We start from the raw sequence: 144,179 nt of genomic DNA on the forward strand, positions 1-144,179 counted from the left end.
AACAAGTGTGCCCAAAACAACTATAGAGAAACCTTCTCTTTTTGTTCATTGGTTTGTTTTTTTATTTACTATTTTTTATTCTTTCTCATGCAATAAATCCCCACTATAGTTTCCCTTCTCTCCACTCCTCCCAGTTTCCCCCTCCCTCTTCCCGTCTCACCCAGATCCACTCCTCTTCTGTTTCCATTTAGATAAGAGCAGGCCTCCTAGAGGCATCAACTGAGCACAGCAAAACAAAGTTACAAAAAGACTAGGCTGTGATAGTGCATGACTTTAATTCCAGCACACAGGAAGCAGGTGGATCTTTACAAGTTCAAGGCTAGCATGATCTACAGGGCAAGTTCCAGAACAGGACAAATGCCAAAGCTACACAGAGAAACCCCATCTCAAAAAATCAAAACCAAAACAAATCAATAAGGCCAAGCACAAACACCTATATCAAGGCTGGGTAAGACAACTCAGTAGCAGGGCTAGTCCAGTTGTCATCAGAGGGGCATCCTCTAGGTGATGGGAGAAGATGAAGAGACCCACAGCCAAACATTAGGCAGAGAGAGAGAGCCCAAAATGGTCATCTCCATAGGGTCCCTCACCTTGGAAAGGGAGAACACTGAGGAAGAGAAGGAGGAAGAATTTTAGGAGCCAGTGAGGTCAAAGACACCAGTAGAACATGGCCTGGCCCAAAGCCTCAACTAGGCAGGGCTCACAGGGGCTCACAGAGAGTGAAGTGACACTCACAGACTTGCATGGGTCTGCACTAAGTCCTCTGCAAATGTTATGATTGTTAGTTTGGTACTTTTGTGGGACCCCTAACAGTGGGAGTGGAGATGCCTCTGACTCTTTCACCTTCTCTTGGAACCTTCCATCTTACAAAACATATAATCTATCTTCTATCTACTAAAACATATAAACTCAAAAGAGTTTGAATAGACGTCCCCTACACAGGAGAATAATGCTTCTCCCAGAAGCCATAGGCTATTAAGCAAAACTCCCAATGACAAGAGTGAGATACTTTCTCTCAAGTTGTTGGTTAGTAGCATATCAGAGTCATCCCCCTCAACAATACAGATTATTGTGGTTATTCTTGGCTGCACACAAGGACTTGATGTTGAAAGCCTATTGCTAAAGACACCACATATTTTTTGTTGCAGATATGGAAAAATGAATCTGGCACTGACCTGGAACCTTTCTCACTGTTGGTTTATTTTCATGGTTCCCAAACATCCAACATGGAGAATCTTCAGCCTGAGTCCTGGGAGCTTGATAATGACCAGTCTGTCAAGATATGGCATGATTGCATATAAAGCCTGTTCTACAGGGGGAAAACATGTCGGGTACTATAAATCTTTCCAAGAGTGAAACATGAGGGCCTGCTTATTGGGGTTTCTGCCCTGCCCAATTCCCACAGCCAGTAGGTCCCAAAGAATCACACAGAAGTCTACATAAATTATAAACTGATTGACCCATTAGCTCAGGCTTCATATTAAATCTTATAACTTATATTAGCCCATTATTCTAGTATATGTTAGCCACATGGCTCAGTAACCATTTCAGCAGGGTAGGTTACATCTTCCTTCTTCTGTGTCTGGACAGGACTACAGAGAGAACTTCCTTCTTCCCAGAATTCTCCTGTTCTCATTGCCCTGCCTCTACTTTCTGTCTGGTTGTCCCGCCTATACTTCCTGCCCGGCTACTGGCCAATCAGCATTTATTTAAAATATAATTGACAGAATACAGAATTGTCCCGCACCACAAGAGCCTATGGCTTGGAAAACTTAAAAGAAATGGACAATTTTCTGGCTAAATATCACTTACTAAAATTAAATCAAGATCAGAGAAGCAAATTAAATAGATCTTTAACTATTAAAGTAATAGAAACAGTCATAAAAAGTCTCCCAACCAAAAAATAAAATAATAAAGTCCAGGACAGAATTGTACAAGATTTTCAAAGAACTAATACCAATAGTCATCAAATTGCTCCACACAATAAACAGAAGAAACATTGCCAAACTCTTTTACAAGGCTACAATTACCCTAATATACAAACCACACAGAGAAATTACTAAGAAAAAGAATTACAGACTAATCTCACTCACAAACATTGATGCAAAAAATACTCAATAAAACACTGACAAACCGAATCCAAGTGCACATTAAAAAAATCATCTACCATGGTAAAAAATAGGCTTCATCCTGGAGATGCAGAAATGGTTCAATCTATGAAAATCTGCCAATGTAATTCACCATATAAACAAACTTAAAAAAATTCCTACAACTCATAAACACCTTCAGTAATATAGTAAGATAGAAGATTAACTTTAAAAGATCAGTAGTTCTCCTTTATACAGATGATAAATGGGTTGAGAATGAAATCAAAGAAACATCACCCTTCAAAATAGCCACAAATAGCATAGAATATCTCGGAGTAACTCTAACCACACAAGAAGAAGACCTATATGACAAGAACTTTAAATCTTTGAAGAAAGAAATTGAAGACACCAGAAAGTGGAAATACCTCTCATGCTCGTGGGTAGGCAGAATTAACATAGTAAAAATAGCAGTATTACTGAAAATAATCTACAGATTGAATGCAATGCCCATTAAAATCCCAGCAAAATTATTCACAGATGTTGAAAGAACAATACTCAACTTCATATGAAAAAGCAAAAAGTTCAGGATAGCCAAAACAATTCTGTACAATAAAGGAACTTCTGGAGGCATTACCATCCCTGACTTCAAACCCTATAGTACTGAAAACAGCCTGATACTAGCATCAAAACAGACAGGAAGACCAATCAAACCAAACTGAAGACCCGGATATTAATCCACACACCTACAAACACCTGATTTTTGACAAAGAAGCAAAAAATATCAAATGGAAAAAAGAAAGCATATTCAACAAAGGGTGCTGGTATAACTGGATATCAACATGTAGAAGAATGAAAATAGGTCCATGCCTATTGCCATTTACAAAACTCAAGCCCAAATGAATCAAAGGCCAATGAATAAAACCAACCACATTGAACCTCATAGAAGAGAAAGTGGGACGTAGACTTGAACATATTGGCACAGAGACCACTTCCTAAACATAACCCGGGTAACACAGACACTGAGAGAAATAATTCGTAAATGGGACCTCCTGAAACTGCGAAGCTTTTGTAAAGTAAAGGATAGAGTCAACAAGACGAAACATAAGCCTACAGAATGGGAAAAGATCTTCACTAACCCCACATCAGACAGAAAATGGCCAGAGGAAAAACACTTACCTGCCAAAAAACAAACACAACAAATAAACAGAAAAAAAAAAAAACAACAGATTTCCTGTGGCAGCCATGTGGGCAAGAGGTTGGCAGAATGGCTCTCTGAAGTGCTGAAAAGGGAAAACTCCTTCACTGGTGGAGTGAGCCCTTAGGCAGCAGCTGGGGAAAGTTGGTCCCATCTAGGTATTTGTAAGACTGAGGGAATAACGTTCACTTTTCACTCATGATGCTGTGCATTGTCTTGGGTTTTTATGTGGCCATTAGCTTCTTTAGACATACATATTTAAAGTCAGGGAAAGTGTATGAGTGGGGGGGGTGGACGAAGGGAAGGAGAATAAGTGAAACATGGATGGGCCCAGAGCTGATCATTGTTAATGCTTTGAGTGGGGGTAGGGGGAGACTGTAGCAAGGCTCATCAGAGAAAGTTTTACTTGTGAAAATAGAGAGCTTGTGGGGAAAAAAAGAAACTAATACTGTAGCACTTGTAAATAACAAAGTATTTATGAATCACTGAAAATGGCAATAGTATGCCAATTCTACCCATCAATATTTACCTTAGAAATTAATACTATGACTCTTATAAATAACAAAGTATTTATAAAGCACTGTGAATGGCAATAGTATGCTTGCTATGAATTATTATTCTGATAGAATATTTCTGATAGAAATTAATACTATGACTCTTATAAATAACAAAGTATTTATAAAGCACTGTGAATGGCAATAGTATGCTTGCTATGAATTATTATTCTGATAGAATATTTCTGATAGAAATTAATACTATGACTCTTATAAATAACAAAGTATTTATAAAGCACTGTGAATGGCAATAGTATGCTTGCTATGAATTATTATTCTGATAGAATAATAATTTGAGTGAAAAAAGTGATCGTATTTTTTAAAAAATAAAAATATATTGAAACATTCTTGTTTTCCAGTTTTGAGAAAACTCTATAATGTCTTCACAGGAAACAGCTGGGATTTTCAAATTGCTTGTGTAGTCAGTTTATTGAGATGTGCTGTTTTTGATCAAAGTGTCTGAAGAAACCCTAGCCACACCCAGATTTATAGTCTTGAGATGTCCCAGAGTCCTAGGAACTCCATGGGAGTATTTGCTTTTCAGTAGAGTGGTTGTGATAGAAGACTTGACCCTTAACGTATGATGTTTCCTGCTCCTCTACTTCTAAGTAACCACTTAAAGTCCTTGATGGCAGGACAGACTGCATTGCCCACAGCAAAACTGGGCCCTGCATTTGCTCACTCTGTATTGCCAGTTGGTGTCAACTCTTTGTATTCCTTTTAGTGAAATGCCCACCTAAGGAGAACTTGAATGCCACATGCTCTTTCATATTTCACCAATCTTCATGGGGACAGAAAGCAATGTTGCTGTGTATAATAAAGATAAATTGAATAAGTGTGCCCTGAAACAAAATAATCCATCAAAAGAAGAATATATAACCTATAAATTGAGTGACTGGACAATTTTCCTTGTTAGGGAATGTGTACTTAGGAGCATGGTAAAGCGCTGTAGTGGGCTTATGCTAAAACATAGCCAGTCCTTTCAATAAAGTGACTTAGGCTGACAGTGATGTGATAAATAAGACCAGTCCTAAGAAGTGCTCGACTAACTATGAAAAATCAAAATATCGGCACGCACTTAGACAAATAGTGCTAAAAGCCTCTGTCCTCACACCCTATTTCCAGAGCACTTTCCATTTGCCCTCCTGCTCTGAAATCACTGCTTTCTTTAACTTATCCAAGAAAAGGATCTGCTTCACTTAGAAAATGAAGAATATATGTAGGCTTACTTTGCTTTTTATAATAAAATATTACTTAGAAAAGTAACATGAAAATACAGACTTATTCATAACATATATGTCCTATGACACATAACAATTCTTTGGTCATCAATGGGCCATATAACCAATAGGAGTCCTCTAAGGTTATCACTGAACTAAAGAAATTCTATTGTCTAGTGACTTTGTAGCCATTATGTTCTCAAAGCATAATTGATTGCTCGTGGTTCTCTGACACTATCCATCACAAAAACTACACAGTCACGTATGGCATATAATAGATAACAATTGTTAGTGGTTTATAGATGTATGTACTGTACCTCTTACTGTATATGATGTGCTCCTTCTCGTTATCAAAAGAAAACCTTACTGTTTTGGTGGTTTGAATAAGAATATCCACCACAGCTCATAGGTTTGAATGCTTAGATACCAGGGAGTAGCACTGTTTGGAAAGGATCAGGAGGTGTTGCCTTGTTGCAGCAGGCATGGCCCTTCTGGAGGAAATGTTTCACTGAGGGTGGACCTTGGGGTTTCAAAAGTCCATGCCAAGCCCAGTCTCTCTTTTTCTGTCTCTCTGCCTACCAATCAGGCTATAGCTCCCAGCTACCGCTCCAGCACCTGCCTGCATGCTCCCTGCCATGGTGATAATGGACTAAGCCTCTAAAACTATAAGCAAGCCTCCAATTAATGCTTCCTTTCATAAAAGTTTTCTTGGTCATAACTTCTCTTCACATAATGGGACAGTGACTAAGACAACTATGACAACTATGAACAGTAGACTGTGTTCCATCAACAGTGTGAACATTCATAAAATTCTGAGGTTTTGTTGAGAAGCCAGGAAAGTGGTGATTGGGATACCATTCAAACTGACCAACAGTCAGAAAAAAAACAAGCCTATGTTCATCCCTCTGTTTCAAAATAGTATCTGATGGCCCTAGATATCATGACCTGGTTTCAAAAGGATTAACGGAGAATTTTCAAAGAAATATTTTTTCTGCATATGGATTATGAAGAATAGATTCACTTCTCTACAGAAATATTGTTAGCTGCATGTATAATGATATCACATTTGTACCTCAAAACCATTGTTTTTTTCTTTAGTTGAATGTCCTAGTTAAATGTGTAGTTTATAACTTCTTGATCTAAGGAAACCTAGTATTTTGACAAAGTATTCAAATGTTACTCATTAATAAACTAAAGCATAGACAAATGAGTACTCAGATTTTTCAACCCTCTAGTACTAACTGCCTGTGTGGCGACTAACTGCCTGTCAGAGGCCAAGTGGTTCTAATTGACACCGCGAATGTACATGGCTATCATGCCTAGATGCCCAGTATAGGTTGCTGGAGGGCTTTTTTTCTGGTCAGTATCTCCTCACTGTGGTAAATGTTAATGAAAATAAACAAGAGGTAAGATGCACCTAAGAGAGTATGACACCAAAAACAAACTAAAATATACATTGCCAGGTTTTTTATTTTCTCAACTTTTTCCACATGGAAAGACAAAACAGTTTTTAGCCCGAAGGCAAATATAAAACTGGAATATGGATTTACTTAAAAAGGAATTCCTTGGAACTCTATTGAAGCTTGCTTTAAAGCTAGGAGCATAGTAAGATCTCTGTCTCCCACATTTCAATATGGATAGCTGCTTCAATTTCTAGTTTAATTCTTACCAAACAAGTAACAAGCAGCTATAGAAACTTACAGTTAGGGTTACTATTGCTGTGAAGAAATACGATGACCATTCTATTTAAAATTCAGTTTCTCAACTCTGGGCTATTGTAAAATTGAAAGTCAGTTAAATAATTCCTTGTACTTTTGTTGCTCTAGAACCACTTCTGGTACCAAAATCTGTATTAGTCAGGATTCTTTAGAGTAACAGAACTTAAGGAAAAATGAATAACCCTTTATAGGCTGTGGTCCAGATAATTCAAAAATGGCTATCTATGAGTACAAGGCCAAGTAGTTGTTCAGTCCCTGAGGTTGAAAGTCTCCATTAGTCTCCAGTGTGTTCTGGAATCCTGGAGAAGTATGTTCTAATGCCAGTGAAGGAATGGACTTGCTAGTGAAGATGAGAGCAAGCAGGCAAAAAGAGAGTGTTTCCTTTATCCATGTCTTTTGTATATGCTGCCAGCAAAAAGTGTGGTCCAGATAAAGGTGTCTCTTCCACCTCAAATGATCTGGATTAAACGTTTCTCTGATTGCTGCAAAGATCCAGATTAGAAATGGGTCTTCCTACTACAAATGATTTAATTAAGAAGAAAAAAACTTACATTTGTACCCAGTCATTTGCATTTTAGTTAACTAAAGTTGTAGTCAAGTTGACAACCAATAATAGCTATCATAAAAATCAATATAAATCATCAACATAAACATTTTCCATTAATTATAGACAATGAACTTCCAATGGTGTTATTACATTTCAGGCAGAAATTACATTGTGATACAAATAATATAGAACAGAACCGTGAACCCACAGAGAATTCAGTGGAACTGGTTAAATTCTACATGATGAAAATAGTGTTTCCCCATTCAGTAACCAAAAGATATCTGATTTGGGGACACATCTAATAAACATCCATTGCTTATATACTTTTTCTTTATTTTTATTTTTTATTAACTTGCTGAGAATTAGCTTTTATTATGGCATTTCTCAAACATATTTCCTATTTTATTCCCCATATATTTTTAACATAATTTGTTTGATTCTTTGGGAACGTCACATTGTACACCCCGATTCCATTCATTTCCAACTCCGTCCATATTTGTCCTTAATCCTTGTAGCATCCTCCTCAAAGGAAGCTTTAAAAAGAAATAATAAAAATAATAGAAAAAATACAAATAATAATATTAATTTTAAAACAAACAAAAATGGTATCAACAACAAAGAAAACTACTTGGCTCCTCTGTCTTCCTTGCCTCTCCATCACCTACTCACTCTGTGGTAGTGGGAACTGCAATAGACCCTTTTGTCCAAACAGCTTTACTTGTAAATGTTCATTGTGTAATATGTTTCTAGAACAATAATTCTCTTTAATCGAGTCTTGAGGCTCCTATACGTGAACCTGTACACATATTCTGGCATTACGTTTAAAGCCTTTTCTATAGTTAATAGCATCTTCCAAAAAGATATTAATTTAAATTTCTGCACATTCATATGATAAGAACATATCATTTTCCAATACAATGTTATTGTTATATGTTCTTGCTTCAAATACTTAAATCTATGAAGAATTTTTTATTTTATTTTTTGAGATTAATATAATTACATTTCCTCTTTCCCTTTCCTCCAACCAAACCTTCCTCTCTATCCTTATTCACTCTTTCAAAATCAAGGTCTCTTTTTTATTAATTGTTATAAGATATGTATATATATATATATAGGTATATATACATATATGTAAACACATATATACATATACATACATGCATATAAACACAATATATCCTAATATTCCCAATATATGATAATATACTCTGATATTTATATGTTTAGCATGTATATTCTAATACATATCATAAATTAGAATATACATCCTAAATATATAACAAACCTACTTAGTTTGAATAATGTTACTTGTATATTTGTTTTCAGGGCTGACTATTTGGTATGGATAACTAATTGGTGGGCTCTTCCCTAGAAAAGACTATTTCTCCTGCTTAGCTGCCTGTAGATCTTTGTGTAGGGTTGAGGCCTCTTGGGTTCTTCATGGTTTATGTTAGCGTGCCCATGTTCAGCTCATGCTTAGACAGGCATGTTGGTGAGACTTCATGGGGATTCCTTCTGACACTGTGAGGAGGCGTATCTCACAGAAAGCCTTCTATTCCTTTGGCACCTGTAATTATTCTTCTCCTTAATCCAAAATGTTTTCTGAGCCCTAGGTGCAAGAGTTGTGTTGTATATGTGTCATTAGAATTGCAGAAATTTTAAAACCAATCAAAGTCATAATGAAATTTTTCTGCCTGGAGATACGACAGCTCTTTAATTAGGCTATATTTCTATATTAATTCAACTTTTGATTCAACTGTCAACTAATGTACTATATTCTGATCCTTTTATCTCGTTAGCATTGAAATTATGCACAGATTTACCATCTATGTCCACAATGGCTTTATGATTTATGTCCACAAAGACTTAGCCTTCCTAGTCATCCTTCCGGGCACAGATGCACCATCTCTATCTATAACTCCTACTAAATTAACTCATAAGCACAAAAATGCATAAGCACACTCAAAATAACTACACATGTTCATACACACACTTCACACCAACAATGTAAAATTGCAAAGCTAGAAAGGATTGTGATTTTTCCTTTGTATTTGCATTTAGTTCTTACTAACTTAGATCCCATTACTATACTGGTTCCAAGTTCTTTTATATCACTCATAAACAGTTACATGAACTTTAAGTAAGAGACAGCACTATATCATGCGGGACAATGTCTTAATTCCTGCCCTGACTTTTGCTAACAGTCCCCATGACGAGGAGATGCTGGGCAGATTAAGGCCCCTGAAGGAGCTTAGACTTGGCATGTAGGCATCATAGCCTGCTATACTTTTGTGTATTTTTGAGATTCTAATTTAATTATAACATTTCTCTCTTCCCTTGCTCCCTCCAAGTCTTCTCATATACCATTCCCCACTCCTTTCAAATTTATGGCCTCTTTCTTTACTAATCACTATTGTATGCATATCTATATTTGTATAAACATATCTATTCCTAAATATAACCTGTTGAGTCCATATCAGGTTAGTTGTATATAATGTTTTCAGTGTTGACCATTTGGTATTGTACACCCCAATTCCATTCATTTCCAACTCCGTCCATATTTGTCCTTAATCCTTGTAGCATCCTCCTCAAAGGAAGCTTTAAAAAGAAATAATAAAAATAATAGTAAAAAATACAAATAATAATATTAATTTAAAAACAAACAAAAATGGTATCAACAACAAATAAAACTACTTGGCTCCTCTGTCTTCCTTGCCTCTCCATCACCTACTCACTCTGTGGTAGTGGGAGCTGCAGTAGTAGAAGAAATCGGTGTGTTCTTCCCCCAGAAGGAACCCTTCTCCTACCCCCATCTTTCCTCAGTTCTTTGGGTAAGACTGAGACTTTGTAGGCCTTTGTCTGCTTAGTTTGGCACATTTGTTGGTATCATAGGTCAGTGCAAAGCAGTCACACTAGTTGGCCACACAGGCCAGGCAATACACACCTTTAATCCTAGCAACCACACTAGTTAGTCAGAGAGGCCAGGCTGTGGTGGTCAGACGGTTGTGGTCAGGCGGTGGTGGTCAGACGGTGGTGGTCAGGTGGTGGTGGTCAGACGGTGGTGGCCAGGCGGTGGTGGTCAGACGGTGGTGGTCAGGCGGTGGTGGTCAGACGGTGGTGGTGCACACCTCTAATGCCAGCACTAGAGAGGAGTATATGGCAGAATGAGACAGGAACTTGCTCCCTTTCAGTCTGAAGATTTCAAAGAGGTAAGCGCTCTCTAGTGGCTTGGCTGCTTTGTTTTTCTGATCTTCAGCTCAAACTCCAATATCTGTCTCTGGGTTTTTATTATTCGTGCTAGAGTCATCCTTGTTCAACTCATATTTGGGCAGTCATGTCAGTGAGGTTTTATGGGTATAGCTTCTCATGTTACTAGGGGACACAACCTCACTCTTACTATTTTTCCACTCCTTCTTCCACAGTGTCCCCTGAGCCTTAGGTGGTGGAGTGTTTTGTGAATGTATCTGTTGGGACTGGGTTCCACAGCTCTGCATTTTGATCGGATGTGGCTTTTTGTAATGGTCTCTAGTTGTAGCAGAGAAATCTCCTTACCCTTGGGCAGAAGGATAAATGTTATAAATGTTTACAGATTGCTGTTAGTGATTGAGATAGGTTAGTGAATTAGTGATTGTAGATTCTCCTCTCTGATTTCACTAGCACTGAGTAGTTGGTTAGATTTGCAATATCAGGCATGGTATTCCTGTTATTAAGAGGGTTTTAAGTTCAATTATAGAGCTATTAGTTATTGCCAAGATAGGTGTGCCATTACTCTACACATAGGGTTATCGTGCCATGATGGTTGTTAGTGTGGTTTATAGGCATCATAGCCAGGTAGGGCTTTTGGTTTCCTTCCTCCTTTGGAAGCTTGCATGATACCAAGACAGTCAATATCCAGGGATAGGGCATTAAGGACAGTTCCAGCTCAGGAGTCTCTGGGCCCAATTTCTGAATTGTATGGTGTCTTCAGCAATAGGGACTTAGTTTGTACCCCATGTGGATACCAGTGGTAACAGCAATATGCTGTATGTTTTGAGAGTCTCTAAGGCAGCCCTGGCCAATAACCCAAGGGAGAGCTTCTCATCTCTGGTATTGGGGTTTATGTTAGGTGGTCTTTAGCTCCTGAAGCTCTGCTTTTAGGCAGCACTGAAGGTTTCAAGTGTCTACCTATGGAATCAAAGTAATGATCTTTGACAATTCCCACAACCCCTCACCCGTGATCCAACCTGATGCTGAAACTGTCTTTCAGGTTTTAGCACAAGATACATCTACTCCAAAGTTAACTGCATGGGACATAAATATTCCAAAGTATACTCTATATATGCTATGATTTATGTTTCTATTCATACCCACGTTCTAAACACATTGGTCTAAATTCAATTCATCACTTTATGGTAGCTTAGAATACCTTCTAGCTTACACTGCAATGTTAGTAACAGTCTTTTTAGAAACAGAAATCATGTCTTATCTTGTCTGTTCTCTCTATGTGAAGGGTGTGGGAGAGATTAGTGTGCAGCTAGCTATTTCCTTGAATTGTGATGGCATGCCTTGCAATACTCAATTCCTCTCTCAACTAGCTTTCATTTGAATGTCAAATAATATTTCTTGGTTATGAAGTCATTTCTTGCTACTTTCTTTTCAAGAGAATGAGTATTTTAAAGGATTTATATAATTACACATGGGTAAGTAACTTTTTTAAACATGCTAATCATCAAATAATTATAGGAATGAAACTTGGAAAATTTCCAAAATCTTTACATCTTGGAAGTTTTAGGTAAGTTCACATTTCGCTACAAAGTGAGTGTGACTGTGTACTTATTATTTAACCCTGGTGGAGGTTTCTATTTCTTTTTTTGTTGCCAGGATTGATACAAGAGTCTTGACATGTTAGGCAGCCACTCTACAACTGAGCTACATCCTAGGGTGTCTTTACTCTGTGGTGTTTATCTTAAGTCCTTACTTCTTTCAAAAAGTCTTTCCCAACTATTGAAACCCTAACATGCCTGGGGTGACTCTTTTGTCCATTATTTCTTGGGCATGAATGTCAACTACAGGATCTTCACAGAAAACTCTTGGAATGAATGTGGCACAAGCAAGTTCTTAAATTTTAGCTCAGACTTGATTTACCAGTGAAATATGATAATCTAAATGTTTAATAAACTCTTTATCCAGTGAACACACTAAGGTTTGAACATGCATATTAATCAATTTTGGGTTTTTTTCTGAAGTAAAAATGCTTTAAATACAAATATATTGTGAACTTAATTAATTTATGACATGAAAGAAATTCTATACATGCCACAAATTTCACAATATATATTTTTTCTTCCAGTGGTTTCCAACTTTTCGTCTTGGTAAACCAACATTGTCATCTATAAAGTTCCTGAATGAGAACTGTGAAGTTGAGTTACAGAAAAAAAACTCACAATATTTTGAGTAAGTTTACAATTTTATCTGTACAACTTATCCTACCTAAAGTGTAGGCAGGACATGACTGCTGAAGTATTTTAAAGAAACCCTATGTGTACCACTTTAACACTTGAGAGAAAAGTGTATACAATATACACATCTGTCTTAATTGGGTTTCTAGGCTCTGATAAAACACTGTGGTCAAAAGAAAATTGTGGAGGAAAGAGTGTATTTTAGCTTACAGTTATAATCCACCATTAATGGCAGTCGGGACAGGAACTCAAGGCAAAAACCTGGGGAAGAAACTGAGGCAGAGACTGAAGAGGAGAGCTGCTAATGGCTTGCTTTCTCGGACAGTCTGCTCTCTTATACAGCCTAGGACCACCCACTCATGGGCAGTACTGCCCAGAATTGTCTGAGCCTGCTCACATCAATAAACAATCAAGAAAATGCCCCCACAGACTTGCCTACAATCTGATTGGATGGGGGAATTTTCTAAATTAAGGTACCTTCTTCCCAAATGACCACATCTTGTGCTAAGTAGACAAAAAAAAAAAAAAAAAAAAAACCTAGCTAAAATGACATCTATGTAACTTGTACGCTTATCATGAAATAAGACAGAAAACCTTTTCATAATTTCTTTCAGTCTTCTCCCCCAGAGAATAGTTCCATTTAAAGCATATTTTATGGCTTGTGTTAATGCATGCAATCCCTAAGATACTCTCTCCTATTAATTCCAGAAGTTAAGGCTTCACCATGTTTCGAACGAAGCACGTGGCTCTAGTTTTCCCCTGATTGATTAAAAGAAATGTCTCTACTGAAAATTTAGCTGTACTTGGGAACTAAACCACTATGAACATGCTAAAGTGTGGGTACAAACTGAGTGTCCCTGTGTACTAACCTTAGAAATTCCACTGTAATGCTTCCTTAAATATTTCCAGATAAAAGCTACATGGTATTAAATAAAAAAGTTGTGTCTTAACATTTAAAAAGAAATTTATTAAAATTTATAAAAGACTCAAAAAATTCTACTCAGCAATACTCATGGTATGTAACTAGTAAGCACAATATTACATGCAAATGTGATATGGCTTCATGTCAAATATAATTTATTCTTTAACAACAAAATATACATTCTTTTTAAGTAAAAGTGAAACATTGACAAAACAAGCTTTCATACTAACCAGTCTTAATAATGAAAAAATGAGTGAAATAATTTAGAGTAGGTTTTCTGATCATAAAAGTTCCCCAATTATTTTGAAATTAAACTGTATACATTTAACTAAACAAGTGTCCAAAGAATTATGGGACAGAAACTTAAGCCATGCACCAAACAAAAGAAGTTCTGAATGGTTCTCATCTTAACACTCTAAGTTATTGCTTGAGTGTTAACTTGTCTTACAAAGTTCTGCTATTTCTGACCAGAAAAAAAAAAAATCTCAAAAAGACATGCAGCAGTTGTGTCTGTTAATATTACTTTATGGCTACGAATACTTATGTAGCTCCTAAAGAGTGTTCGCTTTTCTACCTTGGATGCCTCTGAAAATAGGGAAGGCGGGCATCCAGTAGGCGCATTTAGCTGTGACAGCCTCAGTTGCACGACTGTATCTCTTCTTGGTACTGAAGCATGAGAACTAACACATAGCAAGGTCTCCAAGGAGTCAAGGCACAGTGATTGCGCAGTGAGCTATGCAGGTCACTATGGGGGCTAGGAGGGCAGCAGAACCATGCTGAAAGGTCCCCTTCAACAGAGTGCTGGTCATCTGGCTCTCACTTCTTATCTCCAGCTACTTTTATATAAACAGTATCGACATCCAGCTTTTCACAACTAATGAAGGCTTTTGGTTTACCTACAGATCTTACTACAATTGTACCACACTTCCTACAAATGTTACTTTCTATCTGCTTCAGTTTCCCTGTGGTAAGAGAGTGTCATTTACTTTGTATTGTTGTGGTAATAAGAATCGAGGGTGTGAGCGTGTGCATCTTATAACAGACTTTTTAAAAGACAGTAGCAGACACTAATACTCTAGAGGATCAGAATTATTCTCCGTGAAGCTCTCAAAAGCAAGAACTATTCCCACAAAGATCATACATGACAAATACTGATCTTTCAAAGGTGTTTTAGCCTAGTTATTATTGCTCCTAAGATAGACAAATAAATTTCTTTAATCATATCTAGAGCGAACAGTCCTACTACCTAATAAAACCCACTGCTGCCGCTGTTCTCTACTAAGGGCAGACTATGCGATGCGGGATTTTTCTTGATCACAGTTAACATGTGACCTGCACTGACCTCATAACCTATTTGTAAGATGGTAAGTAGGCAAGAAAATCCTTCATGTTTGCTATTGCCAAAACACTGAAAGAGAGACTAAAAACTTTAGTCTTATTCTTGGTTTAACTTACAATTACGGGTTCTCAATGATTGCTCCTATGGAGGTTAGTACATCTATAACACAAAGATCCAAGAGCAGAGAAACACAGGACTTCATTACTCCCAAAATGAAGAATTGCAGTTTTAAACCTATCTAGATCACCTGTTACTTCCTCTTAGCTTGGGAGGGTGACTCTACACATTTAGCTCACAACATTAATAGTTCTATAAAGAAAAAGTATGAAACCTCCAAGAAAAGTTACAATGAGGAATGAGGAGAGACATGTGATGATTACAGTCAGATTTTGCCATTTCTGGCCCCTAGAGGAACACAAGTAAATATATGGGAAATCCAAATTAGTGGGACAGTCACAGACCAGCATTAGAAAGGAGCAAGAGATTGCTACTCACAGCACAGGATTTTCAGCAAAGAGACAATGCTGTACATGAACCTGTGATAGAGGTTTAAATATCCTTAAACATTTGTCAAGCCACAAGGTGTCCGATACCAAGAGGGTTGTAGGAAAATGTTTTTGTACACTGTGAAGATGTGCAATGGCACCTTTTGATTGGTTTAATAAAAAGCTGAATAGCCAATAGCTAGGCAGGAGAGAATAGATTGGACCTCAGGGCAAAGATAGGAACTCTGGGAAGAATCTGAAGGGGAGAGAATTCATCAGCCAGACATGGGAAAAGTGGAAAGCACAGTACTGAGCAAAGGTAATGAGTCATGTGACAGATTAATATAAATGGGCTCATCTAAGTTTTAAGAGCGGTTTGTAAACAAACCTAAGGCCATAAGTAATAAGAAGTCTCCATGTCATTATTTAGGAGCTGGAAGTATAAAGAAAGTCCGGCCACACAAGAGTTAACCCTAGTATAAACTGTAGGCTTCAAAGGATGATGAAATATATGTGATGTAGGCTCATCTGTTATGACACATGTACCAGTAGGTGTGAGCTGCTATGTAGGGAGAGGATGTATATATACAAAGCAAACATATTGAAATGTTTCTTTTTTTCCTTTTTACTGAAAATAGATTTTTTTTCTCATACAGTAAATCTTCATGAGAGTTTCCTCTCCTTCTACTCCGTCCAGCTCCTCTTTCCCTCCCCTTCTCTTTCCTCCCCTCCCATCCTCATCTAGATCCACTGCATTTCTGTCTCTCATTAGAAAAGAACAGGCTTCTAAGTGATAACAATAAAACATGGCAAAACAAACTATAATAAGATAAAGCAAAAACCATCATATTAAAGGCAGACAAAGCAACCCAACAGAAGAAAAAGAGTCTCAAGAGCAAACACAATAATCAGAGATCCACTCTTTCACACACTCAGGAGTCCCATAAATACACTAAGCTAAAAACTATAATGTATATGCAGAGGATCTGGTGTAGACCCACGTGGGCCTTGTGCTCCCTGCTTCGGTCTCTGTGAATTCCTATGAACTTTGCTCAGTTGACTCAGAGGGCCTTGTTTTCATGGTATCCCCCATTCCCTTTGACTCTTACATTCTTTGTTTTTATTTTTTTCTTATTGCTATGACAAAACACCACGACTAAGGCAACTCCTAAAAGAAAATGTTCTATTGATCTCACAGTTTCAGAGGGCTAAAGTCCATGATGATGGAGGGAAGGCAAGGCAGCAGGCTTCTGGAGCGAAGTGGAGAGCTCACAGCATGATCCATAACCAGGAGGCAGATCTGAAGAGCTCAAAAGGACATGGATTCTTCTGAAACCTCAAAGCCCACCCACAGTGACATACTCTCTCCTACAAGGTTATACCTACCTCCTAATCCTCCACAAACAGCCACCAACTGAGGATTCAAAGGACCTATGAGGAACGTGTCACTCAAACCACCACAGAGCAACTCTGTAAGGTCAGTCCAATAGCAAATAAATAATACATTTTGTGAGTCAAAGCATGTTTTTACCATGGTATATAGTCAGACCATAATTTTCAAAAGTGGTGCTTTCCTTCTGCCCCATGGTTTTGAGGACTGAACACAGATTTTGGGCTTGGGGACAAACGTCTTCGCCTGCTGAGGCATCTAGGCTACACAGATTTGGATAGTTTACAATGTATTAAAACTAATAAATATAATTACAGGAATGAGGAATATCCTGAAAAATACAAAAGACCTTGTCTGCACATCTTACAAATTTAGAATTCATCCTGAATTCTATAAACTTCTAGATCTTGGTAAGTACAAGAGAATAAAGCCAAGAAGTCATTTCTATGTGAAATGGGTATTCAATAAGCTGCTGTTTAGCAAGCTTTCATTATGTACTGTGTATTATTTTAAGCCCTTTATATACATTAACATGTGAGTCTTGCAAAATACCACCAGAAAATAGTTCAAATTTTCCTGGTTTTGAATATGGACAATCAGGTTTGCACAGTTGTTATGCAGTGGAACCAAAATTTGGATCCAGGAAGTCCGACTCCAAGATCTTATTTGTTTGTTTGTTTGTTTGTTTTTATAATTTCTTTTATTTAAAAAATGAAACAAACTATCTGTTTTCATTTTACATACCAATCCCAGTTTCCACTCCTTGCCCTCCTCCCATTCCCTTCAACTACTCCCCCACCCCACCCACATCTGCTCCTCAGAGAGGGCACATTGCTTTGGTTAAGGTCCAACGTCCTCACTTCTATATCTAGTCTGAGCAAAATCCGTCCTGAGTGAGGTAACCCAGACCCAGAAAGATGAACATGAATACTAGCTGTAAAGCAAAGGATATTGAGCCTATATATAGTTTATGATCCTAGAGAAGCTACATTACAAGGTGAACCCTAAGAAAAACATACATAGATACACCTAGAAAGTCAAAGTAGACCAGATCGCCTGACAAAATTGGGAGCATGAGGGGGTGAGGGGAGAAGGGAGGGTGGAAAGGTAAGAGGACGGGGAGAAAGAGAGTGAGAGAAGAACTTGAGGGAACAGGAGAGTCAAGGTGGAGGAAGGACAGAAATGAGAGCAAAAAAAGAGATATCTTGATTGTGGAAGCCATTATGGGGCTAGCAAGAAACATGCACTAGAAAAAATTCCAGGAATCCACAAAGATGATCCCAGCTAAAACCCTAAGCAAGAGAGGAGAGGGTGCCTGAACTGGCCTTGCCCTGTAGTCAGATTGATGAATATCTTAAATGTCACCATAGAACGTTCATCCAGCAACTGAAGAAAACAGAGGCAGAGATCCACAGCAGAGCACTAGGGTGAGGTCCCAAAGTTTGGTCGAAGAATGGGAAAAGTGAGATTATGAGCAAAGAGGTCAAGACCATGATAGGGACGCCCACTGAAACAGTTTACCAGTGCTAATGGGAGCTCACCAACTCCAGCCAGACAGGGAAGTACCAGCATAGGTTCAAACTAGACCCTCTGAATGTGGATGACAGTTGCATGGCTGGAACAGACTGCAGGGCCACTGGCAGTGGCACCAGGATTTATCCTGACTCTTACACTCTTTACACCTCCTCTTCTGCAGGAGCTCTAAGGGGAGGGATTTCATAGAGACCTCTCTGTCAGAGGTGTGTATCTCAAGGACTTTCTCTATAGAATATATCTGACTGTAGATTTCTGCATTTATTCCCATTTTCTGCAAGAGGGATCTTCTTTGATGATGACGGAATAAGGCATGATCTATTGGTATAGCAGAACTTTGTTGGTAGTCATTTTATTGATTTTTTTTAGACCAGTAATGCTTGGTTTTATGATAGGTCTCTGAACTATCTCGTTCTTGATCACCAAGCCGTGTTGGGCATTAGTGGAATGGACCATAGTCAAATCAGATATTGGTTATTCCTCCCACAAGTTCTGTGCCACCGTTGTTCTAGCATATCTTGCAATGAGAACAGAGGCTCAAGGTCAAAGGCTTTTTGGCTGGGTTGGTGTTTGTGCTTCTCCTTTGGTAACCTGCAGAGTACTTTCTCACACTAAAGACACCAGAACAGGGGGTGAAAACTCCATGTAGGCACCAACTCTACTTCTCCAAGTTCAATGAGTTATGTGGGTATTGTTCTCATCAATGAAGCCCCTGTATTCAGTTTGTAGAGAACAGCCGATTTTAGCAACAATTTGGGTTGTTTGAGGATATCCATGGTACCTCCTTGGTCAACAACTCAAATTGAATGTAACCAAGTCCCACTACTGGAAGCTTCATTTGTTGACAGGAGATGACTTGTAGGGGTTTCATCTCCCACGTTATTGGGAGACCTCATTGGATCACCTTTATATATTTTAGGAAGTTTCCACTGTATGAGGTTTTGATGTCATCCCTCAATTTCAGCCTTCTCTCCCTACATTCTCTTTCTTAACCCTACTTTCTCACTTCCTGCTTGATTCTCCAGTTCCGATCCCCACTTACCTTTCAGAATACCTGTAAAATCTATTTCATTTCCCTCTTCCAGGAAGATCCTTGTGTCCACCCTACTCCCTTCCCCTATATCTGATTCTCTAGGTCTACTGATTGTAGGTTGCTTATTTTTTTAATGGTTAATATCCACTTAAAAGTGATTACGTAACCTATTTAGCTTTCTGGGCCTGGAGTAACTCATTCAAGATGATTTTTTTCTAGTTCCAACTATTTGCCTGCAAATTTTATAATGTCTTTTTGCTTATTTGTTTCTGTTTTATTTTCAAGACAGGGTTTTTTTATGTTGCTTTGGAGCCTGTGCTGGAACTCCCTCTGTAGACCAGCCTGGCCTCAAACTCACAGAAATCTGCCTACTTTGCCTCCAAAGTACTGGGATTAAAAGCCTCCGCCACCACAGCCTAGCTCATGATGTCATTTTTTAACACCCAAGAAAATACTTTATTGTATAAATGCACAACATTTTATTTATCATTCTTCTGTTGAGAAACATCAAGGTTGTTTCCAGTTTCTGGTTATTATGGATAGAGCAGCAATAAATATGGTTGAGCAAGTGTTTTTGTGGAAGTATAGAGCACCCTGTGTGTCAAATAGCTGGATCTTGAGGTAGGTTGAGTCTCATTTTTCTAAGGAATCCCCATACTTATTTCCAAAGTAACATAGAAGTCTACATTATCACAAGAAATTGAGAAGTGTTTTCCTTGTTCGACATTCTTACCGGCATGAGCTGCCACTTGTGCTATTGGTCTTAGCCATTCTGACAGGTGTAAGATAGAATCTCAAAGACTCTCTTTAAATCTTCTCCATTTTTTGACTTTTGATACCTAGTTTCTTGAGTTGGGGTATCAGGATGACTGAGGCCTCATACACTGAATTAAGCAATGTTCCCATGGAACAATTTAAGGAGTATTGGCAATAACTCTTCCTTTATATTCTGCACTTAAACCATCTGGCACTGGGCTTTGGGGAATGTTGGTAGAATTTAAGTACTGATACCCTTTCACTAGGTGTTATATGTCTGTTTAAGTTGGTTATTTTATATTGATTTTGTAAGTGGTAACTTATCAAGAAAACTGTCCACTTCTTGATTTTCCAATTTGGTGGAGTACAGGTTTTTAAAGTATGTGCTTATGATTCTCTGAATTTTCTGTCTGTTGCTATATTTCCCTTTTCATTTTTGATTTTGTTAATTTGGATATTCTCTTTCTGCCTTTTAGTTTGGATAAGGGTTTATCTATAGTTCATTAATTTTCTTAAGGAACCAACTCTTGTTTAAATTTAGCTTTATCATGGAATATCTTATTCATATTTTTTAAATTTAATTTTATCATGGAATATCTTATTTTCTCCATCTATGGTGATTGAAAATTTTACTGTGTATAATAGTCATGGCTGGCATCTGTGGTCTCTCAGAGTCTGCAGCACATCTATACAGGATCTTCTGACTTTTAGAGTCTTCATTGAGACAACAGGTGTAATTCTAATAAGTCTGCCCTTATATGTTACCTGGTCTTTTTCTCTTGCAGATTTTGATATTCTTTCATTGTTCTATATGTTTAGGGTTCTGATTATTATGTGCTATAATAGTCATCTATCTCTGTGTTCATCTATCTATTACAGTGTTCAATTTGGGTTAAGTAGCTATTAATTAAACAAAGTAAGTTAATGTATCTCCATTGCCCACTTGACAGTTCAATAATTCAAGCATCTAGCTTTAAATGCTATAAAGAAGGAAAAGAATGTACATTACTATCAGTGTGTGTGTGTGTGTGTGTGTGTGTGTGTGTGTGAAATTTAAAGAAGAGTCATATTAGGAGTTTAATACGGCCATATGACTCTTCTTTATATTTCCTCCTGATGCATTACTCTTTCTTAAATATGCCATTCAAAAGAATTTGAGGACAGTAAAACCTTCCCTGTAACGTCAATAAAAAAAATCTAACAGTTATTAACCATGTTCAGACGCAGAATCAATGTGATATGCAGTTATTTATGAGAAGGTCCTAGTGTGTTAGTTTTGTGCTGGTCTCTGACCTGTTACAGTCTCAGATGCCTTTTTCATGAGCCCCAGTCTTACGGAGGACCAGCCCCAAGTATCCTGTAAATTATTCTTGTCTTGTTTGTCTCCTAATTAAGCCAGAAGAAAATAAGATGTTTCTAAATAGCATTATTTAAATAATTTGTTTTAAATAGCTACTTTCTGTGTGAGAGAAAACAAACATTAAAAACGTTTATTATTCTTTACATGAACAGATCAGGTTTTATTCAAACCATGACGCAGCAGGGTTCAGTTGTACATTGTGATTCTTACGACTATAGCAATTTTCATAAGAATCACAGAGCCCTTGTGATCTGGGGAAGCATTCTTTCCCAAGTCATACCAGCTTTGAAAATATCAGATGTTCTAGTAGCCAACAAAAATGATAGTGAAATGGGATCTCCCCACACACATTGCCCCTCGTGGTAAGCTGAACTGGGGATGCCTTTCACCTGCTCAGACTGACATTTAAAGACATAGCAGTGACCTCTGGGAGGTCAATGTGAGCTCTGAAAACATCATTTGCCAATAAGAATCTGTTGACTACCCTGACATAACCAGAACACTGAAGTTCATGCTGTGTTAGAAGAGGGGCCACTTGTTTGTCCCAGCTGCCCAGACTTAAAATAATCACACAGAAACCATATTATTTAAATCAATGCTTGGCCCATTAGCTCTAGCTTCTTATTGGATAACTCTTACATATTAATTTAACCCATTTCTATTAATCTGTGTATCGTCACATGGTTGTGGCTTATCAACTAAAGTTCCAGCATTCGCCTCTGGCGGGGCTACATGGCTTGTCTCTAACACTGCCTACTCTCTCCCAGCATTCAACTTAGATTTCTCTGCCTAAGTTCTGCCCTGCTATAGATTCAAAGAAGTTTCTTTATTCATTAATGGTAATCACAGCATCACAAATGAGTAGAGAAAAGAATTCGATCTTTAATTAATTTAATTTAATTGCTTTATTTAGAGAGCTGGCGATGTGTAAAGAAAGCCAGTTCAAACCCTAAGGAGAGACCAAGGCATGCCTTAGATCTCATCTATAACTAGCAGGTTACATAGGAAGGGAAGGCAAAGACAGTCAATCATTCTCATGCCTAGCCCTGGCCCTCCAGTCAGTCATTCAGTCATGTCTCTGGACTTGTGATGTCTATGACATTTTTGTTATCATCTTTTGCATACTTCTCTCATTCTCAGGATGTCTGGACTCAAGCATTTCTTGAAAGCCCAAATTTAGTTAGTGGCTGCCAAAATCAAGCCTTATACTCCTCCAGGGCTACCTGAGTTGGAGAATTAAGTCAGAAACAGCAAGCCATTAGTAGTGTGTTTGTGCTAAGCTATTAATAACATGCCCATGCAGGCTCCACTATACAGTATAAAACATAAAGTGCCCCTATCATGTGTATATATAAAGGTTCCTCTGTCTAGTCCCCTCCTCTATCACTAAAGACATGAGCAAATATAGCAGCCTCCAATACTCAGTTTTCCTTTTTTGCTATTAAATCACTAATAAAATGATTCATATAAGCTATTAAAATCAAATGTAGTTTTAAAGCAGATTTAGTCTAAGAAGAGCTGGATTTAAATATTATTGGCATTAAATTAAGAGTTGGTGAAGGGTGAGAATGCTTATCCATTGCTCTTAGCTTCTGCCATTTATAGCTACCACCAATGACTAGCTTTCATAATAGTGAATGCGTAGAAACTAACATAAACATCATCTTTAAATGTCAAAGGGATGAGTAATCAAAAGATAAAATTGTTCAGTCATTTTGCAACAATACAATGAGCAAAATTTTCAGGCTTTCATGAGGTAGTCTAAGAACAAGATTTATGTGTTTGTATCCAATTGTAAATTTTGGGTGGAATTCAAGAGAATTTGTCTTCAAAAGTTATTTTTTATCCTCACAGTCAGGAGATATTGGGACATAAAATGATTTTATATAAAGCGATAGTCCCATTATTATTGATTTTCCAAAGGATCAAAATGATTGGTATTTCTACCATCAAAATGGTTTGATTCTCATTTATTCTTACCCACTATTGATTTGGTTTACTATTAAATTCTGTTAAAGTAAGCTTTAAAAGACCACAAGAGTGAAAGAATCATCAAGTATATCAAAGCAAAATACAACTGATTCTGCTACTTTGACCTGGAGCAAAGTAGAAAGTGCCTATAACTGCTTCTGAGTACTTGAAGTGGGGACAATGACACCATGGTATGTGACAAGGAGCACCAGTTGTTCCCTGAACACAAGATTGTTGTTTTGGTTTGGTTTGGTTTGGTCTTATGATGGTGGGAGAACATTTCTGTAGAGCCATTCTAGGATATTATGTTGTTGTTTTGTTTTGCTCCATTTTCAGTATAGTATTTAAGGAAATAACATGGCATATTCAACAAATTTTATGTCAAATTGACAGAAGGCATAGTCATTTGGGAGAATGGGAACCTCCACTGAGAAAACATTCCTACAAGACTGGCCTGTGGGAAAGTCTTTTCTACATTTTTTTTGATTGATTGTTGATGTAAGAGGGCCAAACTCACATCTGGTGGTGCCATTCCCAGACTGGTGATTCTGGGTGCTACAATAAAGAAGGCTGAGCAAGCCCTAAGAAGTATGTCATCAAGCAGTGTTTCTCCAGGTTCCTCTTGAGTTCCTGCCTTGACTTCCTTCAATTATGCACTGCAAACGTAAGCTGAAATAAACCCTCTTCTCCGAAGTTGCTTTTGGTCATGGTGTCTTATCACAGCAATAGTTGCCCTAACTAAGACTGATGGTTCCATCCAAATACCGGCTAAGTGTTCTGAATAGATTTGATATTTGCTAAGTAAGCTATGATATAGGTTAAGTGTTTCAAATGCATTTTTGAATTACAATGATTTATCACAATATAATCACATCATAAGTTGAGGAGTATCGACATATGATAAAATACATGAGTAAAGATTGTACTTAGTTCTGAGAGGTAGGTAGACCATATTACTTATTTACTTACGTTAATTCTAAACAAGTGTAGAGAAGCCATTTTTTATCTAAAACGTCTCTGGAGGCATAGAGAAGACTAGACAATGGACTCACAGTTCTTAGAGGAACTAAATACAGAAAATGGACAGAGTAGGTCTAATAGAAAGAAAAAGGTGAATGTATCTCATAAAATCAGAAGTTTATAATCATTTTTTAACTTTCAATCGGTATGAAAATAATGAGTTCTGTTATGACATTTTATATATATATATATATCATTGTATGCTTACATGCCTCCCATTGCTTTCCCCACCCCATCGACCCACATAACCTTCTGCTTTCTTGTTGCACAAGAATGTATTGTGTATGCATATTTATATTTAAATTTAGGTTCTGTGTGTGGAAGAGAATATATTTTAGTCTTTCCCCCTACTATACTCTCTTATTCAAGGCCTCTCCTCCCCCACATGGTCCCTCTTCTACTGTCATATCACATTTATGTGGTGATGAATGAAAAGATAGATAGAAAAATTATAGATAGACAAACAGATAGACAAATAGAAAGAAAGATTATAGATAGATAATTGATAGATAGATAGATAGATAGATAGATAGATAGAAAAATTATAGATAGATAATTGATAGATAGATGATAGATGATAGATAGATAGATAGATAGATAGATAGATAGATAGATAGATTATAGATAGACAGATAGATAGATAGATAGATAGATAGATAGATAGATAGAGAGAGAGAGAGATAGAGAGAGAGATAGATGATAGATAGACAGATAGACAGAAAGAAAGATTATAGATAGATAATTGATAGATAGATGATAGGTAGATAGATAGATAGATAGATAGATAGATAGATAGATAGATAGATAGACAGACAGAAGATAGTAGATAGATGATAAGTAGGTAAATGCAATCACATTTATCAGATCCTGTGCTGTTGGGTTCTTTTCAGAAAGTCCTGTGTTTATGTCTTGAGATGCCTCCCTTGTCTTTTGTTTTACCGGGTTTGGGTTTTAGACCTTACAGTAAGATATTTGATCCATTTTGAGTTGAATTGTATTACAGGGTAAGAAATTAAGACAAAACTTTATTCTTCTATGTGTGGATATCCAGTTTCAGCAGCATTAATGTCTGAAGAAAGCATTGGGCCTTAGTATAGTTCTTGGGAACTCTTCAAAATTCAGGTGGTTGTTCTTGGGTGGCTTTGTCCCAAGCCTCTGTTCTCGTCCTGTCTAATCTACACATGTATTTTGGTACCATGCTGATTTTGTTACTGTGACTTGGTGGTATTATTTGAGATCAATACTGTGATAATTCCAGCATTGCTTTTTCTGTTTAGGACTATGCTGACTATTCAAGGTCTTTTACCCTCCATATGAATTTCAGGATTGTTTTATTTCCTAATTCTGAGGAGAATGTCATTGGAATTTCACTGAATCTGTAGATCACTTTCTGTAATACAGCATTTTACAGCCCCTGAGTATTTCATATTTTTTTCCCATCTTGCAATATATTCAATTCATTCTTCAGTGGTTTCACATTTTCACTGTGGAGCTCCTTGGTCTCCTTGGTTAGATTTTTTTCCCTATGTTTTTGTTTTGTTTTGTTGTTTTGGGTTAGTTTCAGGATATTGTCAATTTTAGTGTACAGAAATCTACTGATTTTTATGTGTTGATTTTGTCTTTTGCCACTTTGATGGAAGTCTATCAAAACTGAGTTTGTGGTGAGTTTTCTGATGTTTTCAATGCAAGAATGTGTCACCTAGGAGCAGAATAAATGTCTTCTCCAACAACATCAACAATTTAGGATAAAGCAATTCTGAAACATGTAAGGTTCATTAAAGTGGCAAATAAGACAATTTTCTTCCTAATAAATATAGCATATGAAATACAGTTTTTAAAAAAAAAACTGGCACAACAAATGATTTCAAAGAAGTGGTAATGAATGATTTCAATTTTCCTATTATTAGAAATTCATGTAAATCTCTGTAATAGTTTTCTATGGTCACCATTATAAGTTACCACAAAGTCGGCATCTTAAGACAACCCTTTTTATTCTACACTTCTGTAGGGGAAGTCAGCAAAGGTCTGGTTGGTGTCTATGAAGTTGCTTTCCTTCTTGGAAGCTCCACAGGAGGTGCTGGTTTTTATTGTTCTTGTTTGTTTTGTTTTGTTTTTCTGAGACGGAGTTTCTCTGTGTAGGCCTAACTGTCCTGGAACTGACTCTGTAGACCAGGCTGGCCTTGAACTCACAGAGATTCACCTGCCTCTGCCTCCCGAGTGCTGGGATTAAAGGGGTGCGCCACCACCACCTGACAGGAAGTGCTGTTACTTTGCCCTTTCCAGCTTCTGTAAACTCCAAGAGTTTCCTGGCTTAGAGCCCCTCCCTCTGTCCCCAAAACTGGGAATAAGGGGTCAAGTCCTCACATCATACTGTCAGTCCTCCCTCCTCTCTTCTTCTTTTCCTTACACTTTTGAGAGCCATTGCGATTAAGTAGGTTCCACCCAGATGATCTAAAATAATCCCCCAACTTAAAGTCAGCTGATCAGCAAATCCCAGTTTCATTTGTAACCTTTGTTTGCCTTCACCATGGAACCTTGTGCACTCATCAGTTCTGAGGATTATAATTCAAACATCGTCAGTGTCATTCACGTGCCGTCATTGTCCAAGAGTCGTTCTTGAGCATTTAAAATATTAATGTATGCATGCAAACAATACACAGAAACTCATATTATTCGTATGCATGTTATTCATCTGCTTCCTAATATTTAAAACTAAAGTTCTTGGGAATTGGATATGTTTTACAGTATGTGCTGTAAAACAAATGTGTTTTCATGTTATTTATCAGGCACAATAAAGAGATATGGTCTAAACCATTGATGTTTACCTTGGGCAATAAATATTATCTCTGATGTCAATCTCTTATTTGGCTGAAAGGAAAATACAGTATTGATGTTGATTTCAGTAAATCCTATCATTTAAACCTCTTGCACCTGGAAATTCTGGTCTTTGAAAACTGGCAAACCTCTGGTCCATGAGCATGCAGCACTTTACAGTGATCATCTAGAAAGTGAAGCTTTGCTGGGCAGTGGTGGCGCACGCCTTTAATCCCAGCACTTGGTAGGCAGAGGCAGGTGGATCTCTGTGAGTTCGAGGCCAGCCTGGTCTACAAAGGGAGTTCCAGGACAGGCTCCAAAGCTACAGAGAAACCCTGTCTCGAAAAAACAAAAAAAAAAAAGAACAAAAAAAAAGAAAGCGAAGCTTTGTATCATGTGATGCAGATCGAAGTATAAGAATGGGTTTTCCTCTAGTCATGCCTGTTATATAAAGAAGCTGTGGTCTAGCTTTAGGATTTGGAGAAGGCTAGAAAGTTAGTATCTTTCATGTTCTCTAAGGATATCCATTCCAAAAATTCCTTATTGTTACAGTGACCACAAAGGCAATTTATAAGAAGCCAAGATAAAAAATGTAGCTTAAAGTTATGATAAGAATGACATAAACCAAGCATTTCTATAGATTATTTATGTCACACAGTTCTTTTTTAATATGTTTTTTTCTATCATAACATCTCTTTGAAATAGACTGAAAGTTCCTATATTTTTAAATTGACCAACTGAATTATAAAAGTTTTTTTTCATTTTTAATGAAATTAAAAATGGATTGATTGAATTATAAAAGAGACTAAGTTATAAAAGTCTGCATAAACCACCTGTGACTCGGCCCATGATGGCTCTCTCCTCACAGGCGGGCAGCTCAGGTAGGTAAGAATGCAGAATTGAACTATGTGGATTAGGTAAGCACAGTGACATCTCTACACACTGATTGTAAGGAAGTGACTCCGCGCTAGCACTCAAAGAAGGAAAGAAGGGAGACATGTAGTATAGCGCACCTAATCCATAATAACACCACTGGGTACTGTTAAAGCCATTCAATAGTCTGAGAAATAGCAGCTTCAGCTGTGTTGTTTGTAGCTCAAAATACACTATTCATTTGCCTTTTGCATAGATTTGTCTTCTGCATGACTCACACACTGGGATATATTGCAGTACAAAGTCTTGGAGTATTTTCTACACAAAAAGAATTCATTAAATTATTTCATTAGTTAATGGTGTCTCTGTGTGTGTGCGATAGTGTATGTGTGTGTGTGTGTATGTGTGTGTGTGATAACGCTTGTAAGTGCATGGCACTTAGAGTCGGTAGATGACATCTGAAACCACATTCACTCAATAGCTTGGGAGAAGCCGATGCACCTTGTGAGTCATTGTAAAAAAAAAAAAAAAAAAAAAAACTGGCATTGGTAAAACCTACTCCAAAATTACAGTGAGCCAATGCTCGCAAAAACCCTAGCAGAATACCTGTGCTGTAGGATGCACTCAGTAAATGTTTTCATAACTGAAATTGCGAATTTGGCAAAACATGGGAGCTATGTGCTGGGAGCTGAAGACTTGGGGAAAGAACCTGTTGGTGGCTTCTCAAGAATGATTGTGCAATAATGAAAGGAAACTGTAACGACCAAAGGTGTATCTTTAAAACAAACCTTTAATCTATCCCCCATACCCTCTGTCACATAGCAGACAACAGAACAGACAAAGATGCAGCGTGGGTTAGCATCAGGATGCGCGAGCCCACACAGACTCAGCTTTCAAACACAAGGTCACTGACTGAGAAAACCTTTGACTTGTCATGGCTTACGAAAAAGAAGAGCAGGAGAAGATTTTGGCTCGTCACACAGGGGATATCCAAAGGAAAAACAGAGTGGATTTCTTTACGCCTAGAATCAATCATAACTGTCAGGAATGTATCACTTTACTAATGCCCAGTCAATTGATTTTCCAGCATGTCTTAGAATCTGTCTTCCAATGTACATTCCTTGATTGCTTCACTATGAAGCAAATCATGAGTCAAAATGAGTGCAATCATGGAAGTTCATTAAAATGAGAAAGACAGAGATCAGTGATTGCTTTAAAGGAAAGTGATGAAAATTTAATGATCTTATCATATTCAGGGTGATATTTCTGAGAGAAAGACAGAGCCAAGCATTTGAAACCTTTTCTATGCAAAAGAAGTAAAATAATAATAAACACAGAGAAACTACTAATTTTAGGAGGAATAATACCAACATAAGTTAATAAACTATCACAATAATACCCTTTTATGCATGAATACTTTTAGTAGCCAACTGGTGGAAAGTGAAAATGTTTAAGCAAAGCGTTATTCCAGAATTCCAGTCTTCCAGCTTGGGTTATCTCCTACACCAGATCCGCCAAATCACTGGAGCCACAAATGGTGACTCAGAAACGCTCGGTTTGTCTTTTGCATCCTTCAGAGTCTAAGATGAACGCCACCGGCCTGGAAGACCCCCCTACTGGAGTATCGTCTCCCTGCCTGCCAAGACCTTCTTCAGTCTCCTCGGGGGTGGAGTGCGGCTGACAGTCCTGGTCGGAATTACTCCAGACATAGCCAGGCAGAGTCACATGGCTTTCGATCTGTCTGCTGACATTCTTGGTGGGTTTGCCAGAGAAGAGCACCAGTCGGGTGCTTGCCCCCATCTGTGACTGGCTGCTCGTGCTGTGAGTGACAGTGGTGAGCACTGAGCCGTACCTGTGGCCACCACAAGGTGGCGTGCTTTTCCAGTCGATGGAAAGGTTCCACCGAGTCCACATCTTCTTCATCTCAGCCTGCACCTATAGCGCAAGAAACATGCGCACGTGTCAGAAACCATAAAAGAGTCCCACGCCCCCACGCCCGAGTTATGATGAACTTTACTTGGATCTTAGTGATGATGATGATGATGATGATGATGATGATGATGATGATGATGATGATGATGATAATAATAATAATAATAATAATAATAATAATAATAATAATAATAATAATAAACAACACTGGTTGAGGTCCCTCTATGTTCAGGGACTCCGCAGATCTGTGCCTTCCATACCCTCAAAGAGACCTTTTCAATCAATGTTACTTTTAGTATTTAAATAAGACCGAAGCGCTGCTGATACAAGCAATTGCCTTATCAACAGGAAAAAAGAATTCCGGGTTTGAAGAGTCTGTGCAGCGGGGAGCACAGGACTTTTCATGTTACAAGTCCATCTAAACCCTGCGTGGAAAAGGCATAAAGTCTCGCACACCCCAGGGATAACCTCAGCCTTCCTGAAAGTGTTTGAGAAACCCGTAAAGCTTCAGGGAAATCCTGCTGTTCATCATAGCCAGTAGACCTCATAAAAGTCCCCTGCCTTCTTCCTCCAAACACTTTCCAAAAGTACCCACACTGTCCTGACACTCACTGGGAATTCCTCCCTAGGGCCCGGTAGTCCCTTAAAAGGCTGTGGCTTCTGCTGCCTTGTTACCGTGGGAGGAGGACGGAGCCTTAACCTAGCGGGCACAACCAGCTCACCCCGAGCCCTGAACGATGCCTAGTTCTGTGCTTTTTCATTTACGACTCTCAGCTCCCAGATTTCCATTTAAAATGCTCTGCCTAAATGAGAAGAGACCAGCTCTTTGCCCAGCTCTCTGTAGCTACTGAATCAACACCACCCGAGGCAGAAGAAAGCCAAGGAAGGTACCATGCTTGTAAGGAAACTGCCATATTGTCAACCCGCAAGAGCCAACAGGAGGGAGGAAAGAAAAGGCTAGAGATAGACAAGCAGACACTGTAACTGCACTCTGAGGAGATGGGGCCTGCCCTCCACACCTTCTGTCAAGGTGTTCTTTCTACTGACTCTTTCCTGAGAACACCGGGGGAAGCAAAGACCCCAGGGGAAGCAAAAGCGTGCGCAACACACTCATCTCTTCATTGGAGGTTAGGGTGTGTGTGTTGGGGGGTGACACTGACACACTTAGCCCTGCTGAAAATTAAGGTAAAAATAACACAGCAGTAAATCGGGATGGTGCAATGGTAAGTTGCCACTCAAGGGCCTTATGCGGAGACCAATATCCCACAGAACCAACGTGCTCAGAAGTATCTGGTGAGCCACTGTAGCAGCAACTGTCATTGTCCTGGGACTTGGAGCAAACTGGAAATCTGAGAGAAAAAGGAGGCAGCAACCCAGGCAACAGCAGGGAATGCTGAACCCTCCGGGGTCATCTGCATCATCCACATGATCACATGATGTGTAGTTGCTTCTCTCTGCTGACTTCCAAATGGGTTGAGATAGTGTCATCCTCAACTTGTCGGGAAAAACTTATCTGTTTTAATTGAATTTATTTTCATTTAGATTCATCCCAAGGAAAGCAGTTGACTTTTTATAGAACTTGATGTGGATCAAAAGTTTTAATATTAACCAGAATTGATTTAGAATTAACTAAAATAAGAATCTCCCTCTTTGGGAAAGATCTCAGGGTTTTGAGATCGGTCTCTTAGAGTTCCCTTGCTTCTATCTTCTATCATGGGATGATGTAACAAGAAGGCCCTGGTCAGATGTGGCCTCCTTGACACAGATGACCCCATCTTTAAATCTGTGAGAAACAGACCATTATCTCCCCTGTGTAAGTTACTAAGATTCTTGTGGTCTGTCAAAAAGACACAAAATGGATTAAAACAAAAATTGATTTGGAGCTCATCTTCAGACCTACCTCTCCATTGCAGTAACAGTAGACGATAGACACAAAGAAACCCTGTAGAGAAAAAGGCTAGATGAGTCCTCCGGCAATTCATGAAGCACATAGCAGAGACTGGACTCGTATCAAGTATCTTGTATCAAAATGCACCAACTGAAAAGTTGGCTTTTGATGTTATCTTCAGAAAATTACAGAAATTATTTCCTCCTAATATTTCCAAATATTGTGTTTATATTGTGTTTGTTTGTGTGACCTTTCCTTGGTTTTCAACCAAACCAAGCACCTGAGCCAAATACTCCAAGGTTCACAAAGAACTGTTTCCCATCACGTGGTTTCATTTACTTTACTGCTTGAGGATCGCAGAAACCCATCCCCTGCTTGGTAAAATATGCTTCTATTTCTCAAATGCTAGCAGCTACCAACATTAAATATTACATGTTAAAGCACAGAGAACACTTTTTTCACTCTGAAGTATCTATTGAGCTTAACCACTGGGCTAAGAGCGACTCAGCATGACAGGGGTGAGATATAAACACAACAGTTCTGAAAGTGCGAGACCTGGATGTGAAAACATTAGCCAGCAGCCAAGTGAGAAAACAAGGCTGTGGGGGTCTTCTGGGTAAAATCAACGATACCGGGAACAATAGGGTGGGTGCACTGGATGAGAAACTCAGCCAAGACGTGGTCAGAGTGACAAGAAGATGTCAATTGGATGAACATGGGGGAGTGGGACATTCAGGGAGAAGAGAGCAAAGTGTGGTGCCTGCACGCCCACTTCCACCTCCACCTCCACCCCAGGCACGCTGGCGAAGCAACAGTCAGGTCCCGTGAGTTCTGTGGGAAATTTGGTGTGTGTTGGCAGCCTCCAGGCCATGCAAGGCTGTGTGTGGCAGAAAATGACACTTGAACTTGACACCTGAATGTTGAGTGCAACAAGAAATCTTTGGAAATTCTTGACAAGTAAGTAATACATCAAATGTAAACTTTCCAGTTGTTCAGGCTGCTGGGAACTGAAGTTCCCTGACCAGGTTACCGATGCTACGGCCTTATTAGAACGTCATGCCTGTGGAGAGTTGGCACGCTGCTAATTAAGAGCCCAGGTCACCTTGGGCTATCTTCAGTTCCCCCAAGAGTCACCCACCTTGTTGCAGACCTACACTGCTTTAACCATCAGGTAAAAATCTCTAGAAAGTATTGATTTAGTAAGCCACTGGCTCCCACACCAAGAGCTCAGGGCACTCTCAGGCTACGCCTGAAGTCCATGGTGCAGAGCTTTGACTTCATGGTGATTCACCTACATGATGTCCACACCAACATACTTGATAAACACACCGACATGACTCCCTTTCATTCTGTCATAACCACTTCCAGGAGGACAGCTTTCATCCGTACTCTCAGGCCACCATCACTCATGTCTGCCTCAAACTCTCTGTTGCTCCCTCTGGTATAAATGCATCAGTAGATTCAAGTTGAAGGGAGGAGGTGTGGTTGCAGTCTTCCTCTTTACAGTGGGAAGAAGAAGAAGAAGAAGAAGAAGAAGAAGAAGAAGAAGAAGAAGAAGAAGAAGAAGAGGAGGAGGAGGAGGAGGAGGAGGAGGAGGAGGAGGAGGAGGAGGAGGAGGAGGAGGAGGAGGAGGAGGAGGAGGAGGAGGAGGACTGTGCCCTGCAGTGATGTGTGTTCTCCAGCAATGTGCCTGGTTATCTCGCTACCCAGGCTTGTTCCTGTGCCAAACAGCCCCACACCAGTTCTCTCTGGGGTCAGAGAATTAACCTGATCCCTAGGAGGGAAACACATAGTGTCCTCTCCGGGGCCCTCAGAAGACAGGTGCCTCGAACCAGAGCAAAGGGCAGAGAAAGAGGTGAAGGGAACTAGCAAACACTAATCCCACACCACAGACGCTGCTGGTCACCTGGAAGGAGTTGAAGAAGAGCTCACAGTGCATGCGGATCTCCCACCAGAGCCCGGAGAAGGAGTGCGGCTGGCAGATGAACACGATGTAATGCACACCGAACACCAGCACCAGGACCAGCGTTGACTTAGCCAGTTTCCTGGAAAAAAAAACACAAGGTTTTCTATGAAGCAACCTCGGGTGCCTTTGGGAAAGCAGCTTGTTGCAGAAATGAGTCAGAGATTCCTCAGCTGCCACTGTGTCCTTATTCTCCTTCCTCTACTTTTGTTGTTTGTGGGTTGCTCTGTGTGTGTGCGTGTGTGTGTGTTTGTGTGTGTGGTCTGTGTATGTCTGTGTGCCGTGTGTCGTTTTGTTGTGTATGTGCTTATGGGGTGAGTATGTGTTGTTTGTGATGTGTATGGTTGTGTTATGTGTGTATGGTTGTGGTATGCATGTGTGTATGTGTGTTTGTGGTGTGTGTGTGTGTTATCTATGATATGTATGCATATGAGTATACAGGTGCTCAGGCCCTGGCACGAGCAAGCAAGCAGGACATTTGGTGTCTTCCTCTATTTCTCTCTACTGGACCTGAAGCTCACCATTAAAAAAAAAGTTGTCTGGCCAGTGAGCTCTCAGGATCTGCCTAATTCTGTGGTTACAGGTATGTGTATCCATGCCCCGTTTTTACACAAGTGCTGGGGGCCCCATGCTTGCAGAGCAAGGGTCTCCTCTCAGAGCCATCTCCCCAGAGCTGCCTCTTGTCCCTTTATAGTAAGTCTGGGTGTTGATTCTCACTTCCTATGATCAGTATCCCCTAGGTCTCTCTAATTTCACGTCTATTCTTCTTGATGGTAGGCTGCTGTTTTCATGAAGTCATTATATGACCTTGGTTGCTGTACTATGACATCTTTAACGTTGGTGTTTGAGACTGAAGCATTTCCTCCATCTTACACCTGAGGTTCAGGGAACGTCAGGGAGGAGGGAGCAAAACATTTTGTAAGAATGAAAGACCAGGAAGTCTGCTGTGAGACGGCGCCATCTGTGAATGACAGAAAAGGCTACACACGTGAAATCTCAACAATATGGCTGCCTAAATAAGACCCGAACAATTGCAATGCCGGTTGACATTCCAACGTGGATGGGTGAAATCCCATGGGACCCCATGCCTGGATGAAGAGCTTCAGGCAATTAACGACTGCTGAGAGAGAATCTGTCTTCCCCTGGGATGAGCCCTCTGATTGGTTATCCCCAATACCAGTGGTCAGCCCTAAAAACTTATGCACATGAGCACCAGTAAACTGATTCAGCAGGTTATATTTATAAATTTTTATTGCAATAATAGTTAAGAAATCTAATGATAATCAATGACAATAATAATTAAGGAAAGCTTATGAATTTGAGATAGAGTGAAAGGAGCATAGGAAGAAGAGGAAGGGAAGAATGATATAAATAAAGTACATATGTATATGAAATTTTAAATTTTAGTTAATTTTTTAAAATCAACTACTCTTAGAGACACTTTGCAATTCTTATGAGTTATATGTGCTCAGTCCTTCCTCTTAGTCTGAATGTTCTGTCAATACTCTGTTTCTAACTACCTGTCGTTCTATTTAGTTCTCTCTGTGTGTCTCTCTCTCTGTCTGTCTCCCTCCCTCCTTATTTTTCCCTCTTGATTTCTGTCTGGTTCTTTGGTTTGTTGGCTGAATATTTTTTCTTTTATTTTATTTTGAGAATGGGTCTCACTGCATAACCTTGGCTGGCCTAGAACTCACAGGGATCTGGCCTATGTCTCTGCCTCTGCCCCTGTCTCTTTTGCCTCTAGAAGGCTAAAACTAAAAGTGTGAGCCATCCCTGCCCTGGCCTGTATATTTGAAGCAATCCTGAGTTTTCTGATGTAATGGTGTGATATTTAGTTTTAGGTGTCAATTTACCTAGGATGCACAGATGACAGGTAAAGCATTGTCTCGGTGTGTCTGTGGAGGATGCACAGATGACAGGTAACACATTGTTTCATTCTGTCTGTGAATGAGATGTTTACATGTGTGGCTGGACTCAATATGAAAGGTCTGCATTCAGTGTGGAGCGATGTGGGATTCCCCTCTGTATATTGTGAGTACCATTTGTTAATAAAGAAACTGGCTTGGGCCTGTGCAGGGAATAGAGGTAGGAAGGGAAAACTAAACTGAGTGCTGGGAAAAAGAAGGAGGAGTTAGGGAGAAGCCATGGAGCCACAGGACACAGAAATGCCAAAACTTTGCTGGTAGGCCAGAACCTCATGGTAATGCACAGATTAATGGAGATGGGTTAAATTAATATGTAAGTGTTAGCCAATAAGAAGCTAGAGCTAATGGACCATGCAGTGATTAATTAATACAGTTTCTGTGTGATTATTTGATGTCTGAGATGCAGGGCGGCTGGGAAACAAACAAGCAGCCTCCCACAACAGTGGAGTGTGGGCAGCCAGCACCAAGCACCTGGGGCTCACTGCTTAGTATTCAGAAGGAGGAAAAGTACAGGCAGGCTGTGAAGTTTGGAGCACCAGTCGGTTCCAACAGACCCGCTGCTTACCAGCAATGCTGCCTTGAATGAAATGTACAAATGTGGAATTATAAAACTGAAGGAACTGCGGGCAAGGAAGGCTCAGATCAGTGGATAAAAAGTCCACAGGCTACAGGGGAAACTGTGAGTGAGGGGCAGGTCACTGCACCAAGGGAACAGACAGTTCTGACAGAACCAGAGGGCAGAGGAAAGGTCTGTTTGCTTCTCCTCTTCTGCAGCCGGAACACAACTCCCCTGCCGTCAGCCTTCCAGGCACGGCAGCCTTGCATCTGGGAGTTGTACCTGTAGGCTGTTAAGCTGTTGGGTATCCCTGTTAGGCTGAGGGTCACACCATTTCCTTGATTGTAAAACTTTGGACTCTAAACAGCATCCTGGAACTCTTCTTACTGAAGACTTGCCACAGACTTCCCAGTCCCCAGACTCACAGGAACCAGTTCACCAAGTGCTGGCTCATGTATCCACTTCTCTATAACTGCCCATCAAGTCGTAAATCTGTTTGTATCATTTGTACACCTGTGCATATCTTGTCAGGCCTATTGATTCTGTCCTGAGAGAACCCTGTCCGGTACAGAGTTAGTCTAAAATGGTCCCCCCGATCCCATCTCTTGATACTTACGTTCTGGTCATCTTTTCCCTGAGTATGATCAGGTTGGGGGATTTCTTCTAGTAGATTAAGGCAACAATGAAAAAATACCTCTTCTAGGACTGTGCTGCCTAAGATTCTAACTGCTATCTCCCTGGTCTTCTGTAGCAAGACAAGCTGCCACATGGTGAGCTGTTTTCCTGAGAGGCTCATGTGACAATAAACAGTAGTACATCAGCTGAAAAGCACCCAGATCTACCACCAGTGGTCACACACACTCAGATATATTCTCCCCAGTTCAGATTTCCCATAATGCCACCACCCTGATTGACATTTCAGTTGCAGCCGTGTAACAGCCAAGTAGAGGAGGGGCACAGAGACTCTTGACCTACAGAGAATGAAATGGAAAATATGCTACATTAAACCACAAAGTTTGTAGCAAGCAATTCATCTATTACCAGGACGCCAAGGGCACAATTTTCCAGTTTGGGGTAACTTTTGTTTTGTTTGCACTCTTGATCTAAGAAATTGCCAAATGTAACCTATTTCTTTCTCATTTCTCAAATTCCCCCCTTTGTGAATCATTTACACCCAAGAATCTTGAAAAACTTCTCCTTCCATCCTTACCAATTTCTCCTCTCATTGCATTATTTATTTATTATTTTTCTACATGGAAACAAGCTGAGTGGGTGAGACAAGATCTCACTAGTCTAAGACTAAAGAGACCTAGATTCAGAATCCCGGCTTGATGTTTTCTAGCTATGGAATACTGATTCGTTTATCTGGTCTCAGAAATGGGGGCAGGATTTACAAGTCTCTAATAGTTTGAAGCTTTTTTGGCAGTCATCATTCCCACCAACACACTATCCAGGATAGATGGCTTTCTGGAATTCCCACGGGTTCACATGGAGGTGACCAGCTCAGACGTCTAGAGCTGTCTTCCTCCCTCATCATCTTCAGTGTTTCAGTAGTGTCCAAATCATCTGTTCCTTTGGCGCTGATCAGCGACCTGCCTCTCACTCACAGCTTTCCTTGTAGACTGTGAACTTTTCATCGCATGGTCTGAGTCCTCACTTGTTTTGCCTACAGTTTCTTCAATCTTATAATTCCACATTAGCCCATTCCATTCAGGAGAGCATTGCTGATAAGCAGTCAGTATCTGGGACCTGATTAACACTCTCAGCGCTCAGAACCTGCCTATACATGTCCTCCTTCTAAATGCTGAGTAGTGAGCCCAAGCTCCTGTGACTGTAAGTTTTAAAAGGAAGTTATAAACACCTAGGGCATTTTATACAGACTAGTTAGATTCGGGAATTGCATTAACTACAGTTGTATAGTCTTAAAACTCTTGTCTAACATCTCTCTGGGAAAAAAATTACATTCTGTTTTTAAGATGCAGTGTAAATTCCCGTGGAGAATGCTCTCAGAATCAAGCTAATTTTGCTTATTCCTACTTTTGTAGCTAGGAACCAAAAACTAGGTTCAAAAAACATTAAATCAGAGAGATAGTTTATGAAATGGTCACAATGCAAAAGTTTTGTCACCATTCAGTTTAATGCAGACGAGAGAAAAATTGCATTAGGCAATGAAATCCATTTGCTATCCTGTTAGTTCTGTCCCTGGAGTTCTCTCTTCTCGTCTATGACCAAACTATTTTATAGTTCTGTAGGGATAAGGGATCATCTGTAAAAAAACAGTAATTGAATTCATCTCCGGTGTGCTGTATAACAAAGTACCACAAAGTCCCTGCCTTAAATGAGACTTACTCCTTTCTGTTGATATGCAGTGATAGAAATATAGATCTAGAGCTTCTCAAAACTGAACTCAAGGTTTCATCTAGGGTTGGGTTCACATTTGGACCTAGGGTTCTCTTGTAAATTTATTCATATTCCTAAAGACTTCCATTTCATTTGTAAGGTTGTCTTCTGGCTCTAGGTCAAGAGTCAATTGGATTCTACCGGCTGCCTATATCTCCAAAACACAGGCTCTTCCAGGCAGGGTAGAGTCTGTGTAACATATCATAAGACTGATTAGCACTCTTTGTCATATATGTAACCTAATCAAGGGAGAGAACAACAAAGCCATCATAGATCTTGTCCTTATTCCAGGTCCAGGTGACAGAGCAGGTATTGCACGTGACACATATAAGATACCAAAGGCTAGAGAACCCAGGGACATCAAGGAAATCTGTCTACCACAGTAATGCAAGTCATTCCTGGCCACTGAAACACAAATTGTATCCAGCAAAGTATTGATGTCTCTGACCATAGCCCTGTAGGCATTAACAAGCTTTGCAGTTTGCATCCCTTTCTAAATTCATTCCAGCATGCATTTCCTAACTATATGTTCTCTTTTGAACCAGGTGAAATGTTTTATTGTCCCCTTCATTAATTATAGAATTAAATAAAATGTTTGAACTGTGTTCATGTTTATATATTACCTATGATTACATCCTCTTTTAGAATTTATCCTTCAGAGCATATGACTAGCACAAGTGTACACATAGGTCATTATCTATCTATTCATAGCAGATTGAGCACAAGCATCTCTGGGGCACTGATGTTTATTAGTGTCCATATGATCAATCATATACACTATACAGCTTTGTAAGTTGGCTGTCTACAAAGATGATACATGTAACAACTGATATAAGTCTTCTGGCTTGCAGGAAGAACGGTGATTCTTCCAGCTACAAGAGAAATGCAAAGCAGTCAAGTGGTTTGGAGACATAGTGTCCTATTTTGATGTGGGCTGCCCTTCTCTGTATATGTGTTGCTTTTATGGGTTGATGAATAAAGTTGGTTCGGCTAATGGCTAAGCAGAGTAAAGCCAGGCAGGAAATTCAAACAGAGGTATATATAGAGAGAGGAGGTGGAGTCAAAGAGCCATCATGTAGCTGCCAAAGGAGAAAGACACTGGAACTTACTGGCAAGCCACAGCCTTGTACTGACACATAGATTAATAGAAATGGGTTAATTAAAGATGTAAGAGCTAGCTAGGAATACACCTGAGTCATGAGCCAAACAGTGTTGTAATTAATAAAGTTTTGTGTGATTATTCAGGTCTAGTCAGTCAGGAAACCAAAGCACTGTCTCCATTCACATAACGGCACCCAAACATTTGCAAATAACAATTTCCCCATAGAGCTTGAGAAAGCTTTTTAAAAAAAGGATTCTAGACAAACAAGAAGAGTCGAGCTTAGCTTTTTGGTAACTGCGGCTTCTTGATAACCATCTTTTCTTTGGTAGACTCTGTTTGTCAGCAACAAGCAGAGGCATCGCTCCTTTAAGAGAGACTTCCTGACTCAACATTAGGGGCAGGAACCTCACAACTCTTTTAAGAAGCCCTGAGAAAAAAACAGGCTTAAATGGTGTTTATGAGCAGCCAGAGGCATGTTTCTTGGTGATAGCATGGACCTAAAAACTCTGCAGAGTTATGGCAAAAAAAAACATGGCTCTGGCTAGTACTTCTGCCATAAAGTTAGACTCTCAAGAAGCCAAGGAATGGGGTGGAGCCAGCCACCAAAGCCACAACTTGAATCCTAGCCATATCATTTAGCAGGTTTAAGACTCATGTACTCAGGAAAAGATTGATACATACAGTAAAGATAGATAAGAAAATAACCTCTAAATGGTTTATAATGTGTTTTAAAATGTACATAGGCTTAGGAGAGAAAAGAAAAAGGATAGAGAAAGTCCTTTAAAAAAATAGAGTGGTCGGGTGTGGTGGCACACACCTTTAATCCCAGTGCTTAGAAGGCAGATGCAGGTAGATTTATGTGAGTACAAGGCCAGCCTGGTCTACAGAGTGAGATCCAGGACAGCCAAAGACAGACAGAAAAACTCTGTTTCAGAAAACCAAAGCTTAAAAAATAAAGATAAAAGAAACAGAGAAAAAAATCAAGATGAGAAATACACAAAGAGTCTGGATTAAGTGTTTTATTGTGTTTTCCTTGAATTTTTTGACTGTGAAGGAGCTAACTACTAAGAGACATTTCATTCTGTGGGCTGATAAGCTAAGCAAACATATATATTTTAAAGTTATTTTGATCTCAAAATTTAAGTCTAAGGACATGTTACTTTGGAAAATAGGTTTTGCTTTTGTTTTCAAAGAGGATAGAAAGCTGTGAATTCCTTAATGGCTAATATGGTTTGATCAAACAAGACCTCCTGAAGCAATGACCCAGGTGGTCCAACATCTATGACAGCTTCATGACTGCTGGCTGAGATGGACCAACCACACAGGACATTCCTTTAAAAACAAAAAAAAAGTACCCCCAATCAGCAGGAAGTAGTCTAGAGAACTGTGTTCAAATTCCCAAATATTGTTTTTAAATGTTTCTTTTCATTTAAAGAAAGTTGATAAATGATTAATGCTCACAGACAAGGTCTTTCTAAAGAAAAAATGGGGGATATGATATAGAAATGAATACTTTATATTAGTATAGTCTTTATTTTTGCTACAAATTGAAGGTAAATTTTGTTATATGAATATTTCTATCCTTGTTTGAGGTATTATGTTTATATATAAACATCTAAAATGTAATGTATAATTAAAAATTGTTTATTAATAGTCACCTGTAATAGTCAAACTGTAGTCATATTAGATTTTCTAGATGTGCGAGATATATTTCAGATGGATTAGTATTCTTCAAACCTTTCAAAGATCTACAAAATTTGGCATTTAAAATGTTTTAAGAACTTAGATTTTTCTCAACAATGAGACATGTCTGCTTCAGAGAGGGTGAGGGTCATTGAAAAAGCTCATTATAGAATTTGCCTCCAATGTGACAAAGTTAGCCATTTGGGCAAGAAAATTCTCTTGCCTGGACTGCTTGATGGTATGTTGCATGAATTGAACATGCAGAACACACAGAAAAGTGACTGCTGAACTTTAAAAAAGATGGAATGATCCTTCAGGGTTCCTGCTTCACAGAAGATACTGGTAGACATTCTACAGGACACAGAAGAAAGAAACTGATAAACTTTGCCAGTACAAGGCAGAACAGAGCTTCAAATTTTGTGTTTCACTAAAAAGTCTGTCAGATATTATGGGCCTATAGGATGAAGATAAATGCCCCAATATTACAAAAGAACTTTAGATGACTGTACAAGCAGCAAGATGTCTCTGTCATTTCTAGAACTTTGGAAGTTACTTACAATGCACTTCCTGATTACTTAGGTAATATTATATCATTCTGGGGCCTTTGATGGAGTTGAAGACTAACTAGTTATAATTACAGTTTTCCATAGTTATGATAAAAGATAAATTAGATATAGAACTTTAGATTCACAAAGATAGACTAGATGATAGAATATTTTCCTTAATTAGTCAAATGTAAATAGATTAATATTATAACTATAATTCTTGTTTAATAAGTGTTCTGTACATATACTTTTACTATGTTAAAGCTAAAGCCTTCCTTTTAATTAGACAGAAAAGGGGAGATGAAGTGGGATGTCTTTCTGTATATGTGTTGCTTTTGTTAGTTGATGAATAAAGCTGGTTTGGCCAATGGCTTAGCAGAATAAAGCCAAGCGTGAAATTTGAACAGAGATAGAGAGAGTAGGTGGAGTCAAGGAGATGCCATGTAGCTGCCAAAGGAGAAAGAAGATGGAATTTTCCAGTAAGCCAAAGCCTCATGTCAGTACATAGACTAATAGAAAAAGGTTAATTTAAGCTATAAGGGCTATCTAGGAACACACTTGAACCATGGGCCAAAAGGCATTGTAATTAATATAGTTTCTGTGTGATTATTTGGGTCTGGTCAGCCAGGAAACCAAAGCACAGTCTCTGATTACACTATTTAGAAAACAGATGCTCAGTTCATACAGTATCTAGCCTGTATCATTCACTAGATAAACTCATACATAAAAAATATGATTTGTCAAATCATATTTAACTAAAACAAAAGAAAACAGGCTCAGCAATTTGTCAAATCATATTTAACTAAAACAAAAGAAAACAGGCTCAGCAACCCTGTCTATCCTAAGCCTTTCTTGGTTCCTCCTGGCCTTAAGTGACATTTTTATGTCTATGCAAGTAACTTTTTTTTATTTTAGTTTAATTTTTTTATTCTAAATTCATTTATTTATTTATTGGCAATTAGTTTTTTCAGGTTTCTCCTCTTTAATTGACCACTCAACTTATATACAAACTTTACGGTGTACAGGAAAAAAAAAAGCCAGTATTTAAATCAAATACACACAAGCTGCCAATATAAATTTTTCACTTAACAACTTCACAATTCAAGACAAATATGCAAATAGAGTTTTATATATGCATTTCTGCATATACTTTCCTCACTTCAAGAAAAACTTCTACAAGATCTCAGATTCTCCCTTCCTTCCTTCCTCTCTCCCTCCTTCCAAAAGGGAAGTGTAGCAAACAAAACTGCATGCTATTTTGCACTGTGCTACTGTAGCATCCTGTAGCTGCCTCACTTCTTGTAAGAGAAGATTATCCACTTCAGCTGAGGATAGAAGTTCAAAAAAGGAAAATACCCATAAAAATTAGACCATAAGTGATTATTCACCTTTAAATCTCTCTGCTTTGCTGTCATACTGCATTGGTTTTATTCTGATGTTAAGCAAACATCATATTTAATGGCATATTTAACATCATATTGAATGACAAATTCAGTTAGAGAAAACATTCAAGAGTTCTCCTCCATGAACTCTTTTACACATCCTTACCAAGTTCTGACAACTCGCCTTTCTTGTTAAAGTAAATTAGAATAAGGTATAAAAGACCAATTACTGGACATTGGTTTATTTGGTGATTTACTTGAAGCACCTGTGTGTACTGCCTATTTGCCAAGTATAACTTCACTTGCTATGGAACAGAATGACCTGAAGGAGTAGCTGAAAACAGCAGGTCATTTCCCTTAGCAACCTACTGATGGCCACATATGCTACTACAGCATTTTACTTGCTTTCTTTAGAGTATAAAATGAGAATATCATCTGGATCTTGGATCAAAGTCTTTCAGGAGCTATCCTGGCTCTGGTCATCAGAGTGCTTATGCTGGAATGATTCTGGCTACATTTCTGGAGGCCCACTGTGAGATCTCCCTCACTAAGACCCCACTTAGTCCAGAGAGACTGCCTCTCCCGGGCCTCAGCCCACTGAAGGTCTCTGGAACTAGGAAACACATGCCCACAATGGAATTCTGGGGTTCTTGGAAGATTTGCCTGACACTGCACAGAAAACTGCTTTAAGTTACAGGTGTCACGTTGTTTTCTGCCTCTTAATGTCCTCCTTATTCCATGGATATGCATCCATGCAGTCCCCACTTAGCCTCTCTGATCCTGTCTCATAAATTAGTCAGGAGGGCACCCTTGTTCCAGGGAAAATTTAATCAATATAACTCATCAGTATAACTAACACCAACCCCACTCCTGGAAGAGTTCTGCCATTGCATGAAGCTGTAAATGTGAAGCCTGGATTGCCTTGGATACCTCGAGATGTTAGAGATACCTGAACTGTGGGATACCTGCCAACAAGAGCTGGTAACAGAGAGTAGAATCAGCCCAAGAGAAAGAAGTGTGTTGCAGTCAACAAAGCTAAAAGGAGTTGGAGATCTGAAGGGTGTTTTGACACCAGATGTGGAGATATAGAGTTTGGAGTTTGCCCCATTGGTTTTTGATCTTGCTTGGTATTTTCTCACTATGCTCCTTTTCCTCCATTTTGGAATGGTAATTTATATCCTGTGCCATTAAATGTTGGAAGTATGTGATCTGCTTTTTCATTTTTATTTTACAGGGATTAGAGATAAGAGCTTGTATAAGTCTCCAAAGAAACTTTGGACTTTTAAAGAGGGTTGAGACTGATAGACTATGGGGACTTTTGAAATTGGACTGAATTCTTTTAGCATTGTGATATGGCTACCAAGCCTATAGGAGCCAGGAAGTAAAATGAGGTGGTTTGAACAAATATGGCCTTCATAGACTTTTAGGGAGCAGTATTATTGGAAGTGTGGCCTTGTTATAGGAAGAATGTCAATGGGGAGTAGACTTTGAGGTTTCAAAAGCACAAGCCAAGGCCAGTGGCTCACTTTCTCTTCCTGCTGACCGTGAATCCATATGTAGAACTCTCAGTTACTTCCAGCACCATGTATATCTGCATACCACCATGCTTCCCCTTTGACTAAACCTCTGAACGGTAAACCAGCCCCAATTAAATGTTTTCCTTTATAAGAATTGCCATGGTCACAGTGTCTCTTCACAGCAATAGAACATTAACAAAGGCATAAACATTTAAGTAGTATACTCTCAAGTTAGAACTAACTAACACTGAGAGAAAAACACAAATTGTTTCAGATTATTGTTTCAATAATCTGGGGTTTCTGAAACCGAGTGCTGAGCTGAAAATATAAATAAGCATCCTGCATTGAGAAATAAAAATCCATACCACTTACAAATGACATCACATCTTTTCACTTTATAAAGAAGAATAAAAGGTTTTTTATACCCTCCTCACTATGCCATAATTCTTGGTCTATATCTTCACTGATGGACTATAACATGGGACAAGCTATATTAATTAGTACAGCATAGGCATTTATCTATAGATTCTTGGGCACAATGTATATCACAATACTACCACTGCAACTCACAGAACATAGTTGGATTGGAAGCTGCAGGTTTGTTCATACTGTGCATCCTAAGACAGTCTCAAACATCCCTGCCATCTTTGCTGCTGGACAGAAAAGGCTGCATGTTAGAGGAGAAGGAATCAGTAAAGAACTTGGAGAACATTTGTGAAATAAAATCAAAGTGCTGAACATGGTTTTTTCCTTCCTGTGTCTGAGACAGCACTTCATAGCAAACTGGGGTAGAAGTTGATACCTATTTAAGGGATGTAAAACCTAGTCCATATCTACCTGATTACTAGATGTGTTAGTTCAATTGGATACAGGCCATTATTACTCAGAATCACAAAAAAAAAATGGCCACTGGAAGGAATGAGCACTCACATAAAATGGACTGATAGTGATTATGAACACTCAATTTGTCATGAAAGACAAAGAAAAGGAACTCCTCCAATCAGTGCATTTGAAACATTCTTAAAATTTGCATTTGGTGGGTACCAAGTCACCAAAGGACTAGATGCAATACAACAGATGTACCTACTTGATTATTTTCATAAGGACATTTTTAAATGCAGACAGTTGTCTAAGATAATCACAAGAGATTTTTATATAAATTCATATAATTTATAGAAAATTAACAACCTGTTAATAACAGACAAAAATACATAGAGAATCCATGCACAGTAGGAAGGTTTGGAATATTTGTATCTAAATTATAGATAATTTCTCCAACAAGTCACAGAAGTGAATGAAACAAGAACACACAGTCATAGAGTAGACCCCCCAGAGACACTTCAGACTAGCTCGTGTGGATTCTTTAAACAGCAAACAAAACATTTCCTCTGATGGAGACTCTAGATTACCTGTACTGTTTCCTCATGTCGTGCCCAACTGCATTGGTCTCCCAAATCTTGGTAGCGAGAACTCTAACTGTATTCAGGAACATAATAAAATTCAGCTGAAAGAAAAAAGAAAGCAATGTCATAAAGAAATTATGCTACTCTTCAAGATATTTATAGAAATTGAATAATTTGAACTTCTTTGTATTGAGACTAAGAATTACTCCACAAATTTGAATACAGAATCTAAAATAAGACAGTAAAAACTACTAATTCTCAATTTGCCTTCATTTAAAAAAATAAAAATTAAATTTTTAATAGCATTAGAAACCAGAAATATCAGAGAATTTTCTACCAGGATTTAATTTCCAAACATCACATGAAATTCGTGGTAGGCTGGTGAGACAAAATTAAGTTATTGTACACACAGGACTACCTTTCTATACAATAAATACCTGGCTTCTGCCTCTGTGTTGAAGAAGAGAATTATTGAAAGAATTTTATTCTTTCCTGTGATGCAAAATGTACTAGGAGATGCATGTTAAGAATATTTTATAAGATGCTGTATAAGGAAAGACACCTGGTATAGAAAGTTACATTGTATTTGAAAAGTAGTGGGTATGGGAACCACTAGAGAGGACTGAGCTCTGTCTTCAAACAAGGGATACAGCAGAAAGTCGGTGAGATGAGCCCTTGTGTAAGAGGGAGGTGCTTCTAGACTAATGGTTCATGGCTCCCATTTCTTGGACACTCTCTGAGTCTCACATGAATATGAGATACTTTTATTGTGTACAGTTATTAAGGACCCAAAATCTTCCAATTCAAAGAGATTTGACCTGGGGTACCCAGCTGTCAGCTGGAATTTGAAGCCGTATGCAAAGTTCCATGATGTGTTTAGGGATCACAGTCTCACACTCGCTCTTCAGACAGACTTAAAAAATAGAAAACATGAGAGCTAAAGCTTCCCATGGGGATTGCTTTCTAAACGGTCATATTTATGTCACACCCCAGGATTTCCTATCTACCTGGCTGACAGCAGTTTCCAGCAATGCAGTATGTCTGGAGGGAATATCTGGGAGAGGCTGAGACACTGAGTGCTAGAACTTGAACCAAGAAGTGCCATCGATGCACAACCAGCGGCAAACCGTCACTTATCTTCCCTATTTTTTGTAATAGAAGAGCAACCATATTAAAATACCCAGAACCAACGTCTCTGTCTTCATGTCATATGTCAAAGATAAATTCTGAAGACTAAAAAATATTTTATTGGAAGTAATACATACCAGTTAGCCTACAAGTTTAATAAAAGAGGAGACAGGTAAGAGTAGCTAATTGATTATAAAAAATTAAGAAAAACTTAATAAGCAAAGCTTGTTAGTTTCAAAGAAAATACACGCATATATATGCACATAATAATACAGTAAGAATAGCTCGGGAAATTCAAGAAAATTGCTCTAAATAACTTAGAAAAATATAGAATATAGGGTAACTGGAAAGTGTTATTGACTATTTAATATCCTGAATTTTTTAACATGAGATGGTTCTTTAATTTTCACAATTGCTCTAGGGATCAGGCATATTATCATCATCATCATCATTTCACAAGGTGACATTTTACGTAGCCACACAGTCAGTGAGGGGCAGGGTGCTAATGTGGACCACACTGCTGGATCTCCTGTGTACTCTTGGCCATTCTGTTACTCTGCCTATCAAATAGAATTGACAAAATAAAAGATTGAGTTGATTCAAAATGCATCAAAGACCTCAATTTTAAATCTGAAATCCTACTTCTAGATAAAAGCATTGAAAATGTTCTTGAGAACAATGAGGTCAGCAAGAACTTTCTAAACAGAACCTTCCTAGCATAGGAATCAGCCTGGGAACCAACTGGTAGGGCTCCAGGAAACTCAAAATTGTGTGCACAGCAAAGGAACAACCAGCATAGCACACAGGTCACAGGTGGGAGGAAATCTTTACCAACTACACCTCAGACACAAAGAACTGCAGAAATTAATGCCAAGGAGATAAAATGACCAATCAATAAACAAGCTAACAATAAACGTTGGAGAGGATGTGAAGAAAGAAGAGCCTTCATTTCACTGGTTGGGGGGGGCGGGTGAAAGTTAGTACAGTCAGTAGGGAAGTAGGTTTGGAGTTGCCTCAAAAAATTAAAAATAGAATTATCATATCCCCCAGCTATTTCACTCCTGTGCATACACCGAGAGAATTACATACCCTGCCACAGAGATATTTGGATCCCCATTTTTATTGTTACTGCACTCATTATAGCAAAGAAATGGTACTAACTTAGATGTCCACGAACAGGTGAGTTGATGCTGAAAATCTGGGACATATATATAATGGAATATTATTCAGCTCTGAAGAAAAAAATGAAATTGCAAAATTTTCAGGAGAATTGATGGCCTTAGAATGTATAATGTTAAGTCAGGTGGCTTAATCTCATAATGGAATTTTTAAAAAGTATGTTCTCCCAACTCACCACCCAGCCTATAATGTGTGCATGTTTATATGTAAGCAAATGCATATGTAAGAATACTATGACATTTTTAAAGGAGAATAAGAAAGGACAATAAAACAAAGTCAGAATGCACACTAATGAGTTCTCATTTACAACATACTTTGTGTAAGTCCTTTGACTCCACTCTCAAAATCCAACACATTCTCAATGAAGACTAGGCCCTTAATGGGCAATGTCTACATATGATTCCATGAGGGGTTGTTCTCTTCCTGGGAAACCTGAATTTTAAGTTACACGTTTTGATCTTTAAATATTCCTGTAGGGAGAAGCTCTTTGGAAGCACTGCTAAACTCCTAATGTCCATGGTGAGGTGAGGGAACACCACAAATCTTAGTTTCAAAATAATAGAGAATGAAGACTGTTGAGGAAGAGTGCCAAGAGCAGGCAAAAAGTGCAGAGATGCACCGCTCCCACCATTAGCAGTCCCTCACAGACACCAAGCCAACAACTATAGCATCTATGCAGAGGAGCCGGTACAGACCCTGTTCTTGCAGGCCCTGTGCTTGCTGTTTTAGTCCCTGTGAGTCATTTGTGCCCTTATTGGTTGATTCAGGAGGCCATGTTCTCCTGGCGTCCTCTATCCCCTCTGGCCTCTACAATCTTTCCTCCCCCGCTTCCTTGGAGTTATAGTAGGTAGAGCTAAGCAATACTGTAAAACGACAATAAAGAAACAGATCATGAAAACTCAGACTTTGAGAAACCCACAGCTGGCATGTAAAAAAGAATCAGAGAACTAAAATAAGAAATCTGAGGCGGCCACTCACTGACACATTTGAATTTGTATGCTTGTTTTTTTCTGTACACTGTAGTTCATTTTCTGAGAACTCTTCAAAATAAGCCACAGGATCAAAGAATGTGCAAGGTGGGAACCATTTAAGAGATGTTTTCCTGATGGTGATTTGATGGTAAGAGGGTAGAGATCTTCACATTTAAATAACCCTGTGTAAATCAATGGAATTGTGAGAACTTGCAGACTACAGTTTACATTATACATGGGCTAAGAATTAGAAAAATGTGGATCAGGAGTGTGCACTTCTTAGGAGTCATTTTTATTGTTCTATCTTTACAATTCTCTAGACATTTACAGCATCATTGTGTTATGGATCAATTTCTGTGCATTTAAGAAGAACCAGCTCCTCAAAAGACTAATGATCTACTTTGAGAGAAGTATGTTTAATACAGAGTTCATATTTTCAGGACATTTTTTTCTCAACTCATGAATGTTTTGTTCTACATATATGTAAAAAGATACCTCAAAGACTTCTGACAGAGGAACAAGATGGTAACTCTCAGAAAAGCTTTTAGAAAAATCTTAAAAGATTAATTTTTAAATATCATATACATTACTCTTTAAAATATGAAGAGAGAATAAACAGGTATAATCTACTCTCTGTTGTTTAGTGCGATGATTCATCTCTCCAGACTATTACCACTGGAAGGTCAACCTCCAAAATCAATAAAATAGGAATGAGAAGAAATTTGGTAAGAGGGGATTTATATATATAAAGTTTAGTATGTGTCTTTGACAGAATTGGGAATACCAAACTGATTTTTTTTCTTAGAGAAAAGTCTTCCTTCCGGAAGTATTTCTTAAATTTCTCAAAAATAGCACTACAAGATATTCATCAGTATGGCTATAGGATAGGGCCATTTTAGGTTCCCTATCCTCAGCTGCCCAAGGAACTAACTGGGGACATCCCCATGGGCACCTGGGAGCCCCTCTAGGTTCAAGTCTCTTGCCAACCCTAAGATGGCTCCCTTAATTAAGATATATGCTTCCCTGCTCCCATATCTATCCTTCCTTTATCCCAACCATCCCAATTCCCCAAGTTCCCCCCATCCTCCCCTTCTCACTTTTCTCTCCCCATCTCCCCTTACCCCTATCCCACCCCACCCCCAAGATCCCAATTTTTTGCTCGGCAATCTTGTCTACTTCCCATATCCAGGAGGATAACTATATGTTTTTCTTTGGGTTCACCTTCTTTTTTAGCTTCTTTAGGATCACAAATTATAGACTCAATGTCGTTTATTTATGGCTAGAAACCAATTACGAGTGAGTACATCCCATGTTTATCTTTTTGGGTCTGGGACACCTCACTCAGGATAGTGTTTTCTATTTCCATCCATTTGCATGCATCTTGCATATCACCATAGAACCTTCATCTGGTGATGGATGGAGATAGAGACAGAGACCCACACTGGAGCACTGGAATGAGCTCCCAAGGTCCCAATGAGGAGCAGAAGGAGGGAGAACATGAGCAAGGAAGTCAGGACCGCGAGGGGTGCACCCACCCACTGAGACAGAAGGACTGATCTATTGGGAGCTCACCAAGGCCAGCTGGACTGGAACTGAAAAAGCATGGGATAAAACCGGACTCTCTGAACACGGCGGACAATAAGGGCTGATGAGAAGCCAAGGACAATGGCACTGGGTTTTGATCCTGCTTCTGGCTTTGTGGGAGCCTAACCAGTTTGGATGTTCACCTTCCTAGACCTAGATAGAGGGGGGAGGACCTTGGACTTTCCACAGTGCAGGGAACCCTGACTGCTCTTCGGACTGGAGAGGGAGGGGAAAAGGAGTGGGGGGAGGGGGAGAGGAGTGGGAGGAGGAGGAGGAAAGTGGGAGACCTGGAGGTGGTGGAAATTTTTTTTTCAATAAAAAATAAAATTTAAAAAAAATAGCACTACAAAGAAAATTTGAGCTCTAATATATACTAGAGAGGCTGTCTGTGGGTTACAGACTAACAAGAAATGAACTATGCATTTTGTATTTATATTTATTGTAGAATCAAATTGTCATATTAGGATGGAATGTTTATTACTTACCGTTCAAACGCCCAGTAATTTATAACAATATACCTATAAATGAAATAAAAGTATTCCTCATGTTCAACATATTAAGAAATAAGCCAATTTGTGGTGTGAATGGCTGGGCAGCATTTAGAGGTCTCTGAGGGGAGTGGATGCATAGCACTTGACTTTGAAGCAGATGAGTATTGCAACAAAGGGTACAGGTTAAGTCAGGGTTAACCAAACAGAACCCTTCCTGCCTGCCACTCACAGCTGAGCTGGAGATGGTTCTTGGGTTTATTCACAAAGTGGGCCTCTTAGGAACCCTGTAAATAGTGGAGACAGGATACTCCACAGAGGGACAGGATACTGAGGATCAGTGCTATCCCTGGAGATCTGGGAGGTTGCTCAGGTTGCTCAGTGCAAGTTCCCAGAACAAAGCCACCTCCATGTCTTACATTCACACACTCCGGCCTTCAGCCCATTCCCCTAGGGATGAGGAGGATGAAGGAGGAGAAACAAGTTTACATCAGCTGAGTCCCTCCTATGGAAGGAAAACTCAGGACTGAGGGAAGGAAGGAAGACGGCAACTCCAGAGTGTGTCTAACGGCACAAACTGAGGCAGACAAATGAGACTCGTCTGGGAAGAGAGGGGAAAAGAAGGGAGAACTGGCTGGATTCTGGAAGAAGTTTTATTCACCCAGTGGCATCCACCAACAAATTAGTTATATGTTTGCAGTTATATGAATTGGTTACATTTACTTTCCTTGGTTCCTTTAAAAGAATGTTCACGTGACTGGTAGTAACATACCTTTAATCCCAGGCAGAAGCAGGCAGATGTCTGTAAGTTTGATGCCAGCTTGGTCTATATAGTGAGTTGCAGGACAGCCAGTACCACAAAGAGAGACCCTATTTCTCTCTCTCAAAATAAAAAAAAAAATCACTTTATTGCACATACGCATTTTAATTAAGCTAAGGTGAGGCAACACATTATACAGAGAAATACATTCAGGCTTCACATGATCACCAAAGAAATCATTTAATAAATGGAACATATGGAATTGATGCCCAAAAAGCTACAAAAAACACAGACTGATGGTTACAAGTTGGCACAACTTTGACCTTCCTTAACTACATCAGCAGTATGGGTTATGGCTTCTCCCTTAGATCCTGAGGTCTCTGGAACCAGCATCAAGAGTAGAGTACCTCACTTAAAATCAGAGTGCCTTCAGAATACCAGACACCAGAGCCAAACAGGTCTGTGTTGGAAGTCCATCAACCTCTCTAAAACAGGCATTGTGTCTTCCATGAAAAATCACCTAATCTAGCCACATGATGCCTCCGGAATTTTCTATTTTCTTTTCAAAACTCATATCTGAGCTAAGGATGTAGCTAAGTTGGTAAAGTGCTCAAATAACAGACACAAAGGTCTGAGTTTGGTCCCCAGCACCACACACACACACAAAGGTGGGGATCAATATGGCTCAAGGAGTAAAGACATTTTCTGCCAAGCCTGATTATCTGATTCAGTTTCCAGGGTCCACATGGTAGACAGACCCAACCCCACTTGTCTCCCGACCTCCATATAAGCACAACATGCATGCATACCCTACCTGCCTTCTACACAAATAAATAAAACACAAGTTATTTTTAAAGATGAAGATGGGTGTTGTGATGAAAAGATGAAGATGGGTGTAATCTCAACACTCAAGGGCTGGAAGTGAGATTCTCATGAGGTCAAGACTAGGCTCGGCTACCGTGAGTTCAAAGCCAGTCTGGTCGGGGGGACAGATTCACACAACTCCAATCTCTAACAGCCCTTAAATCTCTTAAAATACATTTAAAAATGTATGTGTCATCATACATTTTTAATGAAAAGCTGCAACGTACAGTAGATGGAAAAGCAGCTCAATCATGACTCCACCCACCTACCAAACGACCTCCTACATGATTTGCAGCTGTGCCCTCATTCCTGGCACAGAAAACATGCCCCATTCACTTACACTTCATGTGAAGAGATAATTAAATACAACCAAATATCATCTATTTCTCATTTTCTTTCTCCTAACCTGTCAATTCAGTATCTCAGATTTCTTTTTATTTAGTTATTAAAAATCTATCTTTTCTCATTTTACATTACCAATCCCAGTTCCCACTCCCTCCCCTCCTCCCATTCCCACTCCCCCATCCACTCCTCAGAGAGGGTAAGGCTTCCCATGGAGAGTTAACAAAGTCTAGCACATTGCTTTGAGGCAGGACCAAGGCCCTCCCCACTCTGTCTAGGCTGAGCAAGGTATCCCTCCAAAGAGAATGAGTTCCAAAAAGCCAGTACAAACAGGGATAAATCCTGGTCCCACTGCCAGTGGCCCCACAGTCTGCCCCAGCCATACAACTGTCACCCACACTCAGCAGGCCTCGTTTGTCCTATGCTGGTTCTCCCACTGTCAGACCAGAGCTGTAGGGCTCCCATTAGCTGGGGTAGACTGTTTCAGTGGGTGTCCCCAACATGGTCTTGACCTCTTCACCTATATTTTTACTCCTCCCACTCTTCGACTGAACTTTGGGAGCTCAGTTCAGTGCTCTAGTGTGGGTGTCTGCCTCTGCTTTCATCAGTTCCTGGATGAAGGTTCTATGGTGACATTTAAGATATCATCAATGTGACTACAGGGCAAGGCCAGTTTGGTACCCTCTCCACTATTGCCCAGATTTCTAGTGATAACCAAGCCACTATCTTCCCCACCAGGAGCATCCTAAAAGCCATAGCAAAGGACCCCATCACAGTTGGCTCAATCTCTCAAAATATACTTTTCCAGCTATGGTTTAATTCTTTTCCACTGATATAGGCCTTAAACTCGGTTCTTAGGATATCTGGGAGTCGCAGTTTATTGAGCACTTGAATCAGTTGTGGACATATTGAATCTACCCATGGAGTAGTCACTGCTCCTTCCAGCCCTGACGGCCCTGCCTGCTGCATCCCTTGCTCTTCCACTGGGCATCCCTGCTCTTTCTGATGAGGCTCTGGAAGCCCCAGCATCTAAGTATATATCCTGCTCTGTTTTAGTTGGTAGTTTTTAATTTTGGTGACAGACTCTCGGGTATCCCAAACTGGTCTTGAATTCTCCTTGTAGCTCAGTGGGAATGACTTTGAACTTTGCTCCTCCTGCTTCAACTAGAGGCTGCTAGGACTACGGGCAAGCACCATTTCCAAGCTGATGGAGGTGGGTCTTGTATTAATCTGTTGCTTTCATTGGTTAATTAATAAAGAAACTGCCTAGGCCCATTTGATAGGCCAACCCTTAGGTGGGTGGAGTAAACAGAACAGAATGCTGGGAGAAACAAGCCGAGTCAGGGAGTCGCCATGATTCTCCCACTCCAGACAGACGCAGGTTAAGATCCTCCCTGGTAAGCCAGCTCGTGGTGCTACACAAAATATCAGAAATGGGTTAGATCAATATGTAAGAGCTAGCCAATAAGAGGCTGGAAATAATGGGCTAGGCAGTGTTCAAAAGAATACAGTTTCCGTGTAATTATTTTGGGGTATAAGCTATGCAGGCGTCCAGGTGCCGGGGACGCAGCCCCGCCGCTCTTATTACAACACCAAGCCTGGTTTATCTATTGTTAATTAGAACATATTCCTCTTGCATTTTGGTGCTGTGTAGGAGAATTTAAAAACCATATTCATCAACATAAAGACAGTGGTCTTAATAACCAACTGTCTCATTTGGAATGCTTGTTTTCATAACAAAGCATTGTTTTTAATGACTGACTGACTCTCTTACAGATTTCAGCATGGGAAAACCAAACGTAACAGGAAAATGCTCAGTTATTAGTCCCACCCTTCCAAAATCAATCTGATATTTTGACATTTGTATTGAAGTCAGCATTCATCTGGAAACCTGGGTTCTCTTATACACTTCTGACTGCCCAGAACCCCTTTATTTCCTTGAGTATAGTTCGCTTTGTATGTCACTGAAAAATTCTGACTTCATTCCACCTGGTTCAGTTCTCAGAAATAGAAACATCCCATTAAGAGAAGCCACATTGTTACAATAGCAAAATCCAGAGTTGGACTGGGACCCAGTTTGGTTTGAAGATTCTGTGCTGTTTCTTGTGATTGCACACAGTGAGCAGGTCTGTTTAAATCATCTCATGGCACACTTGGATAAAAGACCATAAAGAAAACAAACCTGATATTGTAAAGGAAATAGATTTTTAAAGTAAAATATACCCATTAAAATGGAAAATTTGTTTTTGACAAGAATTGTTCAAGACAGAATTTGGCATGTTTTGAGTGAGGTGAAATAAACAGGGCAAAATGCAGGCTGGGCTCTTTCTGTCACACTTCTGTATGACCTCTGTCTGCAGGGCTATAGTTTCCATCCCTAGACAGAAAAAGATCTGGTGAGAAAGACTTGGAATTTCTACACTTGTGTGTGCTTTTCCTTATTCTGCCTCTCTTCTATCCCAGTCCCCAAGGACACCTACTTTGTACGGGTGGTTGGTCATTTCAACTACTATTGATCCAGTGGCCAGTGTGTTCCAGGAAACTCTCAAGATGCATTAAGAATGTAAATGTTTAAGAGACAATATTGTGCTTATTCACATATACCACGATGCTTAGAGGACAAGCTGACAGTCAACTATGAGAACCCTTCAATTTTTTTTTTTTTTTTTTTTTTTTTTTTTTGAGATTTGGGGCCATCGAAAAGGTCTAATTGAAGCTAGGACACTCCATGGAGGCAAGAGAAACACAAAGGCTCAAAAAGGCATGTAGAACCAGCCAGCATCAGCAGAGATGGACAAGTTCAAGTTCAGGTAAACAGCATGAAAGGGGTATGCGCATGAGCAGGAGAGTTCTTGATGCAAACCCAGGGATCTTGGTTTCTGTTAAAGATGACTGGAGTCCACTAGATAATAATGTATATCCTGAAGTTACACTCTGAGCGCTCCTCACTTGGCAGAGAAACGGCTTGGTCCGCTGTTTCTTATCGCGCCTGTACCCAGCCCATGCTTGGTCCGCTGTTTCTTATCGCGCCTGTACCCAGCCCATGGTGAGCACTGTGTCATATTCACTATCACCATTTTCATCCTTTCTGCTTTCAGAGCACAGAATCACTCAGAAAGAAGGACCACTCTCTGGAGTCTACGAGGGAGCTCTAAACTCACTCTTCCTTTTATACTGTTAGAGGATACGGGATGCCTGGCATGAAAATCCCCAAAGGTCTGGAATCCCAGGACGAAAACGTAAGAGTTTTCCTAAAAGTCACTGCAAGGCGTTTTTACATTCAAAGTAAATGGTGGACTTCTGCTACAGAGTTAGGACACGAACAAATACATATTAAAACTCCGAGGCTTCATTGTCCCTGGAGAAGATGGGGGAGGAGATTTTCCCTCCTTCCTTTTCCTCATATTTGTAAGAACTTTCTCAAAGCTCCAAAATATATCATATTGAAGACCTAAGGATGTCTTCCTTAAAACCTTGGAACCAAGGTTTTGGAACCAAGTTCTTTACATACAAGCATCTCCTGGTTTTCTTGGGGAGAGAAAGAGCCTAACTTCTACAGGTAGGCATCTTCAAGGTTCAAAGCCACCTTCTTCCACAAAGTGTTAAGAAGTTTACTTTCCCTCTGCATAAAGGTAGTTAACAAACACAGGTAACCATGCCAAGTTTAGGACGACTCATGTGTGCTTAATGGTGTTGATGAGCCCTTCTAGGTGAGAATCAGATGTTGTTCATCCTGAAAACACCAATGCAACCACTTGATTTTGTTAGCCACAAAAAAGAATGAGATTTCTACGCCATTGCCATCTCTTAGCAAATGACCCACCATGTACAGGGAACTCTAGTTTCATGATTTAATATTAAAAGTGTTTTCTTCCTGAAATTGTAGACAGCATTTCAGTAACAGGAGAAAGTTCTGGTTTTTCACTGTGCCTCCTTAACCAGGTGTGGTGTTGCACCTATAATCCCAGTACTAGGAAGATGGAGGCAGGAGAACTGGGAGTTCAAAGTTGCTCTTGGTTACCTAGCCAATTCAAGGCCTGTTATGAGACAGACATACACACACACACAACACACACACACACAACACAAAAAAAAGAACAGAGAGAGAGAGATTTCCTCCATAGCAAAACCTCATTCCTATCATCACAACAAAAACAGTACTTTGTAATCAAAACAGAAAGGAAGGAAGAAAGGATGAAAGGAAAGAAGAAAAAGCTTAAAACAACAAAATGATCAGAGAGTAAAGCTACAGGATAACCAACTAATGTAAAACCCATGAAGACAGGGACTCCGTGGAGCGATGCAGGCTGAGCACTTATTTTCCAGGGCAGGGCCCAAACCTGCTAAAATCTTCACAAACTGCACAAACACTAAACTATGTGAAAAGAAAATAAGAAAGCAATCTGATTCACAATAATAACAAAAAAATAAGCTAGTGGGGACTCAACCAAGGAAAAGATTTGTAAACTGGAAGTTATAAATACTATGGAAGGGAATTAAAGAAGACATAGATGAATGAGAAAATATCCCATGTGGATAGGTTGGAGAAATTGGCTTGTTGAAATGTCCATACTACCAACAGAGATCCCCATATTCAATGCAATTCATATCAAAATTCCAAATACATTCTTCACAGAAGTCATAAAAGAGAAAATCCTAAAATTAATTTGAGAGTAACTAAAGTCCTAAATAGTTGAAACAATCATGAACACGACCAAAACTGAAAGCATACTACTTTGATTTCCAACTATTTTACAAAATCACAATAATCAAAACAGTATGGCAGTATCAAATAAAATACATGTGGCCTATGAGAATTAGAGGTCTCACAAGTAAACCCATGAATCTATGGTCAAATAATTTTCAAGAAAAAAAAACATGAGGAATACACAATATGTAAAAGAGAATTTCTTCAATAAATGGTGTTAAAGAATCCAGCTATCCATATGCAGAAGAATGAAACTGGACCCTCATCTCAAAGTATACTAAAGGCTTAAATGTAAGAACTTTAATTGTAAAACTGAGAGGGAAACAGGGGAGAGATGCTTCATTTTATTGATCTTGGAAATAGACATTTATATATCACTTAAACCACTACAGACAACAAAGTAAAACCTGAATGGAGAGAATTCTAACAAAGGCAGTCTAGCCCCAGAGTCTACTCTCTATGACCCAAGACAGGGCCGACCTCCCTGGGGATTCATACCATGTTCAGGTACAGAAAAAAATAGACAATATAGATTAAGTCTGATGGTATGTACCTGTAAATGCAGCACTCAGAGCATAGTGGCAGAAGGATCAGAAGTTCTAAACCAGCCTGAGCTACATAGCAACGTTCTGTCTCAAAACAATCTATAGCTCTACAAAGGAACAATTATATAGCTATACCGACAAACCATGCACTATGGTGCCAATGCTCCCCCTCTCTTCACACCTCCACACAAACTTGGTGAGAAGAAACCTAGGGCTTCCACACATGGGTGTTGACTGATTGCCTGGCCAGATTGCCACAGGAAGTAACTAGGAAGCCAGTTTCTTTTTTTTTTCTTTTTTTTTATTGATTTTTATTGAGCTCTACATTTTTTTCTGCTCCCCTCCCTGACTCTCCTCTCCCCCTTCAACCCTCCCCCAAGGTCACCATGCACCCAATTTACTCAGGAGATCTTGTCTTTTTCTACTTCCCATGTAGATTAGATCTATGTAAGTCTCTTTTAGTGTCCTCATTGTTGTCTAAATTCTCTGGGATTGTGGTTTGTAGGCTGGTTTTCTTTGCTTTATGTTTAAAAACCACCTATGAGTGAGTACATATCAAACATTTACTAATTTCAAAAATGGGATCTCACCTGAGAAGCAAGAAAGTAAAAGTAAAAATAGGAACATTACTTTATGTTTTTCCTTCATGAACCACTGAGTCGTGAATCATGAAATGCCACATCAGAAAAGTTACAAAATAAAGGCTTACTCACTTTTTCAGAATCTAGGTACCTGTGCTTTGAAGACATAACACAGCTTTCTACTATCAGAAAGCATTCATACCAAAAAAAATATTTCTGTTTGTTTGCTTACTTTTTGAGATTATAATTTATATAACTGTAAGGCAATTTTTCATTTGGGGTACGCACTTTCATGGTCTTTTTTTACACTATCAAAGCAAAAGCCTGCCAGCCTTCAAGCGTATGAGAAGAAAGAAGAGTCTACCAGCAGAAAGCTCTGCACAGTAGGAGGACCCCTCAAAGTGTCTTTGTCGGACAATGGGGTCATGAGCCAAGAAGAGTTGCTGAGAGGCCTTCTGTGTCTCAAGGACATGCACAAGCATTAACACTGTTGTGGTCTAGAAACCAGCCTTACCCTTTATCACTCTGTGGGAACACCAGCCTTTGCCCAGTTGTTTGTTCCAGAACACAAGAACCTGGAACTCCTGGCAGGTCCTTCCCAACCTCCAGTATGACCATGACCCTTGAGCCTACCCGCCCTCAGCACCTAACTCACTGCCAATCTCCTTCATGCTCCAAGGGACTCTCTGAATGAGAGCTCTGATTCCAAAGCTCTCCAGTATGAGAACCTTGGGTTCTCACCACTTGCAGGGTTCTGTCTTAATTTCTTATGAGACATAAAAACCTCCTCAAGCTTCCTCCCCAAAATCCCTCATCCTTGGTTCCTGATGTTGGCACACAGAACATGAAGTCAGAACCAATGCATTTTTCCCCAGACCATTACCAATCTTCACAAATGAATGAAGCCACCCCATTAATCACTAATTTTCTTGCTTGTGTGGTGTGGGAAGTCCTTCTCTATAGTGTTGCTTTTATTGGTTAATGAATAAAGCTGTTCCAGCAGTGGATTAGCCGAATAGGGCAAGGTGAAAATTCCAAGCAGAGAGAAGAGGAAAGAAGGTGGAGTCAAGGAGAAGTCATGTTGCCACCAAAGGAGACAGACGCCAAGAACCTTACCAGTAACCTCGTGGTAAGATACAAAATAATAGAAATGGGTTAATTCAAGATGAAAGAGCTAGCTAGGAATACACTAGAGTCACTGGCCAAGCAATGTTGCAATTAACATGGTTTCTGTGTGATTATTCCGGGTCTGGGCTGCCGGGAAACAAACCAGCAGCCACTTGTGGTTTTCTATTATTAATCTCTACATTCTTTTCAAATAGATATGAAATCACCTTTCATTTTCTAACTGCCAATTTTGCTTATAAAGTACTGGTCTTCAGAATTGAAGGAAAATAATCCCTTCTTGGAGAATCTAGGTTCTAACATACATTGAAGGGGATTTGCTGTAAATTTCTTACTCTCAACTGCGCTTTCAGGACTCCTCTCTGTCATCTCCACCAGTAACTTCACAGCCAGTGTGGCTATCCAAGTGGACACTTCCTCAAGGGGTTGTCTGTTATGACTTAATCTCTTGAATCTCGGGATAATTCCTCATTTTATTAGAAAAGCTACTCTAGGGTTTCTCTTTGTAGCTCTGGTTTTTCTTTCCCTTAGACTTCTACTTGCCTTTATAAATTTCCTCCCTTATAATCCAACTTTCCCCAAGTTATTGATAGAAATAAGGGAGATATTGATTTCCAGTATAATTTCTGGCATGTGATGAGAACTTTCTGATACATTCACAGACTAATAAATCATAAAGATTTGAGCAGCTTCTTTTATCCTTGAATTGTAATAAATAAATCCTTGGATAAACCCCAAAGGCAATTCTCACAGAATAGAAAGTTGCTATCTAATGTCTTCAATGATTTATAAAACTGACTAAAATAACTTTATCATATTGGACATAGTAACGCCAGGCGTCTGCATACGTGGTGAGCAGCAACACATGAGACCCTGGACCTTGCTTGTCAATCAAGCTAGGTGAATCAGCAACATGTTCCAGGTTCAATGACAGAGCCTGCCTCTAAACAAATGTGGTGGGCACTGGTAAAGAGACACCAGACACCGACCTCTGACGTCCATACACATACATGAGGACCTCTCCCACACACAAGTGAATACACACAAGTATACACACATACAGAGACAGAGAGAAAGAGTTTGTGATTTTAGTTGAAGAAGAAAATGTCCTCCACTTTCCTTCATCGATGTGCCTATTTTATAGTTTCCTAATTCTAAGTTTCCATTTCAGCTTAGAAAGCTCAGCAAACAAACTCTTCATTCGTGTAGAAGATAGCAACTTCTACCAATAGACAGACAACACTTTGGGTTAAAAAAACCACTTGTTTCTGTGAAATATGACCAATTGCTTACTGCCTTACTTCAATTCTAACAATCCTGCAAGGAGCTCATGGAGTCAGAATCTCCTTCCTTTTATCAAATGAAAACTCAAACTGCTGCTGTACAAAACACAATTTAGAACATTAACAAAACACAAGAGCAGTAAGATATACATTGCTGCCCCTGAAAAAAGACAACAGAATGACATGAAGGAGCAAACACTCAGAGGAGAAACTAGAAATATGGGAAAGAAAGGGGTGGCAGTGTAGAAGAGCAGAGAAGTGGAAAGGAGAAACCAGCAGAGAACAGCAGACCCTTCGTGGAGTCCACTGCTCCCTTCAGGTTCATGAACGCTGTCTCAGAGACACTCTGCATCTCTGGGTTGTCACTAGATTGGCATGGTAGCATTCTGCTTACTTTTAAAAAGCAACAATTGGTTAAAGTCACTTATTTCTGTATTCCAGACACAGTTTTTGAACTTCTGAGACACACGGGCTGGTTTGACAAAACAATGGCAAGGTACAAACAGCCGTCCTAAACTTATCCCTGCACCGTTCCGTTTCCGTCTCTAAGCATCACATCCACAGGCCTTGGGGGAGGTTCTTTCTGACCTGCACAATTGATATTTTACCAGTTTCCCTATAAGCAACATCAACTCCTACTGGCTGTCTAGACGAGCCTAGCCATGTTAACCGCAGCCCGTCTGGATACAGTATGGTTGAGGCTGGGAACGTGGGTGACGGTTGTAAGGAAAGGGGCAGAGGAGGCATAAAGGAGGGAAATGAAGGGGGAGGAACAAAGAGAGAAGAAACATGATCAAAGAAAGGCAAAAGTCGTAACTGGGCTTTTGAATTCGTTTCTAATGTGTTGACATCTATCTAGCTCTTGTGTTTTTAGGAAACGCATCATCTTGTATTACACGCAAGAACCAAGTGAAGACAAGCTAACATAATTTCTTCGTCAAACCACAGAGAAGCTGATGGAGACATCTGGAAAAGTGAAAATAAGCATTTTGCAGAGTCTTGTTGGCCCATCTGTGTAATTTTGTTTCCCTCCGCACCCCAGATGCAATACGCAGTAGAAACACTCAGACACACAGGTCTCACACAGTACACTCCAGATCAAGCCTTTGGCTTTGCTACCCAGTAGACAGGGTCCTGCAAGGCATCTCTTTAAGGGGACCCGACCCACGTCCATGGAGCAAGCAAGACCAACACAAGAGTCAGGCAGTGCTCTAGAGAGGGCCTCACCACCACTCTTCTCCCCCAAACTCCTCTGTTCTGCTGTTATTCTAACTTTCCCTCCTCACCACCTCCATTCACTAACAGGTATAGAGAACATTAACTCCAGGTACAGTTGATGAGTGGGGCTGTAATTTAGGGCCATACATTCCTGCACATATAAACACTCACATGTGTGATGGAGCCTCAGAACTGCCCACAGGGCCACCTGGGTGCCCTGACTCAAAGAATGTCAAGAACTGTCTGCAGCAGTCTTGGTGTCAGTCACAAATGGGCTGACTTGCAGATGCAGCCTCCCAGCTATCAGGACGCGTGTGAAAGTTCCTAAATCCCACTGTACTCTAAAGCACCATGAAGACTTACCCAGAGTTTCTGTAGCAATTTTGTTTGTTTATTATTTATTGAAGCTACATAAACTTTTAAACTTACCCCAATAGCAGCTAAGATTGGAGCCTGGTAAATCCACCGGTCTCCAGCACTAAGTTCCCAACACCTGAGATGCAAAAGAAAAGAAGAAAGGATGAAGGGAAGGGGGAGGGAGGGAGAAGGGAGGAGAAAAGGGAAAAAGAAAAACGAAAGTTTAATGAAAAAAAAATGGCAAAAATAAATGAATGAGAATCAACTCTAGCCCGTTTCTTCTTTTGGAGAAACAAAGACGTTTTTTAAATTCTTATCCTAAAGTGTCCAGACCATTGAAAACACATTGTGAGTTCTGATCTCCTTACCATGAGGAGCCCATATATGAGTGTTATAATATCAGGGAGTTACTTCTATAGTGATCAGGTCAAGATCTTGTTTCTATAGCCACACACACACACACACAAACACACACCCACAGACTTGCCTAAGTGTGGCACAATGGTAGTTTGTTTTTATCAGCATCAAAATATGTAGACAGAAGTTTCTGTCCTACCCGGTCCCGCAGCCATTCAGTCCCAAGGAAACACATAGAAGCTTATATTAGTTATAAATTGTTTGGCCTATTAGCTCAGGCTTATTATTATGAGTTAAATTCACCCATAATTCTTGTCTATGTTTAGCCACATGACTAATACCTTTTATCAGGAAGGCATTCTCATCTTGCTTCCTCTGCATCTGACTGGTTACTGATTCTCTACCTTTCTTCTTCCCAGAATTCTCCTAGTCTGATTGCCCCACCTATACTTCCTGCCTGACTACTGGCCAATCAGTATTTTATTAAACCAATATGAGTGACAAATCTTTACAGTGTACAAGAGCATTATCCCACAGCAAAAAAAAAAAAAAAAAATGAGACAAAGTAATTTAAAATATTTTGGCAAAAAAAAACCTATCTCAGATGGTAGAGCAATTTTATTTCATAGTTTATTATTTATAGAAATACAATAGAAAATTGAACATAAATAGTTATTATCATAGAACTAAAAACAGCTTTGGTGATAGACTATTACTCATAGTGTCCTTTTGACTAGTTTTTGCATTTATTTGTAAATCTTCAGTATTTAATTTTTTTAATATAAGTGGTTCAATCAGGTCTCATTTGAGCAAATGTAGCACCTTCCCAATCACTCATTGAATAGGGAGTTAAACATTTCGACAGGTGTTCATTTCATATCTATATATGATTTGTGGTTTTATCTTTAAATTTACAGTTTATTTTTGTAGCTTTAGTAAAACATACCATGCAATTTAGCTATTTGTTTCAATTAGTTCCTAATTGCTAACTAAAATTTAAGTAACACATGGTCAGAGATCAGTGTGGGAGATGGCGGGGGTGTGGTGAGATATCCTAAGTGCCCAGTCTCTGCAGAATGCAAGTGGCCATTACATATTTGTTTATTCATATGAATAAGTTGAATCCAAAATAAGCTTAAATCAACCTCACCTAATCTGGTTTGTACTGTCAAAAGCCATACACTAAATATTACAGAGTATTTTTTTTAATTGCTTCTACTTGAAAGTTTAATGTAACGCTGAAAGTAACTGTTTTAAACTTATAGACATGGAAATAAAAGGCTTCCATTTCTTTCTACTCAGACAAAATTCAGCATTGGTTATAGAAAATGATATAAATAATTTGTGAAAATAAAAATGTTAATTTTTCAAATTCTAGATAATAATATTATCAAGAAATTTTACTTTATAAATAATTTATAGACAGTGAAATGCTATTTCAACAGTAAGATAAAATATTTTTAGTTCATATCTACAACTATATGTTTTAGAGTATAGTTTTCATGCACAAGTCATACATTGTCACCAAAACCATAAAGTAGAGAAGACAGAGATACTGAGACTCTCATCTTCCCTGCATTCTCTCACTTATTTTATTAAGTAAGTGCTGACAGTGCCTAAGCTTTTCTAAACAAATACAAGCATCATACTCTTTCTTTTCTTATTGCTGTATTTTAGATTTTAAATTACTCTCCAGAATCCCAGATGTCAATGGCCTTGTTCCAGCGTCTGGCATTACTGGAAGGTGGTAGGACCTCAACAAGGCGGGGTTGAGTGGAAGGAAGTTGGACTGTTAGGAGAAGCCTGTGAGGGAGAAACTGAGAGCCTCCACCCCCTTTTCCTTTTGAATCCCAGATTTCATGAAGCTCCTTCTCCTTGTGAGGAACTATATAAACCCAACAAGAAGGCCTAACAACCATGGGTCCAAACCTCTGAGAGTCAAATATAGACTTCCTCCTATTTTTAAGTTGAATGTCTTGAGTATTTCATCATAGTCACATAACTCTGTAATGACTAATACTGATTATCAGCACGATATAATCTGCAATCACCTACAGAAAACCTGTGGTCTTGTCTGTGCATTTCTCAGTGGGTGATTGATTTCTGAAGCCCCACCCTAAATATGAGTGGCACCATTCAATGGGTGACAGTTCTGAACTGAACCAAAAGAGGACAGCTGGCAGAGCATCCATTTTCATCCTTCTCTGTACCTTGGCCACAGAAACAAGGACCAGGCACCTCATGCCCTGCCTGCAGGACGTCTCACCCATGATAGACCACGTCCGCAAACTTTGAACCAAAATATATCCTGCTTAAGTTCCTTTGTCTGGTACTTTTGTCATAGAAGCAATAAATGGAACCAAAACACTAACATACTTATCTCATAAAAAGGTAATGTATATGCTACTATGCAATTTTATTTTTCTCTTGAATATCCATATAAAATTGAATATATAGATTTCCATACTGGTACCAAAATATATCAGTCACATATATATGTTGCAAGACTGTAGCATAGAGAACAACAAAACCCCTGCATCAAACTAATTCTGGTCCCTCCCAGCTAAAGTCTGCACAACTTGGAATCGTAATAGAATGGAAATCCAAGACACAGAGTTGTTACACTTGCACATTGAACACTGAATTGAACATTTCCGACACTGTGTACAGGCATCTCTCTTTCACATTATTCAATAGACAAGAAAGATAAAAGAGTGTTACTAAGTTGCACACATCATGGATCACACTACTCTCAAAAGCCTTCATCTATGACCAAGGTCTTGATGTACCAGCGACAAGGCTTTTGGATTCCATACATTTTCATTTTAGTTTTTATCATTTAATAATATCCTCACAAGCTTTTTTCTTAGCCTCACTGACATTTTAGCATCATGTCTCCAAACACATGGGATTCAATCATGCAATTCCAACTCTACAAAATCATTATATTTGGAAGTAGGTCAAAATCGGCTATCTCTAAATGCATCAAAAACTTGACTTCAATGGGTTAGATTGTCAAAGTTTCAAATTTTCTCTTTTGACATATAAGAGAAGCAAGTGAGATTTCAGACATTTTCAAGAAAATGTTATAACTCCATATTTTAAATTAATTTTTCAGTGGTCGACATCATACACAACTGAAAAATTAACTCTGTTCAGATTTTTTTAAATAGATTTTAATACTCTAAGAAATGAAGTTCTGAACGTTGTAGTTTCAGCCTCAAATGTTTAACTAGAAAGTATATATATATATATATATATATATATATATATATATATATATATCAACATTGGGAACCTGTACCATCCTACCATAGTGTGTAAGTCAGTCCCCCTCCCCACTTCTATCCCCCTCTCCACCGTATTCAGTAAACAGAGGAGGCCAAAGGGACTGGGCCCTGGAGAGTACTCAAATATTAAAATGTTTGAGTGCATCTTTTTTCTGCGTTTTCTAATGCACAACCCACCTTTGCTTCTGAATGATGAAGCTAAAGTACAACAAAGGAGTTACAGGTCCCCCATTCACTGTCATCCTTTGTCTCCTCTAAATAAAGCAAGAACAAAGTAGGTTTGTTTCTGTTGCTGTGATAAACCCCCTACAAGAAGCAATTACAGAGGTGGGGGTTTATTTGGCTTATCCATTAATGAGAGGAAACCAAGGCAGGAGCTCAGTCAGCTAGTCACATCTCATCCATAGTCAGAGAGAAACGAATGCTCCTCTGCTGCTTGCTTGCTTGCTAGTCACCCAGCTAGCTTTCTTCTGTATTACATAGTTCAGGACCTCTGCTTAAGGAATTGTGCTGCCCACAGTCGTGGGGGTCCTCCTGTCTCAATTAAGATAATCCCCCACAGACCAGGCCAACCTGATCTAGACAATTCCCCAGTAAGTGCTCTCTTCTCCGGTGATTTTCAAGTTGCCACAAGTTGGTCAGTATTTAAAACTAACCACAGCCAGTGTCTTGTAAAGTATTGCCTGTTTTGCAAATAAATAGAACCAAGAAACAGAAAGTACTGACTTTGCAATTTTATCAGTTAGCTTAGTTCTTCCTACTCTAATAAACTTGATAGAATTTTAAGACTAGGCCATACTTTCTTCATCCATTCTTCCATTGAAGGGCATCTAGGTTGTTTCCAGGTTCTGGCTATTACAAACAGTGTTGCTATGAACATAGTTGAGCATATACTTTTGTTGTATGATAGGGCATTTCTTGGGTATATTCCCAAGAGTGGTATTGCTGCGTCCAGGGGTAGGTGGAGAACATAATGGACAATGAGGACTACTGAGAAGTCAAGAACAATGGCAATGGGTTTTTGATCCTACTGCACGTACTGGCTTTGTGGGAGCCTAGGCAGTTTGGATGCTCACCTTACTAGACCTGGATGGAGGTGGGTGGTCCTTGGACTTCCCACAGGGCAGGGAACCCGGATTACTCTTAGGGATGATGAGGGAGGGGGACTTGATGGGGGAGGGGGAGGGAAATGGGAGGTGGTGGCGGGGAGAAGGCAGAAATCTTTAATAAATAAATAAACAATAAAAAGAAAAAAAAAAGACTAGGCCAGAGGTGGTGGCACACGCCTTTAATCCTGGCACTCCCGAGGCAGAGGCAGGCAGATCTCTGAGTTCAAGGCCAGCCTGGTCTACAGAGTGAGTTTCAGGACAGCCAGGGCTACACAGAGAAACCCTGTCTTGAAAAACAAAAACAAATCTAATTAATAAATAGAATTTTAAAACTAGAAGCGACATCTTTTGTATTTCCAATAGTGTTTCAGGTACCTTTTGAAAATCGGTCTGGTATGCATATTTCTAAATAGCCAAGATGCAGAAAAAAATCAAGAAGCTTTTAAAGGATCAGTTTAGGGCTGAGGGTGTGTTTTAGTGCTAGACTGCACACCTAGAAAGTACAAGGCCATGGGTTCGAGCCTTGGCCTCAAACACACAAACATGAAGAAGCAAACTCAGAAGTTGATTGTGGAATGTTACAAATGATGGATATAGACATGTTTTGGTCATCATAGATTTTTAGTTTGGTTACATAAATCACGAAGTTCAGCATTTGAATCTATTCTGCGAGCCTTTCTGTTCTCTGACCTAGGAGCTAAACCGCCACTGGGCAACGCATTAGAGTCTACCACTGCACACAGGCGATTTCATACAACTTCCCCAAAGGAGGTCAGCATCAGGAACAGCAACCCAGTAAAAGCCTGAGTCCACAGAAACCTCCACCCCACCCCCATTTTGGTTTCCACTAACCTGGTATCTGCCAGAGTGGCCCGGACCACCGCCCAAGCGACAACAAACACCGCTGGAAATCCTGTAACAAGAGAAAGATTTGGAACCCATATTTACTTTCAGATTGAGGATTTTTTTTTCTCATCTGCCTATTAGCAGATGAGGAAGAAAAATAGGCACACAAAAAAATACTGTGATTGAGAAAAGGCACGTAACACCATCTCATCAGTTTGAGGAGTGAGTGATAACATAAAGGGCCAACTGTCCCTGGAAATCTGAAGACGATGATGTTTAGTCAAGTTTTCACAGCAGGGATGGAGGAAAAAAGCACATTTGGAGGGCATCGGAGCTCCCAAAGCCATAACCATGCAGAGGGCGCTGCGCTCACCCTTTACTACACAGACAAGTGCTTCCAAGGAGCGAGGCAATGAGGGAAGAGAGAAGCTGGGAGAAGCTGTGGGTTTAGAAACAATTTGCTGTTTGCATTCTTTAAAAAAAAATGGACCTCTGAAGAACAATGGCAATGGGTTCTTGATCCTATTGCACATAATGGCTTTGTGGGAGCCCAGGTAGTTTGGATGCTCACCTTAATAGACCTGGATGGAGGTGGGTGGTCCTTGGACCTCCCACAGGGCAGAGAAACCTGCTTGCTCTTTGGGCTGAGGAGGAAGGAAGACTTGATTGGGGGAGGGGGAGGGAATGGGAGGTGGTGGCGGGGAAGAGGCAGAAATCTTTAATAATTAAATAAATTAATTAATAAAAAAAAAGACTAAAAAAAAAATGGACCTCAAGGAGAAGCTGCCAGAGGGTTTTAAAGTCAGGACGGCTCTAATCCTGACTCCAAGTAGAAGCATCTGGACACACTCGTGGGAATGAACTGACCAATCAAAATACAGGTATTACAGAGAGCGTCCTGTATCCTTGGCTCAGTTTTCTGCTTCCTCCCTCAGCACTACTCTCTCTTACTTAACAAACACTCTGCCAACCGGGGTCACTCCCCAGAGGCCGATGCTCTCAGACCTCTACAACTATTTGCTTGTTTCCATTTATCCTTTGTGATTTATCTAACTTCAGCTAGTTTGTTATAGCAACATAAAATAAACTAAGACAGGGATGTTTAACAAATATTTCTATATTTAATTTACCATCTATTAAAATCTATTTTCTGGACTGAAGTCACATATATATGTGGAATACGTTATATACAGGTAATGAAGTATTTATACTTGCTGTTAATTTTCAAAAAACACATAATGTGAATTTTTTCTACATTGAAGGGATGACAACAGGTCTATAGCCAGATTGAATGACCAGGATAAGAACATTATATAATAACAAACAGACATTGGCACCTCTTTTGAGAGTTGAAGGTGAAGTATATAAAAGTTAAATATAATAGTAAAAACTAAAACCGAAACCATTTAAATACAAAATTAAATTACAGAAAGATATGTAGACGAGAGAATGAATGAATGGAAGTGTAGAGTATCATCTGTGGGAGAACAGAAAAACGTCAGGATGTGTTAGGTTGAAGAGAAAGGCTCACTATTTACTTTCATTCCTCTCTACATCACTTTTTATTGTGGGTCTATGTGTGTGTGAAAGTGTGTGTCACGTGTATGTGGACTAGAGGCATTGGACCCCTGTGAACTGAAGTCACAGGCTGTTGTGAGCCACCTGAAGTGGGTACTAGGAATTTAACTAAGGTCCTCTGGAAGAATAACCTGTGCTCTTAACTGTTGAGCAGTCTCTCCGCCCCCTCTCTACAAACTGTGGTCGAATCTTATAAAAGCGGTCACTTTAATATTTGCCTTTAATCTAGAAGTGGTCTGATATGTGTTGGTTCCTCTTCAGATTCTAACTTTCCTTTCCCTTCAATGTATTAATTAAAATTATTATTTTAAAAATCAATATAAATAGTGTATCACCACAACATGGGTAGCAGAGTTCTGAGTACTTGCCTAGCTGCAGAGAGGCTCAAATAAGTGATCAAAGAAAGCAGCCAAGTTCCCTTCTACAAGAAAGTCGATAAAACATCATTGAGAGAAAATATGCGATTGGATTCTCTGTGAATTATTGCCACAAAGCATCGTGAAAAGCAGATGTCATGTTTGTAAGCATTGGAAGAATGGATTTGTAAAAAGAAAATCAGCCTTTCAGTTGAGATACAAGAACAGCAATCTATTAATCAACCAGATGTAGATATGTACTTTTTTAAGGGTTTACTTTAGGATCCAGGAGTTTGTCTTAAAACGCCATTACTATTCTTCTCATTAAATATGCCCCAGAACAGCATTCCTCAACCTGTGGGTTGTGACCCCTTTGGTGGGTCAAAAAAATTTTTTACAGGGTGACATATCAGTTAACATATATATCAGATATTTACATTATGACTCATAACAGCAGTAAAACTACAGTTATGAAGCAGTAACAAAATAATTTTATGGTTGGGGGTCACCACAACATGAGGAACTGTATTAAAGGGTCACAGCACTAGGAAGGTTGAGAACCACTGCCCTGGGTTATCTTTTAAAGACGGGAGTTGCAAAGAGAGAGTCAGAGGATGGACTCATTGTCATGTGGGATGTGCTTGAAACCAACCTAATGGTGGGTAAAAGATGCTCCGTATCCTTGTCTGTGGAGCTCCTATGTGCTTTAGTGTGCTCTCCACCTCCCTCAGGAAGCAGAGATCTCAAAGGACCGTGATTATTTACCGCTGCATCATCCCAGTGACAGAAATCATTGTGAGCAAATGTAACAAAAGTCGTAAGAGGAAGTTAGAATCCTACGCTTGCATGAAAATATACTAAACCCAGTCACTTTTATCCTTTTTTCTTTTGGTCATTGGAAGATCTGAAATCAAGTCTCCCAGGTTTCACTGTGATCAACTCCTGCCTTTAACTGAGCAAAGCCAAACTGCATTGAATGGCAAGAGCCCAAACAAAGATCTGCTGAGGAGGCCTAAACCTGTTCATTATCAAACCATAAGACATTAGAGAAAAATTAATTCATAATACACACAATTATGTAAAAACTCATAAAAGGAAAAAAGACTTCATGGACAAAACTTTACCCATAAACACCATCTCAAAATTACGACAGCGCTAGCCAGCTGGTGTTTTGTCGTTCTAAGGCCTAAGTGAGATAACCGTTAGTTCCCTTTTCCTTATTCACGTTTTCAGACACTGTGATAATTTTAAGGCAAAATGTGCAAAGGAAAATGTGCCTGCTTCATTGGGAGAGGAAAACAGGTCTCCCAATTTAGTTCTGAGCACTCATAATTCAAATGTTAAAGCAGCAACTTAGGTCAGTCTGTAAGTGTTCAACCACTTCAGGTTTTCCTTTCCCTGAAATTTTAACAAGTACATGGTATCCTTTTCTTTGTCTCCTGACTGATCCGGTAATTGCCGGGTACTAGTAAGTAACCTGTGGAATGTGAGCTAAAAATCAAGATTTTAAATTTACTCTACCGAAAGTAATTTGAATAATCACTTTCCCAGAATGGTAAGACTCCATAATTAGTTCATAACTTTATGTGTTAAATGCAGTCAAACAGTACTATAGATACTTTTCTGACATTCTCATTATTTGACCTATAAACACAATTCAGAGACAATGTTGTATCGTATAAATTCAAACTTCAAAACTGTTAGGAAGAAATCACTGACAGGGCAGACACAGCACAAGGCAGGGGCCAGGAAGGTTTGAACAAGTACAGCTATTAATGTGTTCTTTCTAGCTTCCTCCACAGAGTTCTGGTGAGAACTTGGCCTAGCAACACTAACCGCAGTTTAAGTTTCAGAAGTTTGTTAAATGTATTCCATTAACAGAACAATGAAACAAAACGAAAGTAATATGGGAAAGTAGGATGGGAGGGATCAGTTTAGGGAACTAGTGAAGGAAGGCTGGTGACAAACAAGATAAAATATACTCAGTTCCATAACGCCAGTACTCACCCCAGCCTATCAAGATGAAGCCCCACAGGTATTTGGTGTCCGAAAAGAAAGACACAAAGATTAAGTTATGTAGGTAGAGCCCTTCCACCAGGATCCAATAATAGTTTGTAGCCAAGAAGTAAACAAACATCACAACGGTGATCTTGCACCCAACCTGTTACAAATGAACCAGAATTGCATTGAATTAGGACCACTAAAAAAAATAATTCTTTGTTTTACCTTCTGATAGTCAAAACTGTCTTAATTCATGACAATGCTAAGAATGTTGAAGAGACCGGAATCTAGTTGTCTTAACATAGGTCTCTACAAACTTCATACTTGATTCTGTTTTTAAAATAAAAGTATCTTTTTTCTTCTAGTAGTTATCAAATTTCATAATTCTTTCTTTTTGTAAAAATAATGTATGATCATCAGGAAAAAACAGAAGGATAAAAAATGAGGAAAAATATTATTATTAGTCATATTTCTGTGGCGAATTTGTTTCATTTCAGGTTTTTCGTAGGACTACAGCAAAATCAAATGCATCAAACCTTAACGACTGAAAGAGTGAACATTTCACATCTGAGGGATGACAGAAGGACACGTGGCTCTGTTGATCTGAGATGGGCTCAGCTCACCCCCCACAGACTCTGCTTCCTCTGGTTCTCTGACATTTACTCCACAATACGAGGGAAACAAATCAGAGACCGGGCCTGGATCACACAACAGGACCACAGAGTCAAAGGGAAGCAGAGAGACAGACGGCCATTCACTGAGACTGTGGAGAAAAGTCAATCTACTGGTGCAGGAGAATTGTCTGTATTCTGTCAGTCATGTTATAAGTAAATGCTGATTGGCCAGTCAGGAAATATAGGCGGGAAAACCAGACAGGAAGTAGAAATGATGTAATGAGAACAGGAGAATTCTGGGAAGGAGGAAGTTGATTCCTCCCACTCCTGCCCAGACCACCGGAAGCAGCAGTATGTGATCTGCCCCACTGATAAAAGGTACTGAGCCACATGGCTAACATAGACCAGAAAAATGGGTTAATCAGGATGTGAGAGTTAGCCAGTGAGAGTCCAGAGCTAATGGGCCAATCAGCTTATAATTTATGGAGACCTATGTGTGATTTTCTTTGGGGCTAAACAGTTGTGGGGACCTGGTGGGAGGACAGAAAACAACAAAAGAGCAAGCTGGCCCGCTCATGTTACAGTCTGCTCTAATTAAATGCCAGGTGCCAACCTAAGTTGATCATCTCCCATGACCAAATTTACTGAACTACTTACTATGTGATTCTAAACTCTAAAACTGGGGCGTTTAAGAGAAAAGTCGCATGCATTGGGATTTTATGTTGGGACAAGACTTCAAGGGTACAAAGGGAACTGAATATAGTATCCTTTTATGTTCCAAGCATCTGTTTTGGTTGATGAGATCTTACTTTTGAAACTATCTGTGACAACCACTGTGATCCATACATCAAATTCCATTGTGATCATGTGTTTTGCAGAATTTTCTTGAAGAATGTGTCCCAATGAGTAACTAGATATGAGAGAACAGTTTTATTTATAGACAGATAGGTAGAAAGGTAGGTAGGCAGACGATAGATAGATGATAGATAGATGATAGATAGATAGATAGATAGATAGATAGATAGATAGATAGATAGATGATAGAGAAAGAGAGAGAGAGAAAGAGAGAGAGAGAGAGAGAGAGAGAGAGGATGAATGGATGGATGGATGGATCCCAGTACAAGGTAATAAATATTTAGTGGAATATTAAATAGAACATATTTATAAAAATCCTATAGTGAGAGAAAATGAGAGCACGTACATACTGAGATTTGTCCACAGCCGGTCCTCTGATGAAGTTCTGAAGGTCACCCTGCATCACCAAAGACTGCAGCGCCTCTATTCCAAGGTGAGCCTGGGCCACTCTGTCCTTGACAAAGATGCTCACAGCTCTTAGCATGAAGGACACAAACAAGTGCAGGTGGATATAGTTCCTAGTGCAGTGCAATCGTCTATGTGGGAAAAATATTTATTATTCAGATTGGATAAAATTAGAACAGAGGAAGAAAATATGCCCACCAAACCCAAACACTTCCCCCCTAAAGGAGACCATGGTAAACTCAAAAGTGAAAAGTCATTATTAGGTTTCTTACAGAAACAACTTGTGACTACAATTAAAATGTAACTCGATGAGTAATCATTTCAAATATATTCTACCATCATTGGGATCTAATTTTTGCTGTTAACTATTGTGCTATGTTATACTACAGTGCCAATACAATGTTCTCTCTCTCTCTTTCTCTCTCTCTCCCTCTCTCTCTCTTTCTCCTTCCCTCCCTCTCCTCCTTCCTCCCTCTCTCTCGCTCTCTTCTTTTCTCTTAACTTGTATCCCATCAGTAAGAGTCTGCTACATATTCACTAAATGAATTGAGAAGTCAGAATATACTGAGTTCTCGGGCAACAAGATTTTTTGACTCACACGTGGGTTTGCTTATTCCTACCCTGTCTGTTCTTTGCTTACATCCTATATTGAGGTATCACTTGAGGTCTCAGTAGGAGACTTTCTTTCTCCATTTTCTATCCTACAAAACCACTACACACTGGTTTGCATTGTGTAAATCACTGTGTACTCCCATGGGGCACTTATAGCCCATCTACCACTTCTTCCATCAACTCCTTGAACTCACAACCATGTATATGGTAACAACATGCTGTTCTCTGCTGTAGTTCAATTTTGTTGGTCACAATTTTGTGTCAAATTATATAGAATTTTGTTGGTCACAAATGTAGTACTGTTTTATGTGCTGATATAAAATAATTTAGAACATACTTTTGTCCAATAGTACCAAAATAATTTGGGGAAAATGAGATACTCCACTGTGAATGAAAATTTTGTTAAATTGTGTACAGTAGCAACCACTCTGCAAACAAATATACTGAGCTAGAAATTTATTAGCCTTAAGACTTCATACACTTGATGCCTTCAGATTTCAGAAAACATAAAAATGAATTGTCAGAGATAATTATCAATGTTTCATTAATAATCCTATATTAGCCAAAGAGAGGAATTGGAATGGGATGTAGCTCAGTTGGGTTGAGTGCCTGCCTAGCATTCATGACACTAGAGTCAATCCTTATGACCATATAAATCATGTAAAATATTTAGACTGCAATCCCAGTGCTGTGTAAGTGGAGGCAAGAGGCTCAAGATCAGATAGATCATTATTAGTGTGGTGGTTAGAAAGAAAATGGCCCCCAAAGGGAGCAGTACTATTAGGATGTGTGGTCTTGTTGGAGAAAATGTGTCACTGTGGGGGGCGGGCTTTGGGATGCCTTTGGCTCATGCTTCCCTCAGTGTGACTTTCAGTTGACTTCCTATTGCCTGGAAAATGTTGCTTTCTCAGCTCCAGCACCACATCTGCCTGCTCCCTGTCATCGTGATAACAGACTGAACCTCTGAAAACATAAGCAAGTCACCCCAATTAAATGTTTCCTTTATAAAAGCTATTGTGGTTATGGTGTATCTTCACAGCCATAAAAATCCCCAATTAAGACAATTAGCCACACAGTGAATCTGAAGCCAGTCAGACCCTATCTCAAAAAAAATAAATTACAATAAAAAAGGATAGAGAGCACAGATTCTAAGTATTAGATGTCTTTTACATGAAGACATTAGAACATTCCTTCTAGGAGAAAACTAACTGGGAACTACTCACCTGAAGTAGCCAATGATTAGAATGGCCACAGCCAAGGAGCCAAAAGAAATAGAGTAGCCAACAGTATACAGGACATAGAGGCTTTCAAAGAACTCTTGCTGGAGAGGAAAAGACAATCAACATATGCAAAAGAAAATGGTTCAAAACAATTACATTATTTCTGAAATATTGTGTCTGGTTCTCTCTAGCTTTTACGGGCTGTAATTTTCATGCTATAAAATAGACAAGTCTAAGACAAGCTGCTTGACAGGTTTTGACATACCAAGTTCATTTGTGCCCCTTGCTAGTAAAAACCACCCACTGTCCACCTACACACAACTACTATCCTGATGTTAGTCACCACAAATTAGCTTTCTCTGTTCACACACTTCATATTCTTCCAGACTGTTCTTAGACTTAGAAATTAAAAATGTGTGCTCTTTTGAGACAGCTTTTATAATCTTCTATAGTGTTACATGTATTTACACTTTATTTCCTGCTAAGTTCCTTTATTTAAAATAATAGAATCACAGAATATAGAAAATGGAATAAGCAGTGTTTCATGTATAAATAGTTTCATGTATCCTCTATCCTTTAATGGTTACATGTAACGTAATTATACCAAGATATGCAAACCAAGAATCTACATTTTTGCAATGTACTGACCAATATATCTGTGTAATTGTATCACACATGAAAATTTTTATGACTACCATTGAGATCAAGACACAGAAGCCATCCAGCAGTGCAAAGATCTACTACATTGCTCATATATGGCCATGTCTACCCCCTTCTTCCCCAGCATCCAAACACCTGGCAACTTTGAATCTGTTTTCCACCACACAATTTTCTCTTCATGGTCATATGCAAACCAACTGAGACATTAAAAGATTTACTGAAGAGTCCTTGAGATCCATCCAAGTTGTCATATCTATCACTAATTTGTTTTTTTCTTAGTTGCTGAGTAGTTTCCATGGTGTGTTCATATCATATTTACATTATTATATTTGAGTGAGTTATTTATCAATAGTATATAGTTGGATCATATTTTAACAGATTCAATCAGTTGATTTGTGTATTTTGAGTATATTTTATACAATATCTTTTCTGTTGTTATTTTTTATTTAAAAATTCTTTCTAAATTGTATGTTGTTTGAACAACTGTAAAGTTCTACTTTATTATTTTGTATATTATATTCAATGTTTGTTTTAGGTATAACATTACCCCACTGAGTGTAGAAGCTGTACTCCTACATTGAATAACTTCAAATTTTCAATGATCTCATATTCTGATTAATCTGTCAACATTATAATTTTCTAGGTTCACATTTGGCATTTTACATAATATATGGTACTTTAGACTTTTATTTATTCAGTTTGAACTTTGCTCAGTCATGTAATTTTCAACTGTTTGTGAATTGTTTATGTACATATTGTTGTAATAAGGGGCGGCGGGGCTGCGTCTCTGGCACCCAGCCGCCCCCATGGTTAGCTTATGCCCCGAAATAATTACACGGAAACTGTATTCTTTTAATCACTGCCTGGCCCATTAGTTCCAGCCTCTTATTGGCTAGCTCTTACATATTGATCTAACCCATTTCTAATATTCTGTGTAGCCCACGAGCTGGCTTACCAGGAAAGATCTTAACCTGCGTCTGTCTGGAGTGGGAGAATCATGGCGACTCCCTGACTCGGCTTCTTTCTCCCAGCATTCTGTTCTGTTTACTCCACCCACCTAAGGGCTGGCCTATAAATGGGCCAAGGCAGTTTCTTTATTAAATGAAAGTAACTCCTCCATGAACATATTATTTTAATTTTAATTAATCATTTTATGGTGGGAGACCATATTTAGAATTTCAGTCAAGGCACTTATAGAGAGATTATTTAGACTGGTGTAAATTCTATCTTGATGAAATTTTGTGTGTGCTCTAAAAAAATGTGACTTTTGAATTATTGAATATTCTATAAAAGTCGATTTGATCAAGTGTTTGAAAGATAGCTTATTTGTTGCTTGAGAATGGTATTTTTAAAATCCAGCTTGGTGGGATGTGGGTATTTCTCATATTAGCTCTGACATTTTTGTTTCCTAGCAACTCTGAGGATGCTCTGTAGCTTGACAATCAAATAATGCTGCAAGGAACATGAGTAAGCAAAAGTCTTTACAATATTCGGATTGTATTTTTTTCAGATATGAACCCAGTAGTGGGACTTCTGGATAACCTAACATTCGAATTTTAACTATTTTAAAGAACCACAATACTTGTTTCCACAATGGCTGTATTGATTTGCACTCCCATCAATGAATGATATAAAAGGGGGGACCCTTCCTTCTTTCCTTCCTTCCTTCCTTCCTTCCTTCCTTTCTTCCTTCCTTTCTTTCTTCTTTCTTTCTTATTCATTTATTTATTTATTTATTTATTGGTTTTTTTGAGGCAGGGTTTCCCTGTAACATTGGAGCCTATCTTGGAACTAGCTCTTGTAGACCAGGTTGGCCTCAAACTCATAGAAATTTGCCTGCCTCTGCCTCCCAAGTGCTAGGATTAAAAGCATGTGCCACCACCATCTGGCTTTGGGTCCCCTCTCCTAAGCTCTTGATATTTTTCTTTTTGTCATTTTGGTAATAATTGTTTGAATAGATACAGGGTATCTATTGTTGTAGTTTTAATTTATATTTTCTAATGATAAATCATTTACATTTTTCTGATTAGTAATGTTAACTATGTTTTCATGTCTGTTGGCTGTTGCTTGTTATCCTTTGAGAAATGTCTATTTACATCCTTAGCCTGTGAAATAATTGCTTTATTTCTTATATTGAGTTGTCCTTTTCTGTATGTATCTTGATATATCCTCACTACATAGGCCAGGTTGGCTTTAAACTCACAATCTTTACCTGCCATATGATGGAACTAGAGGTCTGCTGTACCATGTCTGTACAGATACATTCCCTATGGCTCTCGTGTATGCTCTCCTGCTCTGTGGGTTGTCTCTTTGTTCTGCAGATTATTTCCCTGATTGAGTGTATCCCTTTTGTCTCTATTGCTGTTGTCTATGGTTTTGGAGACCACATCCAAAACCCAGATGAATTTTGTGAAGTTTTCCCCCCTTTTTATGCTCTTCTACTAGTTTTACAATTTTAGAAATTACAGTGACATCATTAGACTTTACTTTTGCACATGAAATAACAGTCCTTGAACTCTTCAGCATAGTGATATGCAGCATCCCAACATCATTTATTGAAAAGACTATCTTTTCCCCATTGTGTGTTTACAGGTTCCTTTCTCAAACTTGGCCATGAATACGTGGATTCACTTCTAGCTTCTCTATTCATTCCATAGGTCTGTTTTTATTCCATGCCCTGGTTATTAAGTTTTGTGACACATTTTGAAGTTGAAGAATGAATATTCTAGGTTTGTCATCACTCAAAATATTTAAGGCTATCTGTGTCCTTTTGTGAGGCTACACAAATTTTAGAATAGTTTCATCTAGTTCTATAAAAAGACAAATCTTATTTAGGCAGCCATGTTTTCCTCAAGTAACAAAGCTGCAACACAACTCCTACACCTGAAGCTTAAGAAACATGGCAGACAGGGCAGAAAGATTTTACAAACCAGGAGACCAGGAAATCTACTGTGAGATCGTACCTCCCAGTTACAACAAGGAAACTACACTCATGAAAGCCCTTAGAGATGTTTACTGTAAATTGATAGTTGTATTCTAATTTGCATATATCTATTAGATAAGAGAGAGCTTACATAATATTTTCTATAAATGCTACTCTCTGACATATCAAGTTCTAATGGGGTTAGCTCATCCACATGTGCACAGATGTCAGAGGTCAGTGTTGGAGGTCTTCTTGCATTCTCCATGTTTCCAAGCAATTAACTTTAATTATTCTTTTGTTAACCAAGTTTGTTCTTTAGAAATTTCATGTGTGTAAATTTTTGAGACAATCTCTCACTGAACCTAGAGTTCACCATTTTGGCAAGCACCAAGAATCTGCTTGTCTCCAACACACAGCCCTTGAGTTACAGACACATCCTGCTGTTTTCCATGGGTGCTAGAGATCTGTAGTTTATCTTCATGAACTAAGCAGTTTATCCACTGAGCCTTCTCCCTAGAACAATCCTTTGCATTTTTTATACTGAGAAAATAAAATTACTGAATACTCACAAGATTCTTTACCTCTTAGTAAACTTCCAAATAATTTTCATATGAAATACTAGATAGATAGATGATGATAGATAGATAGATAGATAGATAGATAGATAGATGATAGATAGACCGTTATATAATAATAGATATTATTATTAGATAATAATAGATATACTAATATATGTAATATTATATAATGTTTTATATATGCATAAGAGCGAGAGTTTGGATTCCCAGAAGCCCACATAAATGTCAGTGGATATAGGGGCCGTCTGTAATTCCAGTCTCAGAAGTCAGAAGATTCCCAGAGCAAACTGACTAGTGTGATTCACCATATGGACGAGCTCTAGGTTTGACTGACAGACCCAACCCCAATGAACAAAGTGGATGAGTGTCTGGGGATGCACCTCAACACCAACCTCAGGACTCCACATACAAACTCACACAAGAGCACATATGCACACACACATTAAAATGGGGGAAAAGAAATAGTATTTATCCTGAGTTTATTAGCCATCTTTGATGATTATACTTCTTAGAATATACTGTAATCATGACAAATGGTTGAAAAATTAAAGTTCTGTGTAAATAAAGTCATGTTGATGAATGGCCCCATAAACACTGTGAAAGATGAGCATTTGTGAGGTTTTGATACACAAAGAAAAATCAACACCAGGCACACAACTTGGCAGTGAGTGTTAACTTTCTTATTTTTCATATTCACATTTTAATGGCATTTTAAAAGCACATTTAGTTATCAGTGAGTGCTTTTTTTCTGTCAAAGACTGAAATGATTTTGCAGCATCTCCTAGTAATTACCTCAGTGTTGGAATGAGTTGCCTTGTAAAATGCATAGCAATCTCACATTGTCTGCTTAGAGTTTCAACCTGGAAGTACAAAACTAAAGGCTGTAAAATACCAAAGAGCTCACTGAGGTGGTGAAACTTAGTCACAAAAAAAGAAGGAAGGAAGCTCTATTTTCACAGAATAGACAAAGAAAAGTTCATCTCAAACACTTCCCATATCAGGGTGTCTATTGCTCTGAAGAGACATCATGACCACGGCAACTCTTATAAAGGAAAACATTTAACTGGGTCTGGCTTGCTTACAGCTCAGAGGTTTAATCCATTATCATCATGTCAGGAAGCAAGGCAGCAGGCAGGCGGACGCTGTGCTGGAGCTGAGAGTCCTTACATCTTGATTCAAAAGCAACAGGAAGTGAACTTTCCCAGTGGGTGTGGTTTGAGCATGTGTGAGACCTCAAAGCCCACCTTCACACTTCCTCCAACAAAGCCACACCTCCTAATAGTGCCACTACTCTCTTTGGGGGCCATTTGCTTTCAAAACAACACCCTTCCTCCTACAGTCCACCCTCCACACAGAGCTACCATTTTATGCCCTGTTCTATGGTCTTCCTAACAGCTCTGGTACACCAACTTGCTACACTCATTTCTAGCTGCATGGTCATGTGTCACCACACACTTTTGCTCAACAGGGCTGTGTGACTGGAATTTTACTGTGAGTTTTAAGCTACTGGCTATAACTTTCTCACATTTACACATGGTTACAGCACCACACCACTCTAATAGGTAACTGGGACACCAGAGGTTAGCCCTCAGCCCTGCCATCAGCAAACTGTCTCCTGAGCCCACACTCTTTCCCTGGTTCACAGCTAACTCATATCTATGAAATGAAGATATTGTGCTCGAAGACCTATATGCTGAACCTTGCTCAATATAATGCTATAGCTCTGATTCGTCACTTAAAATGAAATCATCAAATGCTATCTTCTGAGATAGAACACTCTAAATGTGCCATTCACTAAGATGAAACATAGTGGGATGAGATTTGGCATTCACAAGTAATTATCATGAATCATGTTGTTCACTACCTATTTGTATATAAACTATAACATAATATAGAATAATATAACAATGTAATATAATAACTGTGTTTATGTGTGTGTGTTCCAGATAACTCTAATGTAAGGAAAACAGGAGAAAAGTTCAGCCTCATCTGATTGTGTCATTGAATAAAAAGGATTTTGTATATAATGGCTGACAAGCAAAAATTGTGCCAAAACATTTTCTTCTTTCCCTTGGAGATTCAAAAACATAGAAATGTCATTACCTTTCCTATGCTGATATCTGGCTGCAGAAAGCAGTCTGAATAATTAGCCCATGTTTTATTTGAGCTGTGAATGAAATCCCACGTTCCGTTGGGGGTACAGTGCCGGAAAGCAACTCCTGGAAAGACATGAAAGATGCTGAGATCACAGTTCCCCACAAGTCTATTATTAAACATCAAAGAAGAGAGTAAATGTCTGGTTGCAATCAATCATCTCAAAAAAGTTCAATACCTTTATGATTGAAGTCATAAATATAAGGAGGGCATGGCACAGCTGATATTTTCCCCACTGTTCCTCTAGGCCAACAAATAAGTCCATCCCATTCTGGGAAGCAATTGCCTTCTGATAAGAAACGAAAATAAAGAAAGACAAGAAAACAATATTGAACTAATGCTATCAACACAGAAAACTTCAGCTCAGCCCCTGGGATAAAATGTAAAACAAACTGCTAAGTTTGGAAACTAAACCAGAAGAGATGAGAGGCAAATTCCCCCAAATGTATCATCATGGGCACATTAGCAGGAGTCTGATCTGCTAAATTAAAGTATCTAAATCATACCAGTATATTCGCTGTAAAAGCAACAACAGTTAAGGTATAAGAAGCATTGGTAGCACTGTGAACAGCTGTGGCATATTTCTTCCAACTGTCCTACCTAGTAGTAGCTACAAAATTTACCTTAGATTTTTAAAAACTGCTGTTGAAGAACATGATACACAAAAGTGATTCAAGACTTAGGTTCTTTTTACTAATAAGTATGAATCTCATGCTCACCTCAGACACAGCTGTCATAGTTCTACATGTCTCTTTTTATATTTTTTAATAATTTATTTATTTTAGCCGGGCGGTGGTGGCGCACGCCTTTAATCCCAGCACTCGGGAGGCAGAGGCAGGTGGATCTCTGTGAGTTCGAGACCAGCCTGGTCTACAAGAGCTAGTTCCAGGACAGGCTCCAAAACCACAGAGAAACCCTGTCTCGAAAAACCAAAAAAAAAAAAAAATTATTTATTTTTATTTTATGTGGATTGGTATTTTGCGTGCATGGATGTGTTTGCCAGGGTGTCAGATCCCCTGGAACTAGAGTTACAGACAGTTGCAAACTGCAATGTGGGAATTGAACCCAGGTCCATTGGAAGAGCAGTCAGTGCTCTTAACCACTGAGCCATCTCACTAACCCCTCCACACTTTTCAATACAAATGCAGTTTCATCACTGTTACAACTTCCAAGTTCATCACAGCTCTATCTAGAGTTACTAGATGAGTTTTGAGCAGGTCATTCTTACTGTGTATTGCCTCCATTTCTTTCTTCTTCCTCTTTTTTCTTCTTTTCTTCCTCTTCCTCTTTCTCTACCCACCCCCAAGCCTCTCTCCAGGACAGTTTTCTACGGCTCTCCCCACTACTGTACTTGTGCTGCTCCTGGTTAGCTGTGGAGAGCAATGCAACATTATGATAAAGGTGAAGCCTAGCTAGAGTAGGCTGTGTTCAAGTCCTTCTCAGACACGTGAAGTTCCCGCAACATGTTGTGTGTTCCCTGTACTGTATGCCTCACTGTCGGAAGCTTTCTAGGGTGTTTGGCCATCTGGGAAATGGTAGATCTGCAGGAGAGAGTCCAAACATCCCAGAACGTTACCAAATCTACGCCACAAGCCACAAGCTCATGATGAACCCTTAGTTTCTCTTGTCCTTGCTAACCTGTTTAGCAAATAAAGCTACTTCCTGTTACCAGCTGTGAGTTTGGGTATTCTCTTACCCAATGCAAACACTAATGGCACACTCACACTTACTCTTACCACTTCAGCTCCCAAATCCCCCACAGCCCCCTGCCCTCAGCTCACTCTGAGCTACAGTCTACTTCCTGGCCATGTCTGAAGACCCTCAGGATCTGTCACTGACTTGTCCAGGTACAGCTCAGCTGGCTCTTCCTGGGTTTCAGTGTTATTTCCCCTAATCACCTCAGTGCTCACTCCCTGGTATCCTCCAGACTTTTTCTCAAATGTCAACTTCTGAGTGAACATTCTCAATCTAAAACTGCATCCCAGTTCACCCCTCCCTCTTCTCCTACGGTCATTCTCCACAGGTCTCATCACCTCCCAGTATTATGTGGAGGGTTTTTCCTATTGTTTTCTTAGTCGCAGGACTATTAGCCATTTTTCAGACACAGCCTCCTGCTACTTAGTAGAGTTTAGCAAGTGCTCACTGTCAGTGCTGAGCTCGTCGGGGCTCCTTTGCTTTGGTCATATACTAAACTGCCAAGAAGAAAGCCTGTCAGCCACATCACACCCCCTCTTCCCCAGTAAAGACACTTGCCGTGAGTGCTACATTCATTTTCTGTGACAAATTTCACAGTTTTAAACGAGGTCAGAACTCTGACTCAGTAAGGCATTTGCTTATGAACTCAAAGGCCATAACCAAGAGCTGACAAGGCTATGCTCCCTTCTGAAGACTCTGAAGGTGTGTGTGTATTTCCCTGCTCATTTCAGTAGTTGGCAGAGTTCAGGTCCTCCATTGTGAAACTGGTTTCTTTCTGGCTGTTAGCAGTGCACTTGACCAACTTCTGAAAACAGTTCATATAACTGGCCCCTTCCTCCATCTTTACAGTCAGCAGTGTAGACTGGATCCTTCTTGCATGCTGAGCCCCTCTCTGCTCTTCTCTGCTCACAACTCAATTCATTCTGCCACCTTCCTCTTCCATTTTTTAAGACCTAGATGAATATATTGTGTAAACCCTAATAATCCAGAACAACTTTCATATTTTAATATACATAAGTCTAAGTCATCTACAACCACAACTTTGGACCCTTTTGACTATGTAGCATAGCATTCTCGAGCATAACAAATATGTGCAAGCCGTAGATATCCTTAGGGGCTCATTTTTCTGCTATCACAAGTACTAGCTAACACTCATCATGTCAAATTGTTTGGTTTGAAGTCAGTTCACTAAAACCTCATACAAACACTGATACCCCTGATAATAATTTAGCCTCAACCGGGAATTAACTTCTCCATGTCACCTTGTCACATAGAAACAAACATTTGATGTTTTGTGTCTTGCTGAAGAGAGTAAGAAAAGAATCTTCATTCACCCACACCTTTCTCATAGAAGATGGTGTTTTCCTGGAAACAATCTCCCTTCCCTCACACGGTCGCAGTCTGACTTCACACACCACAGGTAACCCAGGAATGCATCCCACTGCCTCTTGCTTCTGATGGACCATTGTATCTGCCTCTCTTCCTAGAGCATCTACTTTTGCTGCTGATGTTGCTATTGCTGGATGTGATGGTGTTCCTTTGCTTTTCTCATTGCTCCCCGTGATTAGTGAGTCAATCTCATCTATCAGTTTCTTTTACAGTGCATTAGAATTCCATATAACTTCCTGCCCATTTACTTTGTTGTTAATAAGTCATGTTGTCTTTTCATATCTGGACTATTGCTAAAGTCTGGATCTTAAACACCCCGCTAAGTCCCATGGGTTAAAAGTTTAGCCTCAGCTTGTGCTATAGGGAGGTGGTAGGAACTTTAATGTGTGAGGCCCCCCGTGGTGCATCTTCTGGTGATTGAAAACAGTCTCTGGAAGGGATAGTAGGACCAGGGCTCCTTTCTTCCTCTTTCCAGGAGTTGAATAGCTTTGCTATGTAATGTGTTTCTGCCACGTTATCCTGCCATGGGCCCAAACCAAAGAGGAAATCAATTATGGAATAAAACCAAAACTGTGCACCAAAATAAGCCTTTTTCTGTATAAGCTTGTTTATCTCCAGTTATTTGTTATTGTTTCAGAAGGCTCACACTACTGTCCAAACAATATGTACTTCATAAACAACACCAACTAGACCTGGAAGCATGGTCCTGTTTTCCTGTCTGGAAAATGCATGCTGTAATGTCATGTTCTATGTTTGGGGATTCATCACAAATTAAAGTCTTCATTCAAATGTAAGAAATTCTATGAGCCAGTGCATTGTACAATTACTTAGTATTAAAAGAGACAGTTTTCTGGTTTCTACAAGATGCCACTCAACACGTGAATGAATACCGCCATCGACCTCACTCCCAAATTCAGAAAACCAACAGCTTTCAAAACAGTATATTATAGAACATATTAATGTCTCAGGTGGCTCTTTAATAATAAGAATGATAATATTCACAAAAGGTCATAAAGACTTGGAAACCTGGACCTTAAACATACAATGTGGCTCTTTAATAATAAGAATGATAATATTCACAAAAGGTCATAAAGACTTGGAAACCTGGACCTCAAACATACAATGTGGATCTCTTAATTAACATCTTCTTGGCCATCAAGTCCAATTTCAGCACAAAAGTAATTACCAAAGACTCGGCACGCTCCTTTTTACAAATTAGCACCACCAATTCTAACTCTGGCTCACATCTATGTTCCAAGCAAAACTAATCATTACTGAAGCTTGTTCAGCCCTGTTTACACAGAATGGTCTAAAATTTAGAAAATCCAGCTTTTATCATTTTAGCTCTTGTGTTACTCATAAAACACAAGAGCTTATTTGGCAGGAGAAGCAGAAGGAATGAAACCTTCATTTTTTTTTATTTTAAATCCTCAGTAATTTTATGACTGGGTATTTGTATTTACAGCTCTTCTTTAATAAACATTTAGAAGTTTTCATGTTCTTATTATATTTTTTAAATGTTCAGTTATTTAATTTTGTGTGTATATGTGTCTATCTGTCTGTATGAATTTGTACCACTGTGTGCAGTGCCTAAGAAGGTGAGAAGAGGCATCAAACCCTTTGAACATGATATGTAGGCATTGAGAATTGAACTCAGGTCCTCTGGAAGAGAAGCCAGTGCTCTTAACCTCTGAACGATCTCACCAGCCCCAAGTTTTTTTCAGAAATACAAAAGAATACTATATAGTTAAAATGTAGGATTGATAGCTTTTGGTATTTTATAATGCTTATTTCAGTTACCTTGTTTTTGCTATAGCTTTGCAGTGGTTGCCTGAAGCATAATAACCCCCTTCTAAATATTTTTATATCTGTCTCTCAATCTTAAGATCATTTAAAATGAAAATTTCTTACGTTAGCTAGTAAATTCAAAATGTCAGTCTAATCTTTAACAACTTGAAAGTGCAGAATGTTTTACTTAATTTACACATAATAAAACATTTTCATTGAAAGGTAGCTCGAAGTTTGCCATATTTAATGCTATGTTATTTCTGTATGAAGGAAGATCTTAAAGCAAGAGTTCTCTTTTTAGTATTTACTCACGCACATGTGCACATATTCACAAATGTCAGGTGTTACACAAGTCAGTACATCCAGATACTGTGTTCTTGTATTTTATGTTTCTATAGTCTGTTACTGATTTATATTTACTAACCTTTGCTGCCCTAACCCTCTTCCTGAAGGCTTGTTTGATTGGATGGATGGATGGATGGATGGATGGATGGATGGATGGATGGATGGATGGATGGATTTCTTGCTCTATCCACCTAACTCCTACCCCTTTAATTTTAAAATGTGATGACTACGCACCCAGGAAACTTTCCCTAACCCCTTACTGACTGAGATGTTTGTAGTGGTTCCACAGTTGTGAACATCTCTGCTGTCAAAATTATGTACCATCCTGAAGGATGTCTACCACTCCCATGAAATCAAGTCCACAGAGCAAAGGAGTCTTGTAGAAGACAATAAATAAATACATAAATAAGACCTTGAGTTCTTCCTCATATCTCATATGGCACATAAGGAAACAACTCATATCTCATATGGCACATAAGGAAACAAGGCACCAATGTAGCAGCCCTGGTTCACCAACAAAGTCTGTAGGTATACAAATTAATAAACACAGACTATGGAAAAAGCATGTCTAGAAAAGCAAGAAGAGATTCAAAGGTTAAAAATACAAAATACTTAAAGTAGGATAGGAAGGTTTCTGAGCTTTTTAAAAGCTCAAAGCAATAAATTCATAAGCCAACTATAACACAATACTAAACAGTGACTTTGGGAACTAGAAAATACTTGGAAAAAATTACCAAGACAGCACAGGAAAACTAAGAAAAAGACTATAATTAAGGCATAAATCCAGAGAGGTGGTACTAGGCACTACCACATCTGTCTACAAGAAGCTCTAGGTGGTGCTGGACAGAATGGAGGAGGTGAAATTTTCAGAAACCAATAACTTTCTCCTCACCAAATCACCAAATACACCTGTGTTAATTTTTTCAGTGCTGTGGCAAAATACCGGAAAGCACCAGAACACATAGAGCAAGACAGGTCTATTTGGGCCCATGGCTTCAAATGTTCCAGTCCAAAATCCTTTGCTCTGTTGACTCCAGGTTTATAACGAAGCAGAATATCATGGCTGAGTAAAGAAGTAGAGAACATTTACCTCATAGAGGGGGTGGAGAAAGGGAAGATGTAAAACAGGAAAGGGGGAGGGTTGAGAGAGGGGGAAGAGGGAGATGGAGGACTCAAAGAAACACCAGTAATGTCCTGCTCCCTCCAGCTCAGCCCACCTCCTCAAGTTTCCCAAACCTATCAAAATAGTGCTACCAGATCAGAACCAAACCTTCCAGGGAGACACAGCAGAGCCAGATCTTAGTGACACAGATTCTCAGATGCAGAAACTCCAATGGTTTCCTACCTGGATACAGAGTAAAACTGAAAACATAAAGGTCAGAGGGAAGCTCTTTAAAAGACCCAGAGAGAAACAGATAACCAGCAAAGGCTGAAAGCTGATTCAGCAGCAGGAGCAACAGCATCTAGGATAAAAAATGAATGGTATGTTCAGGCACTAACAGATATATCTCAGTCAAGGATCATATATCCAAAATATGTATTAAGATTGCAACTAAAACTGCCATCTCCAAGCCAACAAAATCTCATAGCACAATAAGCACAATTCCAAGTAAATAAATATAAAAGAAACAAAAGATATATTTGAGGAAGATGGAAAAACTAAACAAAATTAAGGTCAAACTTAACTCCTATGTGACAATACCCTACAATCTGGAAACAATTAAAATACCCAAATCTGCTTTAGTAGTATGGAAAGAAGATATTATGATAAACTTTAAATTTTATTTCTTCTCCTTCTCCTTCTCCTTCTCCTTCTCCTTCTCCTTCTCCTTCTCCTTCTCCTTCTTCTTCTTCTTCTTCTCCTCCTCCTCCTCCTCCTCCTCCTCCTCCTCCTCCTTCTTCTTCTTCTTCTTCTTCTTCCTCTTCCTCCTCTTCCTCCTCCTCCTCCTCCTCCTCCTCCTCCTCCTCCTCCTCCTTCTTCTTCTTTTGGTTTTTCAAGCCAGGAGTTCTCTGTATATCTGTTTAATAATCCAGACTGTCCTGGAATTCACTCTGTAGATCAGGAGGGACTCGAACTTACAGATTTGCCTACCTCTGCCCCCAAATGCTGGAATTACCACCACCACCTAGCTTAACTTTCTCAATTAAATATAAACTTTTAATTCTATGGTAACCACTAAAGGAAGTAAGTATCCTATCAATTAGCTATAGATATTGGAACAGAGTAGAATAAAATAAGCAAAGGTGGGACTGGAGAGATGGCTTAGTGGTTTGCAGACTAAGACTGTGCTTTTGTTTCCCAGCCTCCCAGACCCAAATAATCACACAGAAACTATGTTAATTACAATACTGCTTGGCCAACAGCTCATGTATATTCTCAGCTAGCTCTTTCATCTTAAATTAACCCATTTCTTTTCATCTGTATATTGCCACGAGGCAATGGTTTACCAATAATGTTCTGGCATGGTATCTCTTTGACTCCACCTATTTTATATATATATATATATATTTGGATATACAAATATATATATTTGGATTTCCCACCTGGCTTTACTATGCTAAGCCATTGGACAAAGCAGCTTTATTCATCAACCAATAAAAGCAACACATATACAGAAGGATCTCCCACATCAGTGGTTCAGTTCTCAGCACCCATGTGGTGACTCACAGTCATCTATAACTTCTGTTCTAGGTGATCTGATGCCCTCCTCTAGACTCCACAGGCATATATGTGATGACATACACATACATGCAGGTAAAATACTCATACACATGAGATAAATATATCTAAACTTTAAAAAAAAAAAGCAAAAGTGCTTCAATCAATTCAAAATAAGATTAGAGAGGGAGAAATGGAAGGGACCTAAGAGAGTCCAAAAAAGATGGTATTCAAAGTCAAATGTTGTATGTTAGCACTCACAATTGAGAAAAACAGACTAAACTATTTGTTTGATACACAAATATTATTAGAATATCTAAACTAAACTTTGGATGCAAACTGTTTACATATTGATTTTTCTTGAACTCTACATTTTTCTCTGCTCCCCTCCCTGCCTTTCCCCCTCCCCTTCAACCCTCTCCCCACACTCTTTGATAAATCACCATCATGATAACTACATTCTCTGATCATAACAAATGTAAAAAATCAGTCACAATTCTTGAATATTTCAAACCAGTAAAAACAAATACTCATCTGCACACTATGTGAATGGAGTATATCCTTAATGACATTGTTCCATCCAATTAGTTGGGATTTAGAGGGCTCAGTAAATCAACTCCTACTTATGACCTGAATGTAGAAATATTTGAGAAATGACTTGAAAACTCAAGAAATAATTTCCTGAAAATTATTTTTATTTATTAATTTATTTAGAATAAAATTACCATTTTATTCTAAAAATTTTCTGTAGAAGATGGCTTACAGACTGGTTTGAACTGAGATCACAACCTGAGACTGTAAACAATATCCATAGGGACAGAGTCTACACCCTCTGAGCATACTGGACTGTCAATGGTAAGTCAACACACAGGCTCCTAACAACATGCAAGTCTACAGAGAGGCCAGATACACACATGCTCAACAGAGACTTCTGGACTCATGAATCAGACAAGTCACTTCTGCCATAGGAAAAGGAAAGTACATGTGGCAAAAAGTGGAAGAACTTTGTTCTCTCTACATGCCTTCCTCATGGAAACAAAGAATGTTTGACAAGATCTCCCTAGCACTTAGGTAGACTATTTGAAATTTTCATGAAGATAGGAGTGAAGAACACAAAGAAAGCACATGTCTTGGCATCATTACCTCCTTCTTGGAGTTGAGTGGTGATGTTGAGTTCACACTGCACTTTAGCTTTCATAACAAGAACGATCTGCTCTTCTAAAGTGATAATGCCATCAGAATCCAGCTGTGGAAGCAAATGAGACACCATCATTCCCCATCATCTTAAAAATAGTCTGCTACCAATCAAGCTATCTGAAACTGCCTCTTATCGGAATACATACAATATTGTGGTTTGAATATCCACTGGCCTCCATAGGCTCGTGAACAGAATATGTGGTCCCAGATGATGGTGCTACTTGGGGTCACCTTAGAAACCTAGAAGATTGAGTAAAGCTGAAAGAATTAGGTCACCCAGAGGTGGGTCCTTAGGAGTGGGCACTTCCTATCTCCTTCCCCACTTCCTATCTTCTCCCAGCTTCCTAGTTGGCCATGAAGTGAGTATCTCTACTCCACCACATGGCTGCACTGTTACACTGCTTTATGAGATTTCACAGGTGTCAAACAGCTATATAGACTGAATCACTGGAGACTGTGAGCCAAAATATCTGTCATTCCTTAAGTTTGTTTTTCAGGATTTGGTCACAGTGATAAAGGAAATATATATATAATCTTTTTGGATAATTTTAATTGTAGTACCAGAAAATGTAAGAAAATTCTAAATTGTGATTTAAGTAATTACACTAGAAATAGTGTAACTAGAAGAAACACTGAAAATGCCTAACATGTTATGAAGACACAATACATTACTAATTCTTTTACATTGTGGCAGTTCTGTTACATAGAAATAGAAGACTAAATTTAGCTCTACCAGAAAAATGATCAACAAAACTTGGGCATAACATGCAACATCTGACTTTGGGTTTATTTATCTATGAAAGAAAAAGGTTATTCTAAATTGTCTCCACTCATCTTGTTGCCTTAAAAACTGGGAAATTTGTAATGCTAAGATATTCACCCATATATCTATTATCCATTTGATCAGTATTTATTATTTTCACATAAAAATAATGTCATTTGTGAAGAAAAAAGAATATAGTACCAAGGACATTGAGCACACTTGTGCAAGCATTGTTCCTGACCTTAAAATGACATGAGAAATAATAGTGTCATTAAAACAGGAGCAATCTTTCTCCCCAGTCCCGATTACTCCAAAAGCAACAATTGTATCCACAACAAAGTGCCACATTTAGAAAAACGGATGATAGTCATTTGTTCTGGGCAAAAGATCATTTGTAATGTGAAATAAAACATTGAATTACAACGTCAGAGACTTAAGATCTAAGACAAACCCTGGTTTGATTGTGTGTGCTATCATGAGAGTTCATAAAGTTGCCACTGTAAATATGAATTCTTAATGTCATAATATTAAATTCTTTATGGTTACAATAATTACAATTCCCTGTGTATTCTATTTTCAAGTAGATATGATGCTATAAACTATATATATTCAAGAGGAAACACTCTGAAAATTTTAGGGCCAGTAGAATAGGCATAGAATAGAGATAGATAGACATAGAAATCAGTATAGGTTATAAATAATAGATAGATAGGTAGATAGATAGACAGACAGATAGATAGATAGACAGATAAAATTAAGACACTCCTGAGAGGTGCAGAGAAGAAAGCACACCAGGCCAGGACTTCAGATCCTGTACAATGACACAGTAGAAGACTACTTGCATTTTCTTTCTGACTCATACACTATAAGTATGCAGTTAAAGTAGTTGCAAATTCTGAAACACTAAGTAAGATAAATTGGCCTCAAGAAAAGATTCTGAACCCAAGGAAGGAAAAGGACAAGACAAGACAGAAAACTTAGAGACATTAATAGTCTGACCCCAGTCAATTAACAGCCAACTGTGGGAAATCTGAATGTACAGTCTAACAAGGCTGTTGTGGATACCTCAATGACCTTCTACAGTGATGTGAGAGAGAGGAAGAAAACAAACACTAGCCTTAACAGACTGCCTTTTTTACCCTCAACATCTGCGTGTCAATAAAGACCATGTTGGCAACCTAGGAGCAGGAAGCATTAAATGGAGTAAGAGGTGGGAGAGTAGAATACATAAAGAAATGTGAGGTACAATGACAAGCACTAAAGACACTTCAAAGTCATAGAAAAACCTAGGACTGCAGAAGCTTCCCTATATACAGCTTAAATGGAGTTACACTATCAAGGAGAAACAATGTCACTACTAGACACCACAGACCAAAATCCCAGTGCAGGAATGGGTTACCTCTTTTGGAACTGTTGACCAATAAGGGCCCATAGATTCCCAAATATTACAGGTTATTGCCAGTGCTCTTGGTTACCCTCCAAGCATTACAGTAAGTCCCTATTTTTGAAGACAGTATGTGGTCAAATATGAAGAAAGCAAACTGGAACTCACCTAAAAGTTCCATCCCTTCTGTCTTGTTCCATGGCTCTGGACAGTTCTGTGCACACTATCAGACTGTGAGCTACAATAATATCAGGCCTGTTAAGACATGCCCACTGGGACAATAGCGCTATCATGGGAGTCGCTAATCACTTTATGGTTGGATGAAACCCATACCTGACCCAACAGATGGGACAAAAAACCTGCTATTTTTAATCATAGGCCCTAGGGGAACACCTGCTATTATCATTCTCCAAAGGTCAGTGTTAAACTGACCTTTAATTCCTTATCATTGTAACTATAGATTAGTTCATCACTCAACCCTCATTACAGATGCTTCTGCTTGTAATAGATGGTGATTAACACAGAGGCCACAACTGGTCAAGATGTAGAGAAAGAGAGACTGTGAAATGCTCAGAACTAAGTGTAACATTTCTATCACACTCCCTCCTCTCAAAGCTCAGGGATCATTGCAGAAGAGGAAGTAGAAAGAGTGTAAGAGCCAGAGGCAGTGGATTACTACAAGTAAACAGTGTTTTTCAGACACAACTAGGCAGCTGCGCGTATAAACTCGGGTTAACAGTTTTTGACAGCGTGCACAAGATCTGTACAAGTTCAAACAAGAAGAAGTTGCAGCATGGTGAGCAGAGGGGGCTTCAGAGTCCCTCTCCTATCTGAGGACCTCCTAGCAATTGATAAATGGGAAAGAGAGAGTCAGTTCTCTTTAGTGGTATGACCCCTGGTAGGTTGGAGTGGTAATTTGAAAGAAAATGACCCCCAAAGAGAGCAGCACTGTTAGGAGGTTTGGTATTGTTGGGGCAGGTATGGTCTCACTAGAGAAAGTGTGTCTCTGTGGAAGTGGACTTTGAGGTCTCATATATGCTCAAGACAAACCCAGTGAGACAGTCTACTTCCTGTTGTATGCTATATATAGGATTCTCAGCTACTTCTCCAGCACCATGTCAACCTGCACACCACCAGGTCCCACCATAATGATAATGGATTGAAACTCTAAGCTGTAAGCAAGACACCCCATTTCAATGTTTTCCTTTATAAGAGTTGCCACGGTCATGGTGTCTATTCACAGCAAGAGAAACCCTAAGATGGTTGGCCATGTTCCACATACATCCAAGACTATAGGAGCTGTACAGATAGGATTTGTTGAGAATTAAAAAACAATTGGGTGGCTAGGGAATAATGTGGATCTGAAAGAAATTGAAGGAGGAAAGAATTAATCAACATACATTTATAAGACTCTCAAAAAATTAATTTAAAAATTAGGAAAAAAGGGGAAGAGCAGCAGAGGGCTCTTTCTTTTGTTAAGACTATCTTATGTGTCTTGAATGAATCCTGGTTGTAATATCTCATAATTTTGTTCTTACCATTTTTGTAAGCTGGATATAGAAGATATAGTTTTTCTTTAGTATTTTTTTCAAATTCAAGTAAGTTTTTTAAAAACTGTTTTTATTGAGTTATATTTTTTTTCAACTTCCTTCCCTTCCTCTCCCATCCCCTTCAACCCTCTCCCAAGGTCCCCATGCTCCCAATTTAATCAGGAGATACTGTATTTTTCTACTTTCCATGTAGATTAGGTCTATGTATGTCTCTCTTAGGGTCCTCTTTGTTGTCTAGGTTCTTTGGGATTGTGAACTGTAGACTGGTTTTTCTTTGCTTTATGTCTAAAAGCCACTTATGAGTGAGTACATATTATACGTGTCTTTCTGGGTCTGGGTTACCTCATTCAATATAAAGTTTTCTAGATCCATTTATTGGCCCGCAAATTTCAAGAAGTCATTTTCTTCTGCTTTGTAGTATTTCATTGTGTAAATATACCACATTTTCCTTATTCATTATTTGGTTGAGGGTCATTTATGTTGTTTCTATGTTCTGGCAATGATAAATAATGCTGCTATGAACATAGTTGAGCACATGTCCTTATGATATGTATGAATTAACATCCTTTGGGTATATACCTAAAAGTGGTATTGCTGGGTCTTGAGGAAGGTTGTTTCCTAATTTTCTGAGAAATCATCATACTGATATCCAAAGTGGCTGAACCAGTTTGCACTCCCTTTAGCAATGGAAGAGTGTTCCCTTTACCCCATATCCTTTCCAGCATAAGTTGTCATCAGTGTTTTTGATCTTGGCCATTCTTACAGGTGTAAAGAATCTCAGAGTTGTTTTGATTTGCATTTCTCTGATGGCTAAGGATGTTGAGCATTTCCCTAAGTGTCTTTCAGCCACTTTAGATTTATCTGTTCTCTGTTTAGGGCTGTACCCCATTTTTTTATTTAATTGTTTGTTCGTTTGATATGAATTTCTTGAGTTCTTTGTATATTTTGGCGATCAGCCCTCTGTCTAATGTAGGGTTGGTGAAGATCTTTTCCCATTCTTTGTGCTGCCATTTTGTCTGTTGACCATGTCATTTGCTTTACAGAAGCTTCTCAGTTTCAGGAGGTCCCATTTATGAATTGTTTCTCTCAGTGTCTGTACTGCTGGGGTTATATTTAGGAAGTGATCTCCTGTGCCAATGCATTCAAGTATACATCTCACTTTCTCTTCTATGAGGTTCAGTGTGGCTGGTTTTATGTTGAGGTCTTTGATCCATTTAGACTTAAGTTTTGTGTATAGTGATAGATATGGATCTATTTTCATTCTTCTACATGCAGATATCCAGTTATGCCAACACCATTTGTTGAATATGCTTTCTTTTTCCATTTTATATTTTTTGTTTCTTTGTCAAAAATCAGGAGTTTGTAGGTGTGTGGATTGATATCTGGGTCTTGATTCAGTTCCATTGTCTGTTTTTATGCCAATGCTAGGCTGCTTTCAGTACTGCATCTCTGTAGTAGAGTTTGTAGTCAGGGATTGTGATGCCTCCAGAAGTTCCTTTATTGTACAGGACTGTTTGGGCAATCCTGGGCTTTTTGCTTTTCCATATAAAGTTGAGTATTTTTCTTTCAAGGTCTATTAAGAATTTTGCTGGGATTTTGAGGGCATTGCATTGAATCTGTAGATTATTTTTGGTAAGATTGTTATTTTTACTATGTTAATTCTACCTACCTAAAAGTATGGGAGATCTTTGCATTTTCTGGTATCTTCTTCAATTTCTTTCTTTAAAGATTTAACGTTCTTGGCATACAGGTCTTTGCTTGTTTGGTTAGAGTTACTCCAAGTATTTTATGTTATTTGTGGCTATTGTGAAGGGTGATGTTTCTCTGATTTCTTTCTCAGCCCATTTATAATCTGTGTGAAGGAGGGCTACTGATATTTTGAGTTAATCTTGTATCCTGCTACATTATTTAAGGCGTTTATGAGTTGTAGAAAGGAAAGTATGTATTAGCTTAATATAAACATAGACAAATAGTAAATGGGGATGTAAACCATTTTTGTCTTGGACTCAAATTTAGACAAAAAAAATCTTTTTAGAACTAACATTGTACTGATAACCAAAGAAATCTGAGTCACCTTATATGTCAGAACTCAAAACCTCCTATTGTGGGAACAAATGAAATGCAGTGGCCAGCCACATGATTGCTGCAACCCGGTTACTTATGGAAGATGTGGGCTCCCAGGACAACTTCACAGTGTGCACTCTGTTATTTGGGGAGACTCCTGATATGCTCCATGACTACAGAGTTCATTCCATTTGGAAATGACAAGCAGACAAAAGTTACCTCTTTGAAAGCTGTGTTGGCCTAATTTGAGATGTGATAAACTGTCAGGAAGATCCGTTCCTCAGGCAGTTAGCAATCAGAATTTGAGGTTACAGAAAATCAGAACATGGACCAAATGATAGATGGGTACATAATAACATCAAAGGCCAGTGGCCAAGCCATTTGTAACTAATACCACCCCTGAAGCAACACATCTGCCACTAGAGCACAGCTGTGTCATCCTGGGAGAAAGTAGAGACTAGGAAAACCAGCAGGACTGATATCAGTCAGCAATGAGAAGGCCATTTCAAACAGAAGCCGTGATATTAAATCACTACTAGTAATATGATCACTAAACTATTAACTTGTAAACAACAACGGAAACTCCATACACCCACAGTAGTAACAACTGAGCGGACCAATTAAGAACATAAAGAAAACTTAAAATGATGACTTGTAAATTACATAGTCTTCTATAGCCTTTTATAAACGTGAACCCAGCAAGACTACAGAGGTTCCTCAAAGTGCTTGCTGGGCAATTGTGATGACTGGAGTTTGAATACCAGCACCCAAACAACAAGGGTAGTATCAATTCACAACTGTAACCCTACTTTGAGCAGAGAAGGAGGATCTCAGGGACTTGCTGGCTTTTGACCCAGAAGAAACAATGAAAGGCTTAGGTCCAAGAAAAAACCCTGCTTTAAATGAAAACATGTAGAGTCATAGAGACGGTCAACTTCCTTTCTGACATCTACAGGTATAGCCAGGGGCATTAATCCACACACACATGTAGGCATACACTCAACACAGATACACAGACACCGACACTCACACAGATATACACTACCAAATCACAGAAACACACACTCACAAAGTAAGCACATAAATCATTTTTAATGGCAAACGCAGGAGTTAAGCCTTAGTTTCCCCATTTTCCAACATAAAGATGTGACTATCAACCTTTGCGAGTGAAAGGGAAAAAGCCAAAGAGAAACACTTCTCAAAATAGGTTAGATGTCTGACACTTAACAATATTATGAGATATAAATGTAATTTGGGACAAGACACAAGACATGGTAACTTAAGAACAGGACATGGTCAGGCTCATTTCCCCTCCCACTGAACTATCATCACCCCAAGTTTGTTTTAGGCATTGACTCCAATTAAGAAGCATTTCTAAAACTGTTGAACAGGTTTTTGGGGAGGAACACGGTCCAGCATTCCATTTTGATCCCAGAAATTCTCACAGTCTAGAGCATGAGAGGCCCTTGGGGCACCCACTGGGTTGAACTGTTATGAGCTACCATTGTATTTTTGGTTGTGGAAGGTTCTCACTTTTCTAGGATCTATACAAAGAGCAAATATTATATTGTTTTTGAAGAGAAACTTGGCCAGTTGTATACTTAACCAGGTAACATGAAGAAAGTCCTTAGCAAGTCTATGGAATTTGTTAAGTAAAATAGGCTCACAGAGAATGAGAGACTATGAACCTAAGGTGCTGGAATTCAGTTTTATAATTTTCAGAGCATCCTTACTGTGTTTTCTGATAAACAAGATGGCTATAACTGTTTTCTGATTCTCTGATTTGTCTTCATGGTCAAAGAAGGAAGCTGATTTCATGGTTGGTTTTCGTAGAAACTTACTTGCCACAAGTTAGAATCACCTTGGTAGAGAGCCTGCTGTGAAGAATTGTCCTGAGAGCCTTAACTGATGTGAGAAGCTGCACCCCAACTGTGAGCGGCACCTCCTGGTAGCAGATATGAAGTAATGGCAGAAGGACAGTTCCTAACTGACCTTCTGACCTTGCTTGCCCTTCTCTCTGGCAGTTCTGATGCTGCTGATAATTCCTTTGCTGATATCAGAACTAGTGTTTCCAGGCTTCCTTTGTAAAGTAAGGACCAAAGGATTCCCCATGAACCTTTTGGTTTTCAACACCATATCACCATATGCTGAGGCTCTTAGCCTCAAGAACCAAGCAAGGACAAGGTTCTCAGCCTCTCATCTATTGCTGCTATTTTAGCATAAGATGAGGTTTAGAAAAATCTTTAATAAATATATGCATTCATGCCATTGGTTCTGTTCCTCTAGAAAATCCTCACTAACACACATATTAATCAAATACTCTTACTAATATACACTTTATAATAGTCATAGGTGATATGGCTAACGGATCTGATTGCTATCAGAAAGAAATCAGGTTCTAGAGCTATCATAAGGAATAAAAGGGGAGCATGGCAGATAGAGGGAATGGCCCCACCAATTAATTCTCCCTCCTGCCAATTCAAAAGCCTGCAGCAGCACCTAATCTCAGCCAATCACTTTTTATTGAAAAGAGCTTGGCTAATCCAGTCAGGAGAAAAATACTTTTATTTTCTTCTTGTTTGTACATTTTCAAATCAAGACTCTCGCATTCTGTGCATAAATGATATTATTACCACTGTTTCACAGTGGGGGGAAAGAGACTCAAAAGAGAATAAATGAAGTGCCACTTTAAATAAAAAATAAAGACTAACCCAAAGAGGTGACAAAAGGGGGAAAGACTGGAGAAGAAGAGGCATTCCGTGTTCTCGCAATTGACCACACAACTAAAGCCAGAGGCAGGAAAATAAACAGGATGTTAGAGATTTAGTCACAAGGATTTGAGAAAAGTGCTAAGAAGTTAAAAATGACTTGATGCATTGCAAAGAAAAAACAAAGTCTAGCTCCCTTCCATCCCTTTGCCTCTGGGCTACTGGAGCTGAAGAGATGGCCCAGAGTTAGTGCATCCAATAAGAACTCCACAGAAATCCATCCTATCAGGGACATAAGATTTCTTTGTACTTTTCACTAGAAGACAAATGACAAGAGCCCTGGCTGTCAGCAGGAGGGGAAAAACTATCCTCTGCACAATGGGGCAATAATCAACAGTCAAATTTCAGTCTGCTAAAACAAAGAGTGCCCTAGCTGCCCATGACCCAGGACTGTCCCCATAGCTCTGTCTACTGGTGCTGGCTCTGTGGTACTTCTGTCTCTTAGGACTGCCCTGAGAGACTGGGGTGCACAGTGTATAGCGACTACATGAGTTGATTTGCCGGTCCACTTTCTCCCTTACTTTGCACTCACAATTCTCTATCCCCACATATATCTCTGTGAAACACGCCCTTTTATCTGTACACGTTTACACAGCATGCATTAGTACTGTGCATTATACGTGTGTGTAAGTGGAGTTTTCTCATTATCCCATGACTTCTCTGTCACATCTCATCATGCTGGCAAGAGCATATTTAACCCATCGCTTTTTGCTGTGCACAGTATCCCGTTATGAACACTCACATTGTGCCCATGTCTATAGCCGCACAGACCTGCTTTGGTCCTCATTATAGACAAAGGTGAGAAATTCTATGGGCTACCTCTCAGGGGAGAGCATTACTGAGCCAAGGGGGTGTGTGCACACAATGTAGCTGAGGGGTGCCACCTGACATCCACAAAAAGGGCCCCAGCAGGGGATGAAAGCTCTGAAGCCAAAGGGCAAATCATAGTTCTTTAATGGCAGCTATCTGCATTTGTACATTCTCTGACATCTCAGCCCACTTTCTCCATCTATAAAAATGTAAGTAATGACAGTGCTTATCCCATGGAGTTATTGTGGGAATTAAATGGGACACTAAAGTGCTCAGCGCATTATTGTGTGTCTAGTCAGCAAATAAGTGGAGTCACAGGTTATCTTTTTTTACCATCCACTAAGATGTTTGACCTTTCAGAAGACTGGATCTTCAGAATAGGTCTGTAGCGCTCACAGACCCCTGCCTCACTGCACAAAGAGGGACAATAAAAGCAGAGAGAACTAGGTCTGTACACAGGATTTACTGAAGATGGAGTGTGATCTGAGTGCGTGACCCAGGTTCCTGAAGCTGTTCTTCCCCTTGCTACATAAGGCCCACAGCAGCGCTATCACTCTGTTCACAGTGGCAGCAAGAAAGCAGAATCTGCCCACTGGCCTCAGCTTGCATCAGGCATCACACAGGCTTTATATACTCCCATCCACAGCATGAGCTCCTGGGAGTTTTTCCAGACACCGTGATCTTTTATATCACGCTTCCCAGAATCCACACTGTGCATCAGTCTATGGGCAGAGGCTACTTTTTCATTCCTGGCCACCCAGACCCGAAATAACCTCACAGGAAATGTATTAATTGAAACACTGCTTAGCCAATCACATAAGCATATTGCTAGCTAGCTTTTACATCTTAAATTAACCCATCTCTATTAATCTTGTGGCCTACCAGTAAGGTTCTGTCCAGCATCTGTCTCCTGTGGCACCTATGGCTTCTCTCTGACTCTGCTTATTCTCTCTCTACATCTATCTGCTTGGAATTCCCTCGCCTTATTCTACTCTGCAATAGGCTCAAAGCAGCTTTATTCATTAACCGATGGTATTCACAGTTTACATAGGGGAATCGCACATCACCTCCCCTTTCCTGTCTAAATAAAAAGGAAGGTTTTAACTTTAACATAGCAAGATTACATACAACAACACAGTTATCAAGCGAGAATTATAGTTATAATATTTATACCTACTTTATCTTTTATCATAACTAAGGAAAACTATAACTATCTGTTCTTCAACTCCATCAAAGACCCCAGAAGGATAAAATATTACATAAGTTAACAGGAAGTGCATTGTAAGCAACTTCCAAAACTCTAAAATTGACAGAGACATCTTGCTGCCTGGACAGTCACCCAAAGATCTTCTGCAACATTGGGGTACCCAATCTTCAGCCTATAGGCCCATAGTATCTGGCAGACTTTTCAATGAAGCAGTAAATTCCAAAGAAAGTTCCACCTGTATTGGCAGTTTGTCAGTCTTTCATCTTGTTCTGAAGAATGCCTGGGCAGACTCTTTCATGAAGCAGGAACCCCAAAGAAGTGTCTCACCTTTAGTCAAGTTCAGCAGTCATTTTTCTGTGGGTCTGTTCATATAACATAACATCAAGCAGTCCAGGCAAGAGCAGTTTCTTGCCCAAATGGCTAGCAAATTCCATAAGAACTCTCTTGGATACCCATCATCCTCTTAAAGTAGATTGGTGGTGCCAGGAGCAGATGTGTCTCATTGTCATAAAAAGTCCCCAGTTCTTAAAACATTTTAAATGTTATATTCTGTTAGTCTTTGAAAGGTTTGAAGAATGCCTATGCATCTGAAATACATCTCTGTACATCTAGAAAACCTAATTAGCATGACTAGATGCTTGATTATTTTAGATTATCTATTAACCTGTATTTCTTAATTATACATTATATTTCTAAATTAGCTTCACAAACACAATGCCTTAATCAAGAGCAGGAATGAATATATATATATATATGTATGTATATATATATATTCATATCTATTTATATATTCAAAATACACAGTGATACTGGGTTATATATATTATTGTATTTTCTATATTTACATGGCTTTTTTTATTCCTTTAATCTATGACTGTCTGTACTCTGTCCCTTTAAAGATTTTGTTTTTTTAACTATTTACTTCTTTTTATAACTATTCCTTCTCTCTCCCAAGCCTATGTATATTTATCCAACACTATGACCCATTTAGAGGTCTTTTCCATCTGGATTTGTCTTTATTGCATGGGTATCTGTAATTATTTTTTGACTAGTAGCACTAAGTGGGCATGGCTAGAAACAACTCCATGCACTGCCTATTAACATGGTAGAGGCATGTTCACTGCCTCTGGGAGCCATGCACATTGCCCAGCTCCAGGGTCACAGCAGGTCTGTATCATCATTAAGCAATTTGTAACATGCTGCTCACAGACCCCATTTAAGTGCTTAGCCTCCTGAAAGAGCCAGAGCTGTTCCCACAACTAGCATGAACCAGGAAGCCACCATTTTGAAACCATGTGGGGTTTTTTTGTTTATTTGTTTTTGTTTCTGTTTTTGTTTTGATGCTAATGCTAAATTAGGAAGACCTCTCTTAAAACAGTTGTGACACCCCTGTTCGTCACCAGCAAACAGAGCCCATCCAGGAAAAAAAAAAAAAGTGGCTACCAAGAAGCCATGCTTAACTATGTTCTTCTGTGTCTAGAATTCCTTTCCAAGCTTTCTCAGGTTTTACGTGAATGTAGTCAGCCACACGTTGGCATCAGAGGCTGTTTGTTTATTCCTAGCAACTCAGACCCAAAATAACCTCACAAAAACTGTATTAATTAAAACACCGCCTGGCCAATCATTTAAGCATATTGCTAGCTAGCCCTTATTAATCTGTGTATCACCAAGTAGTTGTGGCCTACCGGTAAGGTTCTGTCCAGTGTCCAGCATCTGTCTCCTGCATCACCTACATGCCTTCTCTCTGACTCTGCCTACTCTCTCTATATATCTATCTGCTTGGAATTCCTACTTTGCCCTATTCTGGGCTGCAATAGGCCCAAAGTAGCTTTATTCATTAACCAATGATATTCACCGCATACAGAGGGAAATCCCACATCACCAGTCTGCTCTACAGTCAGCACCACAGGTCTTAACTCTCTCCTGTTCCATGTCCTTTCATTTTTCATGGGCATTCCCCACTCCCTCAACAAACCTCTTACCCCCTTATCTCTGACTAAGTCTGTCTACAGGGAGACCCACTAGCACAGTAGAGAAACGTATATGGTGGCACTTGCTATCATGTGATCATCTGGTTTTAAGTCATGCACTGCTGCACTCCGCAATGACATCCAAGTTATGAGTGCATGAGTCTTTTTTTTTATTTTTATTCTTTTTTAATTAAAATTTCCACCTGCTCCCCGTTTCCCATTTCCCTCCCCTTCTCCCAAATATTGCCCCCTCCCCCCAGTCCCCTCCCTCTATCCCCACTCCTCTTCTCCTCCCCCCACACCATTCCCCCTCCCTCTCGATATTGAAGAGCAGTCCAAATTCTCTGCCCTGCGGGAAGACGAAGGTCTTCTATCTATGTCCAGTGCATGAGTCTTAAATTGTGCCTTGAGGCAAGACTACTTCTTTACAAAAATGACAGCTATCTTTACAAAAATCAATGACCACTGATCCATGTTATCTATTTTGTGATGTGATCAAATGTCAATTGACAATTAAACATTTATTCTATACTAGTCTATTCTACTTAAATCAGTCTTCTTTGGTGTTTTCTCAATATTTTATAATTTTTAAATATAGGTATAGCTCTGAATATATTCATCACTTACTTAGCACTCCAAAGATAAATCAAGACAGATGCATTTTTTTCACAAATACCTTGTCTCTTACTCTTTAGCTAATAGAATCAGTAGGTAACATTTGGTTAAATAATGCCTACAATGCGTTTCAGCTCTATTATTATTCCTATTAACTAATGAAATTTCAGAATGTATAATATCCATAAACTAATACAATAAGTCAAGAATTATAGAATTTAAAAAAAAAGTCCAATATAACTCTAAGACAAAAAACTGAAGGTCAGAGGATGTATTAATATGTAAAGGTAACTTATTCAAGCCTACAGTTTTTCTTTTAAGATTAAAAATGTAGTATGTAGCCGGGGGTGTTGGTGCACGCCTTTAATCCCAGCACTTGGGAGGCAGAGGCAGGCGTATCTCTGTAAGTTCGAGGCCAGCCTGGTCTACAAAGGGAGTTCCAGGACAGGCTTCAAAGCTACAGAGAAACCCTGTCTTGAAAAACAAACAAACAAAAAAATGTAGTATGTAATATGTCATCATACTGTAGGTTTATGAATCCCTATATACACACACAGAGAAGAAAAAAGGGTAAGAAAAGAGAGAGAGAAAAAAATCAGTGTTAAAAAAAATAATTCCCAATCAGGAGGAATTTCAACACCCAAAGCCATCTGGCAATATCTGCAAATGTTTACTGCTGTCCGAGTGAAAGCCAGAGGGAGGCCACTGGCCTCTAGTGGGCAGAGGAAGAGCCTCTGCAGAATGTCCTATACCACAAGAGACAGTCCAAAGGAAACAGGAACATCACCGAAACAGGCAGAGGTGCTCAAACCGAGGTTCTACTTGTTTTATTGAGAGCAAAAGGCAAATGAAATATTCTGCTTATGATTTCACAGTGATTCATTTCTTTATTGAACTAAATAATATCTCTCATTTCTTGAGAGAAGAAACTTAGAACACTGAGTACAAGAAAGGGTCAGAGTAGATCTGCCCCTTAGACAAAAAGATAGTGGTTTTGAATTTTATCCAAATATCTTATTGGACAGGAATGTAGGAGGCACCTTAGAGGTCACAAAGTCCTATAACTCTAATGGAAATTTACGATCCAGTCTAGAAGGCTTTCCCCCAGACACCCGTAGTTCTTCCGTTCGTTTGGAGGCTTCTTTCAAACTTAAAAGAACCTATTTTTAAGTACCCATTGAATGACACTATTTGGTTTTGTTGTTGCTGCTGTTTTGTTTTGTTTTGTTTTTAAACATAATAAGTCTCCATGAAACGTTCTGATTATGCGAGGCAAAGGATAGTATTTTTCAGGACTCGTATTTTCTAGAAATACCTTCTGATTTTATGTGGCTATGACTATGGCAGATTAGTTATTTTTAACTGTATCTTCTGAATTATTAAAATTTAAGCTGATCATTTAAAAGTCAAAGACATCATTCAAAGTACCACAGGAACGTATTCATGGGTGCATTTAACTGCCGAAGGAAACGTTTAAAAATAAATAAATAAATAAATAAATAAATAAATAATAAAAATTAAAAAAAAAACCCTATTGTATCTTTATTTGATGATCAACGTGCGCCCTCTACCGAATCGGAGAGATATAATCTCGGATCTGTTATAATTCTCGGGACTCAACCGGGAGAACACCACTGCAAGCATCTTTCTAGTTAGTTCATCTGAAAAAAATAAAACTGTGAACCCTATATATACTTTGACTAAAAAAATAAGTGAGGATGAACTGTTCCTTGCACTACATTAAAGAGCCCCATTATGAGAGATCTCCCAGAAAATCCCCAAACGACAATGACAATAGGAAAATTACAAGACCACCGCTACTCAACCCAAGAACCGAGTGGTATTTGTATTAGGTCTAGTTCCTTTGCTCCTGTATCAGAGAAAGAGAGTTACACTTTTACACTGTACCATTGATCCTAGAAGTTTTAAGCTCTCAAACACGATGGTGAATTAACAACAGACGAAAATTCACTGAGGTGGTTAAAACAAATATCCCGGGAATTCCGTGGAAGAACAAAGTTCTTCCCGTTCCAGCTGTGCATTCCCCGATCCCAAACGCTGGTAAAACGCCCGGAGCCCGGGACCTCCCGCCTAAAAACGATGCTAGTGAGAGGCGCGGTAAGATAGATGCTGGAGAGGGGCTTGCATAGCGGGTTGAAGAAGCAGTCGCCAGTACCCCAGTTCTTACCTGCGCTCCGACCAGGAGACAGCTGCGGAGAATCAGCCATCCACAAACGTAGGGTAAAGCCTCCAGCCAGGCCATGTCCAGAGCCGCCCAAGGCACAAGCAGCGTCTGGGTCCCAGACTTGACTACTTGGCCAGTGCTAGGGAAACTTGTGATGGGGAGTGAGGCACAGTTGGGCAGCTGGAGCGCGGGAGCCACCGGCTGGGAGTCTCAGGTCTGGCCGCCTGCACCCCTAAGTCTGAGAACCCGGATTCCGGGTGTATCAGCTCCAGGTGGTCCCGCCTTCCACAGTGCACAGCCTCGGGAGGCGGCGGAGGATGCAGGCGCGTCCTTTGCCTGTCACTGAGTCCGCAACCCAGGAGCCCCAGACCAAGAGATTCCCCAGGCAGGGCTGCGGCCACACTAGACTCCCGCTGTGTATGCTTCTCTGTAGTGGGTTCTGAGTCCCCACGCAATCTGTGGGGACGCCTTGAGTCCTAAGAGGAGTAGCCCAAACTTTCCTCCTTCCCAAACGCGTGCTGACCATCCACCACCATGAAACCAGTGTGACAAAGTCTTCCGGGGGATGGGGGTGGGGCTGTAGGGTCGGTCTCTGTAGCTGTCCACTGCACAATCTACATACAACCCCCTGAAGACCGCTGATTCTTTTTCTCTTCACTACAGTGATATTTCCTGGGTAGGAAGGAATAGAAGCGGACAGGTATGTAAGGAGTGTGTGAGTGTGTGTGTGTGTGTGTTCCACAATAATTACTAATGAAAAATAGAATTTGGGATATAAAAGGTCATGAGACCTTCAGTCCTGAGAAAGCTCACAGTCCCAAAGGAAATTATCTGGTTACTTCTGGCAGCGTTTTTGCTGTGCTGCTTTTTGAGTTTGTTGGGTTTTGTCTTTTAGTTATCCGTGAAGACACATTCTGACCAGCATCAGGACCTACCGGTGCAGTAAAATGCATGTTTCTTCCCTTCAGAGTCACTGAAACACCCCTATGATTGTCCTCAAATGGGGAGTTTTGTGTAGATCATAGAGGATTGTCTTCAGTCGTTTAAACGCAGTTCTTAAAAAGGTGTGCTCAAAATGGAGGCTTAGCCGGGCGGTGGTGGCGCACGCCTTTAATCCCAGCACTCGGGAGGCAGAGGCAGGCAGATCTCTGTGAGTTCGAGACCAGCCTGGTCTACAGAGCTAGTTCCAGGACAGGCTCCAAAACCACAGAGAAACCCTGTCTCGAAAAACCAAAAAAAAAATAAAAAAATAAAAAATAAAAAAAAATAAAAAAATGGAGGCTTATTACAAATACTCGAACACCATTAGCCTCTTGCTAACCCTTCTCTCACTTGGTCTGATAGTAATTTTTAGAGAAGCAAAAATTTATTTCTACTGTTCTGGGGAGTCGATGGTCTGGCAGAGTGGGTTCTGACTGCCAGTTCTCACTATAACCTCACATGGCAGAAACTGTGAGGGCATCTCCCAGATTCCCTCATTAGAGCACTGCTATTTATGAGACCAGGATGGAAGCACCTCAGCCCCACTTCCTGGAGTTAGGTTGCAAGAGTATGGATTCTGGGGGAACATACGTGTTCTGTCTATCGGTATTCTCTTTGGGAAAGTTGAGCTTAAAATAGCGCCTCCTCTAAGGGAGAAGCTCATAACTGTTGCAGGCGGACTTTCTTTGGACCTCCAACTCCCAAACAATGACAGGAAGACTTTCATGAATTGTGAAAGCTTGGCCTTAACTCGGACTTCTTCCCAACTAGTTCTCAAAACTTTAACCTATTTATATTAGCAGGTCTCACTTCCTCTGTGTCCGGCTGGCAAATGCTCTGCCTCTCAGACTCTTCCCTTAATGTTCCTCACTCTCCCTGGAAGTCCAGCCTATTCTCTCCTGCCTGGCTGTTGGCCATTTAGCTTTTTATTAAACCAATCAGAAGGTGCCTTAGTTGAGACACATCTTCACAGTGTATAAAAAGATTATTCCACAACACAGTGTGCTTATTATGGTTAGTATTGCTGCTGCTTCTGATGCTGCTGCTGCTGATGGGCCGGAGGCGGGGGGGGGGGGGAATAATTGTGGTTGATACACCTCAATGGCAAAGGGCTGTGGTGAACAGAATACTGTCTATATTAGAATATGCTCTCTAAATGTGACTTGTACAACTTTATTCTCACCTTAACTTTTAATGTTTTGATCAATGCCAAAAGTTTCTCCTTTTAACGTATCTAAATCTATCCAAGTTTGTCTCACAATGCTGTGGATCAAATCATGGCCTCCACGTGTAAGGTGAGACTCTACCACTGAGCTAACTCAGCATTTCATATAGTTTCTCCTTTTGATTTCCAGCCAAGATATTGTATACTGGCATTTGCATAAACTAAAAAAGTTATAATCTTTTCATCAATCATCATTTCTCATTCTCTTGTTAATGTTCATAATTTTAATGTTTAAAGTATCTATTTAAATGGCAATTTGACAGTTTCTCTAAGTACCTAGTAAGATCCCCACTATCCTACATTGGACACCAAAAAACTGTCAACATAAAAAAGAAACACTTTTGAAATAACAAAATTATTTCTCATTAATCAAAATACAAGGGACACCCCCCTCCCAATTAAACTGGAGGAATGGGAAACATGGTCCTCTGTGAGAAACTTCATAAATCATAAAATAAAATATGTCTCTAAATATTCAGGTGACAAACGAGCAGGACGCCCCCCCCCAGAAGATTCGGGGACTGTCTTCAGTAAAGCAGGTTTCCTGTAAGGTAAGCTACCAACCTCTGTTAAGCTCCTGGGGCAATGGGAACCAGAGTCCATCGAGTCTACTGTACATTTACTTATGGACACAGCAAATGCCGAGGCAGATACATAGGCCAATACGCACAGCTTTGGCTTCTTGATTGACAGCACTACCTCTCTTCATAAATCAGGATATTCCAAGCAGCAAATTTCAAATAGTTGGAGGATCTTAAGTATAAAAATGGCCAAATTAGTCAATCAGTATAGCATCTATTGTTCATGTATGTGTGTATGTATATTCATGTATGCAAGGATGGATCTGTGTGTGTGTATGTGTGTGTGCGTGTTTCTTGTTCTGTTTTGTTTGAAACAAAGTCTCTTATTAGCCTGGAACTCCCCAAATAGGCCAAGCTGACTGACCAACCAGTCCTAAGGTCTCATGTGTCTTCAATCTCCCAAGTACTGGGATTACAAGTATGTACCATCTCTCCCAGACTTTTTTATTTCAGCAATCACAGTTTCCTCTCCCTCCCTCCTCTCTTCCCAGTCCTTTCCCTTTTAATCCCCATCGACTCCTCCCCTTTTCTCCCCAGAAAAGGGCAAGCCTCCCATGGATATCAACCAGCTATGGTATATCAATTGCCCTGAGACTAGATGCCTCTCTTCTATCAAGGCCAAATAAGGCAACCCAGTAGGAGGAAAAGGTACCAAGAGTAAGCAACAGAGTCAGATACAGCCCCTACTCCCACTGTTAGTAGTCCCACAAGAAGACTAAGTCACAAAACTGTAACATACGTGCTGTGCAGAGGGCCTAGGTCAGGCCCATACACACTCCCGGGTGGGCTGTTCAATCTCTTCTATGCGCCAAGGCTAACTGATTCTGTGGGTTTTCTGACGGTGTCCTTGATCCCTCTGGCTCCCACAATCCCTCTTCCCCTTCTTCCACAGGATTCTCCCATCTCTGCCTAATGTTTACTATGGATCTTTGCATCTGCTTCCATCAGTTTCTGAGTGAAGCTTTTCTGATGACAACTGGGACAGGCAGCAATCTCTAAGTACAGCAGAATGTCCCCTCATTGACTGTTTTTGCCAGTCATGTTTGGTTCTATCTGAGGTCTCTTAGTTGTGTAGCCTCAAAAGGGATAAGATCAAAAGCACAAGTGATGTGAAGCAAAGGGAACACTCCTACATTGCTGATGGGAGTATAAACTTCTTCAGCCACTTAAAAAAAAAGAGGAACATGGGATGTACTCACTCATATTTGGTTTCTAGCCATGAATAGGGGACGTTGAGCCATTATGCGTGATCCTAGAGAAGCTAATTAAGAAGGTAAACCCAAAGAAAAACATTTAGGTGTTGAAAGGAGACAGAGACAAAGACCCACATTGGAGCACCGGACTGAAATCTCAAGGTCCAAATCATGAGCAGGAGACAGAGCACGAGCAAGGAACTCAGGACCGCGAGGGGTGCACCCACACACTGAGACAATGGGGATGTTCTATCAGGAACTCACCAAGGCCAGCTGGCCTGGGTCTGAAAAAGCATGGGATAAAACCGGACTTGCTGAACATAATGGACAATGAGGACTACTGAGAACTCAAGAACAATGGCAATGGGTTTTTGATCCTACTGCACGTACTGGCTTTGTGGGAGCCTAGGCAGTTTGGATGCTCACCTTACTAGACCTGTGTGGAGGTGGGTGGTCCTTGGACTTCCCACAGGGCAGGGAACCCGGATTACTCTTAGGGATGATGAGGGAGGGGGACTTGATGGGGGATGGAGAGGGAAATAGGAGGTGGTGGCGGGGAGAAGGCAGAAATCTTTAATAAATAAATAAATAAATGAAAATAGATCCATATCTATCACCATGCACAAAACTCAAGTCCAAATGGATTAAAGACCTCAATATTAGTCTGAACACACTGAACCTGATAGAAGAAAAAGTGGGAAGTACTCTACAGCATATGGGTACAGGAGATCACTTCCTACGTTTATCCCCAGCAGCACAGACATTAAGGACAACATTGAATAAATGGGACCTCCTGAAACTGAGTAGCTTCTGTAAAGCAAAGGACACTGTCACTAAGACAAAAAGGCAACCCACTGACTGGGAGAAGATCTTCACCAACCCTGCAACAGACAAAGGTCTGATCTCCAAAATATATAAAGAACTCAAGAAACTAGACTTTAAAATGCTAATGAACCCAATAAAAAAAATGGGGCACTGATCTGAACAGAGAATTCTCAACAGAAGAAATTCAAATGGCCAAAAGACACTTAAGGTCATGCTCAACCTCCTTAGCGATAAGGGAAATGCAAATTAAAACAACTTTGAGATACCATCTTACACCTGTCAGAATGGCTAAAATCAAAAACACCAATGATAGTCTTTGCTGGCGAGGTTGTGGAGAAAGAGGCACACTCATTCATTGCTGGTGGGAATGCAAACTTGTGCAACCACTTTGGAAATCAGTGTGGCGATTTCTCAGGAAATTTGGGATCAACCTACCCCAAGATCCAGTAATACCACTATTGGGAATATACCCAAGAGATACCCCATCAAATGACAAAAGTATCTGTTCAACTATGTTCATAGCAGCATTGTTTGTAATAGCCAAAACCTGGAAACAACCTAGATGCCCTTCAATGGAGGAATGGATGAAGAAAGTGTGGAATATATACATATTAGAGTACTACTCAGCAGTAAAAAACAATGACTTCTCGAATTTTGAGTGCAAATGGATGGAAATAGAAAACACTATCCTGAGTGAGGTATCCCAGACCCAAAAAGAGGAACATGGGATGTACTCACTCATAATCGGTTTCTAGCCATAAATAAAAGGCATTAAGCATATAATTTGTGATCCTAGAGAAGTTAAATAAGAAAGTGAACCCAAAGAAAATCATATAGTCATCCGCATGGAGAGGGGAAGTAGACAAGATTGCAGGGCAAAAACTGGGAACTTGCGGGTGAGGTGGCATGGGGCAAAGGGGAAATGGGATGAGAAACATGAGAAGGGGAGGATGGGAGGAGCTCGGGGGATTGGGATGGTTGGGATATAGGAAGGGAGGATACGGGAGCAGCGAAGTATATATCCTATCTAAGGGAGCCATCTTAGGGTTGGCAAGAGACTTGACTCTTGAGGGGTTCGCAGGTGTCCAGGAATATGTCCCCAGCTGGTACCTTGGGCAACTAAGGAGAGGGAACCTGAAATGACCCTATCCTATACTGATGAATATCTTGCATATCACCTTAGAACCTTCATCTGGCGATGGATCGAGGTAGAGACAGAGACTCAATTTGGAGCAACGGTCTGAGCTCTTAAGGCCCAATTGAGGAGCAGAAGGAGGGAGAACATGAGCAAGGAAGTCAGGACCACGAGGGGTGCACCCACCCACTGTGACAGTGGAACTGATTTATTGGGAGCCCACCAAGGCCAGCTGGTCTGGGACTGAATAAGCATGGGTTGATTCTGGACTCTCTGAGCATGGCGGACAATGAAGGCAGATGAGAAGCCAAGGACAATGGCACTAGGTTTCGATCCTAATACATGAACTGGCTTTGTGGGAGCTTAGCCTGTTTAGACGCTCACCTTCCTGGACGTAGATAGAAGACCTTCGTCTTCCCGCAGGGCAGAGAATTTGGACTGCTCTTCAGTATCGAGTGGGAGGGGGGATGGTGTGGGGGGAGGAGAAGAGGAGTGGGGATAGGGGGAGGGGAGTGGGGGGAGGGGGCAATATTTGGGAGGAGGGGAGGGAAATGGGAAACGGGGAGCAGGTGGAAATTTTAATTAAAAAAGAATAAAAATAAATAAAAAGGAAATAAATAAATAAATAAATAATAAAAAAAAAGAAATCAATTGAGAAGTGACTATCTCAAGATTCAGTTATACCACTCCCAGGCATTTGTCCAAAAGACACTCCACCATACCTCAAGAACAACTATATTCATAGCAGCTTTATTCATAATGAGCAGAAACTGGAAACAACCTAGATATCCATCAACCAAAGAATATGTATAAAGAAAACATGGTACATTTACACAGTAGAGTATCACTCAGCTGTTAAAAACAATGACATCAGCTGGGCAGGAATGGTCCACACCTTTAATCCCAAAACTTGGGAGACAGAGGCAGGTGGATCTCTGTGAGTTTGAGGCCAACCTGATCTACAGAGTCAGTTCCAGGACAGCCAGAGCTGTTACATAGAGAAACCCTGTCTCTAAAAACCAAAAAATAAAAATTATATCATGAAATTTGCCGGCAATTGGATGGGACTATAAAAGATTATCCTGACTGAGGTAACCCAGACCCAGAAAGACTAACATAGTATGTACTCACTTATAAGTGGATATTAGCAGTAAAGAGTATACGTAATGACTCAGCCACACAGCATGGCTGACACTTCCGGGTTCCAGGGCCATGCACACAAGCCCTCAGGCAGAAGTGCCTAATGGCCCCGGGAATCTTAAAGGACCCTGCATGACCCATGTGTGGCATGGTTGCATCACCTACTTCTGACACAACTGTATGAGCCCTTGCATGCATGCATGAGCTCCGTCATCTGCGTATGATGTAACCATGTCATACCCGTGTGCATGTGCTAGGCAACCTTTAAAAGCTGGACGCACCATCTTCAAGCCCTCTCTCTACACACCAACACTGCCCCCAATAAACTCCTAAGCAGGTTTGTTGTGTGTTCATGTTTCCTTGTCACTCGCGCCAGGTAATTTCAATAACTAATGCTACAATTCACAGACCCAAAGAAGATAAGTAGCAAGGAGGGCTCAAGGGGAAACATGAATCTCACTGTGAAGGGGAAATAAAATAAACATCACAGGTGGACGGTGGGGTGTGATGGGATGGGGTGGGGTGGGTGGTTCGGGATGGAAGTGGGCTTAGGAACAGGAGGGATCAGGTCAGGGGAGGCTGGAGGAAGAGAGTACTATGAGAGACAACTGGAATCAGGAGCATCTCTGCGATGAGCTAGAAACCTAGTGGAATGGAAACTTCTAAGAATCTATGAGGGTGACCCTAGCTAACACTCCTACTGTCTTCGTTAGGGTTTTTATTGCTTTGAAGAAACATCATGACCACAGCAACTCTTAGTAGAAAAACATTTAATTGAGGTGGCTTGCTTACAGTTCAGAGGTTTTGTCCATTATCAACATGGTGGGGAGCTGCAGGCTGATGTGATAGCAGAGCTAAGAGTGCTACATCTTGCAGAAAACAGGAAGTCAACTGGAAGTCACACTGAGGGAAGTTTAGCAAAAGAGACCTCAAAGCTGCCCCCACAGTGGCACAACTCCTACAACAAAGCCACACCTCCTAATAGTGCCACTCCCTTTGGAGCTATTTTCTTTCACACCGCCACACCTAGCAATGGGGTATACAGACCTGAACTGGCCATCTACTATAACCAGGCAAGTCTTCCACTGGAGGGATTGGGACAGCAACCCAGCCACATAACCTTTGACCTACAATTTGCCCCTGCCTACAAGATGTGCTGGGGTAAAGATGGCACAGAATTTATGGGAGCAGGCAACGAATGGGTGGTCCAGCTTGATCATCCCATGAGAGGGAGTCCATCCCTGACAGTCCCAGACCTTTTTACACAGGCTCTGGAGACCAAACTCCAGTCATCAGACTTAAGAGGCAAGCCCTCTGTCAGCTGAGCTCTCTTCTCAACCCGAGAATCTATCTTTTTAATGCGGAAGATATTTTAAAGGGGGACGAAGGACAAAAGTTTGATGATACCTCTAAAATCACAACCACAGCTCCCTGTGAGGGCTAAGAAATAAAGAGGGATTTACAGCTGAGTGAACAGAGTCTCTTGCCATTTACACAGGGAGGAATCCCATTCATCAACCCCAGATGTCAAGGACCTCTAACAAAAATCTGGCCGGTTCCCTCTGCTGTAATACCTGAGAGTCAGGCCTGGAAATTCTCTGCCTGAAGCTGTGGAAGAAGACAACAAAAAGGGCAAGGAGAATCATGGGTATTTAAAGTGGGGAATTGGCCAAGGTACATGTGTGAGAAAATGGGGCTCTACAAGGGAAGGACCTCTGTCTAGAGCCCACGCTCATGTGTATAGTTCACAGGCAAGTGACTTCCTCTCTATTTAATCTGGAAAGTTTGCTATCAAAAATGGCTGCTCACCTCACAGTGCTCATCTGAGAACCGAGGTAATGGTCACGCCCACAAAACTTCTCTCAGCTCGGCAGAATTATATAAATGAGAGTATGCCTGGTGTCTGTGAGTACCTTCATATCGGCTATCAAATTAAATTTATAATTAACAATTTTCAAAGCCTATTATAAAGTACTCAGTAATTAATTTGTAGCTTTAGAAAACAATGAAAAAGAAGCCATAGCAAATCTTAATTTTTTTTCCTCTATTAAGGATTAAAGGGAATAACTAATAAACATAAGGCCCAACTCAGTCAAGATAAAGTCTGAAGAATATTAAAATGTTAGACAATTGCACATTTGGCACCCCTTCCTTCAATCTGTATTTGCCCTAAATTGTAAACAGTCGCATTTTTCTTGAATAATTAGGTGAGAAATTCCTTGTTAATGCTGATAAACCACCCACGCACTCAAGCTTGCTCTCCTTAGCAGCCTTCCACTACCTGCTGTCCCCCTTCGCGCTCCACTTGTGGTTTTCAAATATGTCCTCTAAATTCCTTGACATGGACTTTCCACTGAGAGTTGGGTCTGAGTCTCCTCTCTGTTTAAGGTCTTTGATTGCTCAGACTACAAAATGCAACAGAATTTAGCACAGCCTTACAAAACCATCAGCTGTTAACTTTAGCCTCCAGGATTCACTCTCGTGGCGGGAATTTCACAACCTTGCTGCAAGAAAATGGAAAATGTCCACAGAGAAACCAAACAGAGACAACTGATACTCTCGAGTCTCCCTCCTAATATTCCACACATCACTAGCAACCAATTCATTAGCCACAGAAAAGCCCCATTAGAAATGATTCCTCTATGGGCTGGAGAGATGGAGCCCTGACTGAGAGCATTAGCTGTTCTTCCCTAAACATGAGGTTCAGTACCTAGCAACCTATATGGTGGTTTACAACCATCGATATCCATTTCAGGAGCTATAGAACTCTTTTCTGACCTATGAGGACACCAGGCACAAATGTGGTACACAGGATATACATACAGGCAAAATACCCATTCATAAAAAATGTCTTAAAATGAAAAGAAATGTATTGTGTCACTCAAATTGAACAGTCTCAGGTCACGTCGTATGAAGTGTCAGCGCTGCTCCAGTCGTAGAGAATGACTGTGCTTTCTGCCACTGCAGTGATGAGCAGATACCACCCAGCTGCAAACCCTTCTCCTCATGGTGTGACATAGACTATGAGAACAATGTGTTTTTACTAATCATTCCACCACGTGCAGCCAGGAGTGAGTCCTGTCTGGTGTGGCCTGAACAGAAAACTCCTTTTGCCCTTTCAGCTCCACCTTTCCTTTCCAAAATCATATGGCTTTCTCAAAGATGGTTCATTCTTTGTCAAGATCCATCTCCACACTGTGGATCTTGAAATATCAGGGCTTGAAAAAAAGTCCCTCAGTTTCCAAGATTTCAATCATTCCTACATATCTCTGACCATATTTTTGCCACAAAAATAGTTTTAATGATAAGAATATAGTTTGCATGGAAAATATGTTTGAATGAGCCATCATCAGAGATTAAATGACCAATCAAAATAATATCTCACACTTTCTAGTTTTCTTATTTTACAAATTCCTTTCATAAGCATAAATTTTGGGGAAAAAAAAGCATATCAACAAAATAGCCCGATCTCCAAACAACCCTAAAACATAGGTTAAACTAAGTTCCCGCTTTAGTGGTGGTACCCATTTAAATAGGAAAACTTCAGCTCAGAAAGCTGAGTAACTTGTAGATAGAGCACAACTGGAAGCAGAGACCTCAGCCCTGACTAATGTTTTCACTTTCTATCCTCCGCGTTTGTCAGGAATCTTACAGAGGTAGTCAGAGCCCCCTCATTCAATTTTTCATTCCCCCACAGAGAAAATTTCCTAGTCAAGTCACCCCTTACAAAGAGACTCTTATCCAACCAAAGGTAGTCACATTTCAGGCACAATGCTACATCTTGGGTAATTTCTTTTGAGACTTTTGAACCAAATATCACTGAGACAAGAGATTAACCTAGTTTACAAATAATGACAGTCCTTTAATGCAAAAACAGATTAAGAAAGAACACTGAACAATCTACTTGTTTATTGCACTCTAAAAGAATGTTCTGGAAGCCTTGAAAAAATAATTTGATTACTATTTTTAAGACTTAAGAAACCAAACAATTTATACTAGGTACTTTTTAGACACAAAAGATCTCTGTAAGAAGTAAACAGGGATAAACACAGAAATACATTGGTTTTAATATAAAGAAAGAATTATCAACATGAATAAAATAATGTACCTTAAAACACAGCTGTGAGGTAGAGGAGAGTTAGTTTGGAGCTTCTGTGGTGAGTTGAATAACAATGGCCTCATAGGCTTGTAGATTTGATTGCTAGGTCACCAGAGCCTGACAGTGTTTGAAAGGACTAAGAGGTGTGGCCTTGTTGGAGGCCCTGAGGGTGGGCTTTGAGGTTTTAAGAGCACGTGCCAAGCCAGGTGTGTTTCTGTCTCTGCCAGCAGACCAGGATAGTTCTCAGTTACCAGTCCAAAGACATGACACCCTAATGGACTAAACGAGCCCCCAATTAAATATTTTCCTTTATAAGAGTTGCCTTGGTCATGGTGTCTCTTCAAAGCAATAAAACAGTGTCTGAGACAGCCTCCAAGAAGAAATGGAGATTTGAAAAGTTTCTCAGAAGGTGTGCTAAAGAAGAGCATTCCCAAAGAGCATGAGCTCAGTATTGAGCCTAGTATGCTGTACATAGTGTAAACATGGGAAGACAGGTTCCATGTTAGCGAGAACAGAAAGGTGAGAAGGAGAAAGAACTGGAAGTCCCTTGTTGCTTGGCTAAGAAGGATTTCCCTTTGTAAGAAGGACTGTTCTCTTTGTCTTTTGGAGAACAGACCCTTGTGGAGAGGAAGCAGAGATCTGAAAGAAGGAATTGCAATCATAAGCACAACACACCAGGCTGTGTATTGCAACATCTACCCTGTCCCCAATGTGCTTGCAAGAGGGGCCCCTAGAAACAGTGGATATCCTCTTATTCCTGTGTAGGTGAGAGGGGATTTCCAGAGGAAATAATATAACCGAATGTAGAAAGTGGCCGTGTGTGGAACACTGGATGCTAACTCTTCAGGCAAAGAGGCCTTCAAGAGTGAAGAGCAGAACATTTGCAGAAGAAGGGGAATTTAGGGGAGTGTGATGGGTCATGGAATATCAGTTGGTAGAGAGGATAAAAAGCAGGTGCAAGCTCTCAGAAGGAAAATGATAATTGGGGAAAGGCAAGAAAAGACAGAATTGAGACACTGTGGGAGGAAATCCTAAAGGAATTGGTCTGGCTGTCACTGGGAGGTAAAGGAGATGGCAATTTAAAATAACAAGACAACACTTCTAAAACTCTTTGTTAGTCTTGAATATTATCTTAGCTTTCTGTGGCTTTGATAAAACACCAGAATAACCAAAAGAAACTCTTGGGGAGGAAAGGGTTGATTTCCCAAAGTCAGTTCCAGATTAACCTGAATTACATAGGGACCTCCAGGCCAGTATAATCTATATAGCAAAACCCTGTTTCAAACAGAAATCAAAATAAATAAATTTTTTTTCTTTTTACATTTCTAAAATAAACTCCTCTGAAACAATGGAAGCTGCTTTAAGAGTCATGTGCAATATAAAAGAATAACAAAATAACCACAAATATAATTTATTTTAACCCATCCCTAGTGATCTGAGTAGCACAATTTTTACCAGATTACCGAGTCAAGATAGACATCCAAGTAAGTGTCCTAAAGAGCAATGCAAATAGCTCATGCTATGACCCAAAATATAACCCACAGCACTGAACAGTAGACAGACACATACCTTCATTGTACATAGTCCCAAAGAGGTATGGATGACTAATTTAATAACTGTACAATATTTCTGTTTTTCTCAGGACATTATGGCAACATATTACAAAAGAGCAATGTCTATTACAATCAACCTACAAATGACATTTGAGGAATGGAGAAATCCCTGCTTAGAATTCATATTTCATTCTGTTTTCAAATATATAAGTGTGTTCCTAGTCTCTGGATATATTTACCATGATATAGTGTTGCTTTTACTAATCTATATTTCAGCATGATCTGCAACACCACAGGTCAATCAATAGGTTGAGTTTTCACCTGAAACATTTAAACCCTACTAAAAAATGTTATTTTCTTGAGGACAATTAAGGTAGATTTAAAGCCCTGAAGAGAGACTAAAACAAATATGAAGAGCTGAATGATATCAGCACAACCATTTGTAGTTCCACTCTCGCATGGGGAGAAGGCATTGTTATCAGGGAATGGGGTGAGAGGTAACCCAAAGTAAGTCTCTTTATAAACATTCAGCATTGGAAAGGCCCAGGATCACGACTTTCAGGCTAGATGATCAGCCAGGACTCAGGAGTCTGGAGATGTTATGTTCACCATTATGGTTCATTACCGTGAAAGATGTATATTAAATGTAACATAGGGCAAAGTATGTGGAATTAAGTGCAGGTGAACTCATCTTCTCCCAGTGGTGTTGCCCAAATTCCCAGGGCAGAGCTCTACATGTCAAACCCAACATGCTATTCCACACCACATTCCCTTCCAGCATACTTGGTGTTTCATTCTCCCAAAAATGATTCTGACAACTTATACAAACTCTTGTCAACCAAGAAAGTTCCTGAGAGCTTTGGTATCTAGATACTTTTTTCATCTTCCAAATTCCAATAACCCCAAACAAAAACATTCACTGTAGACCACAGTGTTCCAATGATTCAGCACTTGATTCCAGGAGAAGCTAAGAGCCTTCCTCACACTACTGACAACAATTTCAACAAATATATTAACACTAACAGTGTTTACTAGGAATAGAAAGATAGTGGGTTAGCCAGTTGAAGTGGCATACACCATTAGTCACAGCACTAAGGATGTGAAGGTAGGCAGATTTCTGTGAGTTTAAGGCCAATCTGGTCTACACAGAGAGTTCCAGGACAGCCAGTACTGTGTAGAGACACTGCCTCAAAAAAGAAAGAAGGAAAGAACAAAGGAGGGAAGGAAGGGTGGAAGGTAAGTAAGTAGTAGAGAGTAAATATTAATTGGTTTTGGGAAGATTTTCAACTGTTTGTTTTATCTTAAATAATCTTAGCATTACAGATTTACAGAAGATATGGCTTACCAGAAAATGATGAAAGAGGGTGAATATACAAACAGATAATGAGATAAGAATAAGATATACTCCAAAATTAATATTATCCCTTTTGTTTGAGCAATTTCTCCATATATTACTTGGAAACTTGTGTTGTTGGTTTATTTTAACCAAAATTCATTCTACTGCTTGAGAATAGAATTACTTAGGGAATTTGTGCTGAATGATCTCAGGCTTCTCCAGAAAAATGTTTTGTTTATACCTGGTGTTTGCCTGATCCCTGAATCCTTGTCAAGCTCGTTGGTGGTATGGAGCTAGAAATCAAGAGGGTCTGGTTTGATACTTCAACCCATTATGTTACTAAAAAAACCAAAGGTAGATGAGACTAATCTTGGCCTTAAGACTTGGTTTATTTTAGATATGTATCAAATGGCACAAAATCAAGATATAAGAGAACTAGAGTGATGGCTTAGTCAGTAAGTACTTGCCATGCAAGCCTGGGAACCTGAATTCAGAACCCTAGCACCAATTTAAAAATCAGACAAGGCAGCATGTATATGAAACCTCTGTACTGGAGGGAACCAAAAATTTTATTGACATACCAGGTGTTGGATGAGGCTGCTCATTCATTTCCCAACTTCCCTGACCCAAAATAATCACACAGAAACTATATTATTTGCAATACTGTTTGGCCAATAGCTTAAGCATATGGGGGCTAACTCTTATATCTTAAATTAACTCATTTCTATTAATCTATGTATGGCTATGTGACTGTGGGTTACCAGCAAGGTTCCCATGCATCTGTCTCCTGCAGGCAGCTACATGACTTTTTTTGGACTCTGCCTACTCTCTCTATATATCTCTTTCAGTCTGGCTTTACTCTGTTAAGCCATTGGTCAAAAACAGCTTCTTTATTAACAAATGACAATAAAATATATTCACAGCATACATCATCTCCCACATAACCTCCCCTTTTTGTCTAAATAAAAAGGAAGGTTTTAACTATAACATAGCACGATTATATATAACAAAACAGGTATCAAGCAAGAATTACAGTTACCACAGTTATATATGTAACAGGAGGAGCAGGCTGCTTGTCATCCCAGCTGCCCAGCTATCTTACACCCAAAATAATCACAATGAAACTATTTATTAAAACACTGCTTGGCCCATTAGCTCTAACTTCTTATTGGCTAATTGCTTCCCAGCATTCAGTTCTGTCTACTCCACATACCTAAGTTCTGTCCTATAAACTAGGCCAAGACAGTTTCTTTATTCATTACCCAATGAAAGCATCACCCACCAGAAGGAACTCCTACACCATTTCCCCTTTTCTGTTTAAACAAAAAAGGAAGGCTTTAACTTTAACATAGTAAAATTACATATAATGAAAACAGGTATCAAGTAAGAATTATAGTTACAATATTTATATCTATTTTATCTTTTAACATAACAAAGGAAAACTATAACTATCAATCTGTTCTTCAACTCTATCAAATACTTCAGAAGGATATAATATTACCTATGTATTCTGGAAGTGCATTATAAACAACTTCCAAAACTCTAGAATTGACAGAGACATCTCACTGCCTGGATAGTCACCCAAAGTTCTTCTGTACCATTGGGGCATCCATCTTCAGCCTTCAGGCCATTTTTCCATGAAGCAGGAAATGTTAAAGACAGGTCTGCCTATATTGTCAGTTTGTCAGTCACTTTCTTTTGTGTCCTGAAGAATGTCTGGCAGACTCTTTGATGAAACAGGAACCCTGAAGGAGCAGACATGTTTCATTGTCATGAAAAGCCCTAAGTTATTAAAACATTTTAAATGCCATATCCTGTAGTCTTTGAAAGATATGAAGAATGCCTATCTAACTGAAATATATCTCTATATATATCTAGAAAATCTAACATGACTACAAACTTGACTATTATCGATGATTATCCATTAACAACCTATATTTCCTAATTATACATTACATTTTTTTATTAATTAATTTATTTAATTATTAAAGATTTCTGCCTCTTTCCCGCCACCACCTCCCATTCCCTCCCCCTCCCCCAATCAAGTCTTCCTTCCTCCTCAGCCCAAAGAGCAAGCAGGTTTCTCTGCCCTGTGGGAGGTCCAAGGACCACCCACCTTGTCAGGAGCCGTGTCCCCCCAAAATTTACAGGAAGCACCGCCGTGAGGAGTTTTTACAGAGGGCTTCACTTTCCAATTGTATTGAGAATAGTCTTATTGACCAAGCCTATCCCACACCCAAATTAACTGTTAATAGAGAGTTATCTCTTAGCAGAACCTGCCTCACATTCCAAACTATCTAGGCAACTAGGTGTGTCACCTTGTGACTGCCCGACCAAGGAATCGTGACCCGACCCATCGTAACCTCTTGGTTTACGTAACGGGCGTGGACCACGTGGCAAGACCCCGTGCTCCAGCCCCCCAAGCTCCCCATTCAGGGGCTATATAAGCTGTAACCATGACCCTAATAAACGGAGGCTTCGACAAATCTGCCTAGCCTCCTTCCTGCTTATCAGCCTATGTCTTTCAGGTGGTGCCTCTCCGTGACCCTGGAATAACTGGCCAGCCAGGCGGGTTACAAACCCTAGACAGAGTGACCCGTCGAGGCGGCTACAGTGGCGCCCGAACCAGTGACTCGGAGCACGGTTAACTTCCCGGACGACGACGCGCAGTCCCGGGACAACAAGAAGAAATAGAAGATTCTGCAGCTGTAGAACTCGGACAGATCTGCAGGATAAGGTAGGCGCAGGTTCGCTGTCGTCCCATAAGACATAGGCCAGTCGCTCTCAAGGAAAGAGAAATTCATAAAGGAATTTCAGCAATCACTCAGGGTAAGAGGAGTAAGAGTAAAAAAAAGAGATTTAGTTGCATTTTTTTGTTTTATAGATAAAATATGCCTCTGGTTAGTTTTAACAGGCCCAGAAATACACCCTATTCTCCGTGTCTTCCTTAGTCAGCCAAAAAGGACTCCGCAGCCACCGCCCTGTGCTCTGACCGCTCCCGATAGCATGCCTTTGATTCAGGAATTGTTCAATACAAAGCTGCCCTTAAGGCCCAAATAGAAGGTCTCAAACAAGTTTTTACATTGCAGCATGAAGTTCTAGACCTCTCCTCTCAGATTCGGGACTTACAATTCACTATGGAAAAAGGCAGGATTTTAGACAAACGGGCAAACGGAGCTAGACAAGCGAAAGCTGCTGAACTCCACCCTGATTCCACAGAAGACACCCTAGGGCTAGAGAGCCTGTGTCTTAGCCGCCTGCCATGTGGAGTGGAGGCTGCCAGACAGTTTGCTTTAAGGAGGTCTGGACTCAGAAAGTTGCAGCTTCAGGACAATAAAAGGAGATAAATGTGCTTCTTTTCCATTCTAAAATTTTGCTTCTTGGTCAAAAATCTTTAGTTTGTAGGCATATAAATTTATATCTAAGGTAGATTAATTTCAGTACTGTGGTTCTGTAGAAAAGTTTTAAAATCAAAGACTGTGATACATTCAGAGGATTTTTAAAATTGTTTAGGATATCCTAAATTTTTATTTCTTTCTTATAAAGTTGAGGATTGTTCTTTCGAGTTCTGTAAAAAATGTTGCTATAATTTTAATGTACATTTATAGTAAATCTATATGTGAGTTCTGTGAGAAATGTTGCTATAATTTTTAATGGACATTTACACTAAATCTGTAGACTGCTTTCAGTGAAATGGTCATTTTTGCTATGTTTTCTTCTACTTTGCCAAGAAAATAAGAGATCTTTATTTTCTAATGTCTTACATTTTTTCTTAAAAGAGTTAAAGTTCTTATCATACAAGTTTTTTCATTTGTACGCCCACTCTTGGGTGGGAGTTGCATTGTCTTAGCTTGTGGTCTTTTCCTGCTGCCAGGTGTAGCTTGAGGGTAAATTGCTAAAACTCAGGACCTCACTCAGGCCTCTCACTAAATTTATCGAGGGCCAGAATTATACTCTAACAAATGATAATGGTTAAAAATAAAAAACATTTTTGCCTTCACAAGCAGAGGTAACAGGACCCAAAAACTTCTGTCCTGCTTGCTTGGAGTTACTCCAAGATATTTTGTGGTATTCATGGATATTTAAAAGGATGATGTCTCATTTATCCTAGGTGTAAAAGAGATACACTTGGGTTATTTTCAGAATTCTGGCTATGATAAAGTAGTTCTGCTGTATACATAGCTAAGCACATGTTTTTATGGTCAAAAAACTTTTATATTTAGGCCCAACAGGGGTATTGATAAGTTTTAAGGTAAATATTTGCCTAATTTTAAAAAATGGCCATAATGAGGGACTCCCAATGCTGGGGAGACTCTCACTCAGGTCTCGGGAGGGCACAGCCCCCCCAGTGACTTGCAGGAGACCGTCCTTGCTGCAATCGCATGAAGCTTTGGTTAATGAGATGGTATGGGGGCCTGGTACACTGGGGTCGAAGCTCATGACCCACGTGGGGGAAAAGTTTGGCCTCTAGTAACCTGGAGAGGAAATTTTTAGAAAAAAGACTACAGCCCTGTGGTCCAGGAGGGTCATAAAAATTCCAAAAATCCAATGATGGTCACAGAGGGACAGCTCCCTGCCTCTCGGGACCACTCCCAGGTTCCTAGAGCAGTGTGATGATAATCACAGGGGGAAAACTCCCTGTTTTGGGATTGTTTATCAGGATTGCAGTCTGGCTTTGTCTTCAGCTGGTTCCTAGGGCAGGGTCGCTGAACAGACTAGCCCTAGATTTTTGATTCTTCTCTTCCTGTGGGGAAGTCTGGATTTATTCAGGCCTTTCAATACTGTGTATGATCCAAAAGTGACTGTCAGTTTACACTTCCAACGCAAGTATGCACTTCCAGCAAAGAAGTTTTTTCTTTACCCACATTTTCTTCAGCATAAGTTGTTAATAATAATTTTTAATCTTGGTCATTTTTACAAGGATAAAATAAAATCTCAGAGTTTTAATTTGCATTTCTCTGATGGCTAAAGGATATTATGTTTAAACATTTTTTTAAACTGTCTCTCAGTTTGTCTGTTGAGTTTTCAGTTTAGGTCTGTAACAAATATTTTTATTGGATTAAATTTTTTAATAACTAATTTTCTGAGTTCTTCATATATTTTTAAAATGGGTTTATGATAAGTAAGGACTTTTCCCACTCTGTAGTCTTGTTATACAAAAGTTTCTCAATTCAGGAGATAGAATTTATGGTTTCTCCAAATGTTTGTGCCACTGAGGCTGTGTTTAAGATGTGGCAAAGTATACTTCAAAAAATTTTTTCTCTATGAGGTTCAACAAAATTTTTATATGCTGAGGCCTTTGGCTCATTTAAACTTAAGTTTGTACATGGAAATGGATATGGATTTATTTTTATTCTTCTACATGGTGGTGTCTAATGAGGCCAACCTCATTAGTTAAAATACTTCCTTTTTTCATTCTCCTATCTGCGGGGCAGACTTGCAACTTAAGACAATAGCTTATAAGCTTTTTATTAGATATTCAATGGTTAAAGCTCTAGTTATAATATTCTTATGGGAAACCTTGAGCCGATAGGTAAAATTATTACAAAGAACAGTGTCCAATAGAGAGCTTAGAAAGCTGCCAAACAGGTACTCAAACAGGTAAAATATAAATCAACAGGTACAGTATATTAATTATAATACAGCTATGGCAAGTGTGTATATTAAATGTAAAACTTGTTCTACAACAGTTTTATAAAAAATGCTGTTTGTGGCTAAACCTTCTCAGTTTTGCCAGTTAAGATATTAAACTCTTAATTTAGAACAGTAGCCTGTCTGATACAAAAGGGCAGGATAAAATCTGGGAGATGGTTTAACAGAATATTGACTATGATCAATGTTTCTTATACTAAACAATAGATTCATTGATAATTTTAAGATTGATTCCTGGACAATTGCCTTTGCTCAATTCAAAGGCCAAAACAATAATCTTTTCCCAGATGATCATTGCTACAATTCACACACCTGTATTTTACTAATGTTATAGCTAAAAATCCCTTAAAGGATTTTATGCTAAATTTTACAAATGGCTCTTCCAATGGAAGAACTGCATATATGGTTAATAATTAATAAAAAGAAAATATGGAGCATACTAAGGCTCCTTGAAAGCAACTTATAACAGTTGCACAAAGCAACTTATAACAGTTGCACACAGATCCTGATGCAAACGGATCTAGCATGATGACACCAAGCTAACCTTTACTAAGGCAAGGTAAAAAGGCCCTTGCAATGCATTATAAAAAAACCCGACCTATATATATTTGGGGTCGAGGAGATGTTTATGCTTTTTTCACAGAAAGAAAATATAAAAGCTAAACCTGATGTCGTGGCTGCAGACACCCCACAGAGGACTTCCCGGAGGAGATTGGAGAGGAATGCTTGGTCCGGTCGGTCTTCTCTGCCCCCAAGGAGGAGTGCCAGATAACAGAACCTGCTACGCCACTCTGCAGGACATCATGCTGCCTTTAGAGAGTCCAGGGAGACGGCTGAGATAATTGCCAGGATGTGCTTCAGATAGCTGACTACAGCTCATCTCACCCAGGAAGCCCACCTGCCCTGAAGCACAAATGCTAAGCTGCTTCTGCAGTCTGCATTCTGTTTGCTTTGCAGCTGAGGTGTAGACTAAACATCTGACTGTTTTAAACTTTGGGACACAAAAACTCATTTTAATTAAAATACTAACCCCTCTTTACTTAAGAAGGGGGAAGATTGGGGTTTTGACTGTTGCTCAGAGACTGGAACTGGTGATATTTGATAACAGCAATGTCTGTCAATGTATGTATTCTTACTGGAATTGACCTAATGATATTTGTAACTGCTTATAGATGTTGGGAAAGGTTTGATACATGCTGTGAAATGTTTGGGTTTAATGCATATGTTAAAAATTTTAGATTTTGATCCCTTTTACACTGCCCTAATGTTTGGCAGGCAGTACTCATAATCTTATTGTGGAGTAGGCATTTAGGAAGGAGGATATACCTTAGGCCAGACTAAAAGGTGAATACTGGGTTTGGAAAACGCCCTTTCTTCTTGTCTGGAAGATGGAGCTATTGGTGCCAAAATTATATCATTATATCTTTTATTTGAGGAGCTCCTCACAGTCTTTTCATTAATGATAGATACAGGGGCCCAATGACGGGAGTTAGTGTGGACCCTCGCCTGAACAGCACACCATACAGAGGTTGTAGAAACCGGCTCAACATGGCATGGTGCCAGGCACGAGGATCGCCCTCCACATGGCCTAAGACAGGGTACCCTGTGGTCAAAGACCTGCTTACTTTAGGTCTTGCTAGATACCTTTTATTTGAGGACCTCCAAGGAACTAATGCTACTTATAAGGCACCCTTCTGTTCTTAGGAGAGAAAAATTGCTCCACCATTTGAGAGGAGGGTCCTTCCTTGTCCCAGTCCCTTCTCATTTAGATCTGACACCGGGGTTAGACTCTGACCTGGTGCCCTCCACTTGATAGATGCCTGCTTTTATAAAAGGAAGGGGGATATGTCAGGAGCCGTGTCCCCCCAAAATTTACAGGAAGCACCGCCGTGAGGAGTTTTTACAGAGGGCTTCACTTTCCAATTGTATTGAGAATAGTCTTATTGACCAAGCCTATCCCACACCCAAATTAACTGTTAATAGAGAGTTATCTCTTAGCAGAACCTGCCTCACATTCCAAACTATCTAGGCAACTAGGTGTGTCACCTTGTGACTGCCCGACCAAGGAATCGTGACCCGACCCATCGTAACCTCTTGGTTTACGTAACGGGCGTGGACCACGTGGCAAGACCCCGTGCTCCAGCCCCCCAAGCTCCCCATTCAGGGGCTATATAAGCTGTAACCATGACCCTAATAAACGGAGGCTTCGACAAATCTGCCTAGCCTCCTTCCTGCTTATCAGCCTATGTCTTTCAGGTGGTGCCTCTCCGTGACCCTGGAATAACTGGCCAGCCAGGCGGGTTACAAACCCTAGACAGAGTGACCCGTCGAGGCGGCTACACCACCTCCATCCAGGTCTATTAAGGTGAGCATCCAAACTACCTGGGCTCCCACAAAGCTATTACGTGCAATAGGATCAAGAACCCATTGCCATTGTTCTTCAGTTCTCAGTAGTCCTCATTGTCCATTATGTTCAGCGAGACCGGTTTTGTCCCATGCTTTTTCAGACCCCGGCCAGCTGGCCTTGGTGAGTTCCCGATAGAACATCCCCATTGCCTCAGTGTGTGGGTGCACCCCTCGCAGTCCTGAGTTCCTGGCGCGTGCTCACTCTCCTTCTGCTCCTCCTTTGGATCGTGAGACTTCAGTCCAGTGCTCCAATGTTGGTCTCTGTCTCTGTCTTCTTTCATCGCCTGATGAAGGTTAATATTCAGGGGGATGCTTATATGTTTTTCTTTGGGTTCACCTTCTTATTTAGCTTCTCTAGAATCACGAATTATAGTCTCAATGTCCTTTATTTATGGCTAGAAACCAAATATGAGTGAGTACATCCCATGTTCCTCTTTTTGGGTCTGGCTTACCTCACTCAGGATAGTGTTTTCAATTTCCGTCCATTTGTATGCAAAATTCAAGAAGTCATTGTTTTTTACTGCTGAGTAGTACTCTAATATGTATATATTCCATACTTTCTTCATCCATTCTTCCATTGAAGGACATCTAGGTTGTTTCCAGGTTCTGGCTATTACGAACAATGCTGCTATGAACATAGTTGAGCAAATACTTTTGTTGTATGTTTGGGCATCTCTTGGGTATATTCCCAATAGTGGTATTGCTGGGTCGAGAGGTAGGTTGAACCCGACTTTCCTGAGAAACCGCCACACTGCTTTCCAAAGTGGTTGCACAAGTTTGCATTCCCACCAGCAATGGATGAGTGTGCCCCTTTCTCCACAACCTCTCCAGCAGAGGCTATCATTGGTGTTTTTGATTTTAGCCATTCTGACCGGTGTAAGATGGTATCTTAATGTTGTCTTGATTTGCATTTCCCTGATTGCTAAGAAAGTTGAGCACGATCTTAAGTGTCTTTTGGCCATTTGAACTTCTTCTGTTGAAAAGTCTCTGTTCAGCTCAGTGCCCCATTTTATAATTGGATTGATTAACCTTTTACGGTCTAATTTCTTGAGTTCTTTGTATATTTTGGATATCAGACCTTTGTCAGTTGCGGGGTTGGTGAAGATCTTCTCCCAGTCAGTGGGTTGCCTTTCTGTCTTAGTGACAGTGTCCTTTGCTTTACAGAAGCTTCTCAGTCTCAGGAGGTCCCATTTATTTAATGATGTCCTTAGTGTTTGTGCTGCTGGGGTTATACGTAGGAAGTGTTCTCCTGTGCCCATGTGTTGTAGAGTACTTCCCACTTTCTCTTCTATCAGGTTCAGTGTGTTTGGACTGATATTGAGGTCTTTAATCCATTTGAACTTGAGTTTTGTGCATGGTGATAGATATGGATCTATTTTCATTCTTCTACAGATTGACATCCAGTTTTGCCAGCACAATTTGTTGAAGATGCTCTCTTTTTTCCATTGTATACTTTTAGTTCCTTTATCGAAAATCAGGTGTTCATAGGTTTGTGGGCTAAAGTCAGGGTCTTCTATTCTATTCCATTGGTCGACTTCTCTGTTTTTATGCCAGTACCAAGCCGTTTTCAGTACTATAGCTCTGTAATAGAGTTTGAAGTCAGGGATGGTAATGCCTCCAGACGATCCTTTATTGTATAAGATTGTTTTGGCTATCCTGGGTTTTTTGTTTTTCCATATAAAGTTGATTATTGTCTTCTCCAGATCTGTGAAGAATTTTGATGGGATTTTGATGGGGATTGCGTTGAATCTATAGATTGCTTTTGGTAGAATTGCCATTTTTACTATGTTGATCCTCCCAATCCAAGAGCAAGGGAGGTCCTTCCATTTTCTGGTGTCCTCTTCAATTTCTTTCTTCAAAGACTTAAAGTTCTTGCCAAATAGATCTTTCACTTCCTTGGTCAGAGTTACCCCAAGGTATTTTATGCTATTTGTGGCTATCGTGAAAGGTGATGCTTCTCTGATTTCCCTCTCTGCTTCCTTATCCTTAGTGTATAGGAAGGCAACTGATTTTTTGGAGTTGATTTTGTATCCTGCCACATTACCAAAGGTGTTTATCAGCTGTAGGAGTTCTTTGGTAGAGTTTTTGGGGTCGCTTATGTATACTATCATATCATCTGCAAATAATGAAAGCTTAACTTCTTCCTTTCCAATATGGATCCCCTTGATCCCCTTATGTTGTCTTATTGCTATTGCTAGAACTTCAAGCACTATATTGAAGAGGTATGGAGAGAGTGGACATCCTTGTCGTGTTCCTGATTTTAGTGGGATGGCTTTGAGTTTTTCTCCATTTAATTTAATGTTAGCTGTCGGCTTGCTGTAAATAGCTTTTATTATATTTAGATATGACCCTTGTATCCCTAATCTCTCCAAGACCTTTATCATAAAGGAGTGTTGAATTTTGTCGAATGCTTTTTCAGCATCTAATGAAATGATCATATGTTTTTTTCTTTCAGTTTATTTATATGGTTGATTACATTGATAGATTTGCGTATGTTGAACCAGCCCTGCATCTCTGGAATGAAGCCTACTTGATCATAATGGATAACTTTTCTAATGTGTTCTTGGATTCGGTTTGCCAGTATTTTATTGAGAATTTTTGCGTCGATGTTCATGAGTGAGATAGGCCTGTAATTCTCGTTCTTGGTTGGGTCTTTGTGTGGTTTTGGTATCAGGGTAACTGTAGCTTCATAAAAGGAATTTGGCAATGACTCTTCTGCTTCTATATTGTGAAATACATTAAGAAGTATAGGTATTAGCTCTTCTTGGAAGTTCTGGTAGAATTCTGCATTGAAACCATCTGGCCCTGGGCTTTTTTTGGAAGGGAGATTTTTAATAACTGTTTCTAATTCTTCGCGACTAACAGGTCTATTTAGATTGTTCACCTGGTCTTGGTTTAGGTTTGGTATATGGTACTTATCTAAAAAAGTGTCCATTTCTTTTGCATTTTCCAGTTTTGTGGCATACAGGCTTTTGTAGTAAGATCTAATGATTCTCTGAATTTCCTCTGTGTCTGTGGTTATGTCCCCCTTTTCATTTCTGATCTTATTTATGTGCGTGTTCTCTCTCTGTCGTTTAATTAGTTTGGATAGGGGTTTGTCAATCTTGTTGATTTTCTCCAAGAACCAACTTTTTGTTTCATTGATTCTTTGGACTGTTTTCTGTGTTTCTATTTTGTTGATTTCTGCCCTCAGTTTGATTATTTCCAGTCTTCTACTCCTCCTGGGCGCGTCTGCTTCTTTTTTTTCTAGAGCTTTCAGGTGTGCTGTTAAGTCCCCAATGTATGCTTTCTCCGTTTTCTTTAAGTGGGCACTTAGTGCTATGAACTTTCCTCTTAGCACTGCTTTCATCGTGTCCCATAGGTTTGAGTATGTTGTCTCTTTGTTTTCATTAAATTCAAGGAAGACTTTAATTTCTCTCTTAATTTCTTCCTTGACCCAGGTGTGGTTCAGTAGTTGACTGTTCAGTTTCCATGAGTTTGTCAGCTTTCTGGGGGTAGCATTGTTGGTGGCTTCTAACTTTAATCCGTGGTGATCTGATAAGACACAGGTGGACACTGATATTTTTTTTACCTGTGGAGGTTTCCTTTGTTTCCAAGTATGTGGTCAATTTTCGAGAAGGTTCCATGAGCTGCAGAGAAGAAGGTGTATTCTTTCCTATTTGGGTGGAGTGTTCTATAGATGTCTGTTAAGTCCATTTGATACATTACCTCCAACAATTCTCTTAATTCTCTATTAGTTTTCTGTCTGATTGACCTGTCCATTGGTGAGAGAGGTGTGTTGAAGTCTCCTACTACTAGTGTGTGTGATTTGATGTCTGCCTTGAGTTTTAGCAATATTTCTTTTACATAAGTGGGTGCTTTTATATTAGGGGCATAGATATTCAGGATTGAGACTTCATCCTGCTGAATCGTTCCTGTTATGAGTATAAAGTGTCCCTCTCGATCTCTTCTGATTGATTTTAGTTTGAAGTCAGTTTTGTTAGAAATTAGTATGGCCACACCTGCTTTTTTCTTAAGACCATTTGTTTGAAAAACCTTTTCCCAACCCTTTACTCTGAGTAGATGCCTGTCTTTGTGGTTGAGATGAGTTTCTTGCAAACAGCAGACTGTTGGATCCTGTTTTCGTATCCAATCTCTTAGCCTGTGCCTTTTTATTGGTGAATTGAGACCATTAATATTAAGTGATATTAATGACCAGTGGTTGTTAACTCCGGTTATTCTTACTGCTTTTGGTAGAAGAGTTTGTGTGTCTCCCTTCTTCGAGTTGTGCTGTTGAAGGGTCGCTAGATGCCTGGGTTATTGTAGCCAGTGTTGGCAATGTTGGATTCCTTGGGTTGTGATTTTCCTTCTATTCCTTTCTGTAGGGCTGGATTTGTTGCAACGTATTGTTTAAATTTGTTCTTATCCTGGAATGTCTTGTTTTCTCCATTGATAGTGAACGATAGCTTGGCTGGGTATAGTAGTTTGGGTTTGCATCCATGGTCTCTTAGTTTCTGTAGTACCTCTATCCAGGACCTTCTGGCTTTCATGGTTTCCATAGAGAAGTCAGGTGTAAGTCTGATCGGTTTACCTTTATAAGTTATTTGCCCTTTTTCCTTTGCAGCTCTTAATATTCTTTCTTTAATCTGTATATTTTGTGTTTTGATTATTATATGGCGAGGGGACGTTTTTTTTTTGATCCAGTCTGTTTGGTGTTCTGTATGCTTCTTGAATATTCAAAGGAATATCTTTCTTTATGTTGGGGAAGTTTTCTTCCATAATTTTGTTAAAAATGTTTTCTGGACCTTTGAGCTGTGCCTCTTCTCCTTCTTCTATCCCTATTATTCTTAGGTTTGGTCTTTTTATTGTGTCCCATATTTCCTGAATGTTTTGTGATGAGAATTTGTTGGTTTTGGTGTTTTCTTTGATCAGTCCGTTTATTTTCTCTATGTTGTCCTCAGAATCTGAGATTCTTTCTTCTATCTCTTGTATTCTATTGATTATGCTTGTTTCTGTAGTCTCTGCTCGTTGACCTATATTTGCCATATCCAGCTGGTCCTCAGTTTGTGTTTTCTTCCTTGCTTCCATTTCAGTTTTCAATTCTTGGACTGTTTCCATTACCTGTTTGATCGTTTTTTCTTGGCTTCCCAGGGTATCATTTACGTATTTACTCATTTCTTCAAACTTTTTGTTATACTTCTCATCCATTTCTATGAGGGCATTTTTTACATGTTGTTTAAGGGACTCTATTGCTTTCAAAAAGTCAGTTTTTTCCTCTTCTCCTGTTTTAGGGTGTTCAAGTCCTTGTGTTGTAAGATCATTGGGTTCTGGTGTTTTCATGTTGTTTTTCAGATTGTTGGGTGAATTCTTGCCTTGGCGTCTGCCCATCTCCTCTTACCGATGCTATCTATTGGATTTGATTTAATTGTAGCGGGGCAATCTGCTCTCAGTGCAGGCTTCACTGTTTCTTGCCCGCACTATCCTGCATCCAGTGCTTCCGCCGCCTAGGCCTGCCTGCCGGTGCTTCCGCCACCTGGGCCTGCCTGCGCGCCGGTGCTTCCGTCGCCTAGGCCTGCCTGCCGGTGCTTCCGCCACCTGGGCCTGCCTGCGCGCCGGTGCTTCCGTCGCCTAGGCCTGCCTGCCGGGCCTGACTGCCGGTGCTTCCGCCACCCGGGCCTGCCTGCACGCCGGTGCCTCTGCCGCCCGGACTTGCCTGCGTGCTGGTGCCTCCGCCGCCCAGGCCTGCCTGCGCACCGGTGCTTCCGCCGCCCAGGCCTGCCTGCTGGTGCCTCCGCCTCCCGGGCCTGCCTGCGCGCCGATGCTTCCGCCGCCCAGGCCTGCCTGCTGGTGCCTCCGCCGCCCGGAACTGTCTGTGCGCCGGTGCTTCCGCCGCCTAGCTATACATTACATTTTTAAAATGAACTACAAAATCACAATACCTTAATCAAGAGCAGAAATATACATATAGCAAGATTGACCTTAAATTTATAGCAATAAAGCAAAATCCATACCAGTGCAAATTATTCATATCTATATAATCCCCCCCTTTAAATGTAAACAAACAGTTATAAACAATATTTGGGAATATGGATGTAGTTATTTCTCTCCTAACTTCTTCCTGTTGTATGGGGACTCTGTTGTGCTAGGTTCATCTCAGTCAGCAGTTGGACAAAGCATTTTCTTTGTGGGGGTGTTCACAGCAACCTTTCAGGAGGCCTAGGTCCATGAAACCACATTTGTATGGAGGCAATCCACAGGTTCTCATCTTCTGTGAAAACAAAAGAAGAACCTCTTTTCCAAAGCACCATATCCTTAGACCCAAATTCTTTTTTTTTTTCTTTTTCTTTTTTTTTTTTTTTTGGTTTTTCGAGACAGGGTTTCTCTGTGGTTTTGGAGCCTGTCCTGGAACTAGCTCTTATAGACCAGGCTGGTCTCGAACTCACAGAGATCCACCTGCCTCTGCCTCCTGAGTGCTGAGATTAAAGGCGTGCGCCACCACTGCCCGGCTAGACCCAAATTCTGAAGTCAAGATACCTATATAATATACATGTTGGTTTAGTTTAGCAGCCCATAAGATGAAATATGTTTCTGTACTTAGCTCCTTCACAGCCCCAATTAAATCCTTTCCTTTGTAAGAACTGCTGGGGTCATGGTGTTTTTTCATAGCAATAGAAGCCCTAACTCAAACAAGTATTCTTTAATATGTGATATTTGGAGACTAAGAAAAATGTAGATTCTCTGATATAGGTAATAATAATAGTAAATTGTTTATTTTTCCAACAAATACCTATTATAACAGATACTTGACTAGGATGTAACAAAGCAATCATTAAAAAATTATTTAGAGGCTCAGTTGGTACATTTTAACCTGTCATACAAGCATAAGCACCTGAGTTCAGATCCCTATCATCCATTTTAAAAGCTCTTTAATCTTAGTACTAGAGGATGAAGAAAGCCAGTGAGAGATGGATCCCTGGAACTACTAGCTGGACAGCTAGTAAAAACAAGTCCATGTGCTCCAGGTTCAGTGAAAAACTTTGTTTCAAAAAATAAGAGGGAGGCAGTCAAAGTAGATACCCAATTACCCCTTCTGGCCTACACACACACACACATACACTTTTTAGGAAGTTGAAAAAAAAACTTCTTTCAAAGACATTAAAATTTGGCTCATTAATGGCATATGACAAAACATCTCATACTTGGTACACCTTGCAGAAGTTTAGCCATGATTCACTACTGTCCCTGATTGTCTGTCACACATGGACTCATCAGGGGAGAGACACTCTTCCAGAGTGTGCACATTGATGAAAACCTTCCCACTAACACAAGCTAAATTCAATTTATAGGCTAGAAATTAAAAGATGCATTTAATTATCAGTCCTCTGGCACTTCTATTATCTTTTGGCATTTTGGAAGATTAATAAAGTGCTATGTTTCTGCAAATATAACTGGCAGTAATCCAAAATTGATTGAGTTAATTAAGCATAACAATTGTCAAGAGCTAAAAATAATGAGGAGAGAAGTTTAATGAAATGGTGCACAACACCAGAGAGCTGTATCAAGAAGTATGGGTAATCTGGAGACAGTCTCCAAATAGACCGTGGGAGGCGGGGTATTCATGCACATGTGAGTTTGCTTTTAATATATCCTTCTATAAGGTATGGCATACTTATAATGCTCTCGGAAACAGAAAACAAGCGGTGAGAAATTTAGCTTTTTCCATTATCTCAAAGAATACTCTAGTGCTTATGGAACACACAATTAATATTTGTCAGTTCTGAAAAAGGAACAGAGATGTGAGTACCAAAGTCCCTTTATTCAAGTTGGCATTCACTGCTTTATTACACATGTGTTGTGGTCCAAGGAGCCTATGAGGCATTTGTTGCCTACATTGAGAATACATTTGAGATGAAGAGAAAAGTTCTTTATAATTGGTACTAGATTTGTAATAAGTTCATTAACATTGATACAAGAATTATACCTATAAAAAAGTGAGTTAGCAAAGGAAGGTATCTACATAAGGAATAAAGCAAACATCTCATAATATTTGATCATCTCTGTTTCAGTTCTGACCAGACATTCAGAAAGCCATGAACAAAATTAAATTAGAATTTAGGAATTACAGAAAAAAGTTGGAAAACTAAAGTTTAATTTAGGATGGATTAAAGACAACTTAATCTGTGGTGGCTGGTTTTCTGGTAAGACAAAAGACAAGGTCTTAATTTTCTTGCTTCACCTGTGGCTCTTTAGGAACCTAAGGAATGGTAGTTGAATGAAGCACAAGCAAAGTTATGAGTTGTTTCCTTTTTGAGATTTGTTTCACATGAACCCATGAAGTGTAAAGTTTTACTAAACTATCTGCCAATCATTTTCAGTAATTTCTGTGTTGTGTTTATAAATAATGGGTAGTTAACCACACTAGTTCTGTTGCTTGGTCTTTATATATTTTGTAGTAAATCTAGTAGGCTTAAGGTAACTTTAGAGAGTAACCTTACTTTGTGTTTATTTAGCATGCTCATATTTTTGTTTCAATACATGAAAAGCATCTGATCAGTGAGGTTTGGATGGGAGACATTGGTTTCCACGTTTAGAGCTTCCCTCCCTCCCTCGCCCCCTCCCTCCTTGCTGTCTCACCTAAGAACCTCGAGGCTTTCTTTGATTGTTTAGGTTTATAGAACTTTGACTCTAACAAGATAATCTGACAGTCACTAAAAGAAATGTGCTCAGTTACCAAAAGGACACCATTGACATAAATTCCAAAGTCTATACTCACAAAAGGAGTATGGTGTTTGCCTCCAAGTAGGGCATATATTGTATCACTTACAGGAAATGAAAATAGAAAGCAAGACCTTTGAAATAGTGGCATATTAGTAAAAATTAAATAGAAAGTAGTCACATGAAAGCATATTCTTACTTTAAATGCTACGGTAGTAGAGAAGCCAGTTCACTTAGTTTAACCCTTCCTTATTAGCTTGCTAGTGAGTCAAGGATTAATGAGTCCTTTTTGACCAAGATCTAGAAGTATTCACTGATTTATTTCATGACAGACTTTTTGTTTTCTCCAATTTATTCGGTCTCCACATCAGTATGTTTAAAACACGATTTTTTTACAAAGTGGTTTTGTGACAGTTATTCTTGCTTATATAAGAAAATAGCATCTCGTGAAAACGTAACCTACCGTTTTCCATTTCAAAGCATGAAGTGCCCAGGTGCTGTTCCAATTATATGTTGACTTAACTGTTCATTGCTAAAATTGAAGGAACTGCTGCTGCTGTTCACATTTGACAAATCAGGAAAGCCCAATCTCAGAGACCTTCACACCGCAGCTGGAATTTGACCATAAGTAGTTTGGATCTTAGGTTCATGCTTTTAAATCACTGTACTAGACTGCCTCTTTGAAAGACTCATTTAAAAAAGTTCTACTTGATAGAAAAGAAGTCTTCTTTTCTCCATTGGTAAGTTCTTAATGAGCATCAGACACTAGATGAGAAAGTACTCTCTCCCCTAGTATAGCTGCTAACTAAAATTACCTTGAAGAGTCTGAGGCAGTGTGCACAGGGCTCACATGAGTCTGCACCATACAGGTTTTTGGAGCTGAAAGGTGAAGGACACATGCCACCATCCCTAACCCAGAAGCTATCTCCAATTAATAACCACTGGCAAATGAAAAGAATTAGTTTCACCAAGGGAGTCTAACTGGGGAAACAAACTATCCTTAAGGGTAGGCTTGACGCCCAGCAGTAGATGTCCAACAGAAAAAAAAAAAAACTCAACAGCATCTTTGAAGGTTCTTTGTCTTATAATGGTGTGTCAGGGCCCTTGTTCTAAGCTTGTTGGTCTTTTCCATATGTATCTTCCAGTTTTATGTTGTTATGGGACTTCTGTGTATACAAAAATGGATGTCTCTACATCTATATGTGTTTCTTGTGCTTTTTCTTTGGCTCTTTTCCTTATGTTTGTTTTGTCCTCTTCTGACTGGTTTGGTTTTGGTTTATCATATTATATTTTATTGTATTTTACTTCTTAGATGCTTGTTTATTTTCTAACGAGAGACAGAAAGGAGGTGGATCCAGAATGAAGGGGACATGGGGAGAAACTGTTAGGAGTAGGGGGTGAGGAAACAGTAATTAAAATATATTGTATGAAAAAAATATATTTTCAATTTTAAAAACTAGAATAATAAAAATAAATAAAATTGCTTGTGAAGGTTCTGGATGCAGCATTATAACCAAATATTAGGAGAAATACAAATACTAGAAATTAGGCACTGAGCTGGTACATCTCATGTCTTGATGGCTTAGCCAAGCACTTTGACAGATTTCCTTATGAATTTATATCCATTTATTTACTTCTATCTGCCTTGTAATGGTTCCTATCTCAGCATATCTTTCCCACATCTTTTCATTTTTTCCGTATCTTTTCAAAGAATGTGACTCTATGAAGATGTATTTTATGCCAACAAAGGGTTTCAGCAGTTACAGTATGCCTGTACCAAAACAAAGGATGTCAACAGGAGGTAAATATGGTGTAACAGGTTATCTCCAAGTCTTGATGAGTGAGATTCAGCAGTAGACACAAGAGAAGAGATTTCATTGTATGGTCTGAAGAATGACATTGTATATCATTTAAAATGAGACCTCTCTGGAATATGGGACTAATGGAAGTGTATTCTAGAGTCTTAAACTACTCCTAGTTCCATCCATTCTCCATGGAAGGATGGTGTAGCCTCTCTCCATGGAAGCATGGTGCAATATTTATGGACTGGACTGTTACTGAATGACAGTGTTGTGTCCAAACTGAGGTTTTTTAGGATCATCTGCGGTTCTGAAACTTAACTTAACTCAAGAGCACACATTTCCTGTTCTTTTAAAAGAAAAAGGGAGAAGGAAGCAAAAGGAAAAGTTGAGAGTGTGCCTGTATTAGAAGTTAGCCAGTCAGCGCTTCAGGTGAATGTGATCATTACCCTTTAGGGATTAACCACGTTGGTAGATGGTGGCAAACTTAGCCATCTGTAATGCTGTGATTGTGTAATACAATCAACCCAAGGAGATTCTGCTTCCATCACTTCCACAATGACCTGATCATCTGGTTGTAGTAACAGGGCCAAATATTAAGGGAAGGGTTAAATTTCCATGCAGTTAATGAAAGTTTTTAATTTCTTGAGTTGCAGGAATTTACAACTAGAAAATCACAGTAACAGACCAGTCAAGTACACAGCACAAAGTACATGGATGGAACAGCAGAAACTTGGAAAAACAAATCATTTGTGAGTGAGCTGCCTGCTAGGTGGATGGCTGTCATTTCCTTTGATGAGGATGCCTTGAATGTGCATTTGGCAATGCAGGCTGTTCACTTAGTGCTTAGCACTACTATGTTTAAGACATAAATTATAGGTGCCCCTGAGTCTCCCTGGAGCTTATCTGTGCAATACATTATTCATAAAACGTGTTCTAAAAATTCAAATTTAATATTGTATATAAAACTGCTTTTTAAAATGTGGGATGTTATCTCTGAAAACAAGCTACTAGGATGTCTATGATGCAATAGAGCAATGAAGGAAAAGATTCAAAAGTTTTTTTTAAGATTTAAAACAGAAAACAGAGTGCAATTTAAATTTAAAATTTTGCTTTTAATAACTCCTCATATATTAAACAAATTCTTAACTCCTATAACTGAATGCATGTGTGTCCCCACAAAGTTCACATTGAAGCCCTCACCCTCAGTGCTATGGACTTTGGAGGTTGAACTTCCTAGAGATGAGTAGGTCATAAAGAAAGTCCTCTCCGACATGCCCTGTCCCTCCCTTTGCACTCCATATGAGGGCATAGTAAGAAAGCTGCGATTGTCAGGGCAGAAGGTGCCAAATGAAGACCAAGAACATAATCTGCTGCATTGACTGTGGACTTCCACCATGTCTCTCAAGTCATCCAGTCTACAGTGATTGCAATTATAGCCAAAAGTCACTTCTCCCCAGCCCCTGCCTTTGTACACACAAAATTATTGATTCACTGAAGCTTGCCAGGAGTACTAAAATCTTCACATGCATTTACTTATTTGTGCCTACAGTGCAAATACTGACAAGAGGTATGTATGACAGAGGTATGGAACATAGAGGTGACTATAGCAACACACTGTAACATCAGTATTCTATATGCAGGCATCCGCATCACATATGTGCATGAGTCTGTGTGTTTCAATATATCACAACCCAAACATGATGTGATATATATGTGTACACAGCAATGTGAGTTATGTGAGAATATCTTTACAAAGCATCAGGAACACAGGCACAGCACAGTGACAAGCAACAGTCGAAATTTGACTTTCTTCAGAATAAGGATGTTGGGATACATGGAACTAGTTAAAAATTTTGATGACTCAAATATCTTCTGCAGTTTTTAGTGTCTGTAGAAAAAAAGAAAAATAAAGAGAGTAGCAATATACCTGCTTACAATTATCCCCCAAGGGTCAGCGTGATAAAGGCGCTTGCTTCCAAGCCTGAAGACCTGAGTCCCCAGTGCCTCATAATGAAAGGAGAGACCTGATTCTCATAAGTTGTCCTCTGACTGACACCCCTGCAAATGCAACACGTGATGGGTGCATAGACACACAGACACATCACATAAAGTAATAGATAAATAAGTGTATGACTTTTTTAATTCCCCCAATTAATGTGGTGAAGATTAGTTCTCAAATGTCTGGGTCTGAGTCAGGATAGAAGAGAACAGTTTTTTTCCTTTTTGTCTCAGATAGGTAGGACCCATTCATATTAAATAGAATATTTAGAGGTTTTTTTCCTCAGCTGACCTTCTAATGATTTGGGCAGCAAGTTCTCTCAGTGTGTTTGAATCTTCTGCTTCTGGGTCTTCAGAGGTCTGGTATCAAGTTAGAAGAAGTCACACCAACTCTGAAAGCCTGATTCTGCTGCAAACCCCAGGCTCCACTAATACATCTGACCCAGGAAAGTGACAGATGCTATTTGGCTGGAAATTAGAGAATTGAAAATACAGGTGAGTAATCATGCTCGCCTGGAATCCTAGCCCTCAGTGGAGACAGGAGAATCAGGAGGAGCCTAAGGTAGATCCTTGGCTAATCGAGACAAGTCTCAGAAAACAACAACAAAAACCAGCAACAACTAGAAATGTTGTGGGGAGCTGTGGGCTGTGCTCCTGCCGCCCCAGCAGTGTACATTTCTACCTCTGATTAAGATACTTACATATTGTTTGTGTAGTGATATATATTTACCATACTGCAATGTATATTTGTACATTGTTTATATTTGGAGGTCATTGTCCTCATTTGTTTCACAGTCGTTTATTGTCTTAGTCTTTAAGTTAGATAGGTATTGAGAATTATATAGATCAATAGTATTCTGAGTTTGTCATTTATAATTAGACTAATCAGGTTCTTTAGATACATAGAGATTATACTCAGTATAGATAGATAGTCTTCAGCCTCTTCAAAGAGCTGTAGAAAATGGCCTTTAATCTAACTCAGAGTTTTGTGGTAGTGAGACACAATTGCTCCTGGCAACACTGCTCTATTCCCGAGAGAAAGTTGAGCACCAAAGACACTCCACCTGGAACCTTTCTTCTTGGCTGAACTGGCCTTTGGGCAAAGAAATGCCCATTCCTCAACCACTGACAAAAACACAGAGTATCTGTGAATGGAAAAAACAGGACTGTCATATCCTGCCAGGACAGGGTAAGATAGTTTTGACAAGTTTCTTGCCTTTGAAAATGGTATGTCAGTTATGTTAGGCCTTAGCCAAAGTTGGTTGCTTCAACTCTGCAAACGTGACCTTGGGTGATTGCCCAGGTAGCTAGTTGTCTCTGTGATTTGTTGCATGTTTTGGAAGTTGTTTGATTGCACTTCCTAATTACTCAGGTAACATTATTTCCCTTCTCAGATCTTCGATAGGGTTGAAGACTATATAAATGTAGTTACTTTCCACTCATGACTTGGCCAAGCTATTTATTATACAAGACCTAAGCTAGTTAGAATAGGATATTTGTATTTATTGTATATAATTTCATAGTAGGTTTAGAACTCTCTTACTTAAACAAAAGGGGGAGGTGTTGCGGGAGGTCCTTCCGCTCCTCCAGCCAATAGCCACTTAGATACCAGCCCATTGGGGCGTAGTCTCTGTCCCTTTAAAAGAGCGGCTACTTCCCTCCTCGCTCTCTCTTACTTCCTGCTCTGCTTCCAGCAACTAGACTCCCTTCCTGATTGCGCAGAGGGCTGTTGTCTGGGATGGTGATCTGGAAGTTTTTTCCCCTTTAAATAAATAACCATTATATTAATCATAATTCCAAACTAGCGTGGGATTGTTTGTGACTTACGCCTTCGCCTTCATAGAAAACAAAGACTACAGCTAAGAACAGGCTGGCAGCACCTCCCTCACTGTGCCTTGCTCAGGTAAGCCAGCATAGCCAACTTTCTC

The 144,179-nt window shown here is 39.6% G+C and overlaps 1 protein-coding gene across 1 annotated transcript; it reads right to left on the bottom strand.

Moving 5' to 3' along the window:
• Nucleotides 1–29,797: 29,797 nt before the first annotated feature.
• On the bottom strand, nucleotides 29,798–107,709 carry Pth2r (parathyroid hormone 2 receptor). Its single transcript, XM_057761304.1, has 13 exons — nucleotides 107,635–107,709; nucleotides 92,262–92,364; nucleotides 83,421–83,531; nucleotides 83,192–83,307; nucleotides 76,931–77,028; nucleotides 75,037–75,226; nucleotides 73,228–73,381; nucleotides 69,293–69,353; nucleotides 63,757–63,820; nucleotides 46,558–46,652; nucleotides 33,982–34,120; nucleotides 32,088–32,129; nucleotides 29,798–30,190 (listed from the first exon to the last, which is right to left on the bottom strand). The coding sequence occupies exons 1-13, from the start codon at nucleotides 107,707–107,709 to the stop codon at nucleotides 29,798–29,800; spliced, it is 1,641 nt and encodes a 546-aa protein (XP_057617287.1).
• Between the last annotated feature and the right edge of the window lie 36,470 nt (nucleotides 107,710–144,179).

Source organism: Chionomys nivalis, chromosome 2 (genome assembly GCF_950005125.1).
Source record: "Chionomys nivalis chromosome 2, mChiNiv1.1, whole genome shotgun sequence".
Lineage (NCBI taxonomy): Eukaryota > Metazoa > Chordata > Mammalia > Rodentia > Cricetidae > Chionomys > Chionomys nivalis.

What these genes read in the sequence shown, in the direction of transcription:
- Pth2r (XM_057761304.1), bottom strand. Translation starts at nt 107,709, where the DNA reads ATGGCCTGGCTGGAGGCTTTACCCTACGTTTGTGGATGGCTGATTCTC. An exon ending in CTGTGGACAAATCTCAGTAT is followed by an intron (nt 73,382 to 75,036) that starts GTACGTGCTCTC and finishes CATTTGTAACAG; the next exon opens with GTTGGGTGCAAGATCACCGT. An exon ending in GACATGAGGAAACAGTACAG is followed by an intron (nt 34,121 to 46,557) that starts GTAATCTAGAGT and finishes TTTTTTTTCCAG; the next exon opens with GAAACTGGCTAAGTCAACGC.